The 144179-nt window shown below is 51.1% G+C and overlaps 1 protein-coding gene across 1 annotated transcript; it reads left to right on the top strand.

The window, feature by feature from the left end:
• The first annotated feature begins 46728 nt into the window (after positions 1-46728).
• Wscd2 (WSC domain containing 2) lies at positions 46729-140367 on the top strand. Its single transcript, XM_032886685.1, has 9 exons — positions 46729-47393; positions 98677-99597; positions 107310-107424; positions 110541-110725; positions 119905-120026; positions 121487-121661; positions 125583-125747; positions 128715-128915; positions 139725-140367. The coding sequence occupies exons 2-9, from the start codon at positions 99198-99200 to the stop codon at positions 140075-140077; spliced, it is 1716 nt and encodes a 571-aa protein (XP_032742576.1). The 5' UTR covers positions 46729-47393; positions 98677-99197; the 3' UTR covers positions 140078-140367.
• Positions 140368-144179: the final 3812 nt, after the last annotated feature.

The raw sequence follows: 144179 nt of genomic DNA, 5'->3' as shown, positions 1-144179 counted from the left end.
CACAACCAAACAGCACAATGTTTCCTATCAGGATGAGGGATCTCGAGAGCCTCAGCCGGAGAACTTGCTTTGCACCGCTCAGCCCTGGACAGACGCCTGGTGCTCTCCTGTTATTTCCTACAGGCCTTCTTAGCCGTGATCCCTGCTTTTTAAGCTATGGTGTGTCTGCCTCCCTGGGCCTGGGGGAATCGATAGCGAGGTTTGTCTCTTGCTCACAGTCTTTCCTGCTAAAGTGACGTGAGAATAAACCTGGGCACATCCAGAGTGAGCTGACGGGGGTCTGAAGCCTGAGTGGAGAAAGGGGCTGCACACAGGGCTTCAATCCAGCAGCAGCAGCAGCAACAGCAGCAAACTACCTTCGGAGGGGTCAACACAGGAGGAATTCGAACAGTTGACAAAGCCCAGGCAGTCAGATCTGATGGCATGAGGTGCGCCATCTGCCCACTGACATCCATCTCGGTGTTTCCTCCAGCATGGCCTCTCTCCCTGTCCCGCTCTCATAGATACCATGTTCAACTGACAACCCTGTAGGGGGCGCGCTCTTCAGAGTTTCCAAACAAACGTAACATGGAAACCGAAAAAGCAGAAGAGCCCACGATAGGGAAGGGTGAGCTCTGGACCTTGTCGATTCCTGCTTGGCTTTCCCCTGCTGAGCATTGCTTTGGGCTTAAGAAGTAGAGTTATTGGTCAGTTACTACAGAGAGGTATCTGTCTGAGGACTTGGGAATGAGACTCAGATGGGAAGCCCTTGGTGCGCAGCATGGAGATCCCGCATTATCCCGTTTTCCATATGATAGACTGAGACTCTGAGAGAAGACGTAGATTGGAACTTGGAGCTGTTGGTTAATCTGCTGCCCAGGCCTGGGAACTCCAAGTAAGACCCAAGCTGACTACAGCGCCATGGCCTAGAGACACCAATCCATGAGAAGCCTTCTGGTAAGTAGCCTGCGTCGGGCGTTTGCCACTGTGCTGGAAACTCCCACCATTCAGGTAAGAGAAAGACTCCAGGACCCACCTAGCACCCAGAATCAACTGCTCCGGGGCCATGGTGGCCCAAGTGTACCAGAAGGTTGGGGTTCAGCCTTCCAGGTCAGAAACACTCTTTGCTGGGCACGAGGAACTCCGAGGTCTTGCCTATCCGTCCTCACAAAGAGCGTCTTGGAAATGGTTGCTTCCGTGATAGTTGCCTTCAGCTGTCCCCGCCTTCCTGGGGAGCCTGTGTGCGTGCGCGCATGCGTGCTGCCTCCATTTTGCCAGTGATCAGGATCGTGGAGCTCCCTCCAACTGCCCCCAACCTCTGCCAAATAAGAGCCATTGGCGCACCTGAATCTCCTCTTTGTTTCCAGAAACAGAAAATCTCCCTCACAATCAGCACCCTTCTGAGAAGCTTGATCAGCAGCTCAAGGTCTTTGAAGGTCACAGGACAGTGGCTCTGAGGTCAGAGCTCCAGACACCCTTGCCCAGGGCGGGGTAGGGTAGACCCCGGGGATTTCTAAGAACAGCTGTGGTCAGCCGCATGCCTCAGTCTGCCTGTGACGGTGTCCTTGGGAAAGTCTTCATTCTCAGAGCCTCGGTTTCCCCTTCTGTGAACTAGAAACAAGAGCGACACCCTCCTACAGCCGGCACACCTGCTAGAGATGCCGGTGGAAACAAAGGACAAAGTTAATGTCAGCTGCTCCTCGGCTGTCCCCGGATCATCACACTGAGCTCAACAACATGGAGATCTGTGAGGGCTGCAGCCGTGACAAGAGCTGACCGTGAGACGAGACTGGAGCTGAAAAGAGCCCGTTGGTGACGTCACTGACGTCCCATCATCCTAAGAGGCTTTCTGTAGCGCTGCCGCGCACACACACACCTGCAAATGCCTGCGCTGCACAGCAGTAACTGACGGTGCCCAAGGTGCGTAACAGTAATCGAGGATGAATCAGGCCGCATGTCAAAACAATTTATAAACCGCCTCCGTGGGAAGCTGCAGGCGTCCCCCATACCTCACGGTTGTTGGTTCTTAATTACATCAAGACACCAAGTCAAACAATTGATCCACACACACACACACGCCATCTAGGTGTGTGCAAGAACAGGGCAGGCTGTTCACAGACAGAACAGCTTGGCCACACGTGTCACATGGCATTCTCTCCTTTCGTGAAGCATGTCGGTAGTTACTGGCATTGTCTTTAATACTCCTGTACAGAGTGTGGAGTACTCAACTGGAGCACAGTCTGTACAGAGTACTGAGTACTCAGCAGGAGCACATGTACAGAGTACTGAGTACTCAGCTGGATCACAATCTGTACAGAGGACTAAGTACTCACCAGGAGCACATGTACAGAGTACTGAATATTCAGCTGGAGCACATGTACAGAGTACTGAGTACTCAGCAGGAGTACAGTCTGTACAGAGTACTGAGTACTCAGCTGGAGCACAGTCTGTACAGAGTACTGAGTACTCAGCAGTAGCACATGTAAAGAGTACTGAGTACTCAGCAGGAGAACAATCTGTACAGAGTGCTGAGTACTCAGCTGGAGCACAGTCTATACAGAGCACTGAGTACTCAGTGGGAGCACAGTCTGTACAGAGTACTGAGTACTCAGCAGGACTACAATCTCTACAGAGTACTGAGTACTCAGCTGCAGCACAATAAATGCTGGTTTTTCAGGTCAGGTGATCACACTTTAGTATTAGATTCCTCCGTAGGGGAGGACCTGGCAGGCTTCCATACCTACATCAGCAGATGCAGCCTCCACTCTGGCTGGAACAAGACTCCAGGGAACCAGTGCTGAAAAGTGAGACCCAATAAAATCATCAGGCGGGCGGCTTCGAGCAAGCCTGATTAAGCGAATCTAACCACTGCTGTAGGTCTCTCGGAATCATGGACCAGCAGAGGAATCAAGCAATCGATCGAGTTGTCTGAGCCAGAAGTGGGGCGTGGAGGGAGGTGTCTGCAAACCTCCGCCAGCAGAAACAAATTCATTATGTCTGCAGAGGTGCCTGGCAGGCCTGCCATAAATCAAGAGAGTAATCAATGGCTTGGGGAGGGGGAAGACACTGTACGACTGGGCCGAAGATCCTGGATCCCAATGAAGTTATGGCAAACGGGTCAGATAGCCCCAGCCAGATGGGTTCTTTCTAGCTGAGCGACCCTGGGTCACTTGCTCTGTGGGGACCACTTCATCCTTTGCAGTATGGGGTTACTGGAGGCTGAGTTTAATTACAATGAGATTGTGTCCCTCTGCCCTGCACATAATGTCAGCCGTGTGGCCACTGGCCACTCAGAGCACAGCGGATTAAATTAAGATGTGTTCTTTTTTTTTTTTTTTTTTTTTTTTTCGGTGCTGGGGCCCGAACCCAGGGCTTTCTGCTTCCTAGGTAAGCGCTCTACCGCTGAGCTAAATCCCCAGCCCCATTAAGATGTGTTCTAAGGGTGAAACTTCCTACCAGATCTCCTCAACGTGGCATGACCAGAGGAATAGTCCACAATTTTTTTTTAAATCACTCTCTCTCTCTCTCTCTCTCTCTCTCTCTCTCTCTGTGTGTGTGTGTGTGTGTGTGTGTGTGTCTTAATATTTATTTTTTTTATGAATGTGAGTACACTGTCACTGTCTTCAGACACACCAGAGGAGAGCATTGACTCCACTGCAGGTGGTTGTGAGTCACCATGTGACTGCTGGGAATTGAACTCAGAACCTCTGGAAGAGCAGTCAGTGCTCCTAACCACTGAGCCATCTCTCTCCAGACCCAAGTCCACAATTTTTTAATCTTGATTTTTATTATTAAACAATACCTGAGATCTACTGTGTTAAAAATGCATTCTTGAGCCAACTGCAGCTGTGTCTTTTAATTTTTAAAAACATAGCTGTAAGAAAATCTAAAATAATCTCTTGTGATTTTCTATTTCTACCGAATGACACTGGTCCCTTCTCATCCCTTCAGATAGCTTTTGGACATGTAGATGCATGCTCATGTGTATGAGCCTGTATGTGCACATGAGTGTATACGTCAGAGGTCAGTGCCAGGAGTCTTCTTTTGTTGACTTCCACAGATTGGACCAGACTGGCTTCCTGTGGTTCCCAGGATCCACCGGTGTCTCAGAGACTGTTCTATTGCTGTGCTAAGACAGTGACCAAGGCAGCTTATAAAAGAGAGAGTTCACTGGGGCTTACAGTTTCAGAGGATGAGTCCATGACTATCATGATGGCAGGCACGCATGGTGCTGGAGCAGTAGCTGAGGGCTCACATCTGATCCATACACAGGAGGAAGAGAGAGCTAACTGGGAGTGGCATGGGCTTTTGAAACCTCAAAGCCCACCTGCAGAGACACACTCCCCAAGCAAGGCCACATCTCTGCCAAACAGGCCACACCTCCTCCAACAGGGCCACACCCCCTCCAACAAGGCCACACCCCCAACAAGGCCACACCTCCTCCAACAAGGCCACACCTCCCCAAACAAGGCCACACCTCCCCCAACAAGGCCACACCTCCTGATCCTTCCCAGGCAGTTCCACCAACTCAGGACCAAGCAGTCAAACACATGATCCTATGGGAACCACTCTTATTCAAACCACCACACTCACTCCCTGGCCCCCACAGGTTTGTGGCCATATCACAATGCAAAATGCATTCAGTCCAGCTTCAGAAGTCCCCGTAGTCTTTCACGGTCTCAATAACATTTAAAATTCAAAAGTCCAAAGCCTCTTCTGAGATTCGAAGCGATCTCTTAAAGGTAACCCCCTGTAAAATCAAAATGCAAATTATAGACTCCCAGCATAGGATGGCACAGGATATACATTACCATTTTAGAAGGTAGAGAAGCGGGCATGGTGGGGGGACTCTGGGCCAGAGCAAGACTGGAACACAGCAGAGCAGGACTCCAAGTCCTGCATCTCCATGTCTGATGTTGAAGAGCTCTTCAGATATCCCCTCCTTCCAGCTGTGTTGGCTACAACACATGTCTCCCTCTTGGGCTGGTTCCAAGCCTGGCCTGCTGCTCTTCCTGGCAGCCATCCCATGGCTCTGGCATCTCCAACATCTAGATGGCTTTGGAGAAGGCAACCCAGGTTCCACCTTCATGGCTTCAGGCAATGGCCTCTCTGGGCCACCATGCCTGGCTAAACATGGGTTTTGGGGGACACAAAATTCAGGTCACCATGCTTGTGCAACAGGCCTTTTACACATTGAGCCATCCCCCGGGCCTCCTCATGTGGTGCTGTACCCACTGAGCTCCCCAGCCTCCTCATGTGGTGCTGTACCCACTGAGCTCCCCAGCCTCCTCACCTGGTGTTGTACCCACTGAGATCCCCAGCCTCCTCACATGGTACTGTTGTTTATGTTCTGTCCCAGGGTGTGGACCACAGCCGGGGCGGGCACTAGGCTAACACTTAGCCATGGGACTGCATACCACCCTCTCATGTGTTTTGTTTTGTGGTGTGAGGAACCACAATGCTGTGCTGTGCTGCATACCCTCTCTCCTCCTCCTGAAGTCTCGGCTTCTTCCAGGTCAGACAGAATGACTGTAATGGACAGAGTGGAGACTTCCATGGTTGACATATCTCTCTCTCTCTCTCTCTCTCTCTCTCTCTCTCTCTCTCTCTCTCTCTCCTCTCTCTCTCTCCCTGTGTATGTGTGTACATGTGTGTATGTGTTAGACTCTGTGTCCTTAGAACCCGGAGTTAACAGTAACTATGGCTAGCGTCATTGTTAACTTGACACACCTGGGAAGAGGAAATCTCGGTTGATGGATTGCCTCCATCAGGCTAGTCAGCGGCCACATCTGCAGGTCATTTTCTTGATTGCTGATTGATACTAGGGAGGATCCAGTCCACTATGGGCAGTTCCATCCCTAGGCAGGTGGTCCTGGGCTATGTAAACAAGCAAGCTGAACACAAGGCTGGGAACAAGCCAGTGAGCAGCCCTCCTCTGTGGTGTCTGCTTCAGGTCCTGCCTTCAGACTCCTGCCTTGGCTTCACCTGAGGACGGGCTGTAACTGTCAATCAAAATTAACCCTCTCCTCCCTGTTTAGCACAGCAACAGAGAACTAAGGAAAGTGGAAGCCCCTTTCTCCACCCAGGCTATCAGGAGTACAAATATTAAAGCCCTCGCCCCACTATGCAGCCTTGCTGTAAAGCCCACACACATCTTATTTCTCTGCACCCCTCCTTCTGCACCAGCCCCGAACCTGTCAGGGTTCTGGGCCTTTGCACACTGGAGTGAGTGAAAATCAGGACTAGATCTCTGTTATGTTAGTTACGCTGCTCGTGGCTGTGACATCTCCATAGACATGCCCAGGTGTGTCTCCTAGGTAATTCCCACCAAGTCTTTGAAAAATATCACTACATTCGTTCGTTCATTCATTCATTCATTCATTCATTCATTCATTTGTGTGTATGAACCTCTGTGAGGCAACTTGAGAGAATCAGTCCTCTCCTTCCACCATGGGTCCTGGGGAGTGAACTCAGGTCATCAGGCCTGGCAGCAAGTACCTTGCCCGCTGGCTGACCCTCTCAATCCAGTCCTCATAGTGAAGTTTGCTTATTACAACCAGAGGTTCACGTGCAAGCAGACTGTGGCTTCCAGGGGTTGGACAATGGCCCAGAGGAGACACAACATCTCTGAAGCAGCCACTGAGAAAGCCCTCGTGTGGCCCACACCAGCAGCCCGAGGGGCACCCTGTACCCCCGGAGCTGGAGAGGCTCCACCTCCTCCTCACCCCTGCTGACTTCTGCAAAGCAGTGTGAGGCTGACACTTTCATCCCGGAAAGCAGAGTTCCAGCAGGGCTTTAAGCTGCGTTAAGCTGGGACAGTGCTTCTGAAGTGACCGGATGACAGGTGTGAAGCAGTCTTGGACTCTGGGTGGGGAGGTGAGGGTTGGACACTCGAGGTGTGGATTGTAAAGGGACCCTCCCCCATCTCTTCCTGCGCACATTTGAAGGTGCATAGACCCAGAATATTCTCATTTGCTTTTTCTCTCCCTCCCCACCTCCTCCTCTCTTGTCTCTCTCCCCCACTTCCCCTGGCTCTTCAGTTAGACGTGCTCTGTGGTCTCTCCTTTCTTTTCCTTTAGTTTCTGAAGGAATGCTAGACAGAGCTGGCAGCTAGTGCAGGGGGGCTTTTCAGCACCTCCTACTCTCACAGCTGGGGGTGAGATGGGGGGGTCCTCACAAAGCCCAGCAGGGCCCAGGGGTCCAGAGTGCCCCTCCCCAACAGCCCCCATTCTTCCTAGAGTTTACCAGACCCGGCTCTACTTCTCCTTTTCAGTCCAGCTTTTGTTTTTTTTTTTTTTTGTTTTTTTGTTTTTTTTGGTTCTTTTTTTCGGAGCTGGGGACCGAACCCAGGGCGCCTTGCGCTTCCTAGGCAAGCGCTCTACCACTGAGCTAAATCCCCAACCCCCCAGCTTTTGTTTAATAGGAAGTGTCTGGGGAGGTGGATCAGTGGGTAAGAGTGCTTGCCAAGAAAGCTCAGGGCCTGAGTCAGCTTCCCAAAACCCGGGTTAAAACCTAGGGATGGTCGGGTGCATAGGAGCAGAGACTGGAGGATTGCAGAGAATGGAGAGTGCACCACCAGCCTCGCTCCAGATTCAGGCATACATACACACATACACAAATGTATACACACAATGCACATATACACCCATACTCACACATGCTCACTCACACATACACACACATATAAACACATAGCACACACATAACATGTATACACATAAATACACATTCATGCATACATACACACACATACTCACATACACAAATGTATACACACATACACAAACATATACACAATACACATATACACACATGCTCACTCACACATACACATATATAAATACATAGCACACACATACATACACATACACCACATATTATACACACACATAGAAACATATAACATACACACACAAACATATAATACACATACATACAAACATATAACACACATGTAGAAACATACGCAGATACACATAGAAACATATGACATACACATACACACAAATATATAACACATATATATACACACATAAAACACACATATGCACATATACAAACAGACACACAGACACATGGACACACACAAACACACACACACAAGAAAGCCCATCACTGTGTGAATTATGTCCCATGACAGTGTGTTTAGTGCAGAGGGGAACAGAGGCTCCCTGTGGCTTTAACAGATGAGGCCTGAGGCTGGATGACCTTGGTGACCTGATGAGGGGTGCTTTAAAGTCCCCAACTGACCCCCTTCTTCCTCTTTCACTCCCCCATCCCCCTGCCTCCTCCTTTCTCTCCACTTTCATCAATGCCCAACCCTCCCTTCCCCAACCCCAGGAAGATGCTGGAATATTCTTTTTTGCTGACACAGACTCTGGTTGAAGCCCTCAGGAGCTGCAGAGTCCTGGCCTGGGGCTCTGCCTCCTGCTCCCACCAGCAAGGCGGGTGATGGACTGGCGCTGGGAGGCTTTAGCCATCCACTTGCAATGACTCTTCAGAGGCCTGCAGGTCAGCACTGCAGCCCTTCCCAAGCCTTCCAGGAACACAGGCTTCCCTGTGTGCCCTCCCAGGCAGCTGTGAGGAACCTTTGTCACCATGGTGATGACCTAGAGGGAGCAAGGTCAGGAAGAGGGGTTCTTATTTGCCCTAGAGCTGACTTCCATGGTGCCTAGTTCTGAGCCAGCCCCTTTCCCAGCATCAAGGAGGACCTGGGAGTTGGGCACCCACGAGCCTCTTTCCTGGATATGGAAGTCCTACCCCAGCCCACCTGATTCTTTGTCTCTTCAGTTCTGAGCCCCTGCACAGACTGGCTGCATTCATTAAACTCACTTTGGGGTCATTTTTTACCCTCTAAAATGCTTTAGTAACAGAGTGAGTCTGGCATCCTGCTCCCTGCTTCACAGACTGAGTCACATCCACCGTTTCATTGTTCCCAGGGCTGTGCTGGCTTTAATTAGAATATTTTTATTTTCCCTAGTAGACAGAGAGAGAGGGTAGTGGGCTCAGGGGCCAGGTCCCTAGCCATTGGATGGAGCAGCCAGCAGGAGAGGAGGGAGTCCTGTCTGCACTGTCTGTGAGGCCTCTCTGCTTCTCCCTACCCTCTACCCTCAGTCTGTCTAGATGTTGAAACTGGTGAGAGCCCAGTGGGAGCCTCCTTTGAAGAGGACAGACAAATGCAGCCTCACACACTGCAGCTTTTGTGACCCTGTGAACTCACAGACAAGTGGACTGAAGTTCAAACGCAGTGATCCAAAGGGCTTCCGTGGAGAGGTCAAGGGACAGGAGCCCCATTTCATCCTGAGCCAGGAGCCCGGAAGCACAATGGTTAGAGATGCACTCGCTGTAAGGCAGAGGTGAGGTCCAGAACAGGGGAGGAAGATCAGCTAGTGAAGTGTTTGCTGCCTATTATAAGAAGCCAAGCCTCCTGCCCCCCACCCACCCACAGAAAGCCAGGTGTGGTGGATGCACATCTGTAACCCCAGGTCACAGTTCAGTTGAAAGACCCTGACTCAAAACAAAACAAAACAAAAACAAGATACAATGTCACTCTCTGGCCCTCACATGCAGTCTCTGCTATGTGCACACAGGCACACCCGTAAGCACACCACACAGGAAGAACAAAGAAACATTATTTGATATTTAAAGTGGGCTGTTTTCTCTCTCCAGCTGCAACAACCACAGGGGGTTCTTTAGAGTGCTGCCTTTGACCCCCGGCAGCCATCCAGATCCTACTCTGGCTGGTGTGGGAAACGCTAATGGAAGCTCTTAGAAAATGCCTTCAAATCAGGTTTCTTGCCCACCACTCTGCTCTCTGGGGACCAATGACAGCAGAGTGGCTGGCCAGGAGGGGTGTGTGTGTGTGTGTGTGTGTGTGTGTGTGTGTGTGTGTGTGTGTGTGTGTGTGTGTGTGTGTGTGTGTGTCTGGAACCAAGTCGCTAATGGCCACATCTAAGGTGAGTGTAAGCACCCCTTCCCTGGAGGGGTGTGGTGATTACAGACCTCACTTCCAGGCAAATGTTAGTGGAGGGGATTCTGGATTCTGAAAACCCCTCCCAGAGGGCCTGTGTGAAGGAGATGTCAGAACTGGACGGATCTGCAAAGGCTGAACTTTCCTACAGGGTGATGTTAGCCCGGTCTTTGGTAAAAGGCTTAGCCCACCACAGGGCAAGCCTCAGGGAGACTTAGATGCAGGCTCTACTCACACAAATACTTTGTAGGTTGGTCTCTGCCACCCACACAGACTCTGAGTCCTGCTGTCCGTCCACGGCTGGCTGCTCGGGGTCCTCTCTGCCTCCTTAGCCACCCTGCTGTGCAAGCACACATTCTAGAGCCAGCTGACCTGGTTCAAATCTTGTGTCATCCACTTACCTGCTGGGTGATTTCAGGTGGGTGTCTTCCCCTCTCTGAGCTCTAGTTTGATTGCCTGTAAGGTGAAGACAAAGTGTTGCACATGATCCTTGTCAAATTTAGTGAGTTTGTATGGATGTGTGTGTGTGTGTGTGCATGTGTGTACATATGGGATGTGTGTATATGTAGCACACCTGTGCATGTATATGTGGTCCACCAGTGTGTGTGTGTTCGTGTGTGTATGTGTGTGTTGCACAGTCGGCTCAGGGTAGTCACTTTATTATTTGTATTAATATGTCATTAATAAATTAACTATGTCAGTTAGTACTTCCTCCTTCCCCCAGTTCTGTTACGTCTGACAAATGCCACACCCTTGGGAGAACCACAGATCAGCTGTCCTTGTCCTCCCTACAGTGCTTCTTCCTCCAGAGGGGAGCACGGATCTTCTCTGCCACATTGAACCTCTCTGACTTTTTGTGAGCCTCAGATCCATGGAATTTGGCTCGGTATAACAGTGGCTTGCTTGCTCCTTTTCACTGCTGAATAGTATTCCATTGTATGTCCAACTCTATCCACCCACCAAATGTGGACATTTGGATTGTTTCCCCTACAAGACTTTTTGTCTGCTTATGTTTTCATTCATCTGGGGCAAATATTCCATAGATTCGCTGGGCAGACAGAAGCTGGTGAACAATTTTCTAAAGCGCCTGTGGCGTTGTGCTTGTTTCTTCAATCTCTTTATAAAGATCATTCGCAGAGGCCTCTGAGCACTGTGTGGAGATGCTGCATGTGAGAAGTGGCTCGGCTGTCTGTTGTCATCCTTTTCGGCCCTTGGTCTCTGGCAGGGGACTGGCTCCAGGTGACTATGCTCACAAACCCATGTCTCTGTGAAGCAGCATGGTGACCACACATGGCAGTGTGCCCTGCCTTCCTCGTGTACCTCCTGGATGGTCTTTAAAGCCTAGCTCACTGTAGCAGCTGCATATGAATTTCTGGTGGGTTGGATCTGAGATTGCAGAACCTGGATAAGGAAGCTAATCTTGCTTCTGCTCCCAGGAAATTCAGGCCAGAGGTTGATGGGGCTGGAAAGGTGGAGGGTTTGGTCTCAAGGACACTGACATGGTACTGTCACAGTGTCATGAGCCCAACGTATAGACACTGAGCTGGGGTCATCCACATGGAGCTAACACTCCCCACAGACTCCAGGGCCTGTCCCCTCCCTGCTCTGAGAGTCCATTCAAGTAACCATCACCCTTGCTCACCCTAAGACCAGAGAGAGCTGAAGAACAAGGTCCCCATAAAACACCCCACTTAGCCATCCCTGGCTGGCTCATCCCCCTCCCTGCCCAGCCGGACTTGGCAGGGACGGGCATTCTAAATGGATTCTGCGCCTGCTCCTGCTGATGCTGCAGTCTTCAGGATGCTGTAATTAAGACTCGGTCCACAGCCCAGATGGAAGCAACCGATTCCTAGGGAGTGGACTACGGCTGTGGCAAGACTCAGCTTTGAAGCCTGCGTGTGAGTTCTCGGTCCTGAAGCCCCTGAGCTTGGAGGCTTTGCCGGCTGGGATTTCTGGGCTAGCAGAATTCCTCCTTCTCCTCAATTCACAGAAGACCTGGCTTCACACACAGACCCTCGTTGGACTCACAGCTCCATCGGAGTGACCTTTGACATGCTGCCATCCTTCTGAACCTCAGTATTCTCGTCTGAAGAGAGGAGAAATTATGCATATTTGGGGCATGGTCACACTGAATCCACAGTTGAACCCCTCACGATTCTTAGACCCCCCCATTTCCCATCCTAAACTTGAGCTGGACCATGGCTATGTGTCCCCGTCAAATGCCCAGGAGGACGGCTTGGCTCTGTGCTTCTGCCACCTACTTGCCTAGGTTTCCAAAGTAGCAATCCAGGTGCAGCGCCCCTTTAAGAGGTGGGGTCTCAGAGGAGGTTTTTAGGTCAGGGCTTAGACAAAGAAGGGATGCCTCGAGTCTCTCTTGGCTTCCTGTGTGGTGACTCTTGTCTTCTCTCATAGGCTCCAACTGCCATGTAGCACCCAAGCACCATTTACCCTCACCACACCCCTCACAAGGACAAACCCATGTGTTTGCCTTTATCTGACCTCAGACTTTGAACTTCTATGAGCTAAATAAACCTCTTTATAGTATAAATTAAGCGGTCCCGGGTATTTTGTTAGTGTGGTGAAAACCCTACAGCCCTAGAAGAAAAGTCCAAGTCTCTCTGTCCCTTCTTCGCTCCCACTGCCTAGAATGTAGCTGTGGTCCGGGAACTCCAGCAGCTCAATGGGGCTCTGCGGAGAAAGCCATGTGCTCTGAATGGCTATGCCTGAGGACCACCTGTCCCTGAGCTCAGCTCCCCCGTTTCTGAAGCTCTTGATACATTCTTGATACATTGTCTTTGCTCCAGTGTTCCCTGCTCCCTGCTGTTGCCAGGATTGAGTTCATTCCAGTAATGACTAGAGTGGGCTGCCCGGCATGTCTCTCTCCCTAGGTATTGACATTATGTTACAGGTAAGAGCAGAGGAGTTGCTGAGCTGGGGTTGTGCGATCTTCAGCTCCTCGTGATCTTTAAAATGGTAGAACAGAAGGGGATTCTGAAAGGGCTGACATAGCTATGTGGTGTCTCCCAGGGACTCTGGGTTTGGGGATCTGTTCCCCCAAGAAGCTGGCCCCACATCCCATCTGTTGAGAGACTCTGAGAACCACCCCAGCCTTAATCTCTATCCCCCAGTTTGGAGCCACAGCCTGGACACCTCCAGTTTTGCTTCGTCACCTGCACAGATAGCGGTGCCGATGAACTGGCCAGATGGCCCTTTCTGCCTTCTTTTATCCAGGAATTAAGGGGCAGCTGGCCCAGTGCCAGCCAGGGGCAGCTGGAGGACAAGGAGCCTGCTGGCCAACTCTGGCTCCTTCGGAGAAGAGAATTGCTTTCTGTGCCCGAGGTGCCACCAGCACAGGCGATGACAATGGTGTCATTATGGACTGCTCTGCCTGGTCTTTCCAGGCAGTCCTCCTTGGATCCTGCTGTGACTGGTCCATTTCAAGGTGTGCAAACAAGTCTACACAAAGGTCATACCTCGCTCAGGGTCACAGTCTCTGCTCCCCCCCTCATGCGTGTGTGTCCTCTCCTGTCCCTATGGAGCTCTCTGCCGTAAGCAGCACTTGGAGTGGGTGCTAATGGCCGCACCATCATTGCCCCAGGAGGCGAGCTCCTGAGCTGCTGTCCTCAGAAACCCTGACTTGTTCTTCCACAAACGTTTTCCTCCTGAAGAGAAAAGGCCCTCTGTAAGCATAAATTTTTTGCAACCTACTTTTAATAAGGGTTCGACCTCTCTAGTCCACCACCCAGCAGCGGTAGTGGAAGAGAAAAGTTATTAGGATATTGGGGAAGTGGGCCTGGTCAGTGATATTTGCGTGGGAGGGGGCAAGCTCGATCTTCTTTCTCAGCAATTCAGTCCCATAGCAAACACCAAATACAACTCAGCAGCTCCAGACTAGTCCTCCAGACAGGCAGACACCAGGCATGAACCCGCAGCTGTAGGTCAATCCCGAAGAAACCTAAAGGCTCACCAACCAGCCTGAGGCAAGGCCACAGAGGCAGCCCCCAGGAACCTCAGGAGCAGTTCTTGGGTAAGCTTCTCTCTATGGTAGCGTTACCACAAGTTGAGCTCAACAACACTGTGTAAGGCAAACCAATAGATGCGTGTCATTAGCAAAGAATAGTGAGGCAGAGGCAAACCAAACAGTGGGAGTTCTCGTCTCCCACTATCTGTGGAGCCGCATTTAATACTCCTTCAAGTGTCCTTCCAAGTGTCTGCTATATGCAAACATCCTTTCACCTGTGTCTGACTTAGCAAGGCATCCTTTTCACCTAGCAAAACATCGTTTTACATAACTAACTTTCCAAAGAAACTAGAAGTTTTCACTGCAGCCTGCTATTCCCTTTGAGCGTCAAAGTGGTCTGCACTCCTCTAGCAGAGCTGTGGCATGGAAGGCAAGCCTCCACCTGGCCACACAAGGCTCACTGCTGACTGTGCAAAGAGCCATCCCGTGGACTGGCCGGGCTGAGGATCCACAGACAGAGCATGGTGGACGGGGTGAACTGACAGTCCAGTCTCAGCAGCACTGAGTGAGCTCCCTGCTCATGCCTTCCCCAGGTCCTTCCATTCTTCCTTCTGTGTGCAAAATCCCTACCCCAGGAGCAAACTGAAGGCTCTGATGCATCCAGAAGCAAACAGTTTTAGGGTTGGGACAACTCAAGTTTAGGTGACCATTCCAGGCAAGCTACGTCACTTCTCCGGGACAGACACTGTCTTTCCTGCCCATATCAGCATGGTCCTGGAGAGAGGAGAGACACAGAGAGGAGAGATGCAGAAGCCCTGGACGGTGCCTGTCAGCAGGAGTGACTACACTTCCCAATCCTTCCTCTAAGGCCTTTTCATTCTCATGCTTTCGTTTTTTCACTTCCCAAGATGGGCTGTAGACCTTACCTGCTCCCTCTATCCCACACTGTGACTTAGCCAGGACAGTCTCCCTGACATGTTTCTCCTGAGATGTAAGCATCTTTGTGTTTGGGGACAAACGCATAGAGGGCCTCAGCCTGTGTGGTGCACGACACTGTGCATCCCCATGCGTGTCCTGGGGCTGGGGCAGGGAGATTGCTCCCAGACTGAATGATTACAGAATATGTCAACTTGGGCCTCCACGGTGGCGACCCCAGGTTGTTCCAGGTTGCCTCCCCAGCATACCCCGAAGTCATGCAAAAGTTAACCAGTGTCTCCTGCTCTACCTTGTCCGAGTGACCCCTGTGTCAAACCTTCTGCTGGGGCCCTTTCTGAAAAGCTAGAGGTTCGATGGTTAGGTGAACTGGTGCCCCCAGCACACAAGCACTCTGCCTGCTCAGAGCCTCGCTGTTCCTGAGATACGATGTGGGAGTACGTGGGGGGGGGTGTTAGCTCAGCCAAAAGACAACATCGGGAAGAGCCTCGGAGCCTGGGTTCGAATCCCAGATCTGCCCTCCAGTTCTCTGTCATCAGAAACAGGTCCCTGCTTTCTCGTCTCTGTGATGGGTCTGAGGACCCTGCGTGTGGCGTGTCACAGGAAATTAAGAAGACCACGACTGGAAACTCAGCAGCGGCTCACTGCCAATACACACTGATTCTTACTAGTGTGACTATGAATGTTGATGGCAGTTACCACGGCAACAGCCATCCCTAAGTGTCCCCATGCCTGATAGTCGCAGAGCCCCACTGTCCTGGTGGCATGGTTGATTGATTGGCCACCTGTTTGATTGATTGCTGTTATTTTTGCCCCTCCATTTTGACATCCCACCGTTAGCAGAGCTGATGTATCAGGGTTTATAGAAAGGGAACAGGGTCCCTGTATTCCCTTTAAGGGCATGGGCCCAATGACCTCACTGCCCTCTGCTGGTGCCTACCTCCCAGTGAGCAAGCCCCTCCCAGCAGCAGCAGCATCTGGGTACCCAGCAGCCTTCAGAGGCCTTTTAAAGTCTAAGCCACCGCAAGAAGAAAAAAGCTAGTGTGTGTTCATTCTAACCTAAGCAGCCACATCTGGGAGGGCACCTAGGGCAAACAGTTGAGTTCTTCCAACTGCAAGCCAGATATTCAAGCTCAGGTAAAGAGGGGACCTTATGGTCCTGCGTGTTATGTTAAAGCAGATGAAATTGTCATTTTATCAATACTATTGGTTACATTTGCTCTGCCTTGTGAACAACAAGTCTGAGAATGGCTTCAGGTATGGGTGGATCCAGTTGTTCAGATAGTGTCGGAAATCTGTTTCTCCCGTGTTCGGATACTGTTTCTCCACACACTCCAGCCCTCCTTCAGTCTATGGGTGTGTCTGCCTCAGATAGTGTCTTCCCACAGGCTGGGGCAAGGATGACCTCTGTCTGCTCCTACCATCTGTAGCTTAGGACAGAAAGCAAGATGCTTGCCCAACCATCCCAGTGGGAGAGCTGAGCAGGGTTATCCATTCATCCATCCGTCCATCCGTCCGTCCATCCATCCACCCGTCCATCCATCCATTCATTCATCCATCCATTCACTCACTCATTTTGAGACAGGGTCTTACCATGTGACCAGACTAACCTGAAGCTATCTGTATAACCTAGGTTGGCCCTCCTACCTGTCTGACCCTGCACTAAGAATGGGTGTGTCCGGCTTTTACTGCCTAAGATTGGTTGCTCACTTCCCTATGGAACAATCATGGCTACAACGCTCTGAATGGCAATTTTCCCATTGCATGCCGCAGCCCTCAATCTCAGCCAAGGGGACAAAGCAAAGTCTTCCCTGGGGAGTTGGGTAGAGTCTGAGGGATCCTCAGATCCCCAAAACAAAACTACCAAGACTGTCTTCCCTTGCTGCAAGGAACAGGAAGGAAGAATACCTTGTGGAATTTCAGGGGGCTGTCACATTTTCCTCCCTTTATTCACACACACAAACACACACACACACACACACACATATAGTCATATATGTATATATATATACTTTCCATATATATACACATACTTTCCATATATATATATATATATATACACACTTTCCACATTTATATATATCCTTTCCATATATGTGTGTGTATGTATAGTATATATATCCTTTCCATATATATATATATATATATATATATATATATATATATATATATATCCTTTCCACATATATGTGTTTGTGTGTATATATAATTATATGTGTATATATATAATATTCTTTCTACATTTTATATATCCTTCCCACATTTTATAAATTTCTAGAATAAACATGAGTTTTTTTAATTATTACAAGGAAACCCAAGGGTACTGGGGATGAAACTTGGACACAGATGTGCCCTGGCTTTAACCCAGGCTGCTAATGGCTTTCTGTGTTGTCCCTTCCGCATACAGTGTGCACTTTAGCCACAGTCAAATGCTGTGAACCACCAGAGGAGCGCGTGATGATGCGATTCCGGGCTCCGAGCGGTCCCTCAAGGTCCCAGCTTGTTGTTTGCCTTCTCGGGGCATTTGCTGTGAAATCAGACTCCCATGAGCTTCTCTCTGGAAGCAGCGGTGCTCATCTGTCTCTGTTCGAACTGCGGTGAGGTTCATGAGACACTGCAGACGCCAAGTCCCCTCCTTAACAGACACACCACACCTTTCCCACGAGGTCCCTGTCTCCGTCTCTGTCATCTTTCCAGTGCTGTGAGGAGACTACACAACCTGAAGCACGGTCCACAGAGGATCAGCCTTCTCAGAGCAACAGCAGGAGGCTAACTAGGCAGCCTTAGTGCGTGCCCAACGAGGGGGGCTTCACGGCCCACGTTAAACCTTTGCAGCGCACTGTGCACGCTCTGGTCAATTCCCCTTCCAGGAATTTATTCTGAGATAAAAGTTAATCAGATATCACACACGCACATAATACTCATCCCAAGGTCACTTATAAAGGTGAAAACTTGAAAATAACCCAAATGCGTAACCAAGGAGACGGTGTCGCAAACCACACAGCAGCCGGCAGATAGTTGTGCGGCTATTTAAATGAACAGAAAATGCCTTTGTCGTCAGAAAGATGGGGAGGGCGCTGGGGGTGGGGGTGGGCGCTGATTTGAAAACTGAAGCACAGGCCTGTAGGGATGATTCTTGGTTTATTCGCACCCCACGCTTTTGCCCTCAGGGTATTTCTGCCAGCTCGGGTTCCCAGGATTCCTTGTGGGCTCCGAGCTCCGCTGCAAACCAATGCTCTGTGCTCCAAACTGCTCTTTCCTGTTGCCTGTGGCTGGCAGCTCTCCTGGGCTTCTGGCTTGCTGAGGACTTGATCTGTCTAACTGGCCTGAGGGGGTAGGTGGATGGTGGGAGCCCACCAGCTCCTCTGAGAGATGGATTTCTTCTGTGTACCACAGACCATTTCGAGACCAAATCGGACGTTCTTTATCCCACTTCTTTGGCTGGAGGCAGTTGTCACACTGGCGTGGCCTCCAATCCTGAAAGCTGGGACAGAGGTCCAGATGCTCGGCTGCTCTGACCCCCACCACTGCGGTGAAATTCCTACATCCAAGTTGAGGAGTCTCCTCCCAGGCTACACAACGTGCCACCATGCTCCAGGAGGTCTGGGGGACCCAAATATGACGTCTTGGTGTTGCTGTTGGTCCTGTCTAGACTGTATGCCCCGGGCTCTTCGTGTTTCAAATGAAAGAATCAGAGAAGAAACAGCAAAGAACCTCTGTGGTTTTACTTAAGGAGATAGTAAAAGGGCTGGAGAGATTGCTCAGCCATTCGGAGCACAGACACCGTTCCAGGATGCGTCCCAGGATGTGTTTGGCCACAAAGGGGGCGTTCCCAGGGGTTGCATTGTTTAAAGTAGGCTGTGTGCTACTGGGCTGGAGGCAGGTGGGCTCCCTGATGGGTAACTCACCCTATCCTTGCCTGCCTCTTTAGAACAGGAGAGAGTCTGTCTATGGGCCAACATCCTATGCGTCCTCTGCCAGCCTCAGCAATCTCTGTGGTTCACAACCACCGTGATCTTATTACCTCCATCTTGTGGGTGGCGAAGCAGGTCTAGAGAGACGCCCTTGTTTGTCTGAGCTTTTCCGGCTTGCAAAGAAGTCTGAATTTAGAGCTGGTCAGTCGTGAACCACATTCCAAAAATGCAAGAAGGAAGGAGTGTGCAGGAGCCTGGAGGGGAAACTGGGCAGGCAGCTGGCTCCCCGATGGGCTGCCTGTGGTTGAGGCAGGTCATGCTGTCTGAGGGAGACGCAGGAATCAGACCTTTGAGAAATGGAGAAATGGTGTGTCTGAAGAGTTGGAAAACCATCTGACGGTGGCATGTCCAGCCCACAGACCCAGGGAATCTAGTCCTCTGGAGAGACAGGCCCTGGTCCACAGTATTAATAATATTTATAGGTTGTAGTGCACCATTTTTTAAAAGCCTTTTCTGGTTTTTGGTTGGTTGGGGATTTGAGTTTCAGCCTGTGACTAAGGTCCAGGAGTGACACGTTTACAGAGGCAGTAACGACAAGGGTTTTGAAAGTAAAGCAGCACAAATCACTCCTAGATACAAGGGCAGTAAGAAAATTCAACTCATTCTAAGCCTCTGTATCAAGGGGCCTTGGAGAGAAGCCATGAATGAGAGCTGGAGGGAGAGTGATCCAGGACTGGGGAAGGCTGGCAGAGAGGGAACACAGGCAGCAACCAAGGAACTGTCAGAACCATGAGGACACCAGAAAACCCCTGAGGAAGCCTGGCAACCATTAAACACTCAGTAAAACCACACAGTTTTGCCTTATGATAAGAACATGTAAAGTGCTCTCTTTTGGTATGAGGATGTGGCTTGGGGATGCACCAGGCTGTGGTTCCATCAACAACACTGCAAAATGGGGGAGGGGCTGGCTCCCTCTTGCTATACCAAAATAGAGAACACATTTTATGTTAGAGTCGCCTGGCTGTACAGTAGGCAATGGCCACCCAAGTTACTGACTTCACTCTTGCTGTGCTGAGTGTGTATGTGTGCATATGTATATGGGTGCTTATGTCTACATGTATGTGTATGTGTATATATGTAGCTGTGCATAAGCATCTGTGTACACATTTATGTATGCATATATGTATGTGTGCATATGTTTATAAGCATCTATGTGTATATGTGTGTATACATGAATATGCATGTTTATGTGTATATGTGTATGTGTGCATATATGTATATGTATATAAGCATCTGTGTGTATATGTTTGTGTATATGTGTATTGAGCATATATGTGTATAAGTATATACATGCATGTGCATGTGTGTATGTATGTATAAACGTATATGTATATAAGTGCGTGTATATGTATGTGTATATGTTCATGTAGCATATATGTATGTGTATAAGTGTATATCTATATGTATACGTGTATATGTGTATTGCATAAGCAGCTGTGTGTATATGTGTATGTGAGCATATACGTATATATATATAAGTGTATATGTATTATGTGTGCATATATGTGTATATGTGCATAACCATCTGTGTGGATATCTATGTGCATGCATCTATGTGTATATATATGTATATGTGTGTATGTGTACATATACTTACATACATCACATGAACACACATATGTATACATAGATGTAGCTTTTTGCAATCACAAGCAAACCTCCTGTGTTCTGACTTCCCTTTTATCCTGAGTGGAAATCTACAGAAGGAGATCCAGGTTCTCTCTAGGAGACAACAACCTTACGCAACCTTGCAGAGCAGTGGCAAGGCCAGCACCAACCAGCTCCAGACTCCTCTCGTCCCTAGTCTGCTGCCCTGAGGCCAAGGCTGTGCCAGGCGATCCTAAGGCTGTGGCGGCTTCTGGAGGCTCTCACATCAGAACCACTGAAGACAATTTTTTACAGGAATATGGGGGTAAAGTCTTGGATCCTAACTGGAGGCCAGCGTGGATACAGGCCTGGGATCTAAGCCAAAGCAGAGGCAGAGTTTCCCTCTTCCCCATGCCCCCTACCCTTTCCTCTGCCTCCCTCATCATCCATCCCCTCTCAGTCTAGCAGTACTATTCTCTCACCTTCTGTGTGTGTTGTGCTTGCCTGGGTCACTGGTTCTTCCCTGAATGTCTCATGTTCCCTCCACCAAACAACATAGCTAGGAGCTGAAAGTCAGGCAGAGCTCACATCCCCTGACTTCCCCGTGCCTGGCTACTCAGCTCTCCCAGACCCACAGTTAGCCTATAGTGATTTCCTCCTTTGCATTTGGTGACCTGGAGCTTCCCACCTTCTACAAATGGCCACTGCTCAGCCTGCACCCTGTCCCTCTCGAGGCTGCAGAATGGGGCACCGAGCCCCTCGCTTGCAAAACCCACCCCTCTTCCTGGACATTAAGTCGTTTTGTTAGAATCGTGGCCTTTTATGTAAAGATATCGGTTAGCTTCCGAATCCATCCTTTCTAAGTCAGATGGGAGGCTTGCAGCAGAGGCATGGCGGTGGCGTAAGTGTTTCTTCAAAGCGTCATCCTGTCGCCTTTCCTCCACGGCACAGCTGTTGATAATCGGAACTTACCCCGCGAAGGCAGCCTGGGCACGCCTGCCCTGAGTGTGACTGCCCAATATACTGGCTAGTTTTCTATCAACTTCACACAGGCTAGAGTCTGCAGAGAGGAGGAAGCCTCAATGGAGGAAATGACTCCATAAAATCCAGCCATATATAAGCCCGTAGAGTATTTTCTTTTTCTTAAAAAAAAAAAAAAAAGATTTATTTCATTTATTTATTTATTTAATGTCTACAAGTACATATAGATAAAACATGAAAACCCTGTGTCTGTCTTCAGACACACTAGAAGAGGGCATCAAATCCCATGTGGTTGCTGGGATTTGAACTCAGGACCTCTAGAAGAGCAGTCAGTGTTCTTAACCACTGAGCCATCTCTCCAGCCCTAGAGTATTTTCTTAATTAGTGATCGATGGGGGGGGCAGTACATTGTGGGTGGAACCAGCCCTGGGCTAGAGGTCCTGGGTTCTATAAGAAAGCAGGCTGAGCAAGCCATGGGGAAGCAAGGCAGTAAGCAGCATCCCTCCACGGCCTCTGCAGCAGCTCCTGCCTCCAGGTTACTGCCCTGCTTGAGTTCCTGTCCTGACCTCCTTTGGTGATGAACAGGGATGTAGAAGTGTGAGCCGAATTAACCCTTTCTTCCCCACGTTGCTCTGGTCATAGTATTTCATTGCAGCAGTACTGACCTCAACCAAGACTCACGGCTTTCTTCTAACCCTTCCATGGACTTGTCGTTCTCACTGAAGCATCATCTTGCTCACGTGACTACGGCCTTCTTTTGGGTTCATTGACCTCTGGGTCCTCAGTGCCTGGCACAGCAGAGTCCTAGAGATGTTCAGAAGGAGGGATGGAGAGGGGCTAAGGCTGAGAGGGTTTGCCTCTTATGCTGGCCATCCACATTAACAGAACCTGGATTGGCTTCAGGTCATTGGTGACTGAACACCAATTAATTAGCCTGAATGCTACAAATTAAAACACACACACACACACACACACACACACATACACACATGCACACACATACACATACACACATGTACACACATATACATACACACATGCATATACACTCACACACACATATATATACACACGCACACACACATGCACATACATGCACATGCACACACATGTGCATACACACACATGCACACACACACACACAGATCATTTGACCACAAGAAGCAACTCTCCCTGAAACTATCCTAGACCCAAATAAATAAATACAAAGAAGAAGAAAAAGCCTCATTAATCTTTTAAAGAGATCATCCGAGTCTGGGAAAATCCGGATTTTCAGAGAGGCTTCAGGCAGATCAGTGGCCGCCAGCCTTTAATGTCTTGAATCTCTGTTAATCCACTTGCTGTCCAGGGTGAAACCACCACCCCACCCCACCCCCAGCCCCTGATTAAGCCTCTCCCTGCCTAGGATTATCATAACCATACCCACCATGGAGGTTCCCCCAGCAGCTTCCTCTACAACGGAGGGAGAGAAACACCCAGCCCTGGCCACAGCGGAAGCCTGAAGCTCTGGGTTCTCTCCTCTGCCCACACATATTCATGGTGATGTGGGAGATGTTCAGGCCACAACTCAGAGATTCATTTGTTCCCTTGAGAAGAAAAATCTCCACTGTGGTCAACTCCTGAGCTTATTCCAGCCTTGCCGGCAAGTTAGATGCCGTACAAAGAAACTCCTCATGCTACAGGCTGATAGATGGCCAAGGATTTTCATTTTGAGTTTTCCTTCCCTTCGCCAGGCACTCTGCAGAGCCACAAGCCTGCCAAAGCTGGCTTAGCACTGGATGTTGCTTTATTTTCCCCGTGAACCTGTAAAATGCAGGTGCTGTTTCAGCCATGACACCAGAAGCTGAGGCTTCCATGGGGGACTCTGCCCAAAGTCACACACACGGCCATGTTGAATATGGGTTCTGTGTCTCCTCTCTCTCCTCCCTCCCTCTCCCCTCCCTCCCTCTCCCTCCCTCCCCTCCCCTCCCTCCCTCTCTCTCCCTCCCTCCCTCCCTCCCCCTCCCTTCCTCCCTCCCCTCCCTCCCTCCCCCTCCCCCCACCTCCTCTCTCTCTCTCTCTCTCTCTCTCTCTCTCTCTCTCACACACACACACACACACACACAGACTTCGGTGTGCATGTGTCTAGGCCTTCCCACACCTGTTCCACACCCTTCTGTGCAAAGATGCCTAGAATTCACGTAACTCCGTTAAAGTAGTACTACCTTGCATAGGACCATCAGACTGGTCCTTCCATCTCTGATCTCCTCCACGATAGAGGTCAGCAAACCTGAGCCAGACCCACCAGGCTGTGAATAAGGCTTTGTTTAAACAGGGTTAGCCACAGGCAAGGACACCCACTTCATAATAAGAGCCCTCTGGAGCCTCAGAGACCCAAAAGAGAGGTGATGTATCCTAAGACCGTTCCAAGCCAGGGGTTAGCCTAGAATGACGGGAGTGCTGACTCAGCAGCTGAGACATCTTCAGGTGGGCCCCTCCTCCGTGCCCCTGGCTGATCCAGCGCTGTCACCCAAAAAGCAGAGCTCTCACACAGATTGTCTGCCCCGTGTCTAGCATGCTGCCTGCTGTTCTGGAAGTAATGTGAAATGAACGAACAAGGCCTAGTCTCCAGGACTGGGAATGCAAGGGCTTATGGGAAAGTCGGGAAGTAAGACAGTCTGTTAGGTGAAACAAAGAACTCAGTCCACAGGGGTAATCCCAGCTTGGGAAGCTCAGCGGGAGGATTACCTTGAGTTTGAAGTTAACCAGGGCTGCACAGCAAGGACTCATCTCAGTAAGCCAAGGAAGGGAATGAGAGGGAAAGGAATGGGGCTAGAAAGGGAAACAGAAAATCCAGACAGAAAGGGCAGGAAAGGAAGAGGGTGGGGGACATGGGATGAGAGGATATTGGGGGGGAGTTGTTAATAAGCTCAGAGGATGACTCCAGCTCCTGGATGCTGCTGAAGAGTTTTAAGAGTCAAGTATCGGGCTGGAGAGATGGCTCGGCCATTAAGAGCAGCTCTTCCAGAGGTTCTGAATTCAAATCCCAGCACCCACATGGTGGCTCACAACCATCTGTAATGGGATCTGATGCCCTCTTCTGGTGTGTCTGAAGACAGCTACAGTGTACTTATATAGAATAAATAAATCTTAAAAAAAAAAAAAAAAAAAAAAAAGTCAAGTGGCTCCAGGAAGTCTTTGATGAGGGCCATTCTGGAGAAGCACTGGACTTCCAGCCTGGCTCTGCTAGCACAGCACCAATCTCAAGAGAACAACACTGGCCCCTTGCTCCTTCCCACTGGGTGGGACTGGGTATGTTGGGGGGCAGGCTTTGGAGACCACTCACACCCCAGCCCTGCAGGAGCTATGGAGGACCCACCCTAAACTGAGGCGTCTTTGCCATGGCATGTCTCCAGCCACGGAGGGTCTCAGTGGGGGGCTGTTGTGTTTTATTAAAAGATAAAGAGGGAAGATGTTTGGTGGAGGTGTGGTCAGGTATTGGGGGGAAGAGGGTGCCTCTGCCCGCCCATGCTGAGGCATCCCTTCCCCCTGAGGGACCAGTCGCATGATGGTATTGTATAGAATAGAGTTTATTCAGGGCGTGGGGAGGGGAGTTGAGAGGGTAGGAGAGGCAGAGAAAGAGGGAGGGGGAGAGGGGAAGAGGGAGAGGGGATGGGGGAGTGAGAGAGGAGTAGAGGCTGACCATGAGCATGTGGAGAGAGAGGGGGAAGAGGAATGGGAGAGAGGTAGAAGGGGTGAGAAGACAGCAGAGAGCAAGAAGGCAAGAGAGCGGGAGCGAGAGCAGGAGCGGGAAGAGGGGGCAAGCAGCCTCTTTTGTATTGAGTCAGGCACACCTGGCTGTTGCCAGGTAACTGTGGGGGCGGAGCATAGACAAAATGCTTACAGTGAGACGCCATCTCTTACTCCAATGGAGTCTGGACTCACATCCCCTAGCATGAGGTCCACGGGAGCTGAGGCAGCCACACCCTGTTCCTCACCACAGCTCCAAGGAGAAAGAAATGGACCAAACTTCCATGCTGGAAGTAATCAGAAGTCATAGTGAACTGTAGCCAGTGCTGGTTGCTCCTCTGACCAAACACAGTTTATTCTGAGCATCTGTGATTGCTATTAATAAACAATAGTTCGAGAGCTCACCTCTAAGCCGAGAACCCTTCCTTTATCACACTAGACTCAGGAACTGCGAGCAAAAATCACGGCATGGTGGACGCCCACCCTAACACGAAGGAGCCGGCCACTTGAATCCAGCCCAAAACTTTCCAAAGACTTTGAATCGTTTGTTAATTTCTCCCAGCTCCACCATAGTTTGTGGCCGCATTTGATACTCAAGCTGGTGGGGGTGAGCCCTGGAGAAGGAATGGAGGGAGAGCCACCCCCCTCACCAGCTGCTGAGTGTCTTCAGTGAGTAGCCAGGGGGACCCCAGTGTCCTAGATTTAAAATCGAGAATGGCAGAGGTCCCTCTGGGCAGGGCATTCCGTGTAACTCCTTTAATGCACCCTTCCCAAGCCCACATGGCTTCCCGTCAGCCATTGCCCTGCACATCACAGGCTCAGAAATGCTGTTTCCCTCGCAATGATTGGCTGAGAGCGAGCATGTGACCCAGTATAGTGGGGAAGTCACCTAGGCTCTTTTGAAAGACTAGGTCCATCATCAAGGCCACCCAAAAGCTCACACACTGGGCTGGAGACCTTGCAGAGGACCAAGTTCACTTCCCAGCACCCACATGGGGGGGGGGAGCAAATTGCCTGTGACTCCAGCTTCAGTACAAACACGCACGCACGCACGCACGCACGCACGCACACGCATGCGCACAATTTTAAAAGCCTCTTAAGGAAGGACAGCCCCCCCCCACCACCACCAAACTGCATTCCTGTAGCTTGAGGCAGATAGAACCCAGTTGAGAGGGATCGTGTTGCCAGAAGATTGGGGTGGCTAGGCAGGCAGAGTGCAGCCAGGCAGGAATGGAGTTCTTTTATACCACCCAGTCTCCACCCCAAGGCTGCTACAGACTTCCTGCCTGGGTCACTCGGCTTCTTCCGCTTGACCCCATGGCATTACAATCAAGTCAGCTCAGTTACTGCAAGACAGTAGAGGGCACAGAGCAGTGGGCAGGCACCCTGCTAGGGTGACACAATGAGATCTTCTACCATTGCCCCAGAATCCTCTGCCTCCACCTCCCTCCCCCAAACTGACACATAGTTGAGTCCTACAATGGACACCCCGACAGTCATAGTCATTGAGTAGCCATGGTGGACTGTGCTGAATACCGAGGGATGGAGACCAATCCCTGAAGAAGGAAGAGAGGGCGGTGATGACGGGGTATGAGTGACAGGTAGGAGGGATCACAGGGACTGGCCAAGGCTTTGCCTGCTTCTGTGCCTGGGACAATGGTACCATAAAAATGCATGCCTGTTTTAAATTGAGACAGCTGCTGGTCCCTTTTACTTCCTGCTGTGGGTGGGGCATATCCTGTCAATCCCTTTGCTAGGGCACATAAGTAGTTGACAAGCATGCAGTGTGTCCTTGGAAGGTGCTCCATGGGGGGTGCTCCGGATGGTCCTAACAATGATAACAAAACGGCATGGAGTCACACCGCACAGTATTGTCCCCAGTCACCACCAGCCGTGTGGCCTTCCCTGTCCTCTGAAGACCGTTCACATCTCCTTTCCAAGGAATCACGGGAAATTCCTCGACTCTGTGATGAAAATGTCAGAAAAGAAGAGGGAGCCCTCTGCCCCTAGCTACAACCGTGATTGAGCTTTCTCGTTCCGTGGCTCTGGGGGTGAGGTGGGGGTCCCTACAATCTTCTTTGAAGAGGTTCCTGATACTAAAATGGGGAATATGGAGGAGAGGGTGAAAAGGATGAGGAGGAAGAGGAGGAGCAACATGAGGAGGGTGAGAAAGAAGACAATAGGAAGAAGAGGAGACATGGGGAGAAGGGAGCACGAGGCAGGGCGCCCACCACCCACCAGGGCGGGAGGAAGAAAGAGAAGCAGGAGGGAGGAAAGGAATGAGGAGGGAGAAGAGAGACAACTGGGGGGGGAGGGAGGGAGGAAGAGAGGGGAGGGAAAAGTTAGAAGATGCGGGATAGACAGTACCAGCTCAGAAGGCCCCAGTGGAAAACTTTCTGTTACTCGGTGGCTAAAGGCACCATTTTGGAAGCCTCCCATGACCCAGATCTCTGAGGCAGGCAGGCAACTTCCTCTGCTGCTAGACAAGAGTGTAGCCTTTGCTCTGACCCTGGCCAGCAGGGGGCGCTCGAACCCCTTTCATTCTGACAGTCCGGGAGGGTATTTAATTTGCACTTTCCTAAGGCCGGGGAATGTGAGCATCTTTTCCTTTGTTTCTTGGCCACATAGATTTTTGTCCATAAATTCCTAACTTTTCCTGATTTCTCTTTCCTTCTTTTTTTTTTTTTTGTTCTTTTTGCCCTTTGTTACTTTCGTGTGTGTGTGTGTGTGTGTGTGTGTGTGTGTGTGTGTGTGTGACTGTGGATACAGTCATAAGCCTAATATGGTCATGCAATGTGGATTTCTTTTATCATACTAGTAATCCAGACTGGCCTTGAACTTACAAAAATCCTCCTGCCTCAATATCTGAGAGTGCTGGGACTTCAGGTATGAGCTGCCATGCCCTATATAGTTTGTGGGCTTTTTGGTTTTTGTTTTTTTTTTTTTTTTTTTTTAATTTCTCACTGGCTTTTGCTTTTTTTTTAATTTCATGATAAGGGCACAGACTGTACTGTCCCGTAGATTAAACAGCTTAATTGAATTCCTGGTGTGTCATCAAATAGTTTATTCTGTGTTGACAAGCTTTGAGCACAGGGATGTGGTTCTGTGGTCATCTGAATGTGTGTGCATCTTTGGAGTTAGTTACAACACTATAGTGGGGGCAAAGCGATCTGTAGGAATGCCCTGTGAAGAGACACTCAGAGCCTAGAGTCTGGCTTCTGTGTCTCCTTGGTTGAGAAGTGGGCAGAGTGAGGGATGGTCACTGAGCACTGGGCTCTGCGATAGTGAAGGCGTGTTCATCCCTGGGAGGTCCAGGCCAGTGGGAATCCTCAATGAATAAGAGAAATTAGTGAGGTAGTACCTGTGAATCATCTCAGCTGGCCAGTCCTGCCAAGAACCGGCTTGTGGCAGAACCCGGCTGCACCAAACGTGAGTCTCTGGTTGCTGGGATACATCAGCATGCGGTGCTGGATTACACCAGTTTGAGTTTGTACTGATTTGTATCTGTTTCTCCTTCTTAGGAGGCTGCTGTGTAACAAATAGCCCGAGAAAGGTTAGAGATAAACAGTTAGCAACAATGTGGCTGTGTAGCCAGCCACTCCGCTCTGCTGGTCGTAGATGAGCTTTCTTAACCCTCTGGGCTCAGCCAACCAACAGTGGCCTCTTCTCCACCCATCCTCTGGGGTCCTGGAACAAACAAACAGACTGACTGGGCTTGGTGACTCCTGGTGTGGACAAGGGCAGCAGCAGGATGGAGCCTCTCCTTGCTAAACCCTCCTCGGCCAGAGTCAGCGACATGTGGCAAAGTAGGGCAGTTCATCTTCATTGTGCGTCAGCTGGGTTTGCCTCACCTGGGAGACCTGAATATGTCTGTGAGGATGTTTCCAGAGTGGGGGGAAAACCCGCCCTAAGTGTGGGTGGCTCCACTGGCAGCTCTTGGGCCTTGGGCTAAATAAAAACACAATGAGCTGAGCGCTGGCCTTCATTACTCCTGCTTCCTGCCTGCAGATGCTAAGTGACTCATGCTCCTGCCACCAGGACCTCCTACCATCACACCATAATGGACTGTGCACCCTCAGACTGTGAGCTAGAATCAACCCTCTTTTCCTGAAGCTGCTTTTGTCGGGTGTTCATAACAGCAACAGGGAAAGTGACTGATTCATAGGGGGAGGTGTGGCCCCCGGGGGGGCAGTTTAATCCCAAAGCCAAGGGACAAGGGCCATAGACAGAGAAGGTACTGGAGGTCTTCGCTGCTGTGATCCAGTACACAGCAGTGCAGCAGATGGGCTACACACACAGGCCCGGACGGGCCCCACCTTTTGCTGTTTTCCCAGAACTTTCCCCCAACCCCAGTCACACCACAGTCTTTCCTGCTTTCTCTCTCAGCTCTTTGCCAAGGGCCAAAAATCTCTGCAGTGTGGCCCTCCAGCTGCTCTGTCTGTCTCAAGAATTCATGCACCATGACAGCCCACTAACTTCTTCCAATGATGTCCTCAGTGCCTCCAGACCTAGCCAGGCAGATGATGGTGGCACAGCTCTGCGGCCCCTTTTAAGGGGACTCCACAACCACTCTGCACTGCCAGGCCCTGCCATGTGTTTTCCTGATCATTGTCAAGCACCTGGTAAGCTTTACATGGTTCGCCTTCCTCACTGTGAGCACCGTCAAGGTGTGGGTTGTTTCCGTGTCAAGACAGACGGTAGCTGGTTCATCAGGGTTCATCAGAAAAGACAGAAACTTCTGTCCCTGGATTCTTTCTAAAGGTCTGGGGGCTCAGGATCCTGCACGTGACCCACACTGTCTGTACTTGGATAGAGTCTCCTTGGCAGCTGCTGATTCAAGTGGCAATGGCGGGATGGAGTCCAAGGGAGGGAGTGGTTGACTGGAAGGTCTCAGGACCTGTGGATGCAGTAGGGGACTCTGTGGAGTCTTGTCACCTGTGCAGGACAGCCTTGCTCAAAGACAACAGAACACATGAGTGTTGCTCATCAGCTGCTTTCAAATCTGCCCTTAAGAAATGAAGCGGCCACTAACCTTGAATGGAAGCTCCCCAGCTCCGTGTCATCGGCAAGTGTCTGAGCCTCTCTGAGCCTTGGTCAACTTATCTATAATGTAGATTCAGTGGTCAACATTGTCCATCAACTTGACTGGATTAGAAATGCCCAGGGGGTTGGTAAACCCACTTCTGGGTGCCTCTGTGAGCTGTTTCTGGAGACCTTAGATTGACGGTCTGACCCAAGTGATGGACTTCATAGAACCATAGGCTGCCATGTCAGGAAGTCGACTGGAGGTGTGTTCTTGGGATCTCTGTCTTCTTCTTACACAGCTCCCTCCTACCCACCAAGAATTAGGGCACCAGCCTCTCCCAGGTTCCCCCAGCCCCTGCTGCCATGTTCTTCCCAAGTGCACAAGCCAAGCAAGTAGGGACTGAACCATCTGAAACCAGAAGGTGTGCACTAAACCCAGTCCTTTCCCCCTTTAAGTTCTTTGGGCAATGCATCTGTCACAGCCACAATGAGAAATTAACTAATGCAGCAGCCCAGAGGCCCAACTGTGGGGAAGAGCTGTGAGCTCACGCACAGGAAGTGGGGCTCAGAATCCAGCCTTCCTCAAACAGTAGCACCCACCCCTTTAGATACACAGAGTAGGGCTCTCTGGACAGTCTAGAGGGGGATGCTGTAGCCTCACTGGGTGTCTCCTGAAGTTATCTAAGGACAGACAGAGCAAGAGGACTCTCAGACTAAGGACCACAGTTCTGAAATCTGCATTGTCATCCTAAGAGTGACAAGAAAGACTTTCTCTGCTAAAGCAAGAGGAACAATCCCTTTCACCCTCGGTCTCTTGAAGCCCCAGAGCCATATGTGGCAAATGCAAAAATGGCTGTAGTCTTCTGCCCCTCTCAGCACATACCCTCTCCCATCATGGCTCCGTCTCTTCCACTAATACACAGAGTCCAGTCTCTAAAGTCTTTGACCCTGGGCTAGCATTGTCACTTGCGTTTGGCCAATTGAAGATGGCTGAAGCAACTCTGACAGTCCCCAGCTCTGAAGGCAATGGGATGGTGTTCTATCTTGTGTAACACTGGCCAGCCACAGGGGATAAGCCCAGGCTAGCCAGTTAAAGAAGACCAGCCAAGACTGTCCCAGATCAGCTGGTAGATGCTCTGTCCCAAAGCTGAGAGGAAAAAGCCACCTCATGCAACACCCAGACACAGAAACAGGTCCGCATGGTCCTGAAGAGCGACCAGCCAACCTACAGTCAGTAACCGAAAGGATTGAGACTGTAAGTTGGGGGATGGTTGTCATGCAGCAGTAGCTAGCTGATACACTGTGTGTAACTAAGAGCGCACCCATGTACCTCATTCCAGAGACAGTGCGTAGGACTTCACACCCCATTATGCCCCTTCTCAGTCCTCACCAAGACTTGCAGAGGGCACAGAGGCTCAGCCAAGCTTAGGCCAACTGTGCCTCATGAGTGGCACTCAGTGAAGAGACCAGGATGAGAACTCAAGCCTACCTGATACCAGAGTCACTTCTTAAATCTGAGAACCATTCTCAGATCGGAGCCACCTTCCCAGCCTGTGACCCCTGCTTCCCAGAGGTCCTTCTGTAAACATCTGTGGACTTTAGTCCCAAGCCATTCTCCTTAGTTGGCTTGAATCTCCTTCATCTGAAGCCCCACTCAAGGAAACAACTCAGTGGAGCCCCCATAAGATTTAGAGAGGGGTGTTTCTTACACAGTTCTACCAAAGCCATTGATGACGGACCCATACACCCTCCTGGACTGCACAGTGTTTTCCTGAACGTCCATCTCTGCAGTAATCTACAGTGAGGTCCTACTAAGTGCTTTGCTTAGATGAGTTCTTTGGTCCACTGTTATGTCAGCCAAACCTGGCACATAGTAAAGGTAGAAACCAGGAGCGACTTTCCCACTGGGGGACCAGCGCCCCAATGGTGTTAACAGTAATGAGTTTCTAGGTGCTGCAAAGTAGGCGCTTTTTTTTTTTTCTCATTCATTTTTCAGTGTATAAAGCAATAGCCTCATTGTGATGGTTGCACACACATGTGTCATTTTACTTGGTTCATAGTCATCCTCCTACACTACTGTATGTTGGTGATCCCATCATAAAGGCATCGTTTAAGGTTATTTTATTATTATTTATGTGTATGTGTGCACAGCTCTACCATGTGGAGGTCAGAGGACAACTTCATAGAGTTGGCTTTCTCCTTCCGTTTGTCCTTTGTATGATGCCCAATCCCAGGACCTCAGTTGGCCACCAGCCTTGGGAGCCCCTTTACCCACTGAGTCATCTTGCTATCCTGAGACATTGCTTGAACAGTTACTTCCTTCCAAGCTTTGTCCAGTGAACTGAGAATAAAGCTCAAACAGAAGCAGGGGCCTTGGAGTTGGGGATTTAGCTCAGTGGTAGAGCGCTTGCCTAGCAAGCTCAAGGCCCTGGGTTTCGTCCCCAGCTCTGAAAAAAAGAAAAAAGAAAAAAAAAAAAAAAAGCAGGGGCCTTGGGGGCTGATGTCTATGGGGTGGGGTTGCCTACGGGTAAAACATAGCAAAGAATTGTAAGCTCGTAGCAAAGTAATGTAAGCTCATAGCATTGTAAGCATGTAACAAAGAATTGTAAGCATGTAGCAAAATATTGTAAGCATGTAGCAAGATATACCAGCCAATATTTTAAAAACCAGGGAATGAATCCGGGAACTTGGAGGGCTGGTGTCTGCTAGTAGGTGGTGAGGGAGGCCCTGTGGAGGGGCAGCATTGGAACCCAGCAAGGAGCCCAGAGCACAAGGCTCCCTGTCTAGTCTCTCCTACTGGGAGGGGGGTTTTACAGGGAGAGTTCAGAGCAACCTTGGTGGGTGTGGAGGCAGCTCGGTTATTCTTAGCAGTGTGTTAGAGGAAGAAAAGGTCCTTTGGGCGGCCAGGGCTCCTGACAGCTCCTACAGACAGGGTCCAGACCACAGGGTCCCCTGCTGCCAAGTCTGGTTGGAAATTCTTTCCGCCTGAGGTGGTAGAGAATGTGGGGAATGTGGGGTGCGTCCTAGGGACCCCTTCGCTGGAATTCCTGGGCACTCTTGCCAGAGTGGTGGTCAGGAGTCCTGGGGGGTCTCAACCCACCAGACCTATGGCAGGAGCCCCCAGGACCCCCAGGATGGTGCCTGTGGTTTGCTCACATATCTTGATACTGCAAAATACTCGGCTCCCTCAGGCTTTGACTCCAGGGTGGATAAGAGTTGCTGAAAACAACCTCCAAGGCCAACCTTGCTGAAGTGTTAGAAGATTCTAGAATTGTTGGACCCAATTAAGATTCAGCCTTTATATCCCAGACTCAGTTGCTCTCGGGGAGGCAGCATGAATGGTTAACAGTTCAGGGTCTGGGATTGGAGTCTTGGTTTCAAATCCTGGGTCTGCCTCTAACAAGCTGGGTGGGTTAACTCAGTTTCCCCAACTGACCACAATCCCTACACAATGAGATCTCTGTGAGGTTGATTGAATAAATCTGTTTGACAGATGGATCGTATTCAATAAACTGTGACCATGAGCCTTGTGCAGTGTGAGCCAAGGGACTAGGGGACATCTTTCTGCGGTTCAGGCTATTTAGAGCATTTCGGTGAAGTCAAGTGGATCCTGCCCCAGATCTTCAATCTACTCCTTAGTACCCATGTGGCCAAGGACTTCGACTTCTCATCTGTGGGATGGGGGCCACAGGGCTGTCACTCTCCAAGGCTATATTTTTAAACAAGTGTGATGGCTGGGCCTGGTGTCTAGCATGAGACACACAGCACTAGTGCTGTCTTGCTCCACCATCGACCTCCTGCTGTACCCCAGGCCTGAGCTCTCAGAGAGAAGCCAAAAATGCTGTCTACCCTCAGAGGATTGATTCTAAGTACTTGTTTGTCCCTTTTGCAGAGGGACTTTTGTTCCCAGAAGGGAAGAAGAAAGCTGAAATAACCAGGTTCACTGTAACTCAAGCACCTAGGGTACCCATGCAGATGAGGGGACCTAGTACCTAAGATGTGTCCACCTTTCTTCCTGTTGGGAGACTGGAATGGAATGGTGGGTACAGACATTGCCCACTGTGCACCGGGCTGTGGGAGGGAGTGGTTCCAGCTCCACAATGCAGATAGGGCATAAGTCTCCATAAGCAATGGAAACTGACAGTAGGAAGGAAGTAGGAAGTAGGTAGGAAGATCACTGCTAATTAGAAGCCAGCCTAGGCTATGTAGTGATTTTCAAGCCTGAGCAATAAGTCCAAAAACAAAACAAAAAGCAAACAAAAAATAAAGAACACAAACCCTTTAAAATTGGGATGCAGAGATGGCTCCGTGGTTAAGAGAACTTGCTGCTCTTCTAGAGGCCCTGGGTTTGGTTCTCGTTTGACTCACATCACCTTTAAGCCTCTTTATGTCTGTCCTGGTCACTCACATCTTAAGGCTTTGGGATGTGACATGCCCATCCACTGGAAAGACATAGGCCTGAGCAGCTTTCCAGTCTTTTTTGTTTGTTTGTTTTTGTTTTTTTTTTTTTTTTTTTTTTTTTTTTGGAGCTGGGGACCAAACCCAGGGCCTTATGTTTGCTATGCAAGCACTCTACCACTGAGCTAAATCCCCAACCCCAGCTTTCCAGTCTTGAGCAAAGGCCCCTCCCTCTCTGTGTGCCATGCGACATACACATACACACACTCACACAGACACACACATGCATATACACTCACACATACACGCACAAGCACATACACGCACAAACACATACACATACAGAACACACATACACATATGAACACACATGCACGCACACACACACATACACACAAACACATGGATGGACATACATACATGCACACTCACACAGACATACATACACATACACATATATACACTCATAAACACATGGACAGGCACAATCATGTGCGCACACACACACACAGACACACACATATACACACATGTACACACTCACAGACTCACACATGCACACACATATATACACACACATACACACACTCACACGCATACACATTGATACAGACACACATGCACACATATATATACACACACTCACATGCACACACTCACACAGAAACACACACACACACATAAACACATGGATGGACACATACATGCACACACACAGATGCACATACACACTCACAAACACATGGATGGACACACACTCACACATACACACAGACACAGACCGACACACACTCACAAACACACAGACATACATACACACACAAACACACACGCACACACGCACATACACACCCTGTGCTGAGAGGGCCAGACTCCCAGTACCTGCTTCAGCTGAGCGGAGAAGCACACACACTTTTGTATGCAACTTCCACGTGCCTTTGGGGATTGTGGAACGAGACACTTAGCAGTCATGGGAGAGAACAAAAAATAAGGAAAATAATTTGAAGGATTATTGAGTGCCAGAACCCAGAGCGATTGAACAGGATGTCTGAGAGGATTTCAAGCAGAAAGGTCAAAATCTGCAATTTAAATGTGGGGACGGGTACCTTTTCCTGGTTATGGTTGAGGCTCCAATTAGTTGACACATGGTGTGAGACTGTGTGTGTGTGTGTGTGTGTGTGTGTGTGTTGTATGTGTGTTGTGTCTGTCTGTGTGTGCCTCTATGTGTCTGTGTATGTATCTGTATGTCTGTGTGTCTGTGTGTGTCTGTGTGTGTCTGTGTGTCTGTCTATCTCTCTGTCTCTCTTTATATGTCTGTGTGTCTGTGTATATCTGTCTGTCTCTCTGTCTCTGTGTATGTCTGTGTGTGTGTGTGTGTAGGTCAGAAGTCAAGCTCAATGCTGGCCCTTTGGGCTCTATCACCATTTTTGTTTCTGAGAAGGATCTTTCACTGGGACCTGGGGCTACAAGTTTGGCCAACTTGGCTGCCAGTGAGCCCCAGGGATCCTGAGTCCCCCCCCCCCAGCCCATGTAGGAAGACGATCTTTTTGCAGAAAATCTCAAATGTGTCATATCTTGATGATGATGCTTTATTTCGTGGAGGCTCAAGCTAAGAAGTTGCCACCGGGCGTCCTGCCAAGCCTTTGGAATAAACAAGGCACAGGAAGGGGTGCACAAATTGTGCTGTGACTATTTTTATTTTTACATATACACGCATACAGTACATACATGTACAGGGTCCAGGTTCGACGTGGGCTTTAACTGGCTTTAAAGTGATTTCCAGCTAAGTTTCCCCTGGAAAAAGCAAGAACCAGTAAGGAACAGATATCCTGATGTTTTAAAGCAATGTGCCTGTCTTCCCGCCAGTGTTTTTGTGGTATTGTTGCCTATTAGAATTGTGTAAATTTAAAGTGTGCACCCTGGGACTAGAGAGTGCAGCAGCTGCAAGTGTTCATTACTCCTCTGAAGACTGGAGCTCAAATCCCAGCAACCACACGGGTAGTCCCCAAATCCTGGAACGGCAGCTCCGTATCAGTGTCCTCAGTTTCTGTGGTGTGGGCTGAGGTGAGGTGAGGCTTGCTCAGTGCTCACAAGATCTGGGATTCCATGTCTAGCTAAGAAGGTGGTGTGACACAGTCACAACACCAAGGCCAGCTGGGACAGTGAGCAGGTGGCTCAATGGCAGCCAGCCTGGCCTAACACAGGGGCTCGGGAGATGACTCAGGGGGTAAAGGGTCACAAAACACAATGGGGGCCAGAATTTATATCCCCGAAAAATATGAAGAAAGAAAGAAAGAAAGAAAGAAAGAAAGAAAGAAAGAAAGAAAGAAAGACAGACAGACAGACAGACAGAAAGCAAGCAAGCAAGCCAGTCATAGTGGCACACACTTATAATCACAGCCGTTAAAAGGCAGAAACAAGAGACTCCTTGGCGCTGTCCCTCTGGCCAATCAGCCTAGCAGAATCCTGAGCCCAGGTTCAGTGAGAGGCTCTGTCTCAAAAAAGATAACATGGACAGGGAATAAAGAAGAAGCCTGGTGTCAACCTCTAGCACCTCCCTCCCTCCCTCCCTCCCTCCCCTCCTCCTCCTCCTTCCTCTCTCTCTCTCTCTCTCTCTCTCTCTCTCTCTCTCTCTCTCTCTCTCACACACACACACACACACACACATACATGTGCACATGTTCACATGTTCACACATAAGCATCGAAGGGCAGACATTTGCCTAACACAGAAGGAGGGAGGGGGAGGAGGGGAGAGGGAGGGGGAGAGGAAGAGAGAAGAGAGAGGGAAGGAAGGAGGCCTCTCAGCAAACCTTAAGCTCTGAGTGCACAGTGGCGTGTTATCATTAACCGCAGGCACCACATGGAAATCAACTCAGGCACTCCCCATAAAGACATAAAGACGAGTCTGTCTTCCCCTCGACCACTCCCATGTCCCACTCCCCAGCCCTGCCTGTCAGCTGGCTCTCTGCACCCACAAGCCATCATTGTAGTGATTCCGTTCCTTTGTGAACATATGTGGCTTGGACCTCCTGTGCCGGGCTCCCCTCATGCAATGTCCTCCAGGATCATCCACCTCAGGGCAGACCACAGGATTCCCCTCTTTTTCACAGCTGAATAATATTCCACTGCATGTGCCTCTCCTGCTTTCTGTACGCACTCCCCCGCTGATGGTCACTTTGGTTGAGTCCACACCTTGGCTCTCCTCACCAATGCTGTGACAGCTGTGGAAGCCCAAATGTCCCTACAAGAGGCTGATTTAATTTTCTGGATTCTATCCACAGAGCTCTGGTTGCTGGATGCAGCTTCATAATGGCTGCATCATTTCACGTTAGCTCTGAGGCTCCCCCCTTCCAACACTCCACTTTTGCTTTCAGTGACACCATTTTGTGTGTGTGTGTGTGTGTGTGTACACCTTTATGTGCATATGTGTGTGAGCATGTGTGTGTGTATACACCCTTGTGTATGTGTGTGAGCATGTGTGTATGTACATGCTTGTGTGTGTTTGTACATGCTTGTGTGTGTATAAGTGTGTGAGCATGTGTGTGTGCATGCATATGCTTGTGTCTGTGTGTACCTGTGTATGTGAGCATGTGTGTATATGTATGTATACACCCTTGTGTGTGTATGTGTGTGAGCATGTATGTGTGCGCTTGCTTTTATGTCTATATGTGTGTGCACACCTGAGGCTGTGTCTGTGTGTCTATGTGTACCTGTGTGTGTGAGCATGTGTGTGTGCCTGTATGTGCATGGGGGTGGGGGGAGGCTGTACTCTGGTGTTTACTTTCACCCTGTGCTGACTAATTCTGCCTGAACAAATTGTGTGAAGAAATTGCTTGTGTGCACATCTTTTTCAAGAATCTTAATTTCTAATTGAATGATTTGTTCTCTTGCTCCGGGTTTTAAATGCCACTTGATTTTATTTTAAATAGCCACGTGTGCCTAGTGGCTACTGTACCTGGCAGCCCAGCCCCAGTCCAAAGACTCCATACTGGCAAAGGGCCATAAGGACAGCTCCCAGTGATGACCTTGTCAATCAGCAGAGAACCTGGTCCATGCTGGGGGCTCGGTAAACATTTGTAGATGACACTGTGATGTGCTGTGATTGGAGAAGGGCTTTGGCCACCAGAGAACTCTATGGCTGTAAGTCACTGAAATCTACCCCGAACTTAAGCCTACCAGACACCCACCAATCGGCTCTTTTGATCCAACTACAGACAGTGGGGGACCATCACAGGCCTCTTGGGACCTCCTAAGTCCAGCATCCCTGGGAATATACCTGCTTCCCATCAAGGGAGTTCCCCCAACTGGCTAAACACGTCCTGGACTCACAGTGTGACAAGGGCTGAGGGTTCTAAAGCTGGCACAACAGGGCTCACAGGAATGGCTGTGCACTCAGGGCTGGGGCCCTGGTGTTCACCCAATGGTAACTTCGTGTTGAGCTGATGGGATGGCTGTTGAGCTCCGTAGCAGGGAAAGCTGCACTGGACACACTGGTTTCCTCAGATCCCCCATGTTAGTGGGAAGATGGGATTGCAAACCCCAAAGCAACATCTGTGGAAGGCAAGCAGTTGCATGCTGGGTAAGAAGGTCGAGGAAGGCGAGAACATGAGCGTTCCTGGCATAGGCACAGGTCAAGTGGTAACTGCTGTGGTGCAAATGGAGACTTCAAGAGAGGGACCTGGTAGATGCAGAGTGGGAAGGAGACTTGAAGCTGGGCACGGAAGTCTCTGGATACCAGGGAAGCTTCCGGGCTCTCAGCTGTGGGTACCAAACGGTCTCTGGGAGAGCTTCTGCAGGGACAAGATGTGGCCCCATTTTTCTTCAAGGATGAGAGCCATCTCCATCTCTGGTAGAGCGTGTACTCCCTCTCTGGCTCCCGCCTGCAGCTGGGCCCTGGCTGGCTTCAACTTCCAGCCCTGTGACTGACGTGAGCAAAACGACTTTTCCTGAGCCTCGGTTTCCCCATCTGGAAAGTGGGGTGGGGACATGTGCCTTGGCAGGCAGTGGTAACGTTGCAAGGCCAAGCAGACATGATGGCTCCTGGTGAGTGAGACGTAAGACTTCCATGGGACCAGAGCCAAGAAAATATTGCCTCTACTTACCAGCAGTGGTTTGAAGTGGAAACTTCTGGTTCCTTTGGAAGTCGGTTATGTCAAATGATGGGTTGCTGGGTCACACAGGTGAAAGGATGCCTTGCTAAAGTGGGCACATGAAAGACGGTTTTCCTGAAGCAGACATGGGTGAAATGATGTTTGGCTATAACAAACACGTGAAAGGACCCCTGATGCAGATGTATAAATGTGACCCCCAGACAGTGGGAGACGAGCGCTGAGCCTTGGTTTGCTCTGTCTCGCTATTCTTCGCTCACGATGCACATGTACTGGTTCACCTTACATAATGTTGCTGAGCTCAACTTGTGGTAGTGCTGCCGTTGAGAGGGGCTTGCCCAAGAGCTTGCTGCCTCTGAGGCCTCACCTTAGGCTGGTTGGCAAGCCTGCTGGTTTCTTCAAGATTGAACTACAGCTGGGGCTGGAGAGATGGCTCAGTGGTTAAGAGCACTGACTGCTCTTCCAAAGGTCATGAGTTCAATTCCCAGCAACCACATGGTGGCTCACAACCATCTGTGATGAGATCTGGTGCCCTCTTCTGGCCTGCAATCACATATGCAGGCAGAATGCTGTATGTACATAAAATAAATAAATAAATCTTTAAAAAAAAAAAAAAAAAAAAGATTGAACTACAGCTGCCTGGTGTCTGCCTGCAGAAAGGACCGGACCATAGCTGCTGGTTCGTGCCTGGTGCCTGACTAGAGGACCGGTCAGCAGCTGCTGAGTCATATTTGGTGTTTGCTATGGGACTGAACTGCTGCCAAGAAGATCGAGCTCACCCCCAAAGAACCGTTGCTGAACAGGTCCACTTCTGCCTTATCCTAATAACTTTTCTCTTCCACTATCTCTGCTGGGTGGTGGGCTAGAGGAGAGGTTGAACCCTTATTAAAAGTAGGTTGCAAAAAAAAAAAAATCTATGCCTACGATGGTTCCCAAGTGTAGTCACACAGAGAAGGGCTGACCAGTGAGGACAGGAGGGACAGCAGCCATCCTGTAACCAGCCATTCGGACTGCTGTCGAGTCCAAGGTGAAAACCCTGCAACCTAAGGGCCCACAGTTCTCTTTCCTCCTGAGAGACGGGTGCATCCAAATTGGAAGATGCCCGAAGGTCGGCCCAGTGTCTCTCTGGAGAGAAAGGTGTCTCTGGGGTTGACCCATTAGCCTGGCCCACCAGCCGCAAGCCCCTGTGGGAAATCCCCATGAATAATCAGGAAGTCCCAGGCCTGACACCTTCACGCTCTACGGTTTCGGAGAAGTCACTTTACCCTCGGAGCCTCCGGCATCTCTATTTACAAGGTGCAATTAAATCAACAGATCTGAAGGCCGCGTGGCCGCACAGATATTCCTGCAGCTAGGGTCCCTAACAGTCTGGAAACCCCCTAGAGGACATTATCTGTGAAGAACAGTGAAGGTAGCTACGTTCTAGGGCAGGCTGTAGCAGGGTAGAGTCTCCGAGGCTGCCGTTCTCTTAAACGGTGTGTGGGTGCTTCTCACTGGTCATTACTGCCGAGCTCATTTAAAGCAGTTGTGTTCCCCTTTCTTCATGGGTAAACTGAGCCCAGAGTACAAGATGACTTTTTCCTAGAGCCGTACGGTGACTGAATCTAAAACGTGAACCTGGGTCCGACATCTGAGGCCCGGTTTGTATCATTAAATACTCCATCTAGGATGGACAGACACCGACAGGAGATGGATGTCAGGCAACAGAGGCAGGTGGGCCAGCAGCATCTGCTACAAGCCAGACTTGCTTTGGGGACCAGATACCCCTCCTTGATGCGGTTTAGGGACCAGTGAAGAAAACAACCACACAGAATAAGTACAGCGAGTGTTCAGGAGATGCTCTGCATACCCTCTCCTACCCTCTGGATACTGGTGATGCAGGAGAATGCTATTGTGGACCTGTCCCCCTGACCCAAGGCTCTACCCACTGGGCGGTCTGCCCTGTGGCTCCTTTGGTACAGGGATCCTCCTCAAAGCCCCCCCACTATCTCCCTCTTTCATTTTTCCTGCCATCCTTTTCCCTTCCCCCTCCCTCCCCTCCTTCCCTTCTTTCTCCTTCCCCTCCCCTCATTCCTTCTTTCCTTCCTGCACCCTTCCTATCCACTCCCAGATGCCTGACCTAACTGACAGTCTGAAGCTCCTCTCTGCTCCCTCTGGCTTCTTCCCCCTTCAGCCTCCACAAACAGCGCAGGCTACTTGAGTCAGTCTCACGGTGGGGCCTGATGACAGAGGTGCCTGGGTAGAAACTGGGGAAAGTCCCTTCTTGGGGACAGAGGGTACAGGTGTGTGAAAACCAGTTCAAAACCAACAACCTGCTGAGGACAACTCCTTTGAGCATTCTGGGCCTCAGTTTCCTCCCTTGCCTTTCCTGGGGCTGTGGAATTAGATTGGATTAAATGAGATGGTTCTGAGTGGTGCCCCAGCAGTGCCCCTTGCCAGGGCATAAAGTTCCAGTGAGAGGCAGGCAGGTTAGGGCTGGCAGAGCTCTAGGCCAAGCCCACCCAGCTATTCTGTGCTCTCACAGACTCCCATGATCCTCCTGAGGAAATCAGACCCTAGGCCCTTCTACCCACAGGGTGGCCCCAGCCAAAAGGCCTCCCTTACAGATACTCTGGCTACAGTATGTGGTGTCACGGTGGCCAGTGCCATTATCTGGGTCATTTGATCCCGGGAATCTGCCAAATCAGATAATTTGGGCGGCCAGCCTGTCTCTCTGGATCACATGTCCCAGTCCTGGCCCTCCCTCGTCCCCACCTGCCCCGGCTCCCCGAACACTATTCCTCTCTCTGGTAGCTTTAAACAAGCCTGCCTGAGGTGGGTGATTCACAGCCAGAACCGGGAGAGGGAGGTCATTTAGCCCTTGGGCACCCTCTCTATCAGTCAGCCCATCCGGGGTGGTGACGAGGCTTGTGCAACCAAAAAAGGTTACACTGGAACCTGCAAATGCTTTACATGTTTAAAAAAAAAAAAAAAAGTTTTAGTGACATCACTAGGAATGCGGGTCTGGGTCAAGGAACACAGCCTCAAAGTCAGTCAGTCCTCAGGCCAAAGCCACAGAATTCCTTGCTTTACCTCCCAGCATCTCACAGCCTCGAACTCAAAGTACGACCCCTGCCTCAGTTCGAGAGCTTCTGAACTCCATACAGAAGTAGCAGTAGCTGTGGGAGTGGCAGTGGGTCAGCCTCCTTTTTTAAAAGATTGTATATGTGACGTTCATCATCTGTATGCTCCTGAGAGCCACCGCTCATTAGTCTCTGCTGTATACTATTCCACCAGAGGAAGGCAGTGCTGTGTATCTACAGTATATCCCACAGCATCCATGCATTAAAACATAACCCTGTATGCTAAGTTTATTATTTTTCTCATCGCTGTGTCTGAATATCCAAGGAGCAGCTTGGGGAAGGAAGGCTTTATTTGAACTCACAGGTTAGAGACATATAATAGTTCATTCCTGTGGGAAAGGCTTGCCCGCAGGAAGAGGTTACATTGTATGGAGAGTCAGGAAGCAGGAAGACCAGACAGGAGGTAGAGCCCAAGACCCTCCGGGGCCCATTTCCTCTAGCCGTGCTTTACCTGCAGGCCAGCTGGGAACCAGGTATGCAAACACGGGAGGCACATCTAATTCACACCATTGTGTCAGAGGTGACGATGCTTTTCAGAAAAACTACAACAGAAAGGATGGCTTTGGGAGTAGGATGTGGCTCAACGGATGCTGTACTTGCCTAGCAGGGACGAGGTCCCGGATTGATCTGAATTGATCACCACTACCACATAAACTGGTGCGTTCTTGTAATTTAGAACTCGAGGTGGAGGCAGGGGGATCAGAACTTCAGGGTCACCCTCAACTAACGAATTCAGCCTGGGATAGCTAATATATATATATATATATATATATATAATACTATATACTATATACATAACACACATATATGTGTATATATATGTGTGTGTGTGTGTCTGTGTGTGTCTGTGTGTGTCTGTGTGTGCTTCAGAGACTCTTTCATGATAAATGAACCTTAGGCACATTAAAATGCCTAAAGGCAAGGCCAGGTGTAGTGAATTCTAGAACTGGGGAAACTGAGGCAGGAGGATGGCAAGTTCAGGGTTAGCCTGGGCTACAAGTAAGACCTTGGAACAACAAAAAAAAATTTTTTAAAGGGTATAGGAGATGGGCCAGTGGATAAGACATGGAACCCCAGGAACCCAAGTTCTAATCCTTAGAACAGGAATAAACCGAAGCTCTGTAAACACCCCTAACAGGTGTGTCCCCTTGCCTCTAGGATGAACTCCCTGTTTGAACTTAGTATGCTGCCCAGGCTAGCCTTCAACTCTGGCTCCTCCCATCCCAGCCTCAGGAATGGCAGTTCTCTCACTCCCCTGGGCCATCAGCAGCCAACGACATCGTTCCAATCGTGGGTCACAGCTCCTGTGCCTAATGCATGCACAGTCAGCAATGTGGCAAGCTGCTCACAGATGCCACTCAGTCTGCCCGCAACCCTTCTGCACCGGGAACCATTACCACTATTTTTAGAACACTGAAGCCCAGAGAGGTTAATTAATTTCCCCAAGGCTACCCAGCTGTCAGGTGGTAGGGCCAGGGCTCAAGCTTCATCCTGAGTGTAGCTGACCCCACAGTCCTGGGTCACCAGGATAGTCTGAAGGCCAGTGCCCTCCCTCCATGAGAACAAAGCCATCAAAGGGAGTTGCTCACTTCTGGACATGGCCTTCTCCAGTCTTGCACATTCTTTCCTTTTGCCTTAGTTACTCCCAAAATTAGAGCAAATTCTATTTTTAGAGGCTGTGCCTCGAATGACAGAGACGCATGGGCTACGTCTCCTTCTGTGAACGTAGCCCAGAGGTGTGGTCTGATCTTCTACTGAGAAACTCTGACATCACCATTTGATCTTTCTGATCCCTTTCAAAGGCGAGGAGTTGCTTGGGTCTCTTTACTGACTTTGGCCAGAAGCCCCATGCCCAGGTCACAGCAGGGACAGACCCAGAGCACAGCCAGCTCTCAGCAGAAGGGTTCAGAGAACTGGGCTCTGTTCCTTCCTTCCCACACTGATGAGTCTGTGGTCTGCAAATCCCACAGCCCCTGCTCACTCTGCACAGCCAGTCTTGTGGGAGTCCTGGCTGCACACACACACACACACACACACACACACACACACACACACACACACACACACACACACGGAAAACAAGAATGGATTAAGGAGACCCAATAGCCTATTAGCCTTAAGCAGTCCCTCGCCTTGTCCCTGCTGTTTGCTGATGGAGCAATTGGGGCCAGAGAGGGTAAGCGACTCAGCCCAAGGTGCTCAGCTGGCTCTGGGGTTGGGACTCGGTGATGGTTCATCTTCATTGTCTGTGTAGCAGGATCAGGAGTCACCTCGGATGCACGCCTGGCTATGAGGGAACTGCAGAGACTTTTAACTGAGTGTCTAGGGGGTTACAACTGCTGTGATCAAACACTAGGACCAAAAGCAAGTTGGGGAGGAAAGGGCTCACACTTCCACATCCCACGCATTGGAGGAAGCCAGGACAGGAGCTCAAGCAAGGCAAGAACCTAGAAGTAGGAACTGAAGCAGACGCCATAGAGGGGTGCTGCTTACTGGCTTGCTCCCCGTGGCTTGCTCAGCCTGGTTTCTTATAGAACCCAGGACCACCAGCCAAGGTGGCCCCGCGCACAACGAGCTGGCCCCACCCACAATGGACTGGCTCCACCCACAATGGGTGGGGCTCTCCCAAATGAATCACTAATTAAGAAAATGCTCTACAGACTTGCTCACAGCTGGGTCTCATGGAGGTGTTTTCTCAACTGAGGCTCCTTCTTCTCTGACGACGACTCTAGCGCATGTCAAGTTGACAAGAAAACTAGCCAGCACACCGAGAGAAGGGGAACGTACCCTGAATGTGGTTGGTCCCACGGGCTAGAGTCCCAGACAGAAGAAATGAGAAGGCAAGTGAGGGAGCACCTCATTTGCCTCTGCTTCCCGACGGTGGCTCTCACAGTGCTCACCCTCCCCGAAGGACTCAGGGTCAACCCAGCAGCCAAAGGAGCCTCAACCTCAGCTGCTTTTTGCCGGCTGTTTGGTCAAAGCAGCTACAAGGTAAGAATTAGCAAACGACAAATGCAGAAAGGGCAGGAGATTTGTATTCCAAGCAACACTGATGAAGAAACGGTTGGGGGAGGCCGTGAGGTTTCACACTCGTGGTACGAATGTAAGTCTGTATCTTTACACACATCTCCCTACCAGGCTCAGACTCACTCGCCAGACCAGGTGGGGAAACCGAGGCAACTTGGTCAGAGTCATACATACAGCCAGAACACAGCTAAGCAGGGGGGCACTTGAACCCAGTTCTGTTTAGTTCAACTGTTGGCGTTCAAAAACACAAAACCGAGATCTGGAGCTGGGTTAGTGGCTCAGCAGATACTTGCTGTGCAAGCTCGAGGGCCTGAGTTCAAATCCCCAGTAGCCACATAAACAATAGCTCACCCTGTAACCCCAGTGGGTCTGCTAAGAGATGGGAGGGGGAGGGTGGGAGAATCCAGGACCATCTGCAAACACAGAAGTGGACAAGAGACCATCTCAAGAAAGGCAGAAGCTGGGCTGGGGATTTAGCTCAGTGGTAGAGCGCTTGCCTAGGAAGCCCAAGGCCCTGGGTTCGGTCCCCAGCTCAAAAAAAAAAAAAAAAAAAAAAAAAAAAAAAAAGAAAGGCAGAAGCTAAGGACTGACACCTGGGGTTGTTCTCTGACCTCACACAGGTACAGTGTCACACAAGTTCATACATGTGGGCTCACCCCAACAGGTAGGCGCAGGTGCACGTGCACGAGCGCGCACACACACACACACTTCATTTAAAAAAAAAAAAAAACATTTACACCTAAGCCAGATGTAGAGGCTCACACCTTTAATCCCAGCACTTGAGGGGCAGAGGGGACCTTTAGGAGTTCAAAGCCAGCCTATTCTACATCATGAGTTCCAGGACAGCCAGACCTACATAGAGAAGCCCTGTTTTGGTGCGAGGGGATGGGGGGTTGTAAATACATAAAATAAAAATATTTACGCCTAGATTTTTTTCCAGTTGCCCTTGGACCTAACCTGGAGCCAAGTTAGATCTGCAAACCAGGAGCCCCTGTGTTCCACTCTTGTCTGATGCTTCTGAGACCCCCCAGAGAACCTCAACGGGAGTCATCCAGGGGTCACACAGCCAGAAATCCAACAAGCTCAGAGAGGGAGTGTGACAGCCCAGAAGCCACACAGGCAAAACTCAGGGCCTGTTAAAACAACACGCTGAACACCCATCAACAAAACTGTCCTTTGTTGGATTTCTTTGAGCTGCCTGTCGGGCGGGCTCAGGGCCAAGACTTGCAGCGGCGGCCAGCGCGCACCACGCTCACGCCAGGCGCCGGCCCTTCGCCCGGTCTCAGCGCATTTAGCCGCAGCCCAGGAGTGGAGCTCAGCGCACTGCACAGCCAGGATCCCAGGCCTGCGGCGGGCGCGGCGGGAGGCCGGAACGCAAGGAGTTAAGCGCGGGCGGCCGGGCCGGGCTGCGGGGAGGCGGCGGGCGCGGGAGCTCAGGCTGCAGACTGCTCCAGCAGGGCCGGGAGTGCGGGCGCCCGCGCAGCCCCAGCTCATCTCCCGGCCTCAGCCTCGCTCAGCCCCAGCCCTGGCTCCGCGCTCCGGGCTTCCTGCTCCGCGCTGCGCCCTACCGGGCACGGAGAGCTCGGCGCATCCTCAGGTAAGCAGCGGCCACGGGTCCCTAGCGAGCCCCGAGCTGCAGAGAGGTGACAGGAGGCTCCGGGGAGATGACAAACTTTCCTCTAGCCACGGACGAGTGTGGGGATACCCCTGGGGCTGCCGGAGCAGCAGGGGGCCTTGGATCACACTCCGCTGCCCGGCCAGCTTTCAGTCTGGGGAGAAGGGGCGAGTAGTGCCTGTGAGCCAAGCCGGCCTTGGGGTGGTGCCCGCACTGGGGAACCAAGCAGCAGCCAGGGACACGCAGTGTGGGCTCTGCGAAGCCTACTTTGCAGACGGGCCTCTGTGGGTCCCGAGGGACTTGTGGTGGGAGAGAGACACTTGCCCCCGTCCAAATGCCAGCAGGCCCAAGTGCCCTTCCATGAGACCCTCGGCTCCTTTCCAAGCCCCCTCAAGGGGCACACCCCACTCCTTGAGAGGCAGAGGGTCTGTCCCTTTAGGGAGAAAAAGAAAGCTTAAAAAAAAAAATCAGAGAGAGCTGCCTGCACTCTTCAATGAGAGGAGCAAGCCTTGCAGGGAAGGGGGCTAAGGGGGCCCGGGCTGCTGGTGACCCACTGACCCGTGGCTGCCCACGCGAATCCCTGAGGCTATCCCAACCTACAGTACCACCGAGTGTGGCCATAACACCTTTCTCCCTAGTGAATGCACACTTCCAAGAGGCCACCCTGTGTCCACATGGAGGACATCACTGTCTTCCATTCCTGACTGGGGCTGGGGTCAGGAGCATGCTGGTTGGTCTTTGGTATTCTTGATGTCCCCTAGAGACACAGTGAACGCTCTCTCTTCTGGCCTGGCCTAGAGCGGTGTTTGGAAGTGATCCCTTGGCCGTGGATCAGCCAGGAATCCTACTGGAGCTGGGTATCTGTCTTTGGGGAACAGCCTTGCTGGGGGTTCTTGAGCTCTTGAGCTGTTGGGTGAGATTTGAAAGATTTCCTGTCTAGGCTTAGGAGTCTGATCTGAGACCAGAAGCCTCTTTCCCAGGCTGCCCAAACATGCACACTCCTCCAGGGTGTCAAAGGTCTGTGATGGATATCCTGGGGGGAAAGCAGCTCTGGTTCAGGAAGTGGCTTCAAACTGGCCTTTGACTTGCTTGTGTAACCCGTATCAAACCTCTAACCCTCTCTGGGCTACAGTGGCCACTTCTCTAAGAATGAAGAGATAGCATGTATCCTCAGAGATCCCCATTCAGGCCACTGTGTGGCCCTGAGCGATGTGGCAGATGGGATTTTCAAAGTCTTGGAGTGTGTGTGTGTGTGTGTGTTACACCTTAGTGTTTAGGAACTCGGGTCTTAAAGTAGATCTGAGTGGCCCCTGGCTACTCCCCCACGGTAAAGTAAGAGTTCATAGTTCCTACTTTGGAACAGTGCTGTGAGCACTCCCTGAGATGCTGTGGGAGCACTCCTCACAGTCTGGCAGAGTACCGGAGCAATGGGGATGCCCATGGGGAGGTCTTGTGCATGGATCCTGGGAACCTTTTCCCAAGGGAGGCTTTCCCTGAACCTGAGGATCCTCAGCTGGGGCCAGGATCTTAGTCTCTCCAGTAGTAGGGTACCTGCAGTCCCGCCTCCTCCCTGCTTCCTTTTAAAACCGTTGCTGGACCAGCTGCTCCCAGTGGGGAGCCCAGGGCAGTCTGGGAGGGCTGGATGCACCCAGCTGCCGCGTTGTCATGACAACAGGAGATGGAGGTAAGCTGTCTCCATGGCTTCAACTTTGCAGCTGTCTAGGGACCCAGAGCAGGGACATTCTGTCTGTTCCGGGTCAGGCATCCAGTCTGCCTCAGGGCTGGGCATGCGAGGCTGCTGTTCCCCGGTGGAGGAAGAACAACCAATGCTGGGGAGAAGAGTGTTTTCTGGGTCTGTGGTAGGGTAGGGGTGGGGCATAGTCAGAGACTGCAGGGAGCGGGCAGTGGACAGTGTCTTTCTGACTGGTTGTGAAGCTTGCTCTGGGTTCTTGCCGAGAGCAGAGGTCGTCCCAGCCACTGTGTAGCTTAGGGATGGAGACACCACGCGCTGGTAGAGTCTGCAGGGTTGACTTTCAGAACACTAATAAATGACTAGGGTGCAGGGGGCATTGCGTGTGCGATCTCTGCAGCCAAGTGCATGTGCAGTCATGACTGTACCAACCATGTATGTATACACGTATCAGAACAGCCAAGGTGGACGTGACATCTAATGAGTGTGTGCCCATGGGTTTATGAATGTGCAATGCAAACTGTATGTGTGTCTGAGAGAACAGCTACCCGTGAACGTGCGTGTGTGTGTGAGTGCCTATGCACGCAGGGATGTGAGGTGGGCTTGTGCTGCGCCATCAGGGACAGTCGTGTCTGTGTGCTTTCAGCACATTTCAGGTCTGTGTACGCAGGTTGAGAGGCACAGCCTGACACACTGGCTCATCCCTCTCTAGACGTGTGTGCATGCCGGCATTCAGGTGTCTGCAAGTCTCTACACGTGATTTCCGACGCTTGTGAGTGCCAAGTCTCTGTACATATGTATGTTTCTATGGGTGTATGCCTCTGTCTTGCCATGCACACTGTGTGTACACAGACACACATGTGAGTGTGTGCACGCTCGGAACATTGCACACTTAGTTGTAGTGTGTGTGTGTGTGTGTGTGTGTGTATCCCCTAGTATGGGTGATTTTTGGTGTCCATTTGAGTGTGCCTGTGTGCTCTAGAGTGTCTAACTTTCACACACATCTCGTGAGTGTGGATTAGTGAGATGCTGGATGTATGTACTGGGGCTGTCAGCTTACGACAGCTTGCTTGTTATCGTAGCGTGTGCCTGTGTGTGACCATGAGACTTCTGCATGACCAGGTGTTTGTCTGTCTGTCTGTCTGTCTGTCTGTCTGTCTGTCTGTGTGTGTGTCTGTGTGTCTGTGTGACTGTGGAGGTGCAAACTTGGGCAGCACAGGATGAATATGACCAGCCTGAGCTATGGTACCCCTGTGGTGTGCTTCATGCTGGGCACGCTGTGAGGGCCAGTTCACCTGTACCAGCTCTAAGCCTGCCGGGATGGTGCGTGTGTCCCAGGCACTCCAGAGCACATTCCCAGCCTCCCTCATCACCCACATGCCCAAGTCTGTCTTACCAGAAGCCTCCATGTAAGACCGTCGCCGCACGCACCCACAGAGGCTGGGAGCACAGGTATGCATCCAGGCAGAAGGTCTGAAAGCAGGCAGCTCAGATGAGCTGAGCATCTCCACGGTGCTTCTAATTAGGAGAGACTTGTTTTCCTTAAATAAACAAATCAAGTGAGGGAAGAAATTGCCATAGATTAATGGCTCCCCGGAGCAGGTCCAGATGTTTGGAAGGTGGGGATCGGGGTGATGCAGGAGTTGGGTCTTTGGCCCCAGGGATGAAAAGCATGCCTGGTCTGTGTCTTCCCGACAAGGGGGCAGGGTGAAGGTGAGAAGCTGATGAGTAGGGAACAGGCTCTTCCCCAGCCTGGCTGCTGCAGGCTTGTGGGATACATGTGTTTCCGGCCCCTCCTCCCATGTTGGTAGCCTTGGCCCTGAGAACTCATTTTGCTTTCACTGGAGGGGGGCAGGCGGTCTTCACAGTCTTGGCCCCCGTGACTGTCACTGCCTATTAGGGGAAGTAGGAGTGACAATACACGTGTCCTGGCTTAGGCCTCTTAGAGCCCTTGTGTGGGTGAACCTGGCCGACAGGGCTCCTCTGAGGCCACTGCTGCCTCCCAAGCCTGCGCTAGCCTCAGGGAGGATCAGAGTTCAGCCTCGTCAGACACAGGTGAGCTGGAGAAGCCACAAGGGTTTGTTTGTTGTGCACCATCATTGTGGTCCTGGCTGGGTGACATGGTGGCTACTAAGTCGCTTTGATTCCTGACCCTGCCTGATCCTGGTGTTCTATGCAGAGCCACACAGTGTGCCGCTCACTGCGGCCACCCCACAGCCCCACCTGCCCTCTGCTCAGCCTAGTGTGATGACACTTAAGAGGGCATTTACTCAGCACACACCACGTACCTTACACGCACGGCACCCGTCACTCACAGAAGCCCCGTGAGACAATTACTGTTATGATCTCTTGTGGGGTTCGGAAACATGTGGGGATTATCTGTCTCACACAACCCAGGAAAAGCTTTCCTAGGGACTCATGGAAGCCACCTGATGTCAGAGAGTACATTTTAAATATGATGTCATATTGCCTTCCCAGCACCGGAAGGCAAGTTTGACATAATGGATGTCAGAGCCATAAAACCGTTTCCCATTAGCTCACCTGAAGGATATGTTGGTGGGAATGAGTCATGGCTCAGAACAAGCCTGTGTTTGTGTGAATGTGGGAGAGTTTCCCATCCATCCATCCACCCATACCCCTACCCCTCCACCAACCCCTCCATCCACCCACCCACCCACCCCTCCACCAACCCACCCACCCACTCCTCCACCAACCCACCCCTCCACCAACCCATCCACCCGTCCATCCACCCACCCACCCGTCCATCCATCCATCCATCTGTCCATCCACCCCATCCATCCATCCATCCATCCATCCATCCATCCACCCGTCCATCTATCCATCCACGTCCATCCATCCATCCATCTGTCCATCCACTCTCCCATCCTCCATCCATCCATCCATCCATCCATCTGTCCATCCATCCATCCATCCATCCATCCATCCATCCATCCATCCATCTGTCCATCCACCCTTCCATCCATCCAGCCATCCATCCACCCACCCACCCATCTATCCATCCATCCATCATCTCTCCATCCATCCATCCATCCATCTGTCCATCCACCCTTCCATCCACCCATCCGTCTATCTCTCCATCTATCCATCCATCAATCTTTCACTCACATATCCATCTGTCCATCCATCTGTCCATCCATCTGACATCATACTTGTTGATCCCAGTGCTTGCTCAGGTTCCTCTGAGTGACATGTTCTGGGATGGTCACAGAAGTGACAAGGGTGAGATTCCCAGCTCTGTAAGGATGACGGCTCTGGAGGGACCTGAGGCAGGACTGTCCACTCTTCACCTCCCCCAGCCCCGGGAAGAACTCTGGTCCCACAACACAGGGCTGTTTAATGAAGAAAATGTTCACCAAGCCCCATTGCGAGTACCTGGCACAGTTCACGCTACAATAAACGGCAGTCCTTCCCTCCCTCCCCTTTACAGAGTGGACAACCAGATGGCACAGCACAAAGCTGTCCTAGGAGGGAGCCAGGGACCCTGAACCCCAGACAGGATAGCCCTGTTGCCTGCTCTGAATCCAGTCTCCCTGGATCAGAACTTTCATGCTAAAGCTGGAAAAGACCCTCTTTGCCCCAGAACAGTCTCCTCAGCCCAGCCCCAGAGGAGGTACCAGACTCTGCCTAACAAGACCTAGAAGAACAGGGAACTGGGAAGTGGCAGATCGGGTTTACGATCTGGTTTTTGTAAATAAAGTTTTATTGGCACATGACTATGTCCACTCATTTGCATGGCCTCTATGGGGCTCTGAGCCACGCCTGGCAGGGCCGGCTGGTAGAGTATATGAGCTTCGCAGCCCATATTGTATTTACTATTTGGACTCTGCCAGAAATTATAATCACTGATCCCCAAACTCCTCCAGGTCCCCAGGCTGTGGCCGGAGAGAGGGGATGAAGCCACCATTAATGAACCTGTGGATTGGGTGGCATGTGAGGTTTCTAGCCTGTACTGTGAGGTATCCAGAGGCCAGGAAAGGCTGGCCACCCATGAGCCCATGAGCCACCAGCTTCTCAGAGGAATGGAAAGCAGAAATGGGTGGGATAGAGCTTCTCAGGGCCATGTGGACAGTAGGGGGCAGTGGCTGTGGCGCAGGTGTCTGGGAGGACATCTCTGTCCCCTCTAGCTCTGACTCCAACATGACTCAAGAACTACGGGCAGTAGAGTACCCCAGCCAGAAGCTTCCAGAACTAACTGTCTACATTGGGAGCGTGGCTGCTGGATACTAAATCCTTCACTGATTCCTCCCTGTGCTCTGTGTGTTCCTGTGATTGTGAGGCTCAAGGGGAGTTCTCAAGTAGGGAGTGAAGGCAGGAAGCTCCATCTAGCTTTGTCTGAGCAGACATGACAACTCTACATAGACCCCCTTCCTCTGTATGAGCCTCACTTCTATTTGTCATGCAACAACTCTGCATGAGCCTCACTTCTATTTGGAAATGGAAGAGAGGAGCGTGTACCCAGGAAGGGCTTCTGCAGCCTGACTTTGAAAGCCCCCAGCTCCCTCTCTACTCAGAATAGTTCTGAAGCCTTCTTTCCTGGAAACCTTGCAGAACATCCTGATGCTTGTGTCCTAGGATGGAGACGCCCTCAGAAATCATAGTCACCATTGCATCTGAAGAAGGGGTTGACGGTGCCTGGTGCCAAGATCAGAGTTCACCTCTACTCATGCTAGAGCTCTGTCTTCACTTTACAAATAGAACAGGAAGGCTCAGAGAACTCCACTCCCTTGCTCAGGGTCACGCAGCCAGCAAAAGGCAGGTCTGAGGCTTGAGCCCAGATATGTATGATCCCCAAAGCCTATCCCAGCCACTGTCTTTTACTGCAAAGCCCCCATTCACAGTGGACGTTCAAAGTGGAGAGATGAGTGAAGGAACTCTTAAAAGGTGTATCTCAGTGGCTGATGATAGTGCACACCTCTAATCCCAGCACTTGGGAGGCAGAGGCAGGCAGATCTCTGAGTTTGAGGCTAGCCTGGTCTACAGAGAGAGTTCTAGGACAGCCAGGGCTACACAGAGAAATCCTGTCTTGAAAAACCAAAAAGAATGAAGAGGAGAAGGAGGAAGAAAAGTGTGTGTGTGTGTGTGTGTGTGTGTGTGTGTGTATAGATCAGAGAACAACTTTTAGGAGTAAGTATTCTCCTTCCTTCATGTCTTTAATTTGTTCTTTAAATTTTCTGTCATTGCTATTACTATGGTTCCCATTCTTAGCCTCTAGAAGTGTGTGTGACTATGTGTGAGTGTGTGTATGTTTATGCGTGTATTCACATGTGTGTATGCATGTATGTGTGCATGTGTGTGCTCAAGTGTGCATGTGCATGCACCCATGTGCATGAGTGTATGTGCATATGCATTCATGTATGTGTCCGTGTGTGTGTGTGTGTGTGTGTGTGTGTGTGTGTGTGTGTGTGTGTGTGTGTTGTTTAGTTATATATAAATCGCCTGGCCTGACTTGTTTTCCTAAAGCTGTCACCAAAGCAGAAGATTGGGGAAGCATGGGTGGCCACAAAATATGGCCCAAAGACAGAAAAGAGTGGCAATAAAGGCAGTGCTGGACCGGGCTGGGCTGGGCTGGGCAGGGCTGGACTGGGCTGGGCTGGGCAGGGCTGGGCAAGACACCACAGGCTTCACAGCACAAGGCCTCAGTGCAGGGAGATACTGCATAAGGCAGGCAAAGTCACTGGGATTCTCCAGCTGCCTCCCTATGGCTTCCATTTTGCTAAAGTGGCCTCAATGACCCGTCTAGTGTGACTTTTTGCAAAGTGACAACCTGGGCTCTGTATTTTTAATGCTTGCCTTGAAAAGAAAATCAAAAACAACAGTAAGACACACACACAGTCACACTCACACACATTCACATACAGTCACACTCACAGACTCACAGTTACACTCATACACATTCACATACAGTCACACTCACAGACTCACAGTCACACACTCACACTCTCATATACTCATACACTCACTCTCATATTCACACTCACACACAATCACATACTCTCATACTAACGTACACACTCACACATACTCACGCACAATCACACACTCTCATATTCACACTCACACACAAGCACACACTCTCATACTCACACATACACTCTCATATTCACACTCAAAATCACACAATCTCATACTCACACATACACACACTCACACCTGCACACTCACAAGCACACTCTCATATTCACACTCACAACAATCACATATTCTCATAATAACACATATACACTCACACATACTCACATACAATCATACACTCTCATATTCACACTCACACACAAGCACACACTCTCCTACTCACCCATACACACTTACACATACTCACAATCACACATTCTCATACTCACACATACTCACACTCTCATATTCACACTCAAAATCACACACTCTCATACTCTCACATACTCACACTCACACCTGCACACTCACAAGCACACTCTCATATTCACACACTTTCATACTCACACACTCCTCTTACACTCATACATATGCACACACTCTCACACTCACACATACATTCTCACACATAATCTTTTATACACACTCACACACAGTCACACACTCATACACACCTACGCACTCTAGAACAGACTCCTCTTTCCACTCTTGCATGTGTCACCATTTGTCCTCAACACTCACCTGCACCTAAAGCACAGCAGGAACCACGCCCCACGTACGTGCTAGCGCCCTGGGGGAACAGAGCCGCCGTGAGATGCTCAGTGTCTGCTTCCTTTGTCTGCTGTTTCTCATAAGCTTGCTGACCTGGTTCTCAAGATGACCACATCTAGAAGGAGTAAATGAGGACTGTGTGGGATGGAGAGGGAGACACAGCTGGATGTGACAGCCAGCAGCCCTGGGACACGACGGGTGGGTGAGGACTTTGGAAAAATAAGACGCAGGAAAATGAGGCTCAGTGCCAGGGACAGCCTCGGTGGGGAGCAAAGGACCCACCGCAGCAGTAGCTTTACAAGACAGCGCTGGTGGCCCTGGTGACAGCCTAGGACACAGTCAGCAAGGGCAAAGGGCAGAGAGTCTGCGTGGAAGGAGTCAAGCCAGTGTGGGTGTCTAACACCAGGAAGACTCATCGACAGGTGACCACATTAGGTCGGGGACATCTGTCAGGCTATTCTGAGAAGAGAAGGGGGCTCATGGCCCAGTCAGGACACCAGCATCCTGTGACATTAGATATAGCTGGGCTTAGATCTCAGCTCCATCACAGGAATGATGGAGTGGCTGTCCAGCCCTCATGCCCTTTCTATGGACACTGAGAGCTGGGGCTCAGTGGTGAAGCACTTGGCTGATATTTGACCATGGGTTCCCATTCCAGTTGTGAAAAGAAAACAGAAGTGGGAGGGGATGAGAGAGAGAAAAGAGGAAGGGAGAACAGGGGAAGGGAGCTTGGTGAGTGGAATCTTAGATGGCCAGGAAAAAGATGTGAGCGAGAAGACAGACCTTCAGCTGACCGTGACCTTGGGCCTGGTCAGCCTGTTGTCATGTTACAGAGAGGAAGATGACAAGGAGCACTTATCCAAGTGCCTGTCGCCTCCACCTGCTGTCACACACAGCAGAGGAGTAAGGACAGACGGGAGGAAGGGCCACAAGCCCTGGGCTCAAACCTTGTCACTCAGATGTGTGACCTTGGGCTACCCCAAGCAACCCCACTGAGGTTCAGCTTCCTCGTTCACCAAGTGGAAGGGAAATGCCAATGCTGGTCGCCATGGACACTGTGACCACTGTTCCATGCCTCGGTTTACCCATCTGTAAAACGGGGATGGTGAGCTTATGTGGTTGGCTAGGTAGTGTCCCCTCTTCCCTGGAGGTTGTTCAGTTCAGAGGAAAGGTAACCTCCCGGGACTCAGCCTTGGCTCTATGTTGTTGCAGTGAGGTTTTGCTACACTGCTTTCTGCTCACGACGCACGCACACACCCACCCGGGAGCTATCCTTAGATCCTCAAATGAAAGACACACACACACATTAGTTTATTTTTTTAAATGCCTTGGCTACCTCAAAAGCTGGGCACTCCTAAACCTTCCCCTGCCACCCGAGGTCCTATCGGGGAAGTGGGCAGTGGCCACTTACCTGAAATCTCACATGGCGGTTGGTATCTCCTGTGGCTTCTGTGTCCCATCCTTCTTCCCTGAGTCCTGGCGATTCTGCCTGTTCCTCTCTGTGTCCTACCTGAGTAACTCCTAAATGTCCTGCCCCATGCCCAGCCACTGGCCATTGGTATCTTTATTGATTGATCAAACCCCCCTTGGGGATAAGGACCTTCAATGTCTGGACATGCAGATTCCCAATTGAATCAAAGCATCCAATGCTCTCATTGCCTATTAGTGACTGACAAAGCTACTCTGTGCCTCAGTTTCCTCTTCTGTAAAACAGAGCATCTAATCTACCCAGAAGGCCGGGCGAGAGTTTGGGCATTGAGAGCAGAGCCCTGCTTGTATTCATAGAGCTCAGGAAGTGTGACTTGTCACTACATCCCTGCACAGGACAGTACAAGGTAGAGGGGGCAGAGGAGGGAAGAACTGAGGACCCGTGGTTTGAGGGCTGTTCCCAGTCATCCATCCCCAGAGGCTGAGAGGGGCTGGCTTTTATTCTTTCCTGTCCCCGTCTTTCACTCCAGCTCTGCCTATCTATCCCCTACCTTGGGGACTTGACTCAGGGCTGAGCTGCAGCTTCTCCCTGAGTGCCCGGGGAGTATTCAGCTACCCTCCACCCCCAATGTGCCTGGCCAGCCCTGGGTACCCACAATGCAGGCTCTGCTTTTCAGGGCTACCCTGTCTTTGAGTTTGAACTTAGGCAAAGCAGGGGGATCAGGGCCCAGAGAGCCTCCAGGGCTCATGAGAGTGGCCATTCAGCCCTGTCATCCCCAGGCACTAAGGCACACTGGGACTTGCTTATGGTTTTACAATGTTGATGACAGAGCTTCTGCTAGAACCTGGGCTTTCCTAGAAGGAATGCTACTTTATGTGAGCATTTGTTTCTCCTGTAACTTTGTAACAAGTGACCGCAGGTGCACCAGCTTATGCAATACACTGGCTTAGCCTCCTACTCTACAGTGCAAAGTTACAAGCAAGCCAGGAGGCTGTGTCCTCCTAGAACCTCAAAGCAGGGTCCACTTGCTCTTCTTTTCTAACCGGTGGAAAACACCCACCCACATCTGAGACTCCCAGCCCCGTGTGGTCCTATCTCTGTGTTCAGTCTCCAACTCAATTCCGTGCCTCCTTGGTGTGAGGACACTGTGGTCTTCCCCACCCCCATGTAACCTAGGCTAACCCTGCCATCAAGGTCTTCAAGTGCAGTTCCAGAACCCCTGATGCTGTGGACAGTGGATACACCAGTTCCACACAGTGCCCCTGGGGATTCCTCATCTGCCGTCTGTGATAAGGTACCCCTCAGGCAGCTTCTGTGGGGACACAACTTGCTTACTGTGCACAGGGCATGCTTACTGAGCATCCTCTGTATGTTGAGAGCTGTCTGTGGCTGGTAGTTGGAGCAGGAGCTCTTGTGTCCTAGGCAGGATTCTGAGCTCAGGGCTGATCCAGAAGTACCCGCTAGGACCGTGTGACGACCAACAGCACCAACTGGATCCTCTTCGTTAGGAGCCTTTCTGGATTCTAAGAACTCCACTGTCCTAGCCTGTTTGGCCTAGGCAAGGTGAACAAGTCCCCACTGAGCACAGTCCAGCCAGTCAGAGCAACTGTGCTCACAGCATCCATAGGTGACTGCAAGGCTAAGCAAAGTGGGATCGTTGACAAGCTGTCACACACACAGACATGCACATGCGCACACAAACACACATGTACACAAACACATACAAACATGTACATGCACACACAAGCACAAATACACATACATGCACAAGCACACACTTTCATGTATGTGTGCAGGATGAAATTTTGATAGACAGCCACAGACTGTGAATGTGTGTTTAACATCCCTGAAACACATACTTAGACCCCACTGGGATGGTGTGTTACTTGGTTTTGTCGGTTGTTGCTATTGGATTTTCTCTCTGTGTTCTGAGATGCTGAGAGGAGACCAAGGCCTGAAGCATGCCGGGAAGGTTCTTTCTGACCCAGCCCTATCCCATCCTCCTGGGTATTCTTCACACACGGAAGGCCTAGAGGCTGAGAGCCAGCTCGAGACCCCAGAGGCAGAGCTGGAATTTCAACCTCGACCCACCCCTGCCCTGTGGGCTACTGCAGGGAGCTCTCACACACACTTATAAGAGGGAGTGTTTCCAGAGTCTGGAGTCGGGGCCAGGTGTTTGGGCTGCGCCCAGGAAGAGCCCAGAGATCTGTGTTGCCGCGAGACCTGAAAAGGAAAACGCGCGAGTGGAGCCTAGAAACATATACTCCGAGACGGAAAGTGATCTCATCCAGGAGTATGCACCGTGGGGTAGAACACGGGCAGCTTTTCAGAGAAAAGCGAGGCCTGCAAGGCAGGGAAGCAAGCCGAGGTTGATTGCCAGATAGTAGAACCAGCAGGGGCAAAGCCGGAGGCCCCGTGACTGAACCCGGGGGCACAGCCTGGAGGACTGTGTGAGTGGGGAGCAGGCGATGTCCCGCAGAACACACGGGGACATCAGAGAGTGCTGCTCTGTCTTCTGGCTCCTAAAGGGTTTGATTAAGGGCGAGATGATTTCATGACACTGGCCAGGGCAGCAGGGGGCAAGTTGTCCCGTGTGAAGGGGGTGTGAAGGGGGTCCATGGAAATCCCCCGGGAGGGAGCTGGGGTACAGCCATGGCTTCTGTCCATGAAGTTGCCTTGGTGTGGAGGTTGGGGTAACAGGAGGGAAGAGTTGGAGGGGTTTCCTAAGCTGTTGTTAGTCCCTCGGATCCCCTTGTCAGCTGGTGGCCCGTGGGCTGTTTGAACGACTATTAATGAGGGTTTCTTTTTATTAAAGGGGACGCCCACCCTTCCGGCAAGCAACCCCCAGCTGTGTTTCGATGAAATTAAGAACAGCACTGGGGAAAATGCCACTGAGAGCTTCATTTTTCTCCTTATGGCACAGGAACAGATTCCAATAATAATTGTGTACCCCATTTCCGCACAGCCCCTTTGCCACCCACCCGCGCAGCGCGAAGCCCAGTGAAGTCTGGACACACACAGTGTCTAAGGGCCCTGTGCCTCTGCTCCTCGAGGCAGGGGACAGCCCCCCAGTAGCTAAGGTTTCTAACCCAGCCGCCTCTGTGAGAAATGGGGATGGGGCAGGGGCGGGGGCAGGCAGGTCGGACTCGCTGCAGACACAGCTCACAGATGGGCAGCAGCCTGCCTCAGGGCCCATTCCTGAGCAACGTAGAAATAACGGTGGCGTCCACCCGTGATGCATTCTTTGTGTCCTGAGAGATACAAATCTCAACTTAAATATTATTGCATTCTTTGACTCTCAGTCAGAAAGGGGAATGTATCCACTTACGTAAGCATCTAGCTAGCTTCAGGCTTGGCTGGATCCAGGAGCTAGAGTGTGCCCCTCTCTCCCTCCCCCTCCCCTCCCCCTCCCCTCCCGCTCCCCTCTCCCTCCCCCCCCATAATTTACTTGTCCTTAAGTTCATGTTTTCTTTAAGGACTTTCGTCTCTGCCCAGTTCTTTCCTTCTAGCACAGAATCCCATCAGCAGGCCCATAACCACATAATTGAACTACTTTTAGTGATTCTCAAATTACAGCCAAATTCTCGATCAGGGTTGTTGGTGATCAACCAAAGCCTCGGGGACTAGGAGGGGGGTTGCGGATTGCCCTCTGTGGTTTCCCAGGCCACAGACACTGGCAGATGGTCAGGGAGGGGTGAGCCTCAGGGGAGAGTCAAGGCCTCTCCAGTACCAGTCATATCAAAGTGACTGGCAGGCAAGCTGAGTGCATTTATGGATGAAAGGAGGTGCATGGACTTCCCCTGCCTCCGGCACAAGGCAGCTCCCAGCACACAAGCTGTAGCTGACATGGTGTCCCACAGGCCAGGCAGGCTCTCAGCAGGACTCGGGGCAGTGAGAAGAGAGCCCTCAATCTGGGAGCTCACAGCCGGACTTCGCACCCATAGACTATTAGCCTCCCCTCCCCCACACCTGCACACTCATACACTCATGTGTGTGCATGTGCGTGTGCATGCATGTGTATACCTGGGTGCTGAGCGCTGGCCTCCATTCTCTGGGAAGTCAGCTGTACCTGGTCCTGCTCCTAAGAAGGGTCTTGCTAGTGTGGGCACTAGGAGACCCCCAGTGCTGTGAAGGACCCCAGAAACCCCCGCATTGTTCTGAATCAGATGGTGGCTTCAGGCACCTTTAGAAGTAGCCAGTTTTGTGGTGGAGACTCGGCTGAGTAGAAGCCGTTGGTTTTACTAAGATTATTAATGCTTTCCCTGACTTCCCAGGGTAAAACTGCGGAGGCTGAGGAGAAGGTTGGACTGCCTGCCTCCAGGGAAGGGGAGGACTCCTTCCCTGGTTGCTCCCCTTTAACTCCGTGCCCCACTTTGAACTGTGCGCCCAATGGGGCCTGTGGTGGGGGGTGCTAGCACACCGTGGTAGGCACTCAGTAAAGCAGGTCCTGCACACCACAGCCCCAGCAGCCTGGAGAAAAGGCAGATCCTTCCCAGCTCTTGCTCTCTCTCGATTTCTTGATCTCCCTGTCTGTCTTCCTCTTCCCCCGATTTTTCCCTACCTCCTTCCTCCCTCTCTTCCTCCCTCCCTCTTTCTCTCTCCCCCTCCCCTTCTAGCTCCTGCTCTTGCTCCTCCTCCTCCTCCTCCTCCTCCTCCTCCTCCTCCTCCCTCCCCTCCCCCTCCTCCTCCTCCTCCAAACCCTACAGCTCTGAACTCACAATTAGTTAGGTTTTAACCCCATCCCCCCTGAACTGAAGGCCTTTTGTGAGGAGATCCACAGGCCTCGGCCCAACCTTCTGCCCACTCGATGTATTGTGCCAGAAACAGACAGGCACGGCCGTGTTTCCATGGTGTCAGGATTTATCGACTAACAAATTCGCAAGGTTTAGTGTCTCAGTGATCACAGTTCATCATGTAATTTGCCTGCCTTGGCGGCTTGGCTCAAGCAAATGTAGGACCTTATATTACTGTCTTAATATTAGCTCTCACAGCACACAGTAAACGTGTGTGTGTATGTGTGTGTGTGTGTATGAGTGTGTGTGTGCATGTGGGCACATGTGCATGTGTGAGTGTGTGTACCTGCCTGTGTGCATGTGTGTATGCATGTATACATGTGTGTATATGTGTATGAAATCATGTGTGTGAACACATGTGTGATGTGTGTGTACATATGTGTGGAGTATAAGTGCATATGAACATGTGTTGAATATGTAAGTATGTGCATGTGTGTGAGAACACGTGTGTGTATGTGTGCACGTATGTGTATGAATGCATGCATGCATGCATGTGCATGGGGTGCTGTTTCAGAATGCATACAAGTCCCAGAAGCTGCTGCAGAGGTTGGGAGGCTCCAGAAGGCTGAAGGACTCTGCAGAGGAGATGAGGAGCCAAGAGAGCTGCTGCCGGAGTTGGGTTTGAAGGCAAAACTGCAGAGCTCAGCTGTAAAGTGAGAGGTCAAACCTGAGACCAACAGTAGGAAATGACCCTTGGCAGGAAACAGTGGGGTGTCCAGGTTCTGATGGGCAGGCTGGTGGATTGGCCAGCAGACAGCAGGCATCAACATTGCAGGAGTGGGTTGGGGAGTCCTGGGTCCTTGATGTACACAGCAGGTATCGGGTGACAGATTAGTGTGGCCCATGCCACTACAGGGGTAGGTGTCCATCACTTTATGGGGTCCATGTGAGGGGGTTCCACCCTTTACTTGGTGCCCCATAGGTTCTGGGCCCTGTCTCCCTATATGATTTTAACACCCCTGTGTCCCCAGAGCCTCCACTCTCCCTAATAAATTTAGAGGCAGCTGCCTCCCTAACCCTGGGGAATATGTTATTTATTCCCTTGATGGCTGGGTGGAACATGACAGATGATGCAGTTTCTGGCTGCACCCAGGTCCTGGGAGTCCTCCTCCTCCTCCCCTCTCAGGATGGAGTCAAACCTGCTTGTAAGATGGAGTCTTCTTGGCAGTGTGCATCCTGGAAGACTGTTAGACCACATGGATACCCTGATGTCAGCTCTGTCTTCTCCACTCTCTTGACCTCTCCAGACCTGTTTTCTGAGCTGCCCCAGGACCTTTGCACATGCTGTGACTTTCATTTGCCCGGTTGACTGCACTCCCCCTTTCAGGACAAAGCATTCCTTCTTGGCAGTCCTGGGTCCCTCCCTGGATCTGGTCACATCTGAAAATGTGTCAGTCCCTTAGAGACCTAGGACTGACTTGTGACCTGTGTCACCTCTTCCAGACCGTCTGCCCAGGAACTAGGAACTGGCTGCCACTGGGTCTAAACCTTTTCCAGGCTTGCACTGGTGCACAGAACTCAGTAGATAGGAAGTTCACAGATGAAGTTCAGGGCACCCACATACATGTTAGGGCATGTAAATCTGCATGCATGTTTGAGAAAAATGGCAGCACTGACTAATACGGCTCAGCCAGCTCCACACCATATCAAGGCACATGCTAGAGAGAGCGTAGCCCCATAACACTGACAGAAAAGAAGCCATTTACACATCTGTGGTCCCAGAATGCACAGGGAGCCTAAGACTTGGACTAACCAGAGAATGGTGTACGGCCACAACGGACCCTCTCCAGCTGTACACCACCATTGGAAGCCTGTGCTAAAATAATACCAACGGAGAAGGGCACAATTAGCAAAAGGCACGTGCTGCAAAACTGAGTGTAAGAAGCTCAAAATGGAAGCTAAGCTATAGTTAGGTGCGTGTGTGCTCAGGTGAAGAGAGTCTCCATCAAAGGGTGAAGAAAGGTGGCCCTCTGCTCGAAGGGAAGGGTCAAGGGGGGTGAGGGTGGGAGGAGCAGTTCAGAAGGGCGTTTCCTGGCAACACTATTTGACATGGGACCGGTAGCTACACGGATGTGTTCATGGTACTTGTCCCGTTCTCCGCGCTGGTTTTTTTGTTTGTATATGTGAGTCTTGGTTTTCACAGAGATGACCCCCATATTCCCAGATAGTTCTGTCTGTCTGGAGCCAACTGGCCAGGAAACCCTTAGGCCCCAGGCACAGACAATGCCTCATTGCTGCACTACCACAGGGGGTTAGGGAGCAGGGCATCTTTTGCCACAAGGTCCCAATATGTAACCTAGATTGGCCCTAACCTGGCTATTCTCCTGCCTCAGTATCTGCAGAGTTGGAATGAGAGGTGTACAGATGCCACACCCGGCTCTGCGTCCTGCTTCAAACCAAGTCACTCTCTGCTGCAGAAAATCCCCAAGGGTCCCACTGTGCAAACAAAAGCTCTTTAGCAACTCCTGCCTTGGCTCAAAGGCCACCAGGCAACCCTCCCTCCTGTCCAGCCGCTCTCCCAAAGCATGATAAGGCGGGGGTGGGGAGGGGGAGCTGCCCCAGGAAAAAAAGTCACAAAAGAAAGAGGACAAAAAAATAAAACTCGAGATTCACTGTGACGTCCCTGCCTTTGTAGGACACCGCCACGGGCAAGGAGATAACCATCCTGTGTGGTTCCAGTGACAGGGTGACAGCCTCTGCAGGGTTGGGTAGGGACAAGGTGCTCCAAGGTGAGATGGCAGAGGCCAGCCCACGGTGACAGGACCCAGATGAGGAGCTGGCATCCAGACTCAGTGGGTCAGGCCTCCGTAATCACTGCTCATCTGGGGAATCTCCTCCTTCTGCCTGGACAGGAGGGTGTGGCTGGAGACCGTCCTCCCTCTACCGGAAGTAAGGGAGAGGAGATGACCTCTGCAGGTGAACCTGGGCCTCAGCTGGAAAGCAACACCCCTGAGGTTCTCACACACCCTTGATGTTCAAACAGGGCAGGATGGGGCTGGATTCTTCCAGAGTAGCTGTCAGGTCCTGCATCCCAACTCTTCCATTAGGTATGATAGAGTCAGCAAAGCTCAGAGAGAAACATTGTTGCCAGTCTGGGGATTGCCGGTGAACTCAACCCTTCTGATACAGAGGTCCCAGGCAGCCCTGGGAACACTGAGGAGGGCTCTGCTGTCCAGCCCCACAGGACGGACACAGCCTGGAAGCATGTCCCCGGCACTGACTAGGAGAAGACGGGAAGCCTCTCCTCACTGGGATCTTTGGTTGGGCTTCCTTGAGGAGGTGGCATCCCAGATGGAGTCTTTGGAAAGAGGGGTTGAGCGAGGTCATAGTGTGGACTGGAGAGTGCCACGGCAGGTCTTTCGCACTCAGCACCGGGCTCTGTGGAGAGGTTGAGAAGTGACAGGAACGTGTTATTGAAAGACAGTGCTGGGGTATGATGGGGTGGTGCTACACATCTCTAATCCCTGCACCGAGCACGCGGGAAGCTGAGGCAGGAAGATCGTGGTGAGTTCCAGGCCAGCCTGGGCTACACTGATCACTTACCTGCCGCGTCTGTGACTCCATCGTGGTGGCAGAGTGGCTACGTTAGATTTGGTGGCAATGCAGCACTCGCGTGACAGAACCAGTTAGACAGAACATGTTTCTGCGGGAGCATAACACACAGCCACCTCCTCATCCTCTCCTCAACTCTCGTGAATTCCTTCTGGGCAGAGGGTCACAGAGGTCACAGTGGTCAGAGAACTAACGAGGATTAAGGGCAGACACAACCAGGGTCCTCGGCTTTAGAGATGGAGCCTCAGGTTCCACCCTTCTCTGGATAGTGTGGACGGTCTCTGGAGCTGAGTGTCCCCAGGTAAGCCAGACCATGGGAAGCCATGGGCAAAGGCCCCTGCTTAGTACAGCGTCACCTGCTGGAAAGGTTCAGAGTGACCAGGCCCTCTTCCTGCTTCACCATCCCAGGGCCCGGCTGCTGCTGGCACCCAGCCCCCGATGCTGCCCACCTGCCAGGCTCCTCACCACCCTGACCCTGTTAGGAGCTGCTGAGGTCACTCAATCACCTTTCAGCACCCGCGCCCCCACCCTGGGATTCGGCACCAGACCAGGCCCCCTTGGTTGCCAGAGAGAGAGAGAGAGAGAGAGAGAGAGAGAGAGAGAGAGAGAGAGAGAGAGAGAGAACGAACGAACACACAGATGCAGAATGGCCAGCTCTGTGTTTCTTCTCATCTGTGCAGCAGAGGTGGGTGAGCTGAGAACACCGTGAACCCCACCACCACCACCGCACCCCTCGTCGCTTTACACTTGGGGAAACTGAGGCCAGGAGAAAAGGAGAGTCATCCAAGGTGTGAAGCTACTTGGGATGAGAGTCTGGATGCAGCCTTCCCAAGATGCCTTGCACACCGCAGAGCTTCCCGCGTGAGGCCCAGTGGGTCGTGAGGCTCAGTGGGTCGGCTCCCTGGAAGCCCCTGCTCTCTCTCCGAGAGCTTTTAGATGTGAAAAGCTCCTCCACAGGGGAATGGCTAATTAATTGTTCTCTTTGGTGAGATAACACTCCTCTTTTTCTGAGACTGTGTTTGCCTCCCCTGAGGTCCTCCCAGCTCTTTCCAGCAAGTCTCCCCGCCCTCCCCCGTGCCCCTTGCCTGGACCAGAAGGAGAATTGAACTTGATAAGAGGGCCACAGATCCCTGCCCCGACGTCACTGCCCTCCTGGGTCTGTCTCGAGGCAGCAGGGACGCTTTGGTTCTTCACAATGAGGGCATTTAGCAGAACCCTTGTCCCCTGGGACCTCGGAGAAAACTGATGAAGAAGAGAAAGGAGAAAGGCAGAAATCAGACCCAGAAACCTCCCCATCGAGGGAGACAGGCTGGCAGCCTGGACCCAGCCAGCTCCGATTTCAGAGAATTTCAGCAAATGCCCTCCGTGACTCGGTTTCCCCATGGGCAGCCGATAGGAGCATGGCCAGGGAATGACAAAGTTGGAGCCCTGTTCAGCTCCAGGCAAGGCTCCAAGATGAGCAGGGGAGGGTGGAGAGGCAGGAGAACAAGGGCCCAGTGTGCACCTGGCTTGGGGATGCGAACACCGGAGTGCCAAGCTCCACAGGGTGATGGGAGGAAAGCCACCAAGTGACCAGAGGCTGAAGCCTGGAGGCCACCGAGACTGCAGAGCCAGCCTGGGGCAGAGCGTGTGTGGGACAGGCCAGTGAGCAAGAGGGATGTGCCCTGTGGCTGATGGAGTCGGCCTCGGGGCAAAGAGGACAGCCAAGAGTTAACCAGGTATCCGTGGAAACCCAAAGGTGGGGACTTGAGCTTCCTTTCCCTGGGCTGTGACAGGGAGTGGCCCTGGAAATGGCTGGAGTGTAAGACACAGAATTCTAGAAGTACGAGACCGGGAGCATCTATTGGTGTAAGGTCAGGGGTGCCGCATCTGTGAGAGCTGGGTTCCTGACAGATCTTAGCAGTGCCATAGCCTGAGGCTCACTGGAGGGTTTGCTAGCTGAGTGCCCTGCAAAGGGGAACCCATGCAAGCGCTCAACCCCAGACAGAGGTGACTCTGCTATGGTTCAAGAGAGGCCTTTGTTTTTGAGAAGCTCCATCTTGGTGTGTGTGCATCAGCGAGGACCTGTGCTGTGCCCTGTGTGACCACAGCCTGAGTCCCTGGGCTCCTCTCACAAAATGACCCAGGTGGAACAGATGTAGCAACACTTCTGCCCCCTTCCTGTTCTTGACCTCACGCAAGCAACTGGGAGTTCTAGGACATGTTTGGATGACTTGTTTCCAGGGGGGAAACCATAGCAGCTTGCTCAGAGAGTAGAGAGACTGCAAGGACTGTCCCAGTGTCCCAGAGTCAGCCACATGAGTGTGTGTGTGTGTGTGTATGTGTGTGTGTGTGTGTGTGTACGCACTGCTTTTTCCATTCCTGGCTTGCCAAGTCAAAGGGCAGGCATATGAGGGGAAAGGACCCTGTGCCTTGGTAGAGGGGCTTGGCCGAGTCTGGTGGGTGGCCCTGCAGAGAGTGGAGCTTAGGAAGAAATTCAAGTCCTGAGCTTCCTCAAGCCACCCTGGGGAGCACTGAAGATGTGGAGATGTGGGGGAGCACCAGAGATGTGGGGAGCACCAGAGATGTGGGGAGCACCGGAGACATGGAGAGTAGGGAACATGCTACTATGGTCCCCACAGGCCACCCCAGGCAGACAGCGGGGCAGAGGACAAGAGGGAGTCCAGGGAGACTGGCAGAGTTACAGGTCTGAGCAAGGATGCGAGGGCTCCCTTCGGTCTGCACCCTGCCGGGGTTTTCCTCATCCAGGTACAGCCAGGACATGGACGGCAGGCGGGCCGGAGACCTGGAAGTACCAAGTGTTCCCCAGAGTGCTGAGGGTGTCTGTCTCAATAGTGATTTCCGGTTCTGCCTTAGAACCGCCACACGGACAAACGCGCCCCAAGGCCAAAATGGATCCTGCTCCGCTAATGTCAAGATCTGGGTCACGCCCACACGCTAGAGAACTGAAATAATCGGATGTTCTCCTGCCTCACGAAGCTGCCCACATCCCTGGGCCTGCTGCCCCTTCCTTGTCCAGAGCTGGCACCTGCCACACTCAGGTCCTTGCCTGCCTCTCTCCTTTGTGCGGCCACTGTGTCCCCACGTGACCAGCCTCTCCTCTCAAGGCCTACTAATCACATCACAGTCCTGGGACGGAGGATGAGGGCGTGTATGGGGGCAGAAGAAGCTCTGGGATGCTCCTTGAGGGAGACGTCTTCCAGCGCGCATTCCTCCTGGGTGAAGAATTATGGGAAATATGGGTGTGGTGTTCACTTGGGACGTTTCTAAGAATCCCCATCCCTCCTGCAACAACTGCCACTAACACAAGGAAAGTGGGTTTGACATTCCCTGCTTGGCCTGTGGGGAATGCTGTGGCTATGCAGAGAAAACGCACCCCTGCCACAGGGGGAGGGAGGCCCTGCAGGGGTCCTGAAGGTGGAGAGAGCTGTTTGATGCGCGTCCCCTGACTCACCTGCTCAGCCTCAGTTTCCCCGTTCGCATAAGGACAGCTCTAGCATCCTTTCTGGTGCAGATGTGATGTAACTTCGCTGGTAGCTTGTTAGCAGCTGGCTCAGGTGGTGTTGGCAGCCTTGGAAGAGAGCCAACGTGCAGGGCGTGCCTCACCCGCTAACCAGAGCTACTCCGCAGTAGCAGTATCGTAGCTCCTTACACACACAGACCTTGGCCCTCAGGAAGGAGCTGGCTTTTATTCAGGGTTTTACTCAGCCTTGTAGCCACATGCCAATCCTACGACAAAGACTTAGTTACAATCTGGTTGTTGAATGACTGCTTGACCGGGCAAAGAAAGGGCAGTATGATTCCCACGATGACCCAGGAGGTTCAGCAAAACGCCGGCCTCCATCACCCTGGATATCTCAGTGAACTTGGGAGCCAGATAGAACTGGATTCGAATCTCAGTCCTACTGTTTATGAGCTGTGTGACCTTGAGCAGGTTACTTCATGTCTCTGAGCTTTAGGTGTCTTATGTGTACGCTGGAGATGACAAAAACTACTGACTTTAGGAATGTTTCGGTTCTGTTTAAATGAGATGATATATAGGGAGTGTTTGGTCGGGTTAAAATGAGATGATGCATGCAAAGACCAGCACCTGGCACAGGGCTGCACAAATATTCAGTTAGAAGTGCTTTTATTGTTAATATTGGCCCATCACCCCCATTGGCTGAGGAGGCCATTCTGTCGGGGACGCCTATATGAAGTGGTTCCCACACACGGGCCCTGTTCTGTCCCAGCCGAATTTCTGTAGCAGCTCAACTGCTCAGACGCCGTGTGTTGAAAGTGTTTTCCCGAAGGCTCGCCAAAACTAAAAATTTCATGCGAGCAGAAAATAGTCTTTTTTAATTTGGTTTTGCGTCGTATGGGAGTCAGATGGAGAGAAAATGAAAATGGAGCCAGACGCGCTGGTTTGTCACGGAGAGGAGGGGGCTGGGAAGTCTGGAAGACGGGCACTTCCCCTCCCACGTGCCTCTTGACCACTGGTCAACACATGGAGAGGTTCTCTTCCGGGTGACAGAAAACCCCAGCTTAGCCAATGGCGGTAGCATGGCCGAGAGCCGCTGCAGCGGTTCTGAAGAGGCTTGGGAACACAGGGACAGTCCCATCTCCTGTGCACTTGATTCCCTGTGAGCTGGACCCCGTACTTTCAGGAATGGCGAGTGGCGGCTGGGTTTCAGAGGAGCCTTTTGAAGAACGGGTTGGAATCTGGCCCGGTCTTTGTAATGAAGGAGCCAGCACTCTGAAGAATGGGGTTAGACAGGCTGCGGGACTGCGCAGAGGCAGACGGGCGTGGGTGTGTAAGGTGTGTGGAATCCATCCCAAACCCCAGATGCAGCTGTCCCACAGACCCCGAGTTTTCTGAACCCCCCCTCAACTCAAACCCAACATGGAATCCCCGCAGAAGACGCTCAATCCTCTCCCGCGTGGGTGTGGAGAGGTGTCCCTAGGGACACACCTGTCCACAGGGCGCTCAGTACCCTCCCTCTGCCTTGGCAGCGAAACCCATGTCACCATGGGGCAGGGAACCTTCTGTGAAGCTGGTGTTGGGGGCACAAAGAGTCCTTCCAGACGCTGAGGGGGTTTGAACAATCATGTCTTCCCCTTGCCCCTCCCACCCGAAATTTCCTCCCAGAGATTGGGTTAGCGAATGGAGAAGAGGCCTGGTTGTTTTTTGTCAGCTTGGAACCAACTAGGGTCGTCAGGGGAGAGGACCCTCAATAGAGAAAATATCGGATTGGCCTGTGCAGAAGTCTGTAGGGTGTTTCCTTGATTGATGATTGATGGTTGATGTAGGTGGGCCCCGCCCATTTTGGTGCCCCCGCCCACTGTGGGTGGAGCCATCTCTGGGCTGGTGGTCCTGGATTCTATAAGAAAACAGGATGAGCAAACCGCGGGGGGCGGGGGCGGGGTGGGGCGGGGCAAGCCAAGCCAGTAAATAGTACCTCTCCCTGGCCTCTGCATCAGCTCCTGCCTCCAGATTCCCGCCCTGACTTCCCTAAGTGACTGGGTCACCTAAGCCACACAAACCCCCTCCTCCCTGTTTGCTTTTGGTCGTAGTGTTTATCACAGCAATGGACAGAGTGTGGCCTCGCTGTGAAGGCTCCCTTCTACTCACTCGGGATGTTTATTTGCTTTCCATGCAGGGCTAGACTTGACTTTGGGGAAAGCTTTCTGTCTAGAGAAGAAAAAAAAAAGGTAGCAGGAAATAGAGCGTTCCTGCTGGCCTCCAGATCCCCCAGCATCCTATCACAGCTCTCTTGTCCAGTCTTCGATGGTAACAACTGTATCATGACCCATCGCCAGGCACAATAAAGAACTCACTCCATTTCTCAGACTCCCTCTCCCCATTCCCTTGCCGCCTGAGCCCTGCCACGGAGATTTCTCCCATCTCTATAGTGTGCCTTTTCTCGATTTTTAAACAATTAGCTTGGGCATATTCCTGGAATGTCTTCACTCCAGAAACAGATGCAGGAGGATCACCAGTTTCAGGCCAGCCTGGGCTACCCAGCAACACATATCTCAAAAAAGATCAAAACTTTTAGAGTTAATTTTGTTTCTAAGATTTAAAAACGGAACCGTGTCAGAAGCAGACTCAGAGATGTGGGGTGAGACCACAACCCCAGCAAAGCAGTGGCTCTCTCTCTCCTCTCTTTCTGCCCACCCATTTGTTGACCCTCTCCCTCCTCTGAAGAAATTTGAGTCTGAGGCTGGCTTTGCCCCCTGTGACTACAGCAGTCCTTGTTCGGAGGCCATTCTTGTGTTTGCCCAAATGTCATAGTCTGGCCACCTGCTTGAAATTATAAAGAGTGACAGATACAGGGGCATCAGAGGAGTGAATCCTCTGGAATTCAGGGGCAACTCGTGTGAGGTCATTCAACCACCTGGCCATGGCGCTATCCTGGGCTCCCCTGTCCTCTCTGATCAGCTGTACTCTGGCTTCCTAGGTTGCCCGGCCCCACAAACCCCTCCTGCGGCTGCTGTGCTCTGGGTCAATAATTTATACTAACACTGCACCTCACCCCACTGACCCCCTTCCTAGAGTAAGGCAGAGAACTGGACACCCAGAGATTAAATTGCACGCCTTTGGGGACCAGTGCCCCAGGGGAGGGAGCGGCACGCTCCAGGCCACAGCACAAAGGCAGTAGCCCTTCTACGAGCTGCTCAGTCCTTGCACTCAGTCCTTCCTCTGCCTTGACTGACACAGTTTTTTTTAACCCACACAGTTACTGAATATCTGTGAGCTGGAAGCCACACCTAGGAAGGAGACAGCACCCATCCTGCTTGTGGGGACACCAGGCAATGACTTTCCTTCCTTGCATTTTTGGGTGGGTCTTAGATGCCCCGCCCCTCACCGGCAAGCTGCCCTGACCCTCAGTCAGCCTCTGCTGTTGTGTTCTCTGCACTGCAGCCAGTCTTCCTCCTGAGGCTCCCAGGCATGAAATCACACCTCCCCAGGCTGTGCAGTAGGACGACAAAGCCTTCTTGGCTTAATGTTGTCCCTAGTCTTACACCATTTGGGGTAGTAGTTTTCCCTCTGGGCTCTCTTCTCTAGACCTCTCCAGCCAGCCCTTCTGCATTTCTGGCTCTCCGTGTACCTGGCTCCGTGCCGATCCTGGGTCATATTAACTCCTTCGGACCTCACACTCTGTTGGGAAAGAGCCCCTGCTTGTCTTGAAGAAACCACATTCAGATGGGAGTGGCTAAGCTCAACCTCCCTGGACCTGAAGCTGCCTCTGCCCAGTGCAGCCCCATGTACAGTCTCTGCTCCCCGCCTCCACCAACCCACAAGAGAGTGAGCAAACACTGAGCCACGGTGCTGCTGCTCCTCGGGTCACGTGAACAGGAGGACTTGGTCTCCAGGCTCAGAGGGTCCCCGAAGTATCTCTCACTGGGCAGGCAGCTGTGCGAGGTGGGCTGTTGATAATACGGACTTTTGTCCCTGGTGACATTATTTTCCAGCATAAAACTACCTCAGGCTAGGAACACAGTCCGAGGGCTTGGCATCACTGGGCCTGTTATTGACAGCACGGGCCTCTGGGGTTCCTCGTGTGCTCAGATAGAGACATTTGCCCAGCCAGACCCAGCCAGCTGTGTGAGAGCTGTAAGGCCTGTTCCTTGCAGCCTCAGGTTTCACATTAGTGGCTCTGCTGGCCTGGATGAAGACTTACGATTGGGGGTAACCTTTGAATGTGAGCTGCCGCTGGGACCCAAAATGACAGTGAGTCATGATGGTGTGGGGGGATGGGAGCAGTGTTGCTGGGCTGGGCTGGCCCTAGGATTTAGGATCCCAGTGGCTAGACAGGCAGAGCTACTTCTGGATCCCAGCCCTCTGGGGCTATGTGTGACATAGCATAAGACATACGTGTGACACATGATCTGATATATATGATGTGGTTTGATTGGTGTCCCGTGAGCAGTGTTGTGTGACGTGCACGTGACGTGCAGTTTGATCCACAATGCAAGGCAGTTCTAACCCTCCTCAGCTTCTGATGGGACCGTATCCCAGTTAACCCCAGCATGCGTGAACCCAAAACAGGACTGTGACGATGCTTTGAATGCCTGATTTTACAGGACACGCCAGCTCAGATGCACGCCTCCGTGTAGCCTGTGGCTCTCCCTTCAACATCATGGGGCAGGCTGGACTTACAGCTCGCCAACACTGCCCAGTAGACACCTGAGCTACATAGCCACAGCCTTGGGGGGAGGAGCTCCCCACGGAGGACGTGTAGTTTCCATGCAGGCCCTCCACACTTTGGTAAATTTGAGCATCTGAAGTCAGATCACCATGAAACTATAACCCTCTGTAGACTACTGCGTGTGGCTCTGCCCACCATAATATGGCTGCTGGTTTCCCCAGTGAAGACTGGCAGACCTGAGAGATAGCGCAGACCTGGAGGCTCCCCAGTTCAGTCCCAGCAGCAGTATGGCCTCACTGTCATTGTTTGAGGAAGCTTCAGTTTTCTCACTTACAAGGTGGGGGTGTACCCCAGCAAGGTAAGGGACAGTGCCCCCAGCGGGCAGGTTGATATCCAGTCTTGGTGCAACCATGAGGCATACCTGGGTCTGTGGCTTCGGATCGAGGCCTCCCCTCCCTTGAAGCTCAGTTTCTTTGCCTGCCAAGTAGCATAACTTCCAACCCGCTTCATCGGGCCACCATAAACAAGACACCACAGTGCATTTAGGGATTGTGACAGTTTGGATCGGGTGTGTCCCTGTCCCTTAAGGCTTGTGTGCCTAGGCTTGGTCCCCAATGTGCCAGCGTTCAAACTGACTGGATCACAAGGGTTCTGACTTGGCTGTCGGATCATTCGCCGATGGACTCATAGCTGAGTGGATGGCTGGGAGAATACCACAGACCCAGGTATTCCTCCTGGAGGAATAGCCTAGCAGGGAGAAGTGAGTCACTGGAGGTGAAGCCTCAGCTCTTCCTGCCTTCCTTCCTCGCCCTCCTTCCTTAGCTCCCCCCTTTTCCTCCTTTTCCTGGTCACCATGAAGTGAGTACCTTTCCTCCACCTTGGGTTTCTACCACGCTGTCCTGCTCACCACAGCCCAGAAATGATGGGACCGAGTAGACATGGACTATAACTCCTGAGCCAAAGCAAACCTCTACGTTGCCAAGGCAACAGGAAGCTGACGAACACTGGTGCAGCTCCGGGACTCAAGTCCTAATCCCAGGACCTCAGAACTCAGCCTGGATTGCAAGCAGATGGTTGGAGAGATCACTGCTGTGAAACACAGTGGAGTGGATCCAACGCCAAAGGACAGTGGCTTTTAGAGAGAATAGGGGGCCCAAGAAATGGTTCAGCAGGTGAAGGTACCTGTACCCCCGACCCTCATGGTGGAAGGAGAAGACAGAGCTGACTCCCACAGTTGTTCTCCAACCATCACATGTCCATGATGGATGGATGGACGGATGGATGGACGGATGGATGGATGGATGGATGGATGGATGGACAGACAGACGGATGGATAGATAGGTAGGTAGATAAGTGAATAGAAGGATGGATGGATGGATGGATGGGCAGACAGATGGATGAATGGATAGGTAGGTATATAGATAAGTGAATAGATGGATGGATGATGGATAGATAGACAATAGGTAGGTAGGTAGGTAAGTAGATAGATGAGAGAGAGAGAGAGAGAGAGAGAGAGGATGATGAATGGATGTGTAGGTAGATAATAGGTGGATGATGATGGATAGATGGATGAGTGGGTGGATGGATAGAAAATAGATGGATAGATGGATAGATAGACAGATAGATAGATGTAACCTTTTTTTTTTTTTAAAGATTTATTCATTTATTTTATATGAGTACACTGTAGCTGTCTTCAGACACACCAGAAGAGGGCATCGGATCTCTTTACAGGTGGTTGTGAGCCACCATGTGTTTGCTGGGAATTGAACTCAGGACCTCTGGAAGAGTAGTCGGGTGCTCTTAACCACTGAGCCATCTCTCCAGCCCTAGATGTAACCTTTTAAAGGCACCTATTCTTCAGCCCCAGCTCCCGTCACCATCTGAGTTTAGCGCCATGTCCACCTTTATCGAGCAGCTTCTTGCTGTAGCTGGTGAGTGGGGGATTACAGTGAACGTTATTGGAAAAACCCAAATCTAGCCGGGGTGCCAAGAATCAGAGATGGCAGAGTGCTCAGCCTTAAATGTGGCAGCAACATCCCTCCCTCCACGACTGAGGGAAAAGCAGAGAGAGGAGCTCTAAGAGCCAGACTTGGGGAAGCTGTGCAGCAAACCACCTCCGCCCTCACACAGGCAAGCAGCCCGGGCTATCAGTGGGTCTCACCCAAAACGGAGGCACGAGTAGGATGGACGTGTGGTGAAGGACGTGGGAGAGGGAGGAGGGGTAAGAGAGGTGAACGGGACCTGAGAGACACTCGAGTTTATTATGTAAATAGTGAAACTGTCAAGCAATTGTAAAAATAATTTAAGACCGAGGGTAAGTAGTCAGAGGAGACTGGTGTGCAGGGATGAACGCAGGCACGAGGGGAGTAGGTGTGGCTACCAGTCCTCTGGGTCTGCAGCAAAGTCGGGGCAAGCCTCGGGCCCTCAGACTGCAGGGGTTCTCGCCTTCCTAACACAGAGACCCTTTAACACAGTTCCCCATGCTGTGGTCACCCCCAACCAGAAGACTATATTTGTTGCTACTACATAACTATAATGGATAACATAGATATCTGATATGTGACCCCTGGGAAAGACATTTGACCCCCCCACAAAGGCATTGTGACCCACAGGTTGGGAACCACTGCCTCAGAGGGACCCAACCCTTCTCACAGGTCAACGAGTGTAGACTCCCGCTGTAAGTTTGTTGTCGGTTTGTAGTATCTTGCTGTCAGCCATAGTAAACAGGTATGGTTCAGACCTTAACACAGAGCCTGGGACAGACTGGGGGAGGAGGGGGAAACTTCCTGATGCACGGTCTCCTTTGCCTCCATGTTGGACCCTCTGTGGCTGAGTTGATGAGACCCCAGTTTGGGGTTCAGCTGGGCATGGAATGGGGACCCTTCCCAGATGAACCCCGTGAGCACGCCACCTCATGGTGTCTCCCACGGTTGCTTGTTTCTCTGTCTGTTGATTTACAGTTCTACCAAAAAATTGTTTGTTTGGAAGTTAACGTACTTGAAAATATAAAACCAGTGTCCCTTCCCCTTAAGAGGTTGATCACCATTTATAGTCAAAGGCAGCAGAGTGCAGCTCCAGCAGCCTCTGGGGGTCTGAGCCTGAGGCTAGACCCATAAGCAATAACCAGGGCTCTCTTCCTGATAGAGGAGGAAACTCAAAGTGAATGCTTTCCTCCGTCTGTGAACTGAGGTTTATTACACTGGAATCAGCTCCTACAAGGTGGCCTGCCCACCTTCTATTGTCCTGTCCAAATCTTCGATTCTGTGTAGGGTCTGTAACTTGCATGTACTTCACCACATTGGACAGGCAGATTTACCTCTCTGAACCTTGCCCCACCCCCCACTTCTACAACAGGGTCATCCCGGTACCTGCCTTGAAGACACACAAGAAGTGGTTCTGCCTTGACATATGCGTGAGGTGCCAGCTCATGAATCGGGGGTCCAGGGGTGGATGCAGGAGTCGGGCTGAACTCATGAGCAGGCTACACAGGCTGTGGCTCTGTCAGTCAAGGCTCCTCCCAGGAGAGCTTCGGCAGAAGCCGTTCTCGGGAGGGTGTACTGCCAAGGTTAAATGTGAGACCAGTCCTGGTGACACTCGCTTGCTTGCAGACAAGACTGTTAAAACCTGAGGTGACTCACAAAACATGATGACCACGTAGGTGACAGCCGAAATAGTATATGACCGTCTCTTTTGAGGAAGCCCCAAGTGAGCAGACCTAATTCCCTGTGCATCTAACTGACGTCACCTCTTAGGTTGGGTGTGCGACCGTCCTAAGTCTTCGACTCGGAATGCCCAGCATCTGTCCTCAAAGTCCACATGCCGGGTGCTACTCACAGCCCAGACCTAGAATGTTCAGAAGCCTCACGGCCATCTGCAGTACCTCTCACTCCATCGACTGACAGTGGGCTGAGTGGGGCTTTCTGAAAAGAGAATCACATAGTTTGACTCAAGGACACCACGATCCACCAGGCTCTTGCTTCAGTTATGGCTTGATCCAGGCCCAAACGAAGTCCATTAATTCTCAGTCTCTCATATCACAGTCTACTTCCCCTAGCCTCCAGCTGACTGCAGGGAGCCCAGGCTCACCTCTCCCAGGTACCCAAAGCCACAAGATGTTGGAAAACCCAGTCTCCCAGCTCAAGTCTGTGATCTCTGTGGTAGGAAAGTGAGATGACCTGTGATTGGCTCTGGCCAGGCAGACCACTTTTCTTGAACTCAGTGTGAAATCAACTCTGCTTAAGCGCCACTGGCTGGAGATGCTGGGAAGTGTATGTATATATGTGTGTATATATGTGTATATGTGTGTATGTATATATATATGTGTGTGTGTATTTATGTATGTATATGTGTGTATATGTGTATATATGTATATGTGTGTATATGTGTATATATGTATGTATATGTGTGTATATGTGTTTATGTATGTACATGTGTATATGTGTGTGTGTTTGTGTGTGTGGGGAGTTCAATCTGAGGTTCCCAAGGTTCCTGCATCTTTTCAGAAAAAGAAATGAGTTGTTGCAGAAACCCAGCAATACACTTATACACACACTTTCATATACATATAAACACACATGTACACACAAATACACATACTTACTCACAAATGTGCATATAACACACATGCACACTCAACACATGCACACACACCCAGCACATGCATGCATACACACTCACACACAGACACACTCACTACACACACACACATACACACACACACAGAGAGAGAGCGAGAGAGAGAGAGAGAGAGTGAGCCCTCATCCTCTCATCCCCAGTGCCATGTTGCCTGGAAATAACAAGATAGAAGTCAGCTTGATGAATGGGACAGTGTTCTTCTGCACTGATTTCACCTGGAAGCCGTAGCTATTTTGGGTTCTGGTGGAGCCCTGGTTAAGCTTGGCAGGCGACAGCACCCCAGGCACCTGAGGTAAAGGGGATGAGGGAGAAGCAGAGAGAAGTGGAGCCATGGCCCTGGAGGCATCACCCCTGGCTGAGACCTCACTCCATGTTGTGGACCTAGATCCTGTGACATTAAAGTCCCCTCAGAGTCACCACCCCTGCATCTGCGCCTACTCGGTCTTGACTTGCCCCACTTCTGCCAGGTGTCTCTGTGCACCTCTGCGGTCTCAGCCTGACTTCCCATGCCCAGACTGGCCGGGAACGTCCTCTAAGTGGTTCCACATCCTCAGACACTGGAGCCCTCTAGATTCTGTGTGTGCTCCTGGGCAGTTACTCTTCACTGAGCCTCTCTTTCCTTGTCTGTCCAATGGGATAGCTAGAACTCTTTTGGGGACGTTTGCATCAAATAATCATGGCATTGATTGACATGGGGCAAGGCTAGCTTGAATGAAATACAAGCAGAGCAGTGAGCAGGGAAGCCAGGCTTCTGCTCCTCACCATGTGGGAAAGATGGGCTGCCAGTATGGTGGTGAATGCCGGTAACCCCTGAGCTGGGGAGGACAAGGAAGAGGATTGCTGGATTACAGAGCAAAACCCATTATCAGAAGTCACAACAGCGACTAGAACTAGAGTTTCACCTACCATTTCCTTTAGCTCAGCACCCAGCCTAATACAACTAGTTGACTAAGGCACACACCAGTGTCCCCAGCACCACTGAGCACAGACCACACCATTTAGCTGCCCAGGGGCCTCACCAGAAGGTCAAGTTTGATAGACCAGTGCGAACTGGGAGGAAGCAGTTCTCTGAGCTCTTGACTCCAGCTGCTTCCAAGGCATCCCATTCTCTGTTCTCTCCAATTCTCCCAGCCCCCAAGCCTTGGGGTGTAGGCTGATCCCTCACATACAAACATCTATGCAGGAATCCCCATTGCCAGCATCCTGTTGCTAGCTTAAGGAGTGTTATTGTGTCCTGAGGGAACAGGACAAGGTGAGGGACTGATGAAGTCATGGAGAGGTGGCCTCCCTGTAAGACTGGACAGGGAGCCAGACCGCATACCTGCAGCTCTGCCCAGAACTTGCTTCACAGAGACGATTGTAAATGCTATCAGAATCGCTAGAGCGCCACAAACAAGATGCCTTCTATAAGGGCGCATTCCAGACCCAAGAGAGGTTATTTTAGTTGAAAACATCTAAAGGGAGGCCAAGAAGCTAAGGACACAGCCTCCCTGTGTTGAGAAGGCTAAACTCCACAGGGCTGGCGTGGCAACGTGTTTCCCTTCCCCAGGGCATTCTCTGTGCTGTGTGCTGACTGTATTCTCCATCCAAAGAAAACATCCTGGATAAAGAGGGGTGTGTGTGTGTGTGTGTGCGTGCGTGTGACTTCCACACAAGAACCGTCTTTGTGCCTGGCCTTCATTCCGTGAGTATTAGTGATGGAGTCGGACACAATGTATTGCTTAGTGCTCCGTGGTCACCACACACTAAGAGGCAGGGGAAGATGGTGATGACAAGGACAGTAGACAGGGTAACGGGTGATGTAAATGTTGGCATCAGTTAACAACGATTACAGCAACCATGATGTTGACAATGACAGCAATAGTAACAGTTGGCAATGACTATGATGGCATAGACAATGATTGTGATGGTGCAGGCAGTGACTAAGATGATATATAGATAATGATGATGTAGATGATGATGATGACAGTGACAGTTGACAATGATTATGATGATGTAGACGATAATGATGTTGACAACTATGCTGATGTAGATTATGATGGTATTGATAACTGTGATTAGATGATGATGAAGTTGACATTGATGATGATGATGTTGACAGTGACAGTTGACAATAACAGTTGATAATGACTATGATGGAGTAGACAATGATTGTGATGATGTTGACATTGATGTAGATAATGATGAAGTTGACATTGATGGTGTTGACAGTGACTGTGATAATGTAGATGACGACGTTGACTCTGATGATGTTGACAGTGACAGCTGACAATGACTATGATGATGTAGATGGTGATGGAGTTGCTATGACTACAATGATGTAGATGATGATGTTGACAGTGACAGTTGACAATGACTATGATGATGTTGATTACTACGATGATGTAGATGATGATGTTGACACTGAGGATGTTGGCAGTGACAGCTGACAATGACTATGATGATGTAGATGATGATGATGTTGCTATGATTATGATGATGTAGATGATGATGTTGCTATGACTATGATGATGTAGATGATGTTGCTATGACTACAATGATGTAGATGATGTTGACACTGATGATGTTGGCAGTGACAGCTGACTATGATGTCAACATTGATGATTGTGTTGACCATGATTATTATGATGTAGATGATGAAGTTGACAATGACACTGACAATGTCTATGATGCTGTAGACACTGATGATGTTGACAGTGACTATAATGATGTAGATGATGATATTCACAGTGACAATGACAGTGACTATGATAATGTAGATGGTGATGAAGTTGACATTGATGGTATTGACAGTGATTACAATGATGTAGCTAATGATGGTGTTGACAGTGACTATGATGGAGTAGACAATGATTGTGATGGTGTTGACATTGATGATAGAGTTGACGATGATGATGATGTAGAAAATGATGAAGTTGACATTGACGATGTTGACAGTGACTGTAATAATATAGATGATGATGACAGTGGTGATGACAGTGACAGTTGATAGTGAAAGTGATGATGTAGATAATGATGAGGCTGACAGTGACAGTTGACATTGACTAAGATGATGTAGATTATGATGATGACATCGCCATTGATGATGGTGCTGACGTGACAGTTGACAATGACTATGATGGCACAGACAGATGAGGACGATGATGGTGTTGACAGAGGTGATGATGTTGTCAGTGATGACAGTGGTGATGATGATGTTGACAGAGACGACAGTGATGATGTTAACAATGATGGCGATGAGATGATGCCAGTGACAGTGAAATGATGGATGACCATGGTGACGTGGACCACAGTAATGATGGTGGCCACGATGATGAGGTAAACAATGATGTTGATGATGAGAACAGTATCAGTGGTGGTAGTAATGATGATGTCATGATGGAGTCAGTGACAGTGACGCTGGTGGTTGACGGTGGTGGTGGTAACGATGATGTTGGCTGTGACAAGGAAAAACATCTACTGCCATGCATTGCTCTGTGTGTTTTGATTTTCAATGACCACTTCGTCTCTGCAAGAACTTGTGAACCAGGTCTGTGGTCACTGAGTTCATCCCCTGCTGCTTGCAATGTACTGAACAAGGTGTTTTGGCTCAGTGTTCCTGTCTGTGAGGTGGAGATAAAACATCAGCTTTGGGCTGCACGCTTAGTATCTGACTGTGCAGGTGTTCAGGAGACATGTTGGCTCTTACAGACCCTGCTTTGATATTCCTGTCCACCCCATGAAAAGGGAGGCTTCATGATTTCACAGAGAGGAGGTCAGTCCTGAGCATCTCTCTGGGGCTGTTTCTGACCCACAGGGCTCTCTGAGCTCAGGCTGGGCTCACAGGAAGCTTCAAAGTAAAACTGGGTTCAGTGAGCCCAGCCAAGCCCTCAGCCAGGTCAGCTAGAACCACCACAGGGAGGGCAAGCAAGGGCAAGTTGTGAGGACTTGTATGCTTGTGCTCTCCGGGGCCAGTGCTAGTCTGCCCAGCATACACAAGTATGGACACCAATGAGCTGTATCCATGGTGCTTCTAGACTTGGACACTGAAGAGTCTAGATATCTCCCAGGTCTGCCTCTCCACACACAGCCCCATCTCTCAGGGAGCAGAGAGATGAGTGCTGCTGCTTGGTTGGATTTTTTTTTCTTTTTATGTGACCTAGACCCCATGGCGAGGGGGGGTTCCCACTATAGGATAGGTCTTCCCACCTCCGTCAACACAATCTAGAAACTCCTCACAGCTGTGCCCAGTTGGTTCCATCCAAGAGATGCAGATCCTGTCTGTTAACGATTGACACCACAGGGTTAGGGGATTTAGCTCAGTGGTAGAGCGCTTGCCTAGCAAGCGCAAGCTCACAGATATGAAGCCAGGTGCTCCTTGGTACAGCTGATAGTTGTCCTAGGGTGGAGAGGACACTGAAGTTGAGCTGAGCTTAGCTAGGCTTACAGAAGCCTCCTGGTGAGAGCCAGTAAATCATAACGGGAGACTGTCATGGAGAAGACACTCGATTATATCTATTGAGGCTCTTAGACCTCCTGACTGGGGGAGGAGGGAGATGGGGGGGAGAGGCTCTTCAAAGGCAGAGGACAAATGGCTTGCAGAACGCCCTGGAAACAAGGTATAGGACATCTAGCAAAGAGCTTGGGTCTCCCAATGTCTTGTCAGGGCTGAGAAATGCCTGTGGATGAGCACACACCACCACCAGCTCTTCTGCCCTCTACATAGAAACCATGGTCCCTGACCTGCAGGGAAGAGCTTACCTGGGCTGCCCCACACCAGCAGCCTTCTATCAGCTGCTTCCAGAGGTATAATCAGACTGCCCCAGCTTTCATAGGATGCTGGCTGCTCAGGCAAAGGTAGGAAAACAAACCCCGGTGTAAATGTGTTTTCATGTAAACACGGCGGGGGGTGGCGGCTGCCTGCCGCGAAACAGCTCAGCGGCTGGTGCAGCTCGGGGCGAAGTAAGCCTGAGTGTTGCAGCTCCTGGAAAAGAGGGGGCAGGAGCTGGAGGCACGTGGGAATCCAGGTGCTCCCTGGAGCACCCCAGCCCTCCAGTTGAACATCCCAGGGGCCCAGATAAGTGAGCAGGCAGGTGTTAACCCTGTTTTCCTCAGGGAGGCAGCTGGCCAAGTGGGAAACTTGCGCACGGTTGCGTTGGGGTTTTTAGTAAGTGCAGTTTGCCTATAGTAACATCAACCAGGTTTAGTTTGCAGTTCTGCGAGGTTTGACAAATAACTCGGCACCCTGCGTCAAAATCAAGAAACGCTCTACATGCTGGACCCTGGCAACCACTGCTCTTTGCCTTTTCCCAGAAATGGGATCTTACGGCCCTCGCTCGGACTCCAGCTTCTTTCGTTCTGGGCCATGTTAACTTATTTGGCTCATCCATGTTAACTTATTTGGCTCATCAGGGTTGCGCTGGTCTGAGTAGCCGCAGTTTCTTCAAAGCTCAGTAGTCCTCCCCCGAGACAGGGGCTCACCACTTCAGCCTCCCTTGCCTGGTATGGGAGGGTGGCGGAAGCAAGTCGAATTGCTCTCTGCATCTGAGTTCAGGTTTGGCTGTGAGCGTGGCTATCCTTTCTCTCAAGTTAGCAACCGAAGATGGAGGTCCTTAGATACCCCAGTAAGCAGACATTTCTAAATGTGGTAAGGAACGACCTTGCTTCCTTCCAGAGGGCTCCTGTTCCCTTCCAGAGCGCTCCTGTTCCCTTCCACCACGACTGGTGGGTGGAACTCCCACGTGACTGAAAGTCCCACCCACTCGAAGTCCCACCCACTCTACACCTTCCCTCACAGAGCTTGCTTTCTGTCTCAGCTGCTGCTACATCCTGCCACCTGGGTCTCACTTGGCAGACACTGGCTGAGGACACTGGTCAAGGGCATGTGCCCTGGAGCAACCAGGTTCCATCTTAGCCCTGGTCCTTGATGGTCCCAGACCTAAAGGCACGTCTCCTATGTCTTGCCTGTTCCCATAGGGATGTGTCGCTTCCCACAAAGCACGAGATTGCAACAGGTTTCTAGGCTTGCTATAATTTAACAGTCGGGAAACTTCATTGTAGGGTTAGCTCAGAAGACTACATTAAAGCCAGATGTTGGGGTTGGGGATTTAGCTCAGTGGTAGAGCGCTTGCCTAGCAAGCGCAAGGCCCTGGGTTCGGTCCCCAGCTCTGAAAAAAAGAAAAAAAAAAAAGCCAGATGTGTTGACTGCCCAGTAATCCCAGCACTTAGAAGACTGAGGAAGCAGGGTGAAGGGTTCAAGGCCGGCCTGGGTTACATAGTGAGACCTCTTTAAAAAGACAAACAACAAAACAACATTATGTAAACTCACAAATGGAATCAAACACTTAGCTGTAGTGTCTTCCTCTGACTGAGGAGGCTTTAGGGACCCTCTTGTTGTGTTAGGCTTCCACTTAGTCTTAGGGACTAGAACTGGCATCAGGCTTCCTTTAGGAATGGTTTGCTCACAGAACCCACCAGGATGTCCTGGAGATGTGACTTCCTGAATAAGAGTCCCCCATAGAGACAAGGGGGAGACTTATCTCCAAGGTACCTGTTCCTATGGAAACAGGAGATTAGGTGTCAGGAGAGGGAGCACACACACACATACACACACACACACACACACACACACACACACACACACAGAAAAAGAGAGAGAGAGACAGAGAGACAGAGAGACAGAGACAGAGAGAAGAGACACAGAAGAAAAACAGAGAAGAGACAGAGACAGACACAGAGAGAAGAGACAGAGACACAGAGAGAGACAAAGAGACAGAGACACAGAGAGAGACAAAGAGACACAGAGACACAGAGAGAAGAGACACAGAGAGAAAAGACAGACACAGAGATAAGAGAGAGACACAGAGATAAGAGAGAGACAGAGAGAGAGAGAGAGAGAGAGAGAGAGAGAGAGAGAGAGAGAGAGAGCACAAGCACACAGACCCAGCACCGATGAGCTGCATGACCTTAAACAAGTCTCTTGACCTTTGGGAGTCTTGGTTTCTCACCCATGTGATGGGGTGGGGGCAGAACCTGCCTTGCAGATTCATGTTGAATGCTGGAAGTTGTGTGTTTTAAGGATCTGAAAGCTGAAGCAAGGTGAGACTTGCTTACCCTAAGTCTGAAACTATAAAGCCACCAGCTTCCTGGTACCAGGGGTCACATCCTCTTGAGCTCTGGGTCCACAACCTGATGTACAGCAGGCACTCCCTCGGGGCTGAGAAAACAAGACACAGTGTGCTGCCCTGACCCAGAGCGGGCCTAAGGGGGGATCAGGAGACATCTCTGAGTGGAAAAGAAACTCTCCCCAGATGTGAAACAGGTAGGTCTTCATGGGGATGAGCCCTCCCTGCTAGGATAGCCTCCAGTTCAGGCTGGTACCCTATGGCCAACTTTAGATTGCAGATGAGGCGGGTACTAAGGGACGTTTGTTGATTGAATGAATGAGTGAACTGTAGTTTGACTATTGGAAAACATATGTGTATATATAATATGTATGTAAACATGTATACATACGTATGTAAACATATATACATCATATGTACATATACATATACACACATACACATACATATACACATATACATACATACATATATGTATATGTGATGTATATGTTTGATCCAGAAGAGCAGAGAGTGCTATCTACCTGACCAAGGCCACACAGCCATAGAATGATCTTGAAGGTAGAGCGAGAAGGAGAGAGAGAGCTGCCACAGCTTGAGGTGCCCTGCACGGAACCTCCACCTGCCCTCACCACTACTTGTGGGCAGCTGATGTTGCTCAGAAGACCGTGTGAAGTGATAGCACCCACCTCTTCTTGTAACAGAATGACTCTTCCAGCAATTTACAAGAAGCCTCAGCAGCACACTGACCCCGGGCAAGGCTTTTCTGGGTGCAAGCCACGCCGACTCTGGGTCGTGGGCAAACTTATAGACGTCGGTGTGAGACCACTTCCTTTGTAGACAGGAAATGACTCCCAGAGGTGTGCAGCATCAGAGACAGGAAGTCAGTGCCACTCACTAGCTTGGCCTTTCCCTCAGTTGGCCCAGCTCTGCAGGGCAGACTCCCTGTACAGTGCTCCTGGCAGGAGCGTCTAATGCCACCAACCAAGGCACAGAGGCACTTTCCCTGTCCCCAGGTGACTCCTGCACACTCCAGCTCTCACCCCCTGGGATGCAACCACACAGACATCTCCCCTTCACCGGGTGGATTTATTCTTGGGGGTGTGTGGGCGATGAGTGTTTGTATGGGGGAACGTTTGTCTAAATTTAAATTTAAAAACGTGTTCAACAGCGGCTTATTAATGCTTGGGTTGGGAATGGATGGCTTTTTCTTTTCCTTTTCAAATAAACTGATAAGTAGGAGCCTCCCCCAGCCCTCCCTTCTGACCCAGCCTTACCTCTCTCAATGCCCTTGGGCTATCTGGCCATGGGGTAGCCTTGGGTTATCAAGCTTGGAAAATGGAAGCTTAGAGAGAGAGAAGGTCCCCTGCCTCGTCCTGCCTTCCTGCCCTGGCTATCTGGGCTACTCCCTGCAATCCAGGCAAGGTGTCCAGCTGCCCCCACCCCCCACCGTAATGCACCTGACCCCTGCCATGTCAGCTAGCCCCCTCAACAACCAGGGAGATGGGAGGTGAGATTGGCACTCTCACCTCGTGTTACACATAAGACATGTGCCTTAAATGACCCCGGGTTCATTGTCCCATCTTGTGTAAGCACCAAAGTCCAAACTCCAGTCTAACTGGTAACAAAGCTCACAAAATGGCTGACAAGATGGGTTAGCCAATAAGGGCACTTTATGCCAAACCTGGCAGATCTGACTTTGATTCCCCAGAAAGCACATAACAGAAGGAGAGAACCCATTTGGCTCAAGGTGTCCTGTGGCCTCCATGTGTGTGCTGTGACACAGAACATAAAATCATTTTAAAGGGGGCTGGAGAGATGGCTGAGTGGTTAAGAGCACTGACTGTTCTTTCAGAGGTCCTGAGTTCAATTCCCAGCAACCACATGGTGGCTCACAACCATCTGTAATAGGATCGGATGCCCTCCTCTGGTGTGTCTGAAGACAGCTACAGTGTATAATAAATAAATAAATCTTTTTTTAAAAAAATCATTTTAAAGAACCCTCATGTGCTTCCTTGTATTTTCCAAAGCACAGCTCGGTGAGGGAGAGGAAAAAAAAAAAAAAAAACAAACAAACCATAAACTCACTTCTAACCCATCCCCTCGCTGGCAAGTTCCTTTCTGCCCAGCTATGTCTCAGCCCACAGGGAGGCTCCTGCCTCCCGTGGCTACTGTGGTGTTCTGTAATTGCTGAGCAATTTGGAGATGGCTGGAAATATATAATTCATGGGTGTGTCTTTCTCCCCAGTCCCCTAGAAGGCACTGAGGCATGACTGTCTCCCTGGGAGCTTTGACCTCGACACAGAAAGACGCAGAGTCCAATTGTCCCAGTCAGAGAATCCACTGCCAGTCAGTAGACCCCTGGCAACCCTACGTCAAGGTCCTGCAAATGGGAACCCCAATATTGAACCCCAATGTAGAGCCAGTGATGAAAAGCTAGGGTAAAAAGCTGGGTGTGTTGAATGGTGAGGCCGAGAGCCGTGACTTTGCCTAGGCGTGTTCCCTGGAGTAGGTGGGAAACCCTGCCTACAGCCATATCCCTCCCTGCGGCTGACCATCCTGTGATGTGGGTCAGCACCAGCCGAGGAGGAGCAGGAACGTGGCCTGGGGGCTGCAGGCTGCAGCTGGTGGTTCACTTTGAATTCCCAAGAGCTGGAGAATCTAGTTCGCAGCTTCCAGCACTAACCGGGTTTCTGGGGCAAATGGTAGCAGCTGTCGTTCCTCATTTTGAGTGGGGTTCAGGACCCCAGTCTGTACTGGGACTGAGGAGAGGATGCTGGAGGGAATGCTACATGTCTGTGCTGGGTTGGGAGAAGGGCCGCCATGAATGTGCCAGGACGGGCTAGGGCTTTGTCTCCTATGATGTCCAGATGGTTGACAGAGGAGCTGGAGGACACTCCCTTTCTGCCTGAGGGTGTCCTCGTAGGAGGACATTGAGAAGACAGTTTCCCACTAGGTACCACAGAACTCTTCCGGCCACTGAAGGCCATGCTGAAGATGCTAAGGACCAAGGACCTCTGCCCTTCTGAGAAGTCCTCATCCCCTCCCTACAAGGGCTCTGAACACACAAAAGAGAAAGGTTCCCAGAGTCGGAGGGATTCCCATCACCATTCTGTCTCCCTCGGACTGGGGGTCAGCAGTGGGAAGAAGGTTGGAGACTGGCACCAACCCGAGTTCTGAGGTGAGGTGTATCTTGCTGCTCATTAGCTTTCTCTTCCATCATTAGATTGCCTCTCTCACCTGTCAACGGAGCATAAAACCACTGTGGAGTCCCCTGGAGCGGCCATGATGGGAGAGGTGAAGGCCCAAGCTGTGGCAGGTCTGCCATGGCCTTGAGGGAGTTACTTGGGGTAGGACAGAGGTTCCTCCCCCAGTATGTACAGTCTGGTTGGGACACAAGACTGGGCCAGAGATGTTCCCGAGTGGAAAATTCCTCCCTGGGGAAGAGTTTCTAATGGAAGCCATCACTGTTCCCAAATTAGAGTTCAACCGGGTGTGTCAACAGTTGGCTTTTGATTGTGGCTAGAAGGAGCTGAACAAGAGCAGTGTGAGCACAGGGCAGCAGTTTCTGGAGCTAGCTCGGTCCGACTTGGCTGGGTTGACCCTGGGTCGCTCCGTTGGTTTCTCTGAGTCCTGCACATATAAATCATCCAGCCTGTCCTGGCTGGCTGCTAAGAAGGCCTTGCCCTCTGGGACAACAGTGTCGAGAGCTGGTCCCACTGAACACGGACGGCCTCCTAGTCTCTGTGCCTTGTTTTCCCCTTGGGTGGTACATCTCAGCCTCCGGCTCCGTGCTCCCTACTCTAGAGAAGATGCAGCTGATGGGAGGGTGGTGTGAGCTCTGAAAGCTTGGAGATGTTCCTTGGTGGTCCTCAAGCCCCTCTTCAGAGTGTCCCTGCCTGTCAGTCACCTTTGCTGGCACAGGTCAGTGGATGTGTTCTTTGAAAGGCCACCCTGAATGACTCTTGGCTTTGAGCCCCACCAAGAAAGGAATGTACACCCTGGCTTTGTGCACAACAGCTAAGGCACAACTCAGACCTGCCCCAGAAGGGACCTTAGGTCTTCCCTCCTACACCCTGTGTGGTCTACCTTAAGAAGCACGGGCAGAGTTGCCTGTGGGTTCTGTGGGCAGCTGGAGGTGCAGCCTCTGCTATATGGCTCCTGTCCCAGTATCCAGTCAGTACAGGCTGTATGGTGTCTTCCTGCTGGGGACCTTCTCTGGAGTTCTCAGCTCCTAGACCTCTCCAGAGGGCCCATATGGCTCTGCCTTGCTACTTGGCACTTTCCAGTTATTTTAATAGAGCAGACTGGAGAAGCACCCTTCAGCACAGGGATGCTCAGACGCCACACAAAGCTGCTGGCTCAGCACCGCAGAGTTGGCTCCATCTTTCTCTCCTGGGCCCTCCTCTGGACTCCAGGTCCCCTCCTTTCCCTTCCTCTCAGCTCTGCCACCCCCATGGGTCTGTCCCCCTGGATAAACATTCTGCCCGTGAACACAACCATCCATTATCCCCCTGACAATTAGCAGCCTATTAAGGGTGCCTATGCAAATGAGCGCTAATTGACCCGTGACACAGTGGAGCCAGCAGGAGAGCGATGGTTCCAGATGGCTTAATGATAGGGGCCCCGGGCCCTGCTCTACACAGCTCTCTCCTGGGGAGGAAGGGAGTGCTGCGGGCGGGCAGCCGCAGAAGGCAGCCAGCTGCCTGATAGGAACGCAGATGGGGACTGGGTCTCAGTTGGGTCATCAGAACCACTGGACAGGAGATAACTTCCGCCTTGTCTGTCGGTCCCTCCCTTTCTAAGGCTTCTCTTACCTTCCCAGGCCTGCACTGGCAACTGTGTAACCATCCTGTCCTAGGGGTGGGGAAATATCAAACAAACTGTTGCAAATGCTTTGAATTGCAGCTAAAAAACAAAAGACCAAAAAACACAAAAAGGACCTGTTGCAAACACTTTCCATTGCAGTTTAAAAAAAGAAAAATCAAAGGAACTGTTGCAAACACTTTCCATTGCAATTAAAATAATGGTGTTATGGGACACAGGGCAATGTCTCAGTCCACCCTGTGCGCCCTGATGAGGTTGTGTGCTGTGGGGACCAAAGGAACCAGCTCATCTGTTGCCTGGGACATTTGTCCAGTCTTTGGGTTAGAACATCCAAAACCCTCTCGCCTAGCTGTTTGAAGTGTGTGATGAATCGGTGCCAACCGCGGTTAGGTTAATGTGCAAACGGTCATATTTGTTGAAGCAGCAGGTAGTCAGGAGGCACAGAGCTATCCCCTGTTCCCCCTGCCCATGTTGTCAGCACCAGTGGGGTTCAGACCTGGTCGGATCTGTGGTCATTCATATATGCTTCCTTTCATCTTGTTCCAGACTTCAGGACTGTGCTCAGTGTCATGTGTGCTTTGGTTCTGGACATAACTCCACATGTATGTGCCATTACGGTATCAGCTAGACCGAGCCATCACCCCCAAAGTCCTAGGCTCCACCAGTCCTCCTCCCCATACCTCACCCCAGCGGCAGGTAACACCCACGCCATTGCTGTCTCCGTCATGCCGTCTCCCAGAACTCATGGTTGGAATCACACATGAGTTCTTTTTCAGTGCTGAATCATAGTCCCCTGTCTGGAGGTACATCTGAGTTCAGCTGCTGTGGGTGAGTCCTGAGGAGGACCACAGTGTTAGGTGGTGAGTGGGCTAGGAGGCCATTGGGAGTGTACCCCTCTCCCATGGACTTTGAGTCATACAAGGGAAGAATAATTATTCACTAATGACATTATGTACTCTCCCGTGGGGGCGGGAAATGCTTGCAGATCCTAGCACCCAGGGCACTCTAACTCAGAAAAGTGGAACTTTTTGTTTTCTCTCTCTCTCTTTCCTTTCAGACACTGGTCAAAGCCAGACACGGGTTTTCTCACTCCTTCCCTGAAACTGTCCCCACCCCTCATCTGCCAAGTCCATTACTGGACCTGCCAGCTTTCTTGTACCCTAACTTAAAAGGACATAGCTGTCTCTTGTCTGTCTGTCTGTCTGTCTGTCTCTCTCTCTCTCTCCCCTCTCCCCCTCCCCCTCCCCTCCTTCCTTCCCCCCCTCCCTACCCTCCCTCTCCTCTCTCCCTACCTTCCTTCCCCCCCTCCCTACCCTCCCTCTCCTCTCTCCCTACCTTCCTACCCACCCTCTCTCATCTCCCTCCTCCAGGCAGCATGTTTGGGTTTCCTTTTGAGTCTGTTTTAAAATTCTTTTATTAATAAAACTAAGAATCCAGAGGGCCTCAGTTCCCCCCAGTAGTATGGCCCTCAAACAGAGACTTCTCCCGTAACTGTGGCTGGGTCAGATGGAGGAGAGAATGTTAGATTTAGGCTGCTGCTCTCCAGGGACCCTGAGCCCTTGCACTGTGTGCAGTGCTGTGTGCCGAGGACAGCGTCCGAGTACCTGGAAGCATCAAGGTGCAAGGCTTGGCTCCTGACTCAGTGTCCCCTTGGGCTCATCTGTTTTCTCCCTCGCTCTTCTCACGGGGACTGACATTTGCTCTGTCTTCAGGCAGCCAGGCCCTTACGAGGCTCTTGAATGCCCTGCCTCAGTTTCCCTGCATTTAAAGGTGTGTGGAGCAGAAACTGGAAAGGGAGATGTAATTATTTGTTGTTCCGGCTGACAGTGGCGACAACTAAGACTCTCTTTTTCCTGCACCTCCATCTTGGTGTCTCATGTGTTAAGGATGGCACAAAGCTGAGCTTACCTGGAATCTAGCACCCTGGAGGTGGGAGCCGGAGGATCAGAACTCCAAGGCCATCCTCGGGTCCATAGGGAGTTTGAGGCTAGCTTGGGCTACATAAGACCTTACCTCAAAACAAAAGCCAGGGCAAGCCGCATGGCTCTGCACTTTCTGCACAGCCCAAGCCTGGTCCCTGGAGCAATCTGTGGAAGGGAGAAAACCGAGAGAGTTGCCCTCTGACCTCCGGTTGCCCTCTGACCCCACCACACGTGATGTGGCGCTTGTGTGTGAGCATGCATGCATGCACACATACATGATAATAACAGATTAAATTAAACTCTAAAAGTAATATGAGATGAAGCCAGTGGATGCACACAGGGTAGGCCTATGAGACAAGCTGTCCAGGGTGGACAGAAACTCCTCCTTCAGCCAAGGGCTCCTGCCTCTCATCTCCCCAGTGGGCTGTGCTCTCAGGAGGTAGGAGATGACCCAGATGGGCTCCTCCCCGGCACCAAGAAGACATTGTCTTTTCATCAACCATGTTTCCCAGCAGCTCTTTCTTGGGCAAACTTTGGTCGTAGGTTTAGTTGGTCCCTGGATTTGTCTAATCCCCCAACTGCTTCTGACCCCAGGTCAGGCCCTGACATGTGGAAGGAAAGCCCAGCCTCTTCCCAGCCTAAAAATTTCCCTCCAGTCTCCCTCAAGAATCTGGGGGGGGGGCTCTTTACTCCTAAAGGAAGGAGCTACAGGATGAGGAGCCTCATGATTTCCCTTCCTGCCAGGCAGGCAGCCCCTACCCCAGCCAGCGCCCATCTCTTACTTGGCAGCTCAACCCCTAAGTTGTTTCTAGTATTAAAAAAAAAAAAATCTGCATTCAGTCACTCAGGGGCTACTGTTGGACACACTGACCCAAGTCCTGTGCATGCCCAGTAAGGGAGGGACACGCTTTACAGATGGGGACACTGAGTCTCCAGAGGTCCCCTGCAAGGAAGAGCAGGGAGCATGTGGGCCATCCTCGCCTCAGTGAGTGCTAACCTCACCCCACCCCGACCTCCCATCCCCACCACCCCCCACCCCCCACTCCCCACCCCCACCCATACTTCATGTCTCTGTGGCTGATTCACCTCATAGAGAAACAATGCTGCCCAGGGAGGTTAAGACTTGGAGGTGCCAAGGGAGGGAGGACATTAATGTGCTGGAGTCCCCAGAAAGAGGAAAGGGTTTCCTGCAGGAAGCACCCATGGCACTGTGGATGTATCTGTGGGCCTGGGAAGATTTCAGTCCTGCCTCAAAGGTTGTGAGGAGAGAGGAAAATGTGGGGCGCAAATATAAGTCCTTTAAACATGGCACCCAGAGTGAAGTAGATGTTCATTTGGTGGCTAATTCTCCTGTCCGCTTTGGGGGTGGGGTTTCTGTCTGTGAGAGGGAGGAAGAGGTCTTGGGGAGAGATGTGGGGGAGCCTTGGCAGCTCCAGGAGGCAGAGAGGTGGTTCCTCTGAGGACAAGGTACTGCGGCCTGAGAGGTTTCTCTACCCAGACCTACCCAGTGACAAATAATACAGCATTGCTGCCCCCTCAAAACCCCACACTTCCACCCCCAAGGCTGCTACGACCTGAGCACAGTGGTCCCTGGTACAAAGACTTGATTTTAAGTTGAGCACTGGGTCGAGGGACAGCCCCATCTTTCTTCACCCCTCCACTGCAAACAGCCAGGGTGGAGGTGGGGGGTTACACTATACCAGGTGGTGGGGCTAAGACTCTAGGATACTTTTCCTCCTAGCCCTAACAGGAGGGTGTGGGTAGGAAGTTTGCATCTGTACCATCCTCCAGAAGGTGGGGTGGCATGGCCCCTGCTCTGTGTCCCTCTTCCCTGAGTCTCCTACCCCCACCCCCATGTCTGTCTCCTGTCAGCTGCTGATGAGTTCAGTGTGCCCAGATGCCCACTTGGCAACCACTTAAGGGAAAGATGTGTGGTAACATAAAGAACATAGAGGGGGACCCAAAGAGTCAGATCTAGAAACATCACCGGCGAGGTAAGGGCTGCGGGGAACGACGGTGTGTTCCTCGACAATGTGGGAAAACAGCTTCCTGGTTGCTCACATGAGGGGGGGCGGGGAGTGGGGGGCAGCCTGGAGTGTAAGTGAGGAGTGGAGGGGAGTCAGAAGCTTGAAGCAGGTGGAAACGGGTCTCCCTCTCCAATCAAGCGAACCCAGGTGGGCTACTGGCCAGGGCCACACTCTGCCCTAAAGATCGGTGATCTGCAGAGTTGAGGGGGATCCCTCAGAGTGCCAGAGCCACTCCTGGCTTCCTCTCTTCGTGGCACATAGGGGTGAAGTGCATGGGCTCCCATGAGGCACCTGCTTCAAGGTGATCTTCCTTCAGTGTAGAGTGTACTGGGGATATGACTTGATTGGAGGGGTGGCTCCCAGCAAGCAGGCAGTCCTGGGTTCTTCTCCAGTGCTCCTTAAACCAGGTGTTGTGCATACCTATAAAGCAGCGTTTGAGAGGAGGAGGCAGGAAGATCGGGGGTTCGAGGTCATCTCTGGCTACACAGTGAGATTGAGGCAGCCCAGGTTGCATGAGACACTTCCTCAAAAGGGGGGAGGGAGGGGCTAAACTGTGATCATGAAACCCACACATACACACTCAAACATACACACTCACATGCATGCATGTTCACACTCACATGCACATTCACACACACACATACACACACATGCACACTCATATATATGCATGTTCACACTCACATGCACATTCATACACACATACACACACATGCACATGCACACTCATATATATACATGTTCACACTCACATGCACATTCATATACACACATACATGCACATGCACACTCACATACACATGTATTCACACTCAGACATGCATGCTCACATTCACATGCACATTTATATAAACACATACTCACACATGCACACTCACACACATGCACATGTGTTCTCTGCCCCTAGCAGGACCAAGGCAGGAAGGACTGCTGTGTCTGGCTCCACCCCACTGTTCTCTGCCTCCTGACCTGGCTCTTTCTCAGCTCTCCCCTACCTAGAGAATATCTGCTTTTCCTAGGCCTGCTAGGTCAAAGGCTGCTCCCTGGGGAAGCCCTCTTTGATCTCTGTCCCCAGGCAGCTGGAGATCATTCACTGCTACAGAGTCCCACACTTCCCAGGACTCAGCAGGGTCCTCAGATCTCCTGATATGGTAAGCCCAAATCTGGGACCTCATTGCAAGGGCTCAAGGGCTCCTCTCTATCCTGTGCTTGACTTATGGTCCCTAAGCAAGAGGCAGATGCTGGGTAGGAATATGTCTGAAGTCCTGGGGTCCACACAGCCTCCTACCATTTACCAGCTGTGTGTCTCAGAACACACACTCTGAGTTCATCAATCCCTCTGACACTCAATTCCCAGCTCCGTAAGAGATGCAGAGCCTTGCAGAATCGTTGTGAGAATTAAATCAGAGTGTATGTGAGTGAGTGTGCATGTGTGAGAGTGTGTATTGTGTGAGTGTAGGAGTATGCATGTATGTGTGTGAATGTGTATATGAATGTGCATGTGATTGTGAACACGCATGTGTTTGAGTGTGCATGTATGTGAGTATGCATGTGTGTACGTGTATACATGCATGTGTGAGTATATGAGTGTGTGTGTATAAGTGTGCATGTGAATATCAACATGCATGTGTATGAGTGTGTATGTGGGCGTGCATGTGTGTGAGCGTGTGCATGTTTGTGTATATATGTGAGTGTGAACGTGCATGTGTATGAACATGCATAAGTGTGCATAAGATCATGCCACAGTGCGAGTTAGGTGGTCAGAGAATAACTCTCATGAGTCAATTCTCTCTTTCCATCGTCTGGGTTCCTGGGGATTAAACTTGAATCAGTGAGCTTGGAGGCCACCACCTTTCCCTGCTGAGCCATCTTCCTGGCCCTGTTCTATTTAACTGGAAGGACAGATGGTGCCTGGCTGATTGGAGAGATGGATGGATGGATGGATGGATGGATGGATGGATGGATGGATGGACGGACGAACAGACAGTTACAGTTATGGAAGAATGGGTGCGGGATGGATGGGTAGGTGTCCTGAAGGAAGATGACAGACAGATGGATAAAAGGGTAGATGGCTGGGTGGATAAACTAATGGATGTGTAGAGGTTGAAGGTGTCGGATGGACAGACGGATGTTTTGTGGCAGACGTGTGTGGATTTTTGTGCCGTGCTCAGTTATCAATTCCACATACCTTGGTTGGTATACTAAGTGCTGGGTCTCAAGGAATATTGTGGCAGACACCACCCAGAACCTCAGTGAAACTCCTGAGCTGCAGTGTGGCTTGAAAGGCCTTCCCAGAGCCTCACTTCCACTGGTGAGGGACAACTGGGTGCCCCTCGCATTGGCTGAGAGCATCCTGTCGCCCCCTGCTGGTGGCAATATGAAACGGCATTGCCCAACAGTTTACCCATATCCGGATCCAAGGCCACCTTGTGACAGACAGCAAAAATGTAGTTGGAAAGTCAGAACTTTTCAACACCTCCCATGGAAATTTGAGTTCCTAACCATCAGACCCTCCTTGGAAAGCCCTGACCAGGGGAGGTGGCCGCAGTCGCTGGAAAGAGATGGGCCGCTCTTGCTTTGAGGCTTTCTCTGAATTGTCAGGCAGTGTTCAGAGTGTGTGTGTGTGTGTGTGGAGAGACGGTGTCGAAAAGGTTAAGAGCTGTGGTTTGGCCAAGCAAGATGGCACTCACCTGTAATCCCAGCACTTGGGAAGTTAAAGCAGAAAGAACAGGAGTTCAGGGATAGCCTCAGCTACAGGGCAAGTTTGAATCTAACCTGGGCTACATCTCTTTAAAAAAAAAAAGAAGAAGAAGAAGCAGCAGCCCTGGTTTTAAGTTGCAGTGCTACCCTACTCCTCCTGGAAGCCCTCCCCTCCCTCACCTGTAAGACAGGAGAGGATAAATGAGACTATATTCTAGAGGGGACGCTTAGCCCGGAGCTGGCCACCTGGAAGCCTACAGCCAATGCAGATCGCATGGATGTGTGGCTTACTAAGCCTGCTTCCCTGCCTCCCCATCTCCCACTCAGGCAGAGACGACGCCCGTAGATTTGATTTCTGCCTTAAAATGCAAGCCCTTGGGAGGTATGTTTTATCTCCGCACCTCAGCTGTAGCTGGAACACAGCCCGGCCTCCTTGAGGGAGCCATAGGAATGAATTTAGGCTCAGCACAGTCTCTGAGGTTTTCTTTGGACTTATGGGAACCCACACATCCATGCGGGTTTGATAAATATATGCAACACTTGTGTAGAATAGGGGAGCAAAGTGACTTGGACCTCTGCCCTGCTGGTGTCTTCTGCATACAGATTGAACCAGCCATGGGTGGGAAACAGGGGAGGGGGCAAGCCTGGGGCTGGGGACATGGCTCACTTGGTAAAGAATTGGTGAACATGGGGACCTGAACTCAGATCCTCAGCAGTGAGAGGGTGGAGGCAGGAGTATACATGGAGCTCGCCGACCAGGCAGTGTTTGCCGAACTAGCTTCCAGTTTTATAGAAAAGACCCTGTCTCAAAACACAACAGAGGGGATTGGGGATTTAGTTCAGTGGTAGAACGCTTGCCTAGCAAGCACAAGGCCCTGGGTTCGGTCCCCAGCTCCGGAAAAAAAAAAGGAAAAAAAAAAAAAAAACACAACAGAGAGTGACTGAAGAAGTTACTCAACATCGACCTCTGACCTCTATACACACACACATACACAGAGACATAAGCAGGCACACACTCATAACACACACATACGTACACACACACAGACAGAGACACATACACACATACATACATACACACCAACTCATACATACATACACATACATACATACATGCATACATACACATGTAAACATACATATACATACATACCAGAGACATACGAATACATATACACAGACACATATATACAGACACACACATATATCAAAGACACACAGGCACACACTCATAACACACACAGAGACATACAAATGCATACATACATATACACGTACACATACACCAACTCATACATACACACACATACATACCAGAGACACACAAGTACATACACACAAACACATGCATACCACAGACACACAGAGACACACAAATACATACATACACATAAACATACATACCAGAGACACACAAATACATACACACGAACACACACATGCACCCTCTGGGTCCATACTGAATGTACAGAAAAGTCCTTTTTTGCCATTAGTTTTTAAGTACTTTGTAACAACAACCCTGAGCACTGACACTGTATCAGGTATTCTAGGCCATGTGAGAGGTGTGTGCAGATCTGGAAAGCCCCAATCCCACTGAGGCCTGCGGAGAGTAAAGGCAGGGTTCTGCACTCCTGAGCCCACGTGGGGCCTGCTCTCAAGGCACTTCCAGCCCCTCTCTGGGCCTCTGCACACCCCCTTGAGGTTGCTTAGGACCTCGTTCCATTTCGGACTTCAGAGGGGAGCCATCATGAGTGTGTCTGATGTTTTACAGGTGGTAGCCTGGTGGCTTGAATCTTGACCAGATGGAGTCCTTCCAGCACGCGTCCCCAGAAGGTGGCACACAGCTTGGTTACCCGTTGGAGATAGAGAAGAGGCCAGCATTTAAGCTCTCAGTGAACTAATCAAGATCAACAGCAACCCAAGAGGCTGAGAAGGGGTCAGAGTTAACATCGCAGACGCGGGGCTCCCTCCCCCCATCCATGTCACCAGAGTTCCTTAGCCAAACTCTGGGTGAGGAACAAGATGTAAAGAATGGAGACCACATCCTGTAAGTCCCCTCTCTTGGCCCCAGGCAGCGCACCTTGACTTTGGGATTCCAGCAACCATTGTCCGTGTCACCTCTGGACTCAGCCGGGCGCTGGCTTCCTTTCCTGCTACATTATCTCTGTGGAGGGATCAGCGCACCAAGCCTTTGCGGTTTCATTCCTGAGGAGTCCCCAGAAGCCACGCCCTCCGCGCCCCTTCCCAGCCATCCACCCAGCCTGCCCCGAGCCAGTCCGTAATGATCCTGCTATGGCCAAGCTCTGGTTCAAGTTCCAGCGGTGTTTCCGGTATTTCCGCAGGAAGCCCGTGCGCTTCTTTACACTGCTGGCTATCTACCTGACCGCCGGGAGCCTCGTCTTCCTGCACTCCGGCTTCGTGGGCCAGCCTTCGGTGCCCCAGAGCCAGGCCAGCCCCGCAGCGGGGAGCCCGGCAGAAGGAGCCGAGCTACCTTTCCTGAGTGACTTGCACCTGGGCAGAGGTTTCCGCGACACCGTGGAGGCCTCCAGCATCGCACGGAGGTACGGACCCACATTCAAGGGCAAGGATACCAGTGAGAGAGCCAAATTGGGCGACTACGGAGGAGCCTGGAGCCGAGCCCTCAAGGGGAGGGTTGTTCGGGAGAAGGAGAAGGAAAAGGAGGAGGAGAGAGGTAAGGCCTAGGGGGATTCGGGGCCGGGGGTGGGGGTGGGGGACACACAAATGTAGAAATAGCATCCATCAACTGGTCTCAGAGCTCCGGAGCACTCGTGAATGTAGGGAATTGGTCCTGTCATCCGTAAGGAGTGAGTCACATAGATACTCCTTAATTGGCAAGTTCCACTTGAACCCCACACTTGCCTTGGTTTAGAATCCCACTGCTTGTTAAACACACAGAAACTCCAGAATCGGCGTTCCAGGGCACTGAATGTCCCAGGATCCCTGGTGAGCACTTGACATGTGCAGAATCAGCTCTATGTTGTAAGATAGGGAGGCAGCTGGGCAGGGTGGTGAATACAGACATTTCTGCCCTGGGGAGGCTAAGCTGGGAGGAGTCAGAGGCTAGCCTGTGCTTTATAAAGAGACTGTCTCAGAGCGGGTAGGGGGACACTGGGAGCCCAGACTTAATGGTAGCTACTTAGCAAAGTGAAACTAAGGCCATGCTAAAGACTTCTCCTCCTGTTAATGATACACTAACACTGCCCTGGGGAGGGGAGGAGTCAGAGGCTAGCCTGGGCTAATTAACAAGCCAATGCTCCAGGTACTAATACCGCCCTGGGTAAATTCCATTGCCTTGCATTTTCTCAGCCTTCTCCACCCAAAAGGGTTCTGATTACCTGTACATACCACAGGCTAGACCTGGATACAGGTGAGCCCATGCCTGTTAAACAGATGTGGAGGGCTGGGGGTGGGGGTGCCTTAATTAATAGAGCACTTCCCCAGCATGCACAACCCCCAGGCAGGGTAGTGCACACCTGTAACCCCAGCAGTACTGAGGTAGGAATGAGACTCAGAAGTACAAGGTCATTCTTAGCTACATAGAGAATTGGAGGTCAGACAAGGCTAGGAGACCCCGTCTCACAAACAAGCAAATGGGACTAGACAGGTGGTCCAGGAGGTCAGAGATCAGATGCGTACTGTTCTTACAGAGGACCCGAGTTCCATTCCCAGCACCCCTGTCAGGTGGCTTATACCTGCCTGTAACCCCAGGTCCAGGGGGATCGGGTGCCTCTGGCACGTAGCCATCACCACACGAACAGATAACTTAAAATAAAATCAAGGACCAGATGTGGAAATGGGGGATCTCAAGAGGTTAAGATGCCAGTCCAGGGCTTCACAGCTCTTGTCAATACCACCTGGGATTTAAGTACCATCTGCCCAGATGCCTGGCCCTCTCTGAAGGTCTCCTCATGCCACTGGCAGCTACCACGAGACCAAGCAGGCTGGAGAAAACTGCCATAGCTACAGGAAACCCAGTGAGCATAGGGTGAGAGGATTGGTCCCACAGCCTTTGTGTGCCACTGTAGGAAGCCCTTCTCCACCCCGGGAAGGCACAGGATTCACAAAGGGACCCATCCTAGCTGCCCACGAGACTCGTACCATCTTCTCCTGTGAGAGAGCCCAGAGCTTACAGAGACAAGAAGACAGAACAGGCTGGGGACCTTGGCCTAGGATTCCAGCCCCATCTTAGCCATCTGTGTGGCCCAGACGATGGCTTGACCACGCCTGAATTTCCACACCTATCTCACGGGCCTAACAATGGCTCCCTTTCAGGCAGACCTGAGAGCCCAGTGAGATGTGGATCCAGAAAGGACCTGGCAATGTGTCTGGGACAGAACTGACAGCTAGCAATGTTCAGGAAGAACCCCCCGGATCTACTCAGGGAGCAGTCATCTCTTAGCAATGAGAAGCTGGTCTTTCTGTGTTAACCACTCAGATTCCACCCCTGGCCACTCCAAATGCTACCCGGTTCTTTCAAAGTTCCCCACGTCCCTGCCAGCCTGCTCCTTAAGCTCTCAGATTCCCTCCCATGCTGCACCCTTCTGTCCCAGCTGTGGGGCTGTGCAGCTGTGCACTGAGCTTCTTCCTGCTCTCTCTATCCCAGGAGCTCAGTCTTTTGCCCTATTTACTCCCCCCACCCCCATCTCTCTGCACAGCTCCTATTTTGGAGCCTCTGCCTCCCATAGCCACTTTCCAGAGTGACCTAACCAGTTCCACCCCATGCACGGTCACAGCCACACTCTGTGGCTTTGACCCCGCAGCCATGCACACACCACAATCCAAAGACGTTTTGCTTGCACAGCTGGGTCTCTGCAGGCTGTGCTCCAGAGGGCGGGGGTATTTTCCAGTCTTTGCCAGCTCAACCTGTCAGCACCTGGGACAGCGCCAGGTGCCTGCTCTGGCTGCACCCAATGGATGCAGAATTAGGTAAATGAATGTGGGGCTCTCCCTCTGCCAGGGGACCTCTAGATTTCAGCTTTGTCCAGCTCCAGGGCTCTGCTGCTTCCGAGTCTGGTTCAATGCGTGTCACAGGTCATGCAGTGGCTCCTGTGACAGTGGATCTGTGTGATGATGCATGTCCCTGTGGGTTGTGAGAATCAAATGCACCGGTCAGTTCTCCATTAGCTAAGGGTTCATACCCTGGGATTCAGCCCACCACGGACAAACCAACCAACAAACAAAAAACCCAGAAAAATGCATTTGTAAGGGACACACACTGCCTTTCCCCTTGTATTTCCAGGGTTCACACTGTGTTGGGGCGGTGGAGGGTGGGGGACTAAAGTCATTTAGAGAGAGAACTGCTGAACATGAGAGGGAGGAGAGGTCTGAGTTCTATATAAATGCTGTGCTTTGTTGGGGATGCTGGACCCCCATCACAATGGGAAACGGAGAGACCATCGCATGGTCTCCGTGGCTGTCAACAGTAACATTGCTGTTTACTGAATGTCCGCTCCATGCTGGTGGCTGTTTATTTCCTGCTCGAGGCTTAGAACAGAGCGGTCCATGCATGTGCCTGGCTCGCCCTCTGGTTCCCAATGTCACTTAGTAGCTGCCCTTCTGTTAGTACTGGTGCTAACCATGGAATGGCCGCTGCGGGCTGGACCATGTAGGGTTGATCATTGCTTTATTTAACTACTGCCACTCCATGGATTCGAGGCTGTTTCGGTCCATATCGAACATGGTAAGACTGAATCCAGAGAGCAGTGGCTTGCCCTGGTTACAGAGATCGCTGGACAAATGAAGTCACTGATTTCCAAAGCACGTGTGCCGCCTTCTCAATCCTGGGCACAGCCCAACAGTTGACCTTATATGTGTGCTATGAACTGAAAAAAAAAAAAACACATAGGAAAGCAGCCCCAAGCTCCGGGCTCTTGGCAGGTAGCCCCGGAAGCAGGCGGCGTCATTAGGAAAACGCATCCTGTCTGTTGATCGATTTATTTGAGGTTCAGCACCTTAGATTGGCACTACCAAAAATCAAAATGCATTTCTGACCGGACACGGAAACCTGGCTCCCTCCCAAGCTCACAGTGCCCTGCTGGATGTAAGCTGTGGGACCGAGAGCCTGGCACTGCCTGGAGCTATCGCTTCCGACAACCCCACAACAGCCAGTGAGTGGCTTCACGACTCTGCCTAACCAGAAAGGGAAGAACATAGAAGCAGAACCCTAAGAGACAACACCTGATGCTAGCTGCCATGTGCACACACGTGTGGAAGTGTTCACCCCATACAGGTGTGCGCATGCACACATATATGAGCACTTCGACTTACACACAAACATACACACATGTTTACACACAGGAACATCTATGCATGTGCACATATACTGTGAATATGCATACACTCAGTACATATGTGTATATATTCTGTATGTAAATGTATATGCACACATCTCTGCCCTCACTTTCTTATCTATTCCATCCGTGTGTGCCAAACACTCTCCCGTGTCCTCCTTTCATTTGGTCACATGGTCATCTTCTTGGTCACATGGACATCTTTTTTTTTCCTTTAAGATTTTATTTTATGTATATGAGTACACTGTCGCTGTCTTCAGGCACACCAGAAGAGGGCATCAGATCCCATTACAGATGGTTGTGAGCCACCATGTGGTTGCTGGGAATTGAACTCAGAACCTCTGGAAGAACAGTCGGTGCTCTTAACCACTGAGCCATCTCTCCAGCCCCAACATGGTCATCTTCTCACAAGGCCCTCATCCCTGTTGGTTTGGGGCTACCTTCCTCAGGTTGACCTCATCACCTCCTGACGGTCACAAGGCCCATATTCTGAAGCATTGGGCTTAAGAATCTGGTGTCTCTTCTTGGGCAGGGGCTGTGAGTGAGACAGAACTCACCTGGAGTAACCCAGAGCAGAATTTCTGATCCTGCTTGTTGGAGGAGGTAATGACGTCTCCAGCTCTGTGCCTAGGTGCTACAAACCCAGACCTGGCTAACCTTAGCACCGTGGGATACCTCAGAATCCTTCCACAGCAGCACAGAGAAGAACACGCAGCCCTGTGTGTGCCCAGCCACTCTCTTAGCAAATGGCCTCCATCAGAGAGAGGGAACTTCTGTGGAAAGATTAACGAGAGCAGAAGGAAAAGTATGAAGAGAAAAGAATTCGGTGCAGGGGAAGAGGTCCTCGCGTGCTGGGTTCTGGGCTGGAGATAAAGTCAGAGCTACTTCCTGGGGTCCTGGAGATGTTAATGGATTGTGTGAACTCAGCCATAAATCCCTCCCTTTGTGTGGCCTGTAACAAGGTTCCTGACTTTACATACTTGACCTGACCTGCTTCTGAGAGGTTCTGCCTGAGAAGGAGGCCAGGAAGGACCCAGTGGTCAACAGTCACAAGGCTGGGCTTAAACTTGGCAATGCTGTGACATTCCAAGGTTAGGAACCAGATAGGCTGGCAGGGAGGAGACACCAGGTCCTGCCTTTTTTTTTTTTTTTTTTAAATTGATTTTTTTTCAGGGTCCAGAAACATAGATCAGTGATTTTTTAAAAAAATTTTATTTATCTAATGTATATTACAGATGGTTGTGAGCCACCATGTGGTTGCTGGAACTTGAACTCAGAACCTCTGGAACAGCAATCAGTGCTCTTAACCACTGAGCCATCTCTCCAGCCCCAGGTCCTGCCTTGGTGCTGGCTTCACTGGGCAATGTATATGACATATCAATGTTCAGTGTCTCCAAAGGACCTTGTGTCTCCCTTCTTTTGACAGATAAGGGTGTAGGCACTCGGGTGTCCCTTCAACAGATGCCTTAGTTCGGGTTTTATTACTGTGAACAGACACCACGACCATTGCAAGTTTTATAAAGGACTACATTTAATCGGGGCTGGCTTACAGGTTCAGTCCATTATCATCAAGGCGGGAGCATGACAGCATCCAGGCAGGCCTGGTGCAGGAGGAGCTGAGAGTTCTACATCTTCATCTGAAGGGAAGCCAGGAACAGACTGAGCATCCTCAGGCTCAGCTAGTAGGAGGGTCTTCAAGCCCACCCCCACAGTGACACACTTCCTCCAACAAGGCCACACCTTCTAATAGTGCCACTCCCTGGGCCAAGCATAGGCAAACCATCACAGATGTGTATACAAGCTGTGTGGGACATCTCAGTTTAATACTCACTTGGGGAGGGCCAGATGGAGTCACACAGCATTCAGTAGTTCGGATAGACCCCTGGGCTCCCAAATCCCTGAATTCCATCATTCCCACCCCCACCAGGCACCATACTGTACAAACAGAAAAGGGAGCCTTTTCCATAGTGAATGTGTCCTTTCAAACTAAAAGTCCAGGTTTGGGGGAGAAAGATGTGTGATCCAACCCTGACGGTCACCATAGGAATGCTCCTGGGCTCGCTCTCTCTCTCTCTCTCTCTCTTCTCTTCTCTCTCTCTCTCTGTCTCTGTCTCTCTCTGTCTCTCTCTCTTCTCTCTCTGTCTCTCTCTGTCTCTGTCTGTCTCTCTGTTTCTGTCTCTGTCTGTCTCTGTCTGTCTCTCTGTTTCTATCTCTGTCTGTCTCTCTGTTTCTGTCTCTGTCTCTGTCTCTCTCTCTCTCTCTCTCGTCCTCTGCCCTGGTGTTTGAGCAGAATGGAGAAACCCCCAAGGTCCTGCCTCAAAAGTGGTAGCTTTGGAGATGGAGCTGGGCTTGGGTTTGCTCTGAGACCCTCCTTACGAGTGAATTCAGCAAATCTATGGGCCCTAGTCAAGTGATAACTGTGTATGTGTCAGGCCCTGGGTTTTACTTGAAACAGAAATAAACAAAGACTTAGATTCTCAGTCCTTTAGCAAAGGCCCAAAATGAAGCGTGTGGGTGACCCTGCCCTGTGCCCCGCAGCACCCTAGCAGCTGAGATTCTGTCTGAGGCAGGAGGTGTTTAGGATGTTCAGGAAGAACAAAGGCCAGCAGGACCCTCCAGAGCCATCACCAGTGACAGACTCGTGGGACCGGGGCAGCAGTGTTCCCTTTGAAGCCCAGGCTGTTTTCTGAAGAGCTATTACCGCTGTTGTGTGAAGGAAGTACAAGTTGCCAGGTTGAAGACTAGCGTCCAGCAGAGTAGACAACAACCGTGCACGGTGGGGAGGATCCTCCTGCAAACTCTGCTCCCCAGCACAAGGACAGGAAAAGGTTCTCCTCTCACTTAACCCCGGCAGCCTCCTAGGCAGAGGAAGTGCAACTGTCATTGAGGTTTTCCTGGTTACTCCCTGGGAAGGCCATTTAATCCCAGGACCTGACTGGATCCATCTCTTCCAAGGGAAGGGCAGAAATAGCCAGTATGGGTCCCCTAGACCTGCATTCAAATCTTCATTCAGCTTTTAGCTCCAAGCCTCTCCTCTCTAGGCAGGAGAAGGCCAGGTCTTTCCAGTGCACAGGCAACATCTCAAACATCCAGAAGAGGGATCTAGAGCCTGGCTGCATGCATCTAGCTCTGTCTTTGTTTATGCAAGCGATGTTACCCTGGACACCCAGAAGTCCCCATCTCCTTAGACTACAGAGTAGAGATAATATCTTCGCAGAGTCTTGGGTGAGTGATGTATATAAAGCACTTACCATAACTCACATTTCAATGTTGGGTTAAGAAAAAGCTAAGAGGTTTTGCACAAACTGTAAGGTGCTGTCTTTGTGTATGAGTTCCTGCCAGGCACCAAGGGGAGTGTTCACAGTATCAACTGCCTGGTTCTTAGATATCATTTGAAGTGCCTCTTGGATGGAAGCAAACACCCGAGTCCCCCGGAGAGACAAACTGTAAAGTGTGTAGCCCAACCCAGAGAATAGCCACCGTCTTATTCTGCTATCCAGACCCTTGTACCTAGCACACACAGGACAGTGGAGTAGAACATTCCTGAGACATTCCACTCTGGCCATTGATTGGTGGTTTCATCCCCACTGTAAGGAAAACATGGGGAAAGTCAAACCATCTAAGCCCCAAAGACCAGAGCTGGGAGTAACCACCATGTGAAGTGAGGCCAGAACCTTGAACCGCCCAAGTGCAGTGAGACCCTTGAGGCAGGCCATAAAGGAATGGAAGGTTCCAGACCTTCCACAGCCACTAAAACGGGCCTTGTCCTGGGTGAAGTAGGGCTCCTTATAGGCTACAGGTGTAACCCGAGTGTCCGAGTGTTCAGTGTCACCAGGAGACCCTGAATGTGGTGTGGTCCAGGGAAAGGAATCCTTCCTGTGCCCTAGTGTCTTCAAGGTCTGCAGCCTCACCCCAGTAGTCCCCACTGCCCTGACTGTCCAACACCCAGAAGTGCCTGTCTCTTGCTTGTGCACCGAGGACAGAATCGGTACTTCACACTTAGTAAACCCACACAGCCAGGGGCACACGGGGTGCCTCCTGCAGCCCTCTGGCTTCATTCTCAAGTTACCTGACTCTTCCTCTTTCCCTACAGCCAAGTACATCGGCTGCTACCTGGACGACACCCAGAGCCGGGCCCTGCGAGGTGTGTCCTTTTTCGACTACAAAAAGATGACAGTCTTCCGTTGCCAGGACAACTGTGCTGAACGGTAGTGCCCCATGCCCCAACACTATCACCATATCCCCAGACGTGTCCCTTCCAATCCTTTCTGCCTGGTGTTCCTTTGATAATGTCATTTGCCTTGGCTTGTCAGAGGGTGAACAGGGGAATGTAGAAAGAAAGGGTCATGAGAATGATTGACTAGTGTGTATGCATGTGTGTACACACATATGTAAATGTATATATGCATGTTTTGCACGTGTGTATCTGCATATGTGTGCACATGCATGTATGCACATAAGCATGTGTGCACACAAATGTATATGTACATGTTTGTATATAAGTGTCTGCATGTGTGTGCACATGCATGTGTGTTCACATAAGCATGTGTGTACACATATATAAATGCATATATATGCATGCATGTTTGTGTACATGTATGTCTGCATATGGATGAACATACGCACATGTGCAGATAAGCATGTGTGTACACACATGTAATCACATACATGTATGTTCGTGCACATGTGTCTGCATATGTGTGCACATGCATGCATATACACAAAGATTCATGTAATGGGAGTATGACCACACAACTGTATGGAGTATGCCAAGGAGCAGGCTTGTAACGTATGGTGTGCATGGTCAGCTGGTTACATGGTTGAGCTTAATCTGGACAACTGATTGTCTCTGAGATGTGGTGGTTGTGTGATCACAAGTCTTTTTAGTCCTCTTGCCTCGAGCTCTGGAGTCACTGGGGTTACAGGCCTGTGCCATCACACCTGGTTTTAAACTCTGCCTCTTAAAGAATGCCGTTTACAAACACCCTGTGGACTTCCAGCTCTCCCAAGCCAGGAGGACAGCTGGCATATGAGCCCCTTCCCTTGTTCTAAGGCCTCTGCTAAGCTGCTAAGGCCTCTCTAGAACAGTGTTCCTCCTCCTCAGCCTTCACCCCTTCTGGTTCTGAGGTACAGGCTGTCTCCAGTTTCAGAACTGACAGCATGGCACTGCTGCTTCTGTCAGTGGGTTCCATGGTAGGAGAGGGTCTAGGAAATGTCTGAGAAGCAGGAGTCTGGGGACAGGGACATGGTGGCAGGTCTTAAGTGATCTTCCAAGATGCCCAGTCATGTCAGCTGCTCTTGCTTCATCTTCTAGGGGGAGCAGGTGGATGGGGCAGGGCTAATGTCACCAAGTCACTGGGGCATGTACAGCCATAAACCTGGTGGTTCTGCCTGTCTCCCCAACACCACACCAGGATCTGGGAGACAGCCATTGCCACCAGCATTTTCTCTGTCTGTCAGGCTGCTCTCTGAGGAGCCCTCATGGCTCTGGGAGCACGGTGGGCAGAAGGCTGGCAAGGCTCCCCCTTCCCCGAATTCTCAGCCAGAGCCCGCAGCCTCCTTGTGTGTGTTTAGACCGGTGTCCACCAAGTGCCCTTTTTAGGAAAAGATTCCACAGCCAGGAAAAAATAGCACATCTTTACAGCCCCCGGAATTTTGTTTGGCTTTGTTTGGAGGAAGAAATTTTCTTCTTGGCTGGGTATGCGAGCTTGGTCCTGCAGCCAAAGATCTACAAGTGCCCCCGCCCCTCCCCCTTCGCCAGGGGCCTGGCAGTGAGGTGATGGGTTCCTGGAAGGCAGGGGTTGGGTTCCTCAGAAGTGAACAAGGAGGAAGGGGGAGGGGCAGGATGGTGGTGGTGGTGGTAAAGCGTGTGTGTGTGTATGTGTGTGTGTGTGTGTGTGTGTGTGTGTGTGTGTGTGTACTCAGGATCTGGTGTGTGTTGGTGTGGGTATGTGGTGTATGTGTGTAGCTGTGTGTATATGTGTATGTATGTGTGAATGTGTGTATGAATGAATTGTGTTGAGTGAATGTGTATATGAGCGTATGTGTGTAAATGAGTATTTTGAATGTATGAACATGTAAGAGTATGTATGAATGGGTGTATGGCTGTGTATGTGTGTAGCTGTATGGGTGTGGGTGTGTGTATGGGTGTGTATATGTATCTGTGAATGTGTGACTATGTAAGAGTATGTGTGAATGAATGCGTGTATGGCTGTGTCTGTGTGTATCTGTGAATGCGTGAGTGAATTGTGTGAGTGAATGTGTGTGTGTATGTGTATAGCTGTATGGGTATGTGTATGTGTATGAATGAATGTGTATGTGTATATGTGTGAATTGTGTAAGTGAATGTGTGTGTATATGTGGTAGCTGTATGGGTATGTGTATGTGTATGAATGAATGTGTATGTGTATATGTGTGAATTGTGTAAGTGAATGTGTGAGTGTGTATGTGTGTAGCTGTATGGGTGCATGTATGTATGAATGAATGTGTGTGTATGAGTGAATCATGTGAGTGAATGTGTGTGTGTGTGTATGTGTGTGTGTATGAATGAATGTGTATGTGTATATGTGTGAATTGTTGAGTGAATGTGTGTGTGTATGTGTGTAGCTGTATGGGTGCGTGTGTGTATGAATGAATGTGTGTGTGTGTGTGTATGAGTGAATCGTGTGAGTGAATGTGTGTGTGTGTGTAGCTATATGGGTGCGTGTGTGTATGAATGAATGTGTGTGTATATGTATGTGAGAATGTATGTGTGTAGCTATATGGGTGCGTGTGTGTATGAATGAATGTGTGTGTGTATGAGTGAATCGTGTGAGTGAATGTATATGTGCACGTGTGTATCTGTGACTGAGTGACTGTGTGAGAGCATGTGTGTGTGAATGTGTTCATATGTGTGTGAGAGTTAATGTGTGTACATGACTGAGAGCATGAATGTGTATCTATGAATGTATAAGCGTGTGGTATGTGTGACTGTGAGCGTCAGTATGGACGTGGAGGATACAACACATCAGGCAGTGATGAGGGCTGACAGGTGTCTCCAGGATGTTCTCCATGTCCCCAGGGGTCCTCACCCTCCCTGCCTCCCAGCAGGGTGTCCTACCCTATGGAGTAGGCATGACCCCTGTTCCTCCCCCACCCTGCCCTCCACCCCACTGTCCCTGTTCTGAAATCTCGCGTGCTCATTCCTTGGCCTCCGTTCCTCCTGGAGACTGTCCAGTCCCCCAGAGTCTCCCCGGCCCTGGGATGGGGGGTTTCTCCCACTGAGTCTCCTGTCCCCTGGGGTCTCCCTGGTACTGTTGCCTGCCTGACAGCAGCCTTCCCCCAGGGGTTACCTGTACGCTGGGCTGGAGTTCGGCGCTGAGTGCTACTGTGGTCACAAGATCCAAGCGGCCAACGTGAGTGAAGCGGACTGTGACATGGATTGCAAAGGAGAAAGGGGCAGCGTGTGTGGTGGCATCAACCGCCTCTCCGTCTACCGGCTGCAGCTGGCCCAGGAGTCTGCCCGACGGTGTACGTGAGTCCGCCCCAGCCCACTGCTGCAGCGTCCACTGCCCAGTCTGAGGGGCCCTGATGGTCTCACCCTCAGTGTCCGCCCCACACCTTCTGTGAAGCCCCATCACTCCAAGGTCACAGGAGCCTTTGCCTCCCACCCCAGCAACCACTCCAGCCCCTCAACCTCCCTGTGTCCCTGCTCTCCTCTGCCCCGACACAGTCTGGACCTGATCTTAGCCTGTCTCTTTCTGAGATGAAATTGTCTGTGATACCTAGGGCAAGGTAGTAGCCAAGACTGTAAGGGCGCAAACCCCCTGTCCCTTTCTGAGCGATGGGTATGGACTAGCTCATGTCATCTTCATGGTGACCCCTGAAACAGGCAGGAGGAGTGCTAAGCCTAGTGACATGGGCCTGGCAGTCCTGCTACTGGGGAGGCTTGTGGGGGATCCTTCCAAGTCAAGGGCAGCCTAGGCAACAGTGAGAACCAGTCACAGAACAAGTTTCAGGGTTTGGGAGGGTGTTGGGATTATAGCTCAGTGGTAGAGTGCCTGCCTGTCATGCACGAGGTCCCCGGGTCGATCTCCAGCACCACAAGATAAAAAGGAAGGGAGGGAAGGAAGAAAGCACAAGACCGTGCTTTTAGATGCTCCCATCTGAGGTGAGTAACCTTAGTCACAAAGCCCACGAGCAGTGGGGGGAACTTCTCCAGGTCAGACCTTCCTGCTCTTTAGAAAGATCCCCAGGGCCCATCAGTGTTCCCAGCTGGAGCCTTGCTGGGAAAACTCTGCAGTTTTCAAACCAAGGAGAGGATGTGGGGGGAGAGGCAGGAGACATCTCTCCTGTGGTCGTTGTCCCACAGTCCTTCCCAAAGCCTCAGCCTCCAGGGTGGCCGGGATGACAGGCCTGAGGTACCAGGCACAGCTGGGTTCTACACCCCTAAGGTGCCCACAGCCGTTCCAGGCTGTCTCTCCGTAGCTCCCACCCTCTGTCCAGCGAGACGAGAACACACGGGTGGGTTTGGCTGCAGCTTCGCATTTGGCTGTAGGGGTGGGGCACCTCCTCCGTGGGTGTCTCTATCACAGTCGATGGCTTGAGATCCTGGACCTTGGTAGTAGCATCGTGCAAGCTTGGCCCTGCTGCAGACAGGGGAGAGCGTGCCACCGATTTGCAGATGTGCCGCCTGCACCTCTGTTCAGGTCTGAAGGTTGAGCTGGCAAAGCGCAGAGGTGGGAAACCCCAGCTGGAGGAAGGTGCAGCGGGTTTGGGCCTGACCGTCCTTGAGACTAGGTTCTAACTAAAGGGCAGATTGCCCGTCCTCAGGATTGGCCTTATTTGTACTGATAATCAAGTTCTGATAATGGTGGCGCTTCAGCCACCTGAAGAGACAGCCTCAAGCGTTGCAGGCACTGACAGGACGCGGCTGCCAACCGTGGATGTAGCCAGGATGGTGGGAGAGTTGTAGGTGTTGTGCCTTGCTAACCCGATCATCCACGAGGCCCCCTTCTGGTTCTCTGGTGTTGCACTTGGATCAAAGGCTTCTCAGCAGGATGCGGTGTGTGACAGGCACAGGTGGTGGGATCTCCTGTGCGAGGTGGGCTTTACACTCGTAGGGAGGACTGAGTGGGAGGACTGAGTGGTGGGGATGCACCCTCCCACCCAGTCTGCCTATCTCTGTGGAAGTAAAGGTCCCCTGGGTGGAGCACTGTACCAGCCAAGGAAAGCTTCTTTCTGTTGTGCTGTGTCCAGAAGGAGATGGGGCTGTTTCTACTGAGGAACTGTGCATCTTCTAGGTCAGTGGTTCTCAACCTTCCTTATGCTGTGGCCTTTTTTTTTTTTTTTTTTTTTTTTTTTTAACATTTATTTATTATGTATACATCATACAGCTTTCTGCCTGCATGTACACCTGCAGGCCAGAAGAGGGCACCAGACCTGATTACAGATGGTTGTGAGCCACCACGTGGTTGCTAGGAATTGAACTCAGGACCTCTGGAAGAGCAGACAGTGCTCTTAACCACTGAGCCGTCTCTCCAGCCCTATGCTGTGGCCCTTTAACACAGTCAGTCCCTCATGTTGTGGTGACCTCCAACCATAACATTTTCATTGCTACTTTGTAACTGTAATTTTGCCACTGTTATACATCATAATGGGAATGTCGGATATGCATGATATCTGATATATGACTCCCCTGGGAAAGGGCCATTACGCCCCTAAAGGGGTCGCGACCCACAGGTTGAGAACCACTGCTCTAAGGACCCCCCCCCCCGAGAGATGTTTCCAGTGTGGTGTGCAAGTTGTGAAGCCTCCCACTGGATGACTAAAGGAAAGGCCAACCTTTATTATGAACCTCAAGGCTGCTTCCCCTGAGACCGGAATGGAGGTGGCGTGGGTAAGAAGGCAGACAGTTGACCAGATGTCCAGCCAAGATGCCTGCTGGCTCCCAGTCAGCAGAGCGGCGTGTGGAGACTCTGAAGTAGGGCACTGCGTACTCTCGTGTAGACTCGATGCGAGATGTGCAGCCGCTCTTCCAAGGCGGCCACAGTCCTGGGGTAACGGTCGGATGCCAGCTGGGTTGATCCAATCTTGGAGGAGAGCCAAGGAAAGGGGACACTCGAGTGGAATCCTCTTCTCAGGAGGGTTGAGGGGAACAAGAGAGCATCACTCAGCCAGAAGCAACTTCTAGATTCAGCAGAGGCCTTGCTGGAAACGGCTTCCTCGTGTCTCCATTGTAAACTTGTGGAAACAGAGGTGCAGAGAGCAGAAGTAGCTACGTGGAACACCCTGGGAGACACCAAAAAAGAGAGTGCATTTGGTGGGGTCCTCAGACCATGGGTTAAGCTTTGCCTGATAGAGACAGAAGGACACCCAGACCTGAGACACATTACTGAGGAACCCGGAGAAATCTAGGCAAGAGGGGCTGCACATTAAAAAGCCCGGGTGCAGATCAGACACAAGAGACACAGCTTCCTGATGTCCTAGTGCCTTCTGGGAACTGCAGGTGGCTGGAAACCGGTTTTGACACCCAGATGGAACATCACCTCTGCAAGGACTCAGCTTCAGCCTGACTCCTCTTCCCCCAGCCCCTGACCCCTGACTCCCTTTTCTGTCTCCTGGCTCTAAGATAATTGTCATCTCTGCTGCCTTTGCCTTGACTCCAAAGTACCTTTGACTCCCATACCTGGGATCTCCGTTAGCCATAAACAACTCAGAAAGGTGTCTTCGAAGTCTCGGACTCTTGGCAAACTTGGCAGGGGTGACATAGCTAGTAACATGAGCACCCTTTCCAGGAAATAAAAAGAGCAGAAACAAGACTCCATCCTTGAGAACTCACAGAGAATATTTCCAAGCAGAAGGTCCTACAGGGGCATTTATTTCCTGAGCGCCACCCTGGTGGGGCCTGTAAGGAGATTAGTTGCTTCTGCAGTGATGAAGACATTCAGAGGTGGGCTGGGCCAGTCCCTGTGGGTGCCCTGCCTTCCTGCCTTGACACAGACTCCAGGGCACAGGGATTCACTCTTGGAACATACAAAAGAAGCAAGAAATGGGCTATCTTCTTGGTGAGATTACATTTGTCACAACAGTTTGCTAAATGTGCCGTTGAGTTTCGCTTTCTTCCCCCAAGGGACAGACCAGCTGGTGGTGGAGAACATTGTGATTTTATAGGAGGTCACAAGAGAGTGTGTCTGCCTGAGGATGCTTGCAGGATTCCTGGTGGAGAGGATTCAGAGGGCTGTGCAGTGTTCCTGGGTCTCCTTGGGTGGCTGTCCACGGTGCTGATTGCCCTTGGGTGCAATTCAAATCTCAGGACTGCCACCCAGCGATCCCTGGGCTGATCTCATTTTCCCTCCTTCAGCTCCTTCCTCTCTCCCTTTCTTAGGGCTCCTTCTTCACCCTCCCCCTGCTACTCTGACCCTTGCCCTCTCTCTGACCTTTGCCCTCTCTTCTACCTTGATGAGGCATTATAAAATTCACAGCAAAACCAAAGCTCTCAATACCCACTGAATACATCCCAGTCTGGGTAGTGAGTTCTGCCCATGACTGTTACTCTGGAGATTCCCATCTCTGAGAGTTGGAAGGGGGGTTGGGGATTTAGCTCAGTGGTAGAGCGCTTGCCTAGCAAGCGCAAGGCCCTGGGTTTGGTCCCCAGCTCCGAAAAAAAAAAAGAAAAAAGAAAAAAGAAAGAGAGTTGGAAGGAAGATTCTGCGCCTCTCGTGTTTATCGCTTACTGGTACTTCCTTCCACGCCTACCTCCAGCTTGTCCAGGAATCTCATGTCTCTTTGGATGTAGCTTCTCAGCTCCTTCTCTGCTAAGACGCTAACATAGGGCACTGGGGAATCTCACAGCCCTGGGAGACAGGACCAGTTGTAACAGGTGGGCTCAGCTTGCGTCTACACTGACTCTGGCCAAACTGCAGGTCCATTCCGAGTCTCTGACCATTGTCTGTAAACTGGGGACAGCTCCAGACATCACTGGGGCCACCAAGCAAGTGGCAGCCTAGACAGCATCATCACGGTGCACGGTGCTCCTGACGGAGTCTCTGAGTTTGCTCTGAGAGCTCCGCAGTTCAGGCTGCTTGGATATCCAACATCCACAGGACCTTCTGATGATGTCTAAAAATAGCCGCCTCGAACCCCCTCCTGGTCAGGGAGGCTCTTTGTGTAATTCAGTGTATTCTGACTGTAGGTAATTCATTGGCTGAGAATAGCTCCAGCTAGCGGTATCCCCCAGCCAGCATCTTCAATGCAGTGGAACTTGGCCTGATTACCCAGGGGGTGGTGTCCTCTTTCAGACCAAGGAAGACTCCTCCGTGTCTGCCTCTGAGCTGATTCCCGGCGATATTTACGGAACAATGAAGTGACAGGGCCTCCGACTCTTGCAGCTGCCCCCCAGCAAACGAGTGTCAGCACACCATCGCTCTGCTCAAGTCTTCCTAGAACAAGTTCTGCTTACTGGGTCACGACGCCCCTGCTAGACCGCCAGCACGAGCCGGACATTGTCAAAATGTGGGCACAGGCTGGGGGGCACAGGCTGGCGGCCCTCCCAGTATCCTGCTGCGGAGCCCGAGGAGGATTCTGGGAAATAAGCGTGGCTGGCATGGGGTCTCCGGTGACCCACCTTAGAACTGAGCATAGGCTCACCTCACTTGGAGAAGCAGAGGAAGGGATGTACAAGAAGACCAGAGGCAAAGGCTAGCTCTGCTCCCTGGGGCTGTGGAAACCGGAGATGGGGTCCTTCAACGTCTTGGGCTCTCCGCATGTAAAACAGGGTAACAGTGCTGATGCCCTCACAGTGAAGGAGAATGGAATATGAAGGAGAACGGAATATGCCCAACATGATGCTCACAGCAAGCCCCTGTCGCGGCCACCATTGCAACGTGACTGGGAAGTGTCACTCACAATCTGCATAGTGTCCGGTCACCCTCATCCTGTTCTGGGATGGGCTGTATATTAAAGGGGCACTGACAGTTGCTGTACTGAGTCTCTTAAGTACGCATGTGAAGGAGAGGGAGACCCCATTCACAGATGAGGAAAACTGAGGCTCTGTGAAAACTGAAGATGGCCATCTCGATCTGCTAAATCGGATACATCAAGCATCTGCACCCGGTCCACCTGGCTCAAGGTTGATCCCTTTTGCGCTGGGCTCCAGAGGTCTTTTTTTTTTTTTTTCCCCAACAAGAAAACATCATCCTAGTGCTGTGGAAATCCAGATATTTTTTTTTTTGGTTCTTTTTTTCGGAGCTGGGGATCGAACCCAGGGCCTTGCGCTTCCTAGGTAAGCGCTCTACCGCTGAGCTAAATCCCCAGCCCCAAAATCCAGATATTTTTACACCACAGGAAGGCCAAGGGAGCTGGGGGTCAACTCACTTTTATTTTCAAATGTAAGAGGCACTAGGCAGACAGTCATGTGACCCCATATCAAAGATCGGGGAAGGAGGGCAGTGGAAAGACCCAGGATCTCAGCCACCATTGGCATGTTTAGTGTCCAGCTGACTAAGCTAAAAAGGACAGCCACTTAAAGAGAGAAATGGCCTCTGCCAGGCTCCCGAGAGTCAGCTAGACCCTCTCCTTGCTGACTTAGAAGGCTCGCCTATCTTCACTGGTCATGAGGAGCTCCGCTGTGGCTCCACTCTTACCCAGGGGCTCAGAGCAGGAAGATCCTATATCCTGGTGACTGGCTGCTCTGAGAGCCAACTCCCAGCCTGCGGCCCCCGGCACCTGCTCCCCAGATGCTGTCTCTGGCTCCTTGAGACTCTGCAGACCTCGATTTCAGAATCAGGGCTCCCTGTTCAGCCCTCCTCCCTGGGCTCCATTCATGGGCAGCTGGTAAACATCAAAGAAGATTCCTCTCCAAGCACTGGGCTACAACGCCCTCACGCTCTCTCCCTACCCTTGGCAGTCTGGACTCCTCATGTCCAGGCTGGGACTCTCTCCCCTTGTTCTCAGTCTCAGTGCAGCAGGCAAGGAGGCAGAGCTGCCACAACCCACAGCTTCTTCACAACGATGCTCCCGGTACAGACAAAAGAACATTGGTGCCTCCAACCCCTCCCCTACCAAAAAGGACCAAAGACAGGGAGATATGAGACAGCATATGCCCCGGCATGATGTAAGAACCATCCTGCAAGCCAAATGTGTGTCTTTGCTGTGGGCCAATGCCAGTGTAAACAGCTCAGAGACCTAAAACTCACACGTGTTATTCCTGAACATCCCACTCCCTGTGTGGAAGTAACTCTTCATCCTTTTCCACCCCGTAAACCTGAGCAGGTGTGTCCTGTGCACGCCCAGGAACATGGGTCTGTACTGTAACACTCCCAGATCTGCAGAGCTAGAGGCCTGCAGCCTTCATACCTCCCTTTTGCTTTCCTGAGGCCAAACTGTTTCTGAAAACAGCTGGGAGAGAATGCCGCCATCCCTGTCCACAGACCAGGTTTAGTTTACTGCAACGAGTTCGCCTCTTGTGGGCTTTGGTGTGTGTGTGTGTAAGAGGGGTGGGGTCGTGGGGTTGTGAGAGGGCTGGGGTTGCTTTGTTCTATAGCTGCTCTCAGGATGGCCTTGAACTTCTGATCTTGCTGCCTCTGCCTCCCAAGTACTGGATTGCAATCTTCGGTCCCTATGTCTGGTTTATTCGGTGCTGGAGATGGAACTGGGTTTCGTGCATCCAGCCAAGCCACATAGCTAGACCCCCTTGCAGAGAGTTTTTATTAAGTGGGACATGTTGGCATCTCTGTGGAGTACTCATCAGGGTGCAGGCACATAGTAGGGACTGTGTTAGGGACACATAGTAGGGCCTGTGCAAGCACCGCCTGCCCCTGTTTCTGTGCTCAAGATTTAGGTTCTTGCTGGGATTTAGCTCAGCGGCAGAGCTTACCTAGGAAGCGTAAGGCCTGGGTTGGTCCCCAGCTCAAAAAAAAAAAAAAAAAAAAAAAAAAAGATTTAGGTTCTTTGTTGTGACTGTGTCTGTGGGAAGATACATTGTACTCAAGATCTGAGCAATGAAGGGCTAGGGGTATAGCTCAGGGGTAGAGTGCTTGCCAGCTCTAAGCAAGCCTCGGCTGAGTTTGGTTCCCAACAGTGCAAGGAAGCAGAGATCTGAGTTTTAAAACATGCTTCAGGAACCTTGCGACAGATCCCAGGGGCCGTGTACCACTTTTCCTAGCTACATAAAATGCATATTCATTGTGGGGAGGATTAAAGAAAACGTTGTAAGTAGGCTTATACGTTTGCCTCGGACCACAGTTCCAGGTGTTCTCTTTTGGGGGTGATTTCTCTTGGGGACCCAGCAGTGGGACCTAGGCTTTCTACTAAACAATTGCACTTCCAGGTTAAGGATCTTAAAGAGAGTCCCCCTCCCCATCCCCTGCCAAAATATCAGCTCTTGTAGCCCATAGGTGTATCTATCTTGGATTGGCAGAGATTTCTGAGGTCTAGGAACTGTCCCCTAAAGCCCCGCATGGGGATGTAAGGGAACCCTGGGAATGGAAGGACAGTATACTAGAACTGCTGGGAGCTTTGCTTCCAAGATCCTATAGCCCTGTCCTTCTGATACGATTGTAGAAACCCCTGTACGTCATGTTTCATGAATGAGGCACAGGGAGGCTAAGAGAAAAGGGGGTTATGGTGGCCCACAGAGAACCCATCTCAGTCACCTGTTGACATAGACTCTGGGACAGAGGAGACTCCCTTGAAATACTGAGCTCACTCACTGGGAACCGGCCCATTCTTTTCCTCTCTGCTTTGGCATGCTATGTGACCTCAGGCAAATTCTGACTTCTCTGGACTTCTAGGTCTTCCTTCCAGAAGGGGATTTATTAGAGTGCCTTAGTGATCTCCTGGCTGTGGTCTGAGTAGTTCAACAATGGCCACCTCCTGACAGAAGAGCTAAGGATAGGGTAGTTGTTCAATCCATGAGGCTGGGTGTCAACAGTCCCAGTCCAGCTCTGTAGTCCTAGAGAATTCTGGAGAGCTGCTGGTCTTCGGTCTACATTGAGATTCCAAAGAAGTAGATTCTAGTAACGGTGAGAGAATGCCTCAGCAGCAGGGTGGATGAGCTTGTCAGGGAGAGCGGGCGGCACAAGCAGGCAAAAGCTTTCCTCTTCCACGTTCCTTTTATGAGGGCTGATACCAGAGGTGTGGCCCAGTGTCTTAGTCATGGTTTGTATTCCTGCACAAAACATCATGACCAAGGAGCAAGCTGGAGGGCAAAGGGTTAATTTGGCTTACACTTCCACATTGCTGTTCATCACCAAAGGAAGTCAGGACTGGAACTCACACAGTCAGGAACTTGGAGGCAGGAGCTGATGCAGAGACCATGGAGGGGTGCTGCTTACTGGCTTGCTCCCCATGGCTTGCTCAGCCTGCTTTCTCATAGAACCCAGGACAAGCCTAGAGATGGCTCCACCCACAGTGGGACGGGCCCACCCTTGATCACTAGTTGAGAAAATGTCTTACAGCTGGATCTCATGGAGACATTTCCTCAAGGGAGGCTCCTTTCTGATAACTCCAGCTTGTGTCAAGTTGACACACAGTACCAGCCAGCGCACTCAGATTTCGGGTGGATCTTCCCACCTCAAGTGATCCAATCAGGGAAACCCCTTGTACGCTCGCCCAGCTACTGGAATTTAACTGGTTCCAGATGCAGTCAGGTTGATGCTCGAGAGAGCCGTAGCTGGGTCTGACAGTTCGGTTTCCCCCTGGCTCCTCAGACGGTAGTGCCGTGTTCAGAGGCTGCTTCCGGCGACCCAACAACCTCTCCCTGGCCTTGCCTGTGACAGTCGCCATGCCGAACATGTCTGTGGACAAGTGTGTGGACCTCTGCACAGAGAAGGTAAGCTGGGGCTGCTCACTGCTCTTGGGGTGCAAGGGCAGGGTGGCCGGGGCCACTAAGGATCATTAGTGCCTCCCTCAGAACAGACGGGGTCACAGGTCATGACCAATGATGAGGTCATAGTATGTCATGGGGCCTAGACCTATGACATAGTAATCTGTTGAGTTCGTGAGTTCAAGGCAGTGGAGCTGCAGAGCGGAAGGAGTGGCCTGCTTGTGTCTCAACGGTGAGGGAGTAGGAGGCTGAGGATAGCTGAGGAGAGGAATATAAGCTCTCCTGGTTAAGCAACATCATTAGCAGTAGCCCAGGGTGGCCCAGTGGGACTCCACTATGTGCTACCTTTCTCTCTGAAGCCCCTGTAGAGTATCTTAGAAGGAAGAGAGACCTGTGGGTAGAACTCACTGGGTGGGATGTATGATTTTCTCTCTTGAATCTTCCTGGACCCAGGGAGATATCCTGGCTGTGTCTTGTTTAGAAGCCAACGGGACAGAGGCATATCCCAAGGCAGCTCTTATATGCCCACGCATACATCTCTGTTCTTTTGGCTTTAAAGGCACAGGTTTGGGCCAGCAAGATGGCTCAGTGGGTAAGGCGGCTTGCCACCAAGCCTGAAGACCTGAGTTTGATTCCCAAACATGGTAGGAGGAGAAAACCGGTTTCTGCAAGTTGTGCACTGTGGCATGCATACAGGTGCCCAGTCAGCTGATAATTTACAGGGCAGATTTTGACAGAGCTTCCCAGGATGTGCACTATGTGGCATTGTCACAGGAAAGACAGAGCCAAGATGGACGGGGGCACATGCCCCTCTTTGTTCTGGCAAAAGCTCCAGGGGAAAAGCATCAGCACAGTCTGACACTCTCTACCAGGGCCCTCGATGAATCCCTTTTGCTGGAGAAGGTGGCACTGACCGAATTTACCGCACGAGCCACCTAGTACCACTGGGGTTGGGCTCCAGCACAACCTGTGGATACCTGGATCTCAGGACACTCAGGGGTCTTACTGGGCCAGCAAGGCTCTGTACGTCCTGACTCCTTTACAGCAGCTCTGGGTGGCTTCTAACCCCCAATTTGGTACTGATGCTGTGTGAGGGGTTGCTATGGTGACCGCTGAGGGAAAGCAAAGGGTCCAGATGTTCAATCCCCACATAGTACTTTCCTGCAATGTTTTTGACCTCACCGTGGAGCCTGGGCAGATGGGAAGAGCTGGCACTTTCTGAGGGTCTCCCTTTGTCACCTGGGAATGTGCTGTGCAGGCACCTGCTTCTCCACTGCCCTTCCTGGTTATGAATACCAAGTCTCTCCTGAAGTCTTATTTCTGGTAAGGGATCAGATAAACAAGCAGCACAAGAACCAGGATGGAGTGTAGCCCGCCAGGTTATGTAGCCTCCTGGATCTGAGGAGGACGACGCTTGGGCTGCACTGGGACTGACTGGGTGACTCTCCCTGTGCTCGCATGCCCAGGAGTTCCCCCTGGCAGCCCTCGCGGGCACCGCCTGCCACTGCGGCTTTCCCACCACACGGTTCCCTCTTCATGACCGGGAGGATGAGCAACTATGCGCCCAGAAGTGCAGCGCGGAGGAGTTCGAGAGCTGTGGGACCCCCAGCTACTTCATCGTGTACCAGACACAGGTCCAAGGTAAGGAGAGCAGCTCCACTGCTGTGTCCTGGCCAGGGGGTCCCTAAGCCGGCAGGGAGGCTGAGGGCTGCTGGGATGAGACAGGAAGTGCCTGGAGGGAGGTTCTAACAAGCCAGGGTCTGTCCCTCCAAGGCAGCTCTTCGCTGATAGCAGAAGCTGTGATGTTGGGTAGAGAGACAGCCCAGGGTCCCTTCTCCAGCACAGACCCAGTGTGTGATCCCACACAGGCCTCGGTTTCTTCTTGTGAAAAATGAAGCTATAGATGGTTGACCTCCAAGGTCCTTTTTGGTCTCAAGAGTTCTGTCAGTGTGCCTAAAGCTGCTGCTGCTGCTGCTGCTGCTGCTCCTCCTCCTCCTCCTCCTCCTCCTCCTCCTCCCCCCCTTCCTCCTCCCCTCCCCTCCTCCTTCCTCCCCCACTCCATCTCCCTTTTTGCCTCTTCCCTTTGCCAGTGGAGCCCTCGTGGACGCCAGGGATGGCAATGGCTGGGGTGGTGAGGATGAAGGCAGTGATCATGGGAATAGAGGGGACAATGCGATGATGGCCGCAGCAGTGTTGTTAGTTCGGTCACAAGCTTAGATGTGTCTGGGAGGAGGGGATCTCAGTTGAGGGGCGTCCCCATCAGATTGCACATAGGTGCTCTCTTTACTAATGATTGAGGTGAGAGGTTCTAGCCCACTGTGGGTGGTGCCATCCCTAGGCAGAGATGATCTTGGGTTGTGTAGGAAGCAGGCTGAGCAAGCCAGGACACAGTTTCCTCCTTGGTTCCGGCCTCTGCTCCAGTGCCCGCCTTCACCTCCCTCGATCGTTGACAGTAATTGGGATGTGTTAGCCAAAGAGACATTTCACTGGCCAGTGTTTTATCATAGCACCAGAGAAGAGAACTGGGACAATGGTGGTGATGGTGATGGTGGTGGTTGTGGTGATAATGGTGATGTAGATGGGCAGGTGCACACTGCACAGGTGTGTCAACAGCAAAAGTGCACACAAGGCAGCCCACACTCTTGTTTGACGAAACCGAGGGGGTAAGTAAGCAGACACCTGTTTAAAATTTGCCTATGCATCCTATGTGTGACTGGTGGTCCCTAGCAGGCAGTCCCACTGATCTGATGTTACATACAGGGTCCAGGTGAGCAAACGCCACTCATTTATAGTCCAGGGAGGAGGGAGGAGTGTGCACTGGTGTCTTACTCAGAGTTTCTATTCCTGCACAAAACATCATGACCAAGAAGCAAGCTGGGAGGAAAGAGTTTATTCAGCTCACACTTGCACATTGCTGTTCATCACCAAAGGAAGTCAGGACAGGAACTCAAGCAGGGCAGGAACTTGCAGGCAGGAGCTGATGCAGAGGCCATGGAGGGGTGCTGCTCACTGGCTTGCTCCCCATGGCTTGCTCACCCTACTTTCTTATAGAACCCAGGACCACCAGCCTAGGGACAGCACCATCCACAGTGGGCTGGGGGGTCCTCCCCCCTTGATCACTACTTGAGAAAATGCCTTACAGCTGGGTCTCATGGAGGCATTTCCTCAAGGGAGACTCCTTTCTCTGTGATAATTCCAGCTTGTGTCACATTGACACACAAAACCAGCCAGTACAGCAGCTGGTTTTCTGGGATCATCCAGTGCCTGGGCAGAGCTGCCTGGCCCCGGCCTGGAGGAGAGTCATGCACAGATTAATTGCACTGTGGTCACGAGGGGCTTTGCTGAGACCCCGCTGGAAGCTGACGTCCTCTCGACAGCAGATAGCCTCTCCGTGCTCATTCTCAGCACCCTGTCCCCAGCCTGCCCAAGCCACGCTAGCAGATCCTACACCCTGAGAAGAATTGTAAGCCATGGATTCAGCAAACTGCCCAGACCTTGGCTCCACAGAGGCTGTCCTTTATTAAGCCTTGTGACGCTCCTGGTGGGGACTGAACCGTTAGCAAGCTGTGTGCTTGAGGCACTTTACCAGACTTAAGCCATCTAACCCTCCAATGGCACAATGGCACGCATGCTGCAGTGTGACCAAACACAGAGAGGCTGATCAGTATGGCCAGAGCCACACAGCAAAATAGGACAGAGTTGGGATCCAGGACCTGACTTCTCACTGCAGCCTCTCAGCAGGATTTCGGACACTTGACTCTGAGTGGCCTGTTCACTTCTGTTCCCTACGGGGAGGAGACTGCAGTCCAAGGAGGTAAAGACACCCAGTGTTAAGCAGTCAGGGTGTTGGTAAGGCAGTCGAGACTGTTGGTTCTACAGCCTAGAAAATGCGACCTCAAGCTCCTGCCTTGGTTTATGGGGCTTCGGAACTAAATAGACTGTTACGGTGCTGAGAACCAGGACCTAGCCTGAGATGTTACAAGGTAAAAAAAAATTATTTTTATGGCTAGGCCAAACTTACAGTCTCCATGAGGGTAGGAGAAGGAAGCAGCTCAGACCAAAAGCAAAGGAATCTCTTCATTGTAAGCAAACAATTGCAGGAGTGGAACTTTGCAGTTATTTCTATAATCACAGGAAAGGTACATGTTACAGGTTTATGGTCAGCCGGTGTCTCAGGGTTTTACGGCTGTGAACACACACCAGGACCAAGGCAACTCTTATAAGGACAACATTTAGTTGGGGCTGGCTTACAGGTTCAGAGGTTCAGTCCATTATCATCAAGGCAGGAGCATGGCAGCATCCAGGCAGGCACGGTGCAGGAGGAGCTGAGAGTTCTACATCTTCATCTGAAGGCTGCTAGCAGAATACTGGCTTCCGGGCAGCTAGGAATAGGGTCTTAAAGCCCACACCCACAGTGACACACCTCCTCCAACAAGACCACGCCTCCTCAAACAAGGCCACACCCACTCTAATGAGACCACACCCCCTCCAACAGTGCCGCACCTCCTAATAGTACCACTCCCCCGGGCCAAGCATAAACAAACCATCCCAGTTACTGGAACACACTGTGAAACATTTCATGGTCAATCAGTTCTCAGAACATACCATGAAACAATGGGAACTATTCATGATGTGCAAGTCTTAAGATTATTAAGAATGAACAAATAAAAAAATAAAAAAACCAAGTTGACCCTTAGCTGAGGACATGACTGGGGAGGAGAAAAACACCATAAAGAACAACATAGAAATAAATCAAAGTCTAGCATTGTTTAACTTAAAAAAAAAAAAAGGAAAAGGAAAAATGGAGTCGGCTGGCCCTTAACATAGACGAAATAAAATTTAGTTCAGAGGACAACAGCTTTTATCATAGAGCTGACCTGTGGCTTCCCAGAAAGGTTTGAGTGGAGAATTCTTTGCCAGGGAGGGGGAGATGAAGGAGTGGGTTCTGTGCCCCACCCCCCAAATAAACCTGTCAAACCTCAGAGAAGAGAAATGTTATGCAAAGTCTGCCCAGAGGCTTCTGTTTGCCCCTTTTGCTATTTTACTGAGGCACAGATCTCACCACCCCTTGTCCTCAGGGCCCCCTGATATCCTGCGGTCCTGAAAGATGTGTGGTCCTCAGTGAGAGTCATTAATTACATTGTAACGTTCTCTCAGGACTTTTTTTTTTTTTTTTTTTAAGTCTCCTTCCCGTAGAGGGAGAGGCAACTTTTTAAGTGTGGTGGTCCATGACCTCTTGAGGGCCCTTGCTCCTCTGACACCAAAAGGCACCAGAGAGCTTTCTGGCTCAGGTAGGGGCTGCAGTGGGTGGGGCTCAGTCTCCAGTAGGCGGGCTCTCGGTCCTATCGAGTTACCAGTCCAGTTGAACCATTGCAACCACCGATTGTGAGAGACTTGCTGTGCTGGAGACAACCAAGACTGGACAGGAGGCTTCTCCTCCTACTGGGCTAATGCTGGTCCCTACTGTGTGCTCCACACAGCACAGTGCCTCTCCTCCTCCCACTATGACCTTGTCTCCAGGGCACACCGTGCTGACCCATCTGTCCCCCGCCCCTCTTGCAGACAACCGCTGTATGGACAGAAGGTTCCTCCCAGCCAAGTCGAAGAAGCTCATCGCTCTAGCCAGCTTCCCGGGTGCCGGCAACACGTGGGCTCGCCACCTCATCGAGCTGGCCACCGGCTTCTACACTGGCAGCTACTACTTCGATGGCTCTCTGTACAACAAAGGTGAGGGGGAAGGGGTAGGGAAACACGAGTCACTTGGCATGCCTGGCCTTAGGGTCATGTGCCTCAGGTCCTCCTCCCTCTTATGTTGGACAAACACACCATGTATCTCCTATCTTGGTACCTCCCCTGAGCTTGCAGACTGACAGACATCTATCAAGCACTTAATGTGTGCTGGGCACCTCACCCCGGATACTGACAGACCAACAATGCTATGCTATCAATAGAGGTATAATAGCCGTTTCCTTTGAGGCATTTATTGAGTATCGACTGTTTACCAGGCATCTCACCTACAGTATTTGAGGTGCACCCTGCTTTATTTTGATGCTGTTCTCAGACATTCACCAGGCACAGTTATGTCGGAAGTATGCTTCCCACGTGTGGTTTTCAAGATGCATTTATGGAGCACCAACTGTTTGCCCCGTATCTCAGGGACGTTCAGCCAGCCCCAGATACCATGTTGAGCTATCAGTGTTGCCTCTAGTCCTGAAAAGTGGGGCTGAATGAGGAGAAGTAACTGGCCCCAAAGTCACAGTTTTCATGTGTCTGGTTAGAGAGCGTGCTCAACTGTTTCCTAGCTCACCCTCACACCCTTACTCCTCTTGGGCTTCTTACTAGGGAGCTAGAAATCAGGCTGGCTCAGACAGGAAGCGCTCTCCTTGGTAGGGTTTTACATCTATGTATGGACAACCCTTGCTTGTGGCTATGGCTGCCTTTTAGTGGAGGAACGCTTCCTAGCTGTGTGACCTTGGGCACACTACTGTACTTCTCTGGTCCTGCGATCACACACCTACTAAAGCTAGCAGGGTGGGTCTCATGAGGCTGATATAACAGCAGATGGATGGGTTGGCTCACAGGTCTAGTTCAGCAGGTGGGAAATGAACCCCGTGGTTATGGCTCAGATAAGGAGAAGCTGGTCAGCAACCGATCTCAGGATGGAAAGCAGGTGGGAGGCAGAGATTGAAAGACGGGGTGGGAGGGGAAAAGGGTGGGGTGGAAGGTTGGAGCCCGCAAGGAGTGTGGAAGCGGAGGGGGGTGTGTAGGAACCAGGCAGGGGTGTAGGAGCAGGGCAGGGAGGAAGGAGCAGGGCAGGGGGGAAGTAACAGGGCAGGAGCAGGCAGAGGTGTAGAAGCAGGCTTCCTAGTTTGCTTTCACTTGCTATGATAAACACTGACCAAACTCAACTCAGACAGGCAAGGGGCAGGAGCTGATACAGAACCCACGGATGCTGCTTGCTCCCTAAGGCTTGCTCAGCCTGCTTTCTTATAGACCCCAGAACAAACTAGAGACACCCATGGACCCACAGAGAGGGAAGCTCAACTCAGATCCCCTCTGTCAGATTGGTCTGTTGGGTATTGATTTATAATTAACATGGTAGAACCCTGCCCATTGTGGGTGGAGCCATCCCTGGGCACTATAAGACCTACTATGTGTAAGGCTCCTATCAGGATTTGAGCCCAGACCCTCAGCAGAACTAGGGCTGTGCTATCTTTTTGAGTTGGTGACGGGAACAGATCAGACATTGTGGGTCGGCCCATCCTCACTGCCCTGCCTACACAGGCTCCACCCTCAGAGAAGGGGCCCTTGGGATCACAGAGGCCCAGGATCTAAAGGATTTTTACCTCCTGTGTCAAGTTCAGTGAACCCTGCTTTGCAAAGACCTGTTGAGAGAGCTCTGAGGTCCTGCTCTCCCTCAGTGGCTTGGAAGAGAGGAGGCAAAGCGGCCACCTAGACACCTGGTTCTGGCCCTCCCACCAGCTCCCCCCTGGCTTCAGAAAGCGATGGATGGAACTGTCAGTCCGAATGTTCATGGTACCTTGCAGATGGGGCCTGGGCTCAGTTTCTCCCCCTCCCAAGCCTTGGCCTCTTTATCTAGAACAGGAGGAGTCAGAGCAGCGAACAGAGGGGAAACAACCAGAGAATGGCAGGAGGGGACCTGGGGACACTGATCCAAGGCACACCTAAGCTATGATAATAGCGCTGTGAGGAGAGAGACAAGGGAAAACATATTCTTCTGCAGCTCTGAGGCCAGGGCTTGGAACAATTGGGGGGGGGGCGCTCCTCGGTGCCTGAGGTTCACATGCTCCCCAGATAAGTAGATAACTTGTGTAGTGGTGACTCTGAAGAATATTTAAATTTGCCACATTTGTGTAGCGGAGCTGCTGGGTCCATTAGAAAATAGGGGTGTGAGGGGAGGGGGGCGCAGGGCTCTGGTGGTGGAATTCAGCAACATTCCTCAGGGAAGCCCAGCCCACGGTCCCTCCTCAGGGACATAATAAAATTCTTCTGGTGACAAGTTCTGCTGAGAAGTACCACGCCTGTCTACTGAATGTTTAGACTCTGGAGTAGGTATTTCTAGACCAGCATGGTTTATTTTCAATCTACACAGTATTACGCTAGGTTGACACCCAGACCGGCACCGTTGATGACGTCATGGATGCTTTCCTTCGGGGCGTTTGGGACGTTTTCGTTACCTTTTTTGTTGGTTTTGGTTTCTGGAGATTGGAGTCCCATGCTATAACCGGGATGGCTTTGAACTGAGGGCCACCTGCAGCATGGGGAGGTCAGGTGTGGGCCGACACAACTAGACCTAAGGCTGCGATTCTGGGGACCTGTTTTCTCCTCAGAGCGTTGGGTTCTTACACACCACCTCTATCTCTCCATTACTGGGCCTGGGAGAGAATGGATTTCAGCGTAGACTAAATGAAGGCCTCAGGTGGAAAGTCCTTGTCTGAGGGAAGTGTAGCAATGGGGCTCCACACTCCATCCTCAGCGCCCTCAGGGCAATGCGTCTCTGTGAGCCTCAGGGCTGTTGATAAAACCCCGCCCTCTAGTGCTCAGACTACAGACAGGAAGGAGTGGCTAAGTGAAGAAGGTGAGGAAACCTGAGGGGGGGGGCTGGGGGAAGATGCTTCTTACCCCACCCCCACCTCCCCAGCTTCTAACTTCTCGGCTGGGGGTTGGGCCCAGGGTTCAAAGGTGAACGCGACCACTGGCGAAGCGGGCGGACCATCTGCATCAAGACCCACGAGAGTGGCCAGAAGGAGATCGAGGCCTTCGACTCGGCTATCCTGCTCATCCGCAACCCCTACAAGGCCCTCATGGCAGAGTTCAACCGCAAATACGGAGGCCACATAGGCTTTGCCGCCCACGCCCACTGGAAAGGCAAAGGTACAGGAGGGAGCGCCTGGGTCCGCGTGGGCGTGCGGGGCGGCCAGCAAGGAGCTCTTAAGAGCCACATGGAGCTTGTGCAAAGTGGAGGCACCAAGGGCCACACCCAAAAGCACCAGCTAGGTAGGCCAGGAGCTAAGGATTCCAACTTTACAGTGAATCTTGATAACCGCACTCGCGTCCCTTCCCCTTCCTTGAACATCTCTTAACTTTCAAGACTTGGGGTTCAAAAGGCTGGGAGGTGCGCTCTCTCCTCAGCAGCTGCGGTTCTCAATACAAGGACGGAGGCACTGCTAGTCAAACCCAGATGGTGTCGATTGCCACATTTGTGGGTCCTCTCTTAGGTATCACATATACACACATACACAGCACACATACACCAAAGCACACACCCCACAGCATACATATACCACACATTGAACACACACCACATCATAACACACACACCTTGCACACCAAACACACATATCACAGCACACACACCATGCACATGTGTGTGTATATATACATATACATATATACACACATATATATACATATATATAACTTATACCATACACACACATACACACACAAACCACATCATACCATACACAGAGATACATACACCACCTACTTCACATGTACTGCATACCCCACACACCACACACCAGCCTATGTGGTGGTGTGAGCCTACAGCGGTGTGACCAGGATTATTGTAGTGAACCTGCCTAACTATTCAGAGACCAGTGATCCCCTGGTGTCCCAGCAAGCAGGGCCCCATGCTCTTCCCTTTCTAGATGAAGAGGTTTGAGCCAATGAGCGGACAGTGGCTGGAACACGGAATTCAAACCCAGCTGGGTCTGAGAACCCTGGTTCTCTCTTTACAAATGAGGAAACAGACCTAGAGGGGCAAAGACCAGGAAGGTCACTGGGAAACACCGTGGCCAAGCTAGCCGGCTCTCCTCTTCCAGGCTTCCTGGGGTCTGAGAGAAGGGGAAGTGTGGTTATCAACTCACTAAGCAGCCCCTCTCTCAAACCCTCCAGGAACTAGGCAGACACTGTTCCTGAGGAGGGGTATATGGGGCTTGGTATGCATCCGGGTCTCCTGAGCTGGGATCCCAAACCTCCCCTACCAGCTTCCACAACCAGAGACACTCCCACACCAACCTCCATGTCCAGAGACATACACTCCCCCAGCAGCCACCTTGCCGACCTTTTTGCTTATTTAAAGACACCTGGGGTTGGGGGATTTAGCTCAGTGGTGGCGCTTGCCAGGGCATGCAAAGAGCCCTGGGTTCGGGTCCCAGCTCGAAAAAAAAAAAAAGAAAAAAGAAAGAAAAAAAGATTCTAGTTCTGATATTTCTCCCACACTTAGCAAGTCTATTCCCAGAAAGATATTTCTTTAAGGGGTTGGGGATTTAGCTCAGTGGTAGAGCACTTGCCTAGGAAGCGCAAGGCCCTGGGTTCCGGTCCCCCAGCTCGAAAAAAAAAAAAAAAAAAAAAAAAGAACCAAAAAAAAAAAAAAAAAAAAAAAGACACCTGAACCCCTAGACCAACACCAAGTCAGAGCATTGTTGAGCCAATTCAAAACCAACAGAGGGCGTGTGGAGGATGGGTCTACGCTCATCTCATACTGGGGCTACATTAGCCCCAGAAACCACTCTCCAGGGAACAGAGCCCCCATTCTCCACCCCAGCCACCCACCCATTCCTCTCCTTGAACACCCTGGACAACACCAGGACAACAGGGGGCTCATTGACAATGCAAATCACTAGGCTCTACTCCAGACCTGCCTGATCAGAAAGGCTCCATTTTCACAAGCCTTTGGGGACCTTACACACACACACACACACACACACACACACACACACACACACACACACCTTCCTTTAAGTTTCACTGCCTTAAAACCCTTACTGCTCATGTGTGACTGGGGATCGGCTGCAGCAGTGTCAGCTGGGAAATTTGAGGGTCTGTGTCCAAGCAGATTTCACCGCAGGGGTTCCGGTGCTCTCACAGGTTGTGAGACCTGCTTCAAAACACCCTTGGTAGACCGTGGAAGGTGACCTGGGAGAAGCAGAGGCCACATAGCCGCTGTGTACATCCAGTCCTTGTAGTCCTGTTCCTCTCCGATTAGAGCCGAGATAAGCCTCCCCACCCCCAACTTTCGTTCTATAACGTTAATTTTACGGCCCCTCTGGAGCAGGACGGAGGCGAAATTTTATGTGATATGATTACACAAGGTGAATTGTCCTGGATCTGTTTAATGAAACAGATCCTGTGTTTAATGATTCCGTGGGGAACTGGCACGGAGAAAACATTAATCAGGGCCTGGTTCCTCCTGACGACAAGAAGCTGGCGTGAAGACCGCCAGGCTGCGCAGAGACAGCCGCACCCTGCGGCTCCTTGGGGTGCCTTTGCTTCCAGGTTTGTGGGTGCTGATCGATTACCAAGAGCCCTGAGCCAGCTGGCGGAGGACTTTTGTTCCCGTTTCTGTGCTCCTTTGCAAGGAAGTCATTTAGCAGCTTTGAGGGGTGGGGGTTTGGGATAGTGTGGGTGCACGTCTTGTAAGGGAGAGCTCAAAACAGCTCAGGGAGCTGCTAGGCGTTTGGGGGGGTGGATGGACTCAGACCAGTAGGGACACGTGGGGAGCTTTGGGGAGTCTCAGGAAAAGGTGGGGGCCACCATCGGCAGGAATTGTCACAAGCGGCCGTTGCTCTTCTGCACCTGGTACTCCCATCAGGATCTTCTCAGAGATTAATATTATCCTAACACTGAAACACCCAAGGAGAGCAGAGAGATCACCCAGTGCCAGTGGAGAAGAGCGGGGTTTCCAGCCCTAGGCTCCCGGCTGCAAAGTCATCTAGACAGCCCCCTCGGGTAGACAGAGAAGCAGCTTCCCCAGAACAAGCGCTGCAGGCGATGGGAACAGAACGCAAGCTCATCTGAACAGACCAGGCAAGAGGGTCGCAGTTGGCCACACCTGAAGTCTACACCTGTGGAGTGTTAGGTGACAAGAGCCAACCTCACCTGGGTTTCTCCTGGGATGGTGGTCGCTGTCCTGAAATCACCAAGGAGACCGGGAGGTGACTCAGAAGTAGGGACAGGCTGACAGAGGGAAGGAGCCCCTGTGTATGCTTAAAAGTTTCCTAATCTCCCGAATACATCTGGTCCTAACCCATTATAACAGTACGGGCCCAATTAGTCAGCTGCCATGTGAATAGTCTATTTGAAGAATAAAAAATAACCTGTCGTCAGCATAAATATTTCTCAAGTAGCCGTGGGGTTCCAGGAGGGGACTGGGAGGAGCATCTAAGGACAGCTCCGATGTGTTCTGTCAAGAACAGCGGCCCTCCATCACGGTGCAATTTAGCCGTTGGAAATTTCAATTTAGTTCAGCAGCGACTCCCCCCAGCTCCTGCTGGGTATCAGGCTGTGTGTGGGAGTGAGTGGGGATAAGGCTGGTTGAGGCAGGAGAGGATCTGGGCCACAGTGTAAGACAGGGTGGCCAGGATGATGTTTCCCTGCTATGTGACTAGGTCACTTTAGCCGGTCTGGGCCTCGGTCTCCCTCCTGGTGATGAGCACAGGGCAGTTTCCTATGAGCTAGTTGGTAAGGATCTGTCACCCAGCGAGGGGTTAGGATTGAGGAGGATTGCAAGGTCCCTAACCAAGCTTGAGAGATTCGTGCGCTGCTCCCTCTAGAGGGAGGGGCCTGAGGAGGGCCACACCCTCCGCAGTTGAGCCCTCAGTGTGCCCCTTGGGATTCTCCAGCTCTCCTGTGTTGGAGGCTGTTTGCAGCATCCCAGTGCCCACCTTGGCCGTGCCCCGGCTTCTCTCCCGCCTGAGCCTCAGCAGCTCTCCCTGAGATCTGCTCTGTAACTACCCCTAAGATCGCTCCATGTAACTTCTCTCTCCGGTCAGGCAACCCTAAAGGCACCCTCCCAGTCACGTGACTTTCCATCACATGGCAAGATGGCTCACCAGCCCCCAAGAGGACACAGTCTGTGATGGGTTTGAATAGAGGAGAGACCACAAGAAGAAGCTTAACAATCCTAACCCAACCCCAGGGGCTCAGGCTGCCTCGGAGACAAGAGGCGTAAGCAGGGTGACCACACAGTAATGGCTCGCTGTGTGGTCAGGAGGAAGAATGAGACTTGCAGAGCCCAAAGGAGGCCTGTGTGAGCCCTGGGGTCCCAGGGACCATGACGTCATACCTGAGAAAGATCAATCAGTGAAGACAGCAGCAACCGTGCTTATTGAACAACTGCAGGGCTCAGGCCCGTGTGAGCTCTGGCCACGCCCTGTATACAGCCCACCAGTGAGCAGGTTGTGATTGTTTACAACACCTTGGTAGGAAAAAGCCCACGGGGTGCCTCGTGCAGCTCAGCCAGATCCTGCTTCGACTCTCATTCTAAGTGACCTTAAACAGCCCCTCGCTTATTCTCTGCCTCGGTTTCCCCTTCTGTTAAATGATGACCATTAGACATGGATACCGAGTAAGTTAACTCCTGCCCGCATCTATGTAGTGAGAATACAACCACGATCCAGCAATCCACCTTCATAATTAATGGAAATCATAGACCTATAGTATGAATAAGTTACATAAATTATACATACTATAAATCTATTTTATAAGGCCAGCACTCAGACGGCAGAGGCAGGCGGATCTGAGTCTGAGGCCAGCCTGGTCTACAGAGTGACTTCCAGGCTAGCCAAGACTACACAGAGAAACCCTGTCCTGAAAAACAAACAAACAAACAAGAAAATTATTTTCTATAAATTTTATAAAATTTTCATAGCATAGTCTGGGAGTATGTTGGAAGTACTTAGATACCGGCCTGATCTTTTAATCAGAATGGAGTCTTTTGATGTGATGGGTTTTTTTTTTTTTTTTTTGGTTCTTTTTTTTTTTTTTTTTTTTCGGGGCTGGGGATCAACCCAGGGCCTTATGCCCTAGGCAAGCGCCTACCTCTGAGCTAAACCCCAACCCCATGGTTTTTTTTTTTTTTTCTTTCAGTTGATGAAATCACCTAGTTTATCCTCAGAGGAGGGCACTGTAACTAACTCTGAATTTAGTTATCCTATTTGAAAGATTTTACAATACTATGTGTTATTCATTAACTAATAGTCCAAACTGGATAAACAGAGGTAAATATTCAATCATCAAAAAGTCTTAGGACCATTATGGAATTTATGGGGGCATTTCAGACAGGCATAAGAACTCTTTCACGATTTTTAAGGGATTAAAGCGATGACTGACTCTTCAAACCACAGAGGCGCTGTTCAACTGGGGAACATTTAAACACAGGTTTAAATGTCCATTTAGTCAAAGGATAAACAAAGGTTTGTGGTTGCTGTCTTAAATGATCAAATCAGTACTTAAAATATAGAGAATTAAGCATCAGTATTATCTCAGGGCATTGAATTGACCTTAAACTTTATAACTTCAGTGTCATTTTAACCTCGCTATAACCATATCCGTTTTTTAAACAATCCTTTTGTGGCATACTTGGATCTTATCATGGTGGTGTTAGAAAACAGTTTTAATGAGGTAATTTTAAAAGGAAGTTCGGGAGGCTGTAAGGTAAACCACAGGAAATATGGTATCTTCAATATCCAATAGTTACAAACCCAGGTAAAGTACACGGACCAAATTTAAATATCTGTTAGAGATTTAAGCCACTCTGACAGGTACCTTGAAATGTTTTGCTTTTGTGTATGTTCTGGTTTTGGTTGTCACTAATAGATAAAAGCACGTTCTTTTATTGCTCTTTACCAGACATCAAAAGTATAGGTCGGCTGGAGTGGTTAAGAGCACTGACTGTTCTTCCAGAGCTCCTGAGTTCAATTCCCAGCAACCACACGGTGGCTCACAACCATCTGCAGTGGGATCTGGCGCCCTCTTCTGGCGTGCAGGGATACATGCAGGCGGAACACTGTATACATAATAAATCTTAAAAAATATGACTGATTTTAAAAAAAAAGTATAAGGCGTCCAGAATAGAAAGAGCTTAGCAATTTGTGACTTTAGTCTTTTAATTAAAAGCAGTCAAATCATTCCTTTAAATATCTAATTACGGTGTAACACATTAAGAAGATCTGTAAACTCTTAAGATGTCTATGCAAACCCCAAAGTAGGTTTTTAAAATGACAATTCAAATGCACACATTTAGGGTTTTCTTGCACATTGGCCTTGCCAAGATATAGATCTTGAACACACACACCCCTTTTTTTGTTCCTTTACTTTTAAAGAGACCCTGGTGCTCAAAACCACTCTTCAAATGTTGGTATGCATATAAATGCTCACATATAAACAAGATATATCTAAGGCACAGACATGAGCCACCTTTTTAATCTCTGAGATAAAGAGCTCAGTGTCTGGGGCGGGGTAAGGCAGGGCGGGGCGGAGGGCAGGGGCTGAGGGGAGGGCAGCAACTGTCACTAGGAAAAATGTATGCTATCGTGTCATAATTACTTCATACCCTCCGCTGAATAAGGACCCAAGGAGGTGACAAATTCATCAGAACCGTCTCTTGTTATTAAAGTTATCCATGTTTTTAAAATGTTTAAATTTGAAAACATGCTAATTGTCCCAAAGAAAGATTTAGGACCATCGAAAGAGCCATTATAAGGAGAAAAAGGAGATTTAGTAGATGGGGTCACACTGGGAAGGGGACAATGAGATCTGTCAAACCCTCAAATCTGCCTTTAGAACCTGAAGTAAAATCTGAGAGAGGCAAGCAGTCTGGTCACTGGTCCTTGTCTGGTCTTCAGGCTTGTCTATAAGGTGTCAGAATATTGCCATGACCCTCTGAAATCCCTCTCAGGGAGACAAGGTCCCCTCCAGCTGGCCACCCTTCCTTCTCCCAGCTGAGAGTCCCAGGGGAATATCCTATTGCTATTAGGGTCCATTGCTTCACAGTCTGTTAGTCGGACCGAGACACACAGAATATCTTCATTTCTGCCAAACTGGTCCCTCAGGGGATCAAGTTCTATGACAATGCCCAGAAAAGCCACGTTTTACTACAGATGACCCAGGACCAGAGCTAAGCGGGTCTGAGAAATGTCTATGTTGATGTCAGGGCCACTCAGACATCGAGAGAGTTTGTTAGACCCGTGGACGCAGAGGAACGCAGGACCTCCCAGTCAGGAAAGCAGACAGGAAACTCCCCTTGAAGCTGGGCCTCAGTGTAAGTCCCCGGAGTGCTGGAGAGGGGGCGCAGGCATTTGGTTATCTTTAATAGCCTGAGGAGTCCCCCAAGCTCAGGCCAAGCTGAGATTTGGGGCTTTAAGGCTGAAAGTGTTGGGGTTTAAATCTCCTCACTTCCCGGACAGAGCACACCAAGCCACCATGGAGAGGTTTAATGAGAGAAGAGTAGAAGAGAGGAAAGGCCAGCCATGGGCACGTGGAGGGCAGGAGAGCAGAGAAGAGTAAGGGCGAGAGACAGCAAGAGAAAATGAGGAGGGGGCAAGCAGCCCCTTTTCTAGTCAGGCACAGCTGGCTGTTGCCAGGCAACTGTGGGGCGGAGCATACCTGGCTGTTGCCAAGTAGCTGTGGGGGTGGAGCTTAGAATACCAACAGAAAGGATGCCGGGTTAACGTCTTAAGCATGAGAGTTAAAGGGAAATCAAATTGCTCAAAGAAGCCTTAAAAGAGGCAACAAAGACCCAAAGCAGGGAAAGGAAGGAAGGTCAGAGTTTGCCTTTGTTTTGTTATAAAACCCTCTAAAAAGGTTTTTATTGTTGTAGTTGTTGGGGGTTTGGTTTCTTGGGAGATTTTTGGTTGGTTGGTTGGTTGGTTGGTTTGATTTTGGCGTGGTTTGGTCTGGTTTGGTTAGGTTTGGGAGATTTTTTGTTTTGTCTCTTTTTTTTGTTTGTTTGTTTTTTGTTTTTTGTTTGGTTTTTTGTTTTTGCATTTACTTTAACTCCCTTTAGCTCTAAGGGCTCTTTACTATGCTGAATTACGGATTTGATCAAGTTTTGGAGAGCGTTTTATGTTTTAGCTTAAAGCAGCTGCCGGTCTGTGATTCTTTTAAAGACTTTCCTAGGACTTTGTTAAACGCAGAACCTAAACCTGAAGGAGGGAAGTGTCTTGGTTGTCTTTAGTCTGCTTTGTTTTTTTTCCCAAACGCTCACACGTTAGTCAGCAATTATCACTCACAGAGCCACAGAGCCGGCTAGAGGACCAGATGGCTGTTTGTCCGCAGGCGCAAGCGCTTCCTCCTTTCTGGAGGCCTTGTTTCCCATAGCTCTCTGTCCCCCCTGCCCCTTCTCCTCACTCCCTCCCATTTTCTCCTGAAAGGTCTCCTGCCTATGCTAACTAGGGAGTGTATGTTTTGGGTCCGTTTTTAGCATCTTCTCCCACTGGTCTGTGGATATCCTACATGTTTACACAAACACGAAGGACCCCAAGACAGGGCTGAACTTCCTGTGTGGTATCCCAGCACTCGGGAGGCAGAGGCAGGCTGCTCTCTTAGTTTGAAGCCAACCCCGTCTGCAGAGCAAGTTTCAGGACAGCCATGGCTACACAGAGAAACCCTGTCTCAAAATAAACCAAAACCTAAACAAACCCTAACAAACAGAATGGAGCATGTTTGTTGAGTTTCTCCCACTGCATGTACTGAGGTGTTCCCCCCTGATGCCAGCACACTTTGGGGTGGGGTGGGGTGGGGGAGGGAACACGTGCCTCTTGTCTCCAGGGGCATAATCATCAGATGATCATAAGACTCCTAAGGTCACAGGAGAAGGGGGGAGGGGCAGAATTAACCATTTGAGGCCAGAAGTTAACAAATGGAAACATTTCAAAGACAAGGAAACTGAGACAAAACCAGAAACCAAAATCCCCTCAGAGTTCCAAAAGCAAGCAAAATATACCGAAAACAAGCTAAACAGCTGAATCTAAAATGTCTTTAGCGTTCCGAGCGCAAGCAACCCAAACCAAAGGTTAGACAGAAAGGCTTTCAAACAGGCACTCAAAGCAGAGACCTTAAAACAAATACTGTGGAAGCAGGCAAAAAGAGATGTCTCACAACGCGGTCTGTTAACCAGCTCAGAACAGACAGATAGGCTGTCCACAAAACCGAGGGACCCCCAGACAGAACTCACCAACCACCCAGCCAAAGAAAGGACGCCAGGTGCCTGGCTCCCGTTCAAGCAATTCCTCTGGTGAAAAGTGGACCTTTTTTTTGGAACCTCACACGTCACCCTATCAGATAGCACAAAAACCATAGTTCTCATCGTAAAGGGAACATGAGAGAGTTGGTTCTGGAGCCATTGAGTTACCGTGACCCAGAAACACCTATGTAGGTTACTCCAGATCCTGTGTTCCAACGTGGAAGCAGTTTCTTTTATGAAGTTTTTGTAGTTTTACAAAGCAAAGAAAGTCGTAAGCCAAGGCCGCTTAAAATACATCAGTGGGTACAGTAGAGAAGCGGGTACCACAGACAGGAGAAGCCTTTCTATTCTGTAGTCCGGAGGTGCTGCCTGATGCTGTTCTTAACCTTGGGGTTGGTAGAAGCTAGCTGTCTGTTAAGATTCCAAAAGGTTTCTATTAGTCAGGGGGTGTTAGTTCCAGCACAGAGGCACGCAAGATGGAGCTGTGTGGCTGCTGGTCTTTGCTACTTTGTGAGTTGTTTCCCTTCTACCCTTGGTTAGTTCCAGCACAGCTGCAAGAGCAAACTGTGCTGTCTTTGCTACTTTGTACGTTCTTTGTTTTTTCCTTCCACCCTTTTAACCCCTAATACCAGATAGGAGAGAGAAAAGGATGGAGAGGAAAGAAAAAGGGATGGTATTACTGTTGGGGTAGAAATCTCGGCCTGGGTCGAACAAACCACAACAGGCCAACATGGTTCCACGCGGAAAGGTTTAATGAGAGAAGAGGAGAGGGGTAAAGGCTGTCCATGAACACGTGGAGGGAAGAAGGGAGGAGAATGGAGAGGGAAGGGACAAAGGGAAAGAGGGCAAGAGCAAGAGGCAAGAGAATGAGAAGGGAGCAAGCAGCCCCTTTTACAGTCAGTCAAACCTGGCTGTTGCCAGGTAACTGTGGGGCGGAACCTACCTGGCTGTTGCCAGGTAACTGGAGGCGGGGCTTAGAATGCTAACAACTATGCTTAGACTAGTTAGCGCTGATTAGGGGCATCAAGTTTCTTGGGGCAAGTTTGATCTTTGCCATCAGGATATCTAATTTCTTCTTTCTCCGTTTTTATGCACAACGACTTAACAAACCACCACAACCAACAACCCTCCTCTGGCCAAGGCCCTAGCCTAGCATTTATCTACCCTCTGAAAAGTCCCCAGAAGTCCCAGTGTCACACAATCGCAGAAACTATCTGCAGCTGGCAAAATGGTTTGCCCGCTAGGGCACGAGGCAAATCCTAGTCAGCCACTGTGGGCAGCCTGAAGCAACTCCCTACCTGTACCCAGGGTCATAATAGAAGCATATTCTTATATTTCTGTGTTTTTAAAAGAAACCAGAATTGTCACTACCAAGCTGTTCCAGAGGTCTAGAACTAACCCAAGGTAAGGTCATTTAGGCCCCCTGGATCTGCAACATTCCAACCTCCCCACACAGAACGGCAGTTCTGATCATCAGTCTCTGCTAAGGACACAGCTTCCTCCCACTTCTAGCCTCTGCTCCCCAGCCATTCCTGTAGGATTCTGCATCTCTGCACCTCCACAGTGCTGTGCTCTATTATGTGCATAAGGCTATGCCTGCAGGCACCAGCCAGGGGTGTGTTACCCAAGAAAGCACAAGTGGGTTTCAGGCATCTGGGAGGTTTGTCATCTGCCCATCTGGTGGCGTGCTGACCCGCTGCTCTCTCCCGCAGAATGGCCCGAGTTTGTGAGGAACTATGCCCCGTGGTGGGCCACGCACACACTGGACTGGCTCAAGTTTGGCAAGACCGTACTGGTGGTGCACTTCGAGGATCTGAAGCAGGACTTGTTTACGCAGCTGGGCCGCATGGTCAGCCTGCTGGGCGTGGCGGTCAGGGAGGATCGGCTGCTGTGCGTGGAGAGCCAGAAGGATGGTAACTTCAAGCGCTCGGGGCTGCGCAAGCTGGAGTATGACCCTTACACAGCCGAGATGCGCAGGACCATCGGCGCCTACATCAGGATGGTGGACACAGCGCTGCGCAGCCGCAACCTCACTGGGGTGCCTGAGGCCTATGGCCCAAGATGATGGGCAGACAGGGAGGGACCCAGCACGCCGTGCCCCTTGGCTTCAAAGAGCTGGTTTCCCTCTGGCACAAAGACAGCCCCAGGCTTCTGCCTGCCTTCAGAAAGGCCCCTCGGAGGGCCTTGGGGGGAGATGTCTAGACACCGTCCCTGGAGAGTAGGCTACCTGTTTTGGGGTGTCCCTGTCCCCCGGCCATTGGTGGGAGAAGGGAGGTGATAATCTGGCAGAGGTTGGGAGGCTCTGGATGTGGCAGCTGGACAGTTGTAAGCAGTGACCCTGCTCAGACTATGTGGGCACCGGCTTTCTGATCTCTCTCAGGCCACCTCTGTGTGACAGACACCTGGGACCTATCTTTGTGGCCTTGGGTATCTGACTCCTGAGGTACTCGAGACTGGTGCTTTGGTATTACAGTGGGGAGCTGCCCCCAGGCTAAAACACATGAGACCCAAGCTGGGTGTTGTTCCACCTCCAGGACTGCAACCCTGTCCTGTCTGCTCATGCTATGTCTTGGGGGTGAGGGTGATGTTGGGGTTCTTGATCCTTCTTCCAAAGTCCCTTAGGTACCAAAAACCAACCCAACAGGTTGACCACGTGCCACATACAAAGCCCCGAGGACCCATCTTTGCAGGGTGGGGCCTGAAATAGCTGTCTCACACTGCCTGACGGATCCCTTAACCAGGAAGTCCTTTACTACCCAGAGCAGGGAATAAAAATGCTCCAACTCAGAGGGATCCATACCCAAAACTGCCCCCCACCCTCCAAGCCATCAGCTTCCCTGCCCTTGCTTGTAGACCAACAGGGCCAGCCCCCACTGGGGACTCCTCAGAAATGGGGTGAAGAACGGCTCTCCACCCCCATTGTACCGCTGCTCTCCGATGCTGAGACACCAAAGGATTTCTGATTCGAGTTACTGATCATGTTTTGGGAAGCACGCATCCAGGATACCGTCTCCCCACCTTGAATCCCTCTGGCTTCCCCTCCCTTCACAATCCCCATTACATAAACGCAAAAGCCATAGTCACAGCCCCTCGCTCTTCTGTCCAGAGCAGCCCCCTGCAGCCTCGGGGGCAAACAAAACGCTCGTTCCCACCTAGCCGAGGAACCGTGGAGAAGGTTCGTGGAAAAAAAAAGATATATTTTTTTAAGAGGAATGTGACCAAGACATTCTGCCCCTTGGACACTGGCCACACAAAAGGAAGGGCCAGAGACTGGACCTGTTTCCCTTCTCCAACGCTCTCATCCGAGGGTTTGGACTACCCCAGGGCTCGGCCAAGGGGGCTCTGAATGTATTTTGTACGGTGTTTCCCCACCCCAGACTAATTTCTAGTTTTCTTTCACTGGGTAGCAGAGGGCCTGGCCTCCCCTCCTACTTGGAGGTCAGCTCTCTCTGAGAGACTCTGGGTCCAGAACCTGGGCCAGTTCCTTGCTAGTGGCCCCCTCTGGTCACGAACTTTCTGTTCGAAGATTCCTCAGGTTAACACTATCATTAAAAGAAAGTTTTGTTGCTAATTTATTGCGCTGTTATATATGGTGTGTTCACACATGGACATGCGTGTACGATGGGGTCGGGGGTGGGGGGCCTGGGACGTGGAATTCTCTGGGTTGTTTTATACACAGATGTGGATGAGAGATGTCTCTTCTGTGTTCGTGAGTGACAGAAACCCTGTGTGGCTGCTGTATGTTGTCCCTGCAGTAGGGGAGCCAATGATAATACAGAGAGGACCAGGGACCCTGTGGTTCCCCATCTCCATCAACAAACCTCCACCTGGCTTCTGTTGCCGGCCAGACTGGACCTTCTGTGGGGATGGCTGTGACCAGAGACTTACCCATTCCGAGGGAGGAGGGGCTTTTAATGTTGTCTTGTGGGCGCTGAGGGAGTGGGGCGGCTGAGATGGTAGGGAGAAGGCAGTGAGGGGCTTCTCCCCACCCAGAGTCCTGGGCCACCGGTGCAGGAGGAACAAGGACTTCAGTGTCAGAGTCCCTGGGGGAGGGAATGCTGCTCATGGAAGCCATGCTGGGTGACTGAGCTCATCTGTCCCCGGGCCAACTCAGGTGTCAGTATTAAACCAAGTCTGACCTGTCAGAGGCAACCCCTCCATCCTAGACCCTTGAACCTGGGCTGACCAATCCTAGACTCTTGCCTTGAACCAAAGTCCCGTCTGTGTCCCTGAACCCACCCATCCCCAGTGAAGGAAGACTTGTGACCTCAAACTGGCCTGGATTCTTGTCTCAGGATCATAAGGGATCTGCCTCCCACTCCTTCCTGATGTCCCATAGCCAGGGGTGAAGCAGGGTTGTCACAACCACCGATGTCTGCCCTTCCTGCCGCCATCTGGAATCGAGTCTTTGTATTTCAGACTTGGGAGGGACTAAAGTTGGTTTGTTTTTTTCTTTTCCCACTCACACATACTTCCTGAGCACGGATCACCAGTCTGCCACAGGCCCTGCACCCTGTTTCAGAGACTAAAAAATAAAAGGACTTTAAGAACTCATCCCTGCAGAGTTCACAGAAAGCGTTTGGGGAAGAGGCTAGTGAGGCCCCTGGTGGCCCCTAGGAACCGCAGAGGCGGCTGAGCCCCAACAAGGAGATTGATTTCAGAGCTAAGACTCTCTGTGGAAAACAGTGTGAACAATAGCTGGGGGTTGGAGCATCCAGGCTGGATCCTGCTGTCTCCCCACAGTGACTCCCAGACTCAAGTAGAAGGAGGCTGATGGTTGGAATCAATTCCAGGTTTCCCCAGGCACCCTGGAGGTGGCTGCATCCAGTGTGGGAGGGGAGAGGAACAGCAAGGGGATGCAGGCAGCTCCTCCCAGGACTATGCTCCTGGCAGAGGCCCAGCCCCTCTTCCCTTGCTTGCATCTCTGTTTTCTTTCTCCTCATCCCACCTCCTGTTTGTCTAAGAGCCCTGGTTTCCCTCTTTGAAGTCTGATTTCCTCCAGCTGCCCTGGTGACCCTTTCCTTTCTGCCTGCACCCAACTGTCCCTTTGCCTTTCTCCGGTCCTCACCGTCCTCCTCACCATCCACTCTGTCCTCTCTGTCCTCCTCTCCATCCTCCTCACAACCCTCCTCTCTGTCCTCCTCTCTCTCCATCCTCCACATTGATGCTGCAAGTGTCTCCCCACCTCTACCCTTGATCTTTGCGCTCTCCACTCACTCCTCTCCCCTTCTCTTCCTCCCCTTCTCCCACCCTCATCTCCTCATCCTGCAGAGTGGGGGTGGCTCTGTGGGATCCAGGCCTGGTGAGACAAATGCACCCAGCCTGGTAACCAAGGAAGTGGTTTCCTTAGCAACAGAATCTGCACAACCAGGGCTCTGCTCTGTCCCATCCTTAGCTCTGCTATTATTGTAATAGGAAGAGAGAGAGAGGGGAGGAAGTGAGAGAGAGACTGGGGAGGGGGGGACAGAGAAAGAGAATGAATATCAGACAGTACCTGCCTCAGTGTGATGCTGCTGGAGGAGACGACACCCTTCACTTAGTATGACGCTGCTGGGGTCCTTGATCATGGGAAATGACACCCCTCACTCAGTATGACCTGCTGGGGTCCCTGACCATGGGGGATGACACCCCTCACTGAGTATGACACTGCTGGAGCCCTTCCTACTGGGGGACACCACCTCTCACTCAGTATGACGCTGCTGGGGTCTCTCCTAATGGGGGATGACACCCCTCACTCCATATGGTGCTGCTGGGGTCCCTGCTCATGGGGGAAGGGAATGACACCCCAGCATCAGCTCACTGTCTGATATTTTAGGAATACTCAGAATTCAAGGCAAAGGGGCTAGAGAGAGGACTCAATGGCTAAGAGCACTGGCTGCTCTTCCAGAGGTCCTAAGTTCAATTCCCAGCAACCACATGGTGGCTCACCACCATCTGTAGTGGGATCTGACGCCCTCTTCTGGTGAATCTGAAGATAGCAACACTTTACTCTTATGCATAAAATAAATATTTTTTTAATCAAGGCACAGAGGGGGCGAGGGCAGAGAGAGGCAAAGTGGAGGGTGCTGGGGTAAGCACACAGAGGACCAGACCACACGTTGGGTGTGTAGAAAAGAAGACAAAAATGGCCAGCAGGACCTGTAGCTCCGGGCCTCCGTAGTGCTCAC

This window comes from Rattus rattus, chromosome 16 (assembly GCF_011064425.1).
Source record: "Rattus rattus isolate New Zealand chromosome 16, Rrattus_CSIRO_v1, whole genome shotgun sequence".
Taxonomy (NCBI): Eukaryota; Metazoa; Chordata; class Mammalia; order Rodentia; family Muridae; genus Rattus; species Rattus rattus.
The sequence above is the reverse complement of the archived record's forward strand: the minus strand, read 5'-3'. Positions and strand labels throughout refer to the sequence as shown.

Coding starts and splice junctions, on each gene's coding strand:
- Wscd2 (XM_032886685.1), top strand. CDS start 99,198: ATGGCCAAGCTCTGGTTCAAGTTCCAGCGGTGTTTCCGGTATTTCCGC. Junction 120,027..121,486: donor TGGACCTCTGCACAGAGAAG/GTAAGCTGGGGC, acceptor TCGCATGCCCAG/GAGTTCCCCCTGGCAGCCCT. Junction 128,916..139,724: donor CGCCCACTGGAAAGGCAAAG/GTACAGGAGGGA, acceptor TCTCTCCCGCAG/AATGGCCCGAGTTTGTGAGG.